Raw genomic sequence first — 144179 nt, 5'->3', positions numbered from 1 at the left:
CCCCACGTAGAGAGCGTTGCAGTAGTCTATTCGGGATGTAACAAGAGCGTGGACCACCGTGGCCAGATCAGACTTCCCAAGGTACGGGCGCAACTGGTGCACAAGTTTTAATTGCACAAAAGCTCTCCCGGCCACCGCCGAGACCTGGGGTTCCAGGCTCAGCGGTGAATCCAGGATCACTCCCAAGCTGCGAACCTGCGACTTCAGGGGGAGTGTAACCCCATCCAGTACAGGCTGTAACCCTATACCCTGTTCGGCCTTACGACTGACCAGTAGGACCTCTGTCTTGTCTGGATTTAATTTCAATTTGTTAGCTCTCATCCAGTCCGACTTAGTCTCTGGAGCAGCTCCATCTTCAATATGGCATCCTTTTAAATACTTAAAGATGGCTGTCATGCTGCCACTTATCTTCTCTGTGCTAAATATATCCAGCTCCAAGGTATGTTTAGTCTGAATACTCATGCATAGCTTTATTTTCTAATCCAGGTATTATTGTCTAACAAAAATTAGACCAATCCAAATTTGGTTGGGTTTTGCTATTCCTGGGGCAAAGGATGTTTTAAAAAGTGTTTGTACTTTTAGATTCAAGGGTGAGCTTTTGAGAAATATAGTTACCAATGAATCGATCACACAGCTTCAGGCAATCTTCAGTCTGCCAATGTTACACTGGCTGCCGTTTCTCTCCTGTGGATAACAAATAATCAGTATGATGGAAAAGGAGAAATAGAAATAAGATGAAATACTGGTTTCTTATGCAATTGGACCATGGAAAGCCTAACATGTTGGAAGAAAGGAGTTTTCTGTACAATTAAAAGACAGGAAAAGACCTCACTGAATTTCATACTTTAATTAAAACCAACCCTGCAATTGGCATAACGAAAGCAGCACTGATTTAATTTTTAATGTTGCTGGGTGGCATTTAATTTATCCCTTTCCAAACAATGTTGTTTTTGCCACTTTAATCACCTCCAGCTCACTTGCTCTAGCTTTTCAAATCAACACGCTTTGCTTGGGGGATGTCTGCAGTGAAATCTTTGGCTTAAGGGAGATATGCATTTCTGCATCTCTTCCCTTTTCGAAGATGTCAGTTGAAAATCTAAGACACTGTAATACTGCCCTGCAGCATAAGTGTTGTTTTAAACCCTGAGGCCAGTATGTTAGCTGGCTACCCAAATTATCTCTGGGCACCGCTGCAGATTTCCACAGGCTGTATAAACATACACTCTCTGTTAAATCCTGCCTTGATTAACACCTCACAAAAGTTCAGACGAGTTGGACAGCATGGTGATACGGGCTGGAATTTACTCTCTGAGGAGCAAACCTAGATTGGGCCTACAGGCCACACAGAATATTTCCCCTGCATAGTGTACAAGTAAATTACACTGGCTTTAATCCCTCCTGTATAGCGTAATGAGTCGTAAATGCACTATATAGCCAGCGTAATTTACTTGTACACAAAGAAGCAATTGCACAAGCCTTTAGAAAATGTTCACCATATTATAAATCGCTTTCAGAGACCCCTTGCACACTACAAAATTATAGCCTTGGTTCCATCCTGGAGTGACATACTAGAACCCTCTGGCTGAGAGTCTAAATATCCCTCTCTAAACTTCAAATCCCAGGATTTGATATTATACTCATGTTTTGTGCAGGCTAATTGGTTTAAAAAAATAAGAATGCTTAATCTTAAGAGCCCTTGTTGCAACCCTGTATTGTTGCACACGTAAGTGGCCACACTTACATCTGAATCCAGAGAGTGAAGATTACAATAATTTCTTTTGTAATTTTATGATTGTGGTGTGTGTTTGTGACAGCAAGACAAATGATAGTACAGAGAATGCACAACTCACTGTCTACTTATTCAACAGAGATTTTAAAATAACCTGAGCTGCAGAAGAGCAAAAACTCCCTAGAGGATGCTAATAATTTAGTGACAGGAAAGATGAAAAGCAAAGCAAACAGACATCAATGACAAACTAGAACTGCAGCAAAGAAAACTTAGTACTGAACATTCTTCTGGACACCTTTGTTCTCTGTTCTCAGATGTTGGGCTGAATCAAGGGTGGGGGTCCTATCATCTTGCAAATATTGAAGACTTCATCTGGAGAGCTGCATTAATATATCTATTTAAGATAAGTTTACTGTTATCCCTATGTAAAATAAAAAATTGAAATGAAATGTTACGGTCAGTTACATTGACCGTAACATTAGGCCTTAGGCCACTGCATAAGGCCTAATTGCTAGATTTAGCCCATTATATTTGTAGTTATAGTCCTTAGAAAATTTCCTCTCATTAATGTAATCTTCAAGCATGAACTTAACATTGTAATTTTCAGAGATGGAAAAATTTGTAGACAGGGTTTTACGTATTTTGTTAACTTTTAGTAAGTGAAAAATTGATTAAGTTGTGTTTACTGCCTTTTAAACTTTAAGTAAATGTCTGCACTTAAAGCCCATTATAGTGAAAATGAAGAATACCATCCATGAGTTTACTCCACCTCAACCCTACTCAATCTTTGCTCATGTTTTGAGCTCAAAAGAATAGCACAACCAATGTACATTTAAATCCACCTCCACACACAATTTCACATCTGTCCCATCAAAAAGCACTCTTTTGTTTTCCCTTTCTCACTCATGGTCATTTTCTTTTACCATTACCAACCATTCATTTAATTCCTCCTACATGGCTACCAACACGATACTCAGGTATAAGAGATTCAAAATTCAGTTTCCGGGGACAGATGAGGAGTCCCTGTGAAATACCTAGTAAAGAATTGGAGGGATCAACTGGATTCAAAGATCAACCCTTTTCTAACCATAATTGCTACTTTTTAGTTTAAAATATTTTAATCTTAGAGTTAAATACAATACGACCTCTAAACCCCCCCCCCCCAATTTATTGCAGAAACAGAAAACATGGATAATAGCAAACTCTACTGCAATGAATGACTTCCATCAGAAGTCACCATAGAGTTACCTTAGAAGACTTAGAAAATTCTAGAGAGGTATCCTCTTTAGGAATTTTCTAGTGTCTCCAAAATAGGCAAGACATATTTTGTCAGATGTGCAGGAGAATGAGCAAGTCTAAGGACCTCATTATATGCTGGTTTCCCTCCATTTCTACATTTTAAAGATGGAGTCCCACGGAACCCATCAAACAACGTAAGAATACTTCTGCCAGTTGTATGTGGGACTCTGTCTTTAAAATGTCTTTGAAGTGTGTAGAAATGGAGGTTTTTGGAGTTGGAGAGTAATCAACTCCAGAACTCCCAATTCGCATAGAAACCACTAAAGGCACTCATTTTAAGGTGGGATGGCAACTGTTGGCTTACTCTGCTGTTGATCCTTTTAATGATGTGAAAGTGTGGCCGTTCTTGTGGGCAATCTTGAAATGCGCCTTGATGCTCCATTTGCTGCCATAAATCATTTTGCATGCAAAATTTAATAGTAATTTTATTACTATTTTTTTTACTATTTATTACTATTTTTCTTCAGGAAGTGCACAATATTGATATATCATTGTTTTGCTGAACCTATGTATTTCGTTTTTGTAGACCTGAGATTTCCCAATTTGGAAATAGTGTTACTGTCTCCCACCACATAAAAAAATCAATTTGGAAATGCTAGGTGCGTTCGTCAAAGTTTTTGAACCAGTATTTCACTGGACTTTAATTTTGATTTCGGACTTTCACAATTGCGAGACTTCCCATTTTTTATTTTAAAAGAAAGCGGTATGGTTACACTTCCCCATATGATAGCTCATTAAACAGAGCATTTGACTAGAAATGGACAAAGTCCATCACATGTGATAGGGTGAATAAATTGTCAATTTTTCTGAAAAATGGAAAGGCATGAACTGCTAGGATAAGAAGACAATTCCCTCTTCTTTCTGCCCCAAATTGAATGAGGTCTTTAGACAACTAAAAACAGGATTCCTGTGCAGACCTCTTTCTCTCAGTGTGTCTGCTGGCTATTAAGGTATATTTATGATGATATTTATGGTTGTGGCAATAGTGTCATAGTTATATGGATTGGTTATGGATCTGTAACTGCTACAAACTGTTAGAATTCCATTCTAGCCGAAAAAATATTTTTGGGTCCTTCAAAACTCAATAAAGACAGCATGGGAAGGATTTTTATTATGATTATTGGCTTCACCTTTGGCCCTGCCCAATGTCTAGCTGGGTCCACAAAGTTCTGTTCTGAATTAATTTTGCTCCATCCATTTAGATGCAAAATCTGGTAAGCAGTTTATTTTATGGCCAAGATTGGCAAGCCAGAATTAAGGCTTCTGCTCCTCGGCATTGGAACAATGTACATTTCTAGGTTGACAAATTATGAATATGGAAGAATCTCTCTCAGAACCATCTGAATAGATGAGATTTTTTGACACATAAAACTGCTTCTCATTGTTTAAATTATCTCCCTGCAGACTAATTGAGTCAGATCTGTGTGTTGATGTCATCAACATGAGGTCTGCTCCAAGGCACTTAAAAGAAAAATAGCACACAATGCATTTTTCCTTAATAACCTACCAAAAAAAGCAGAGAGAAAGTTTCTGGTGGAAACTTTTCCCCACGTTCAAAGCAGTAGTTCTTCTGGCAGGGGAATAGCTGTTGGCATCTCAGTGTTTCTCTACATTTGTTTAAGCTACATTGGCCATTTGTCATGAAATATACATTATGAGCAGCTTCTCTGCAGTGTTTTCATGCACAGGTAGAGTTCCAACTGCAGATATAGGAAATTAGGTTCAACTAGTGCCAACTAGGTACTGCATCCAAGGATAAATGTTAAAGCTGGCTGGTTCTGCCATGAGAATAATCAGCAACTTGGGTTTGAGGTGATGGCATGATAACATGTTGAGAAGACCACAACCAAATTCTGTCAGGAAATCTAAAGGTATTAGCCACTGGTTAGAAAAATCTGTATTTGTAATCTGGATTTCTTCCTGTTTTTTAGTCCGTCAATCCCAAACAGATGTTGCTCGAACCATCCACAGCCATTCTCCAATTAGTCTTCTAGGCCAGGAAAAGAAAATGAAAGTTACCAAAACAGAGAGGAACCCAATACTTTTGCAGAATAATCTGGAGTCTCCAGAGATCTCTCCTGTACATAACAATTATAACTTTAAGTATGTAAAATTATGTTGCTAAGAAAAGGCAGTCATTTTTGCCAAATTGGGAGAGCAATGGTACATTCCTTTTCTCAAAGTTCAGTGAATATAATATGACAAAACTGTTCAATTTCAACCCTTTCTTATTGACTTGGATGTCCCCCTCCCCACATATATCCTTTCTAGTTGATATATAATCTTCTAAATAAATATTATATGTCTTCCAACATTTCAGAAATAACACTCAGACACGTGTTGCCTTCTCCTCTCTGTCATGCTGTGTTAATTCAGTGCAAATTGCTTTTGCACTTTGAACTCAGTTTGCAGCATCAGAACCTTCCTGGGTACAAAGGGGTAAAGCAGCAACAGGAAGGAGAAACCTGGACATTTTGAAAGCAGCTGAAAAAGTAGGATGGTATAGGATTGAACAGGACTCTCTCTGCAATAACTGTCTCTGCAGTTGGGGGAATATGATATTATAGACTGACCTATGTAGCAAAGGTCCCCTGTGATGCTTTGACTCTCTGTGCTTCCAAAGTTTTTAAGTTAAAAAGAAGTTCTGTGCCTTGACCTTCACCTTCTTAAAATATCCAAATAGTTTATGTGAAGAATTAAAACTTCTATACAGTCATAAAGTCAGGTAGTTGCCTTTTTTCTTCGATATGATTTATTATTTTTCAACCTAAAAATGACAATGTTTCTTAATATCTAAATGTATGTCATGTTCCTATTCCTATGTTTGTTCATTTGTTGGTGCTGGTCACCAACCATTATATATTTGTGTGTGTGTATATATATGTTATTAAAAATGCTGCCATTTGGAAGGTTCAGTGCCTGTGAATGTAGTGTTAATATTAGAATGTAGTCTGCTGATCATTGTGGTCTTTATATCTGATTAATTTGAATTGTTGGCCCATTACTCTGCTATATCCTTCCCAGCTCTGCCTCTACACACAGTAAGTTCTGTTTTATGAAAGGAAATTGACATTTCCTTGGTAATGGGATTTCCCTTTCAGCCCTCGGGGGGAAATCCTAAGCACAGATTCTTCATTGTGGATGGAAAGGGGATTCTTCTTACAGCTCCCATGAAATTTTCCTGTTGTGTTTTTCATGAAATGTAAAACAAAGTCAACATTCCAACTGAGCCTCTTATCCATGTTGTAATAAAAGGAGTCATTTGTTTTAAAAGGCTTTAAACCACTTCCAATCACAATGACCAGGCCATGATAGTAACATATGTTAGCTTTCATGTCTATGGAGTCTACATTCCAGATCTCCTTTATTATTATTATTATTATTTGGGTTCTTTCAAATCCCAGATAATTGACTAGAAATCTGCCCCTTCCCATTGTGTTCAGAATACCTCTGGCTTTTTTCTTGTTCCTGTGTTGTTATGAATTATGAGTAGTAGTGTAACCACAGAACATAATTACCTGGTTTATAAAAGCATAATACATAGATGATCTAAAAGTGGAACACAGTTTCTCTTGGAATTGATTTCTGGCTTTGAATGGCAAATAAACTTCTATACATGTGAGGAGAGCACACCAGCTGTCAATGTCTTTATATTGCCAATTGAAAAACATGGGATGTATGGTTCTAAATGTTTCTTGGGTCAATTGACCGGGAATTATTAAAGGCTTCATTTCAAAGGCTGTCAGTAGCAACAGATGGAACAGTGAGCATTCACGGCCACCATGGTTAGATAGCAAAGATGGGTAGCTTTGAATGCTCCCAGTTGGGAAGCATTTGGAATAATACAGTTGGAAAGCATTTGGATAATACAGTTTGACCCCTGTGTCTGTGAGGGATACTTCCCATATCATGTGGATATGCAAAACCATGGTTTATAGTAAACTTTATTGAAATTAAATATTTCTGGCACAAGAATTTCATAGACTCACACTTGAGGGCCTAGAACATGCCCAAAAAGAACATATTATGTTGGAGGTGGATACTAATTCTTTGGATAAGAGGGATGTACTGTAATAAAGAAGAATCCAAGATGTTATCTCCTTTTGTGTCTCTATGGGTAAATGTATTTGACAGTGGAGCGCAGAAGTTTCCAGGCTTTTCCATGCTCCTGTGATAGCATCAGGATTCTGATGAGGCTTGGAATGGGTATGAATATACCTACATTAATTTGGATCTTAATTAGTATAGTTGAAACAAGTCTATTCTGAATCAAACCGAGAAGCTGGACAAATGATTCATGCACCCCAACACTATGTATCAGATAGCTAATGGTTTCTGTTACACTGCATGACCAATGGTGGACCAACATAGTCTTGATCCTATACTCAAGCAGCAGCAGAGGTAACATTACAATAAAGCCATTGGAGGAGGCAAACATGGCACTATGCTTAGTAACTCCAATGTAACCCTCCATAAGTGTGCAAGAAGGATGTTGTCAAGTGGAATGTGCATTTTTTTAAAAAAAACTTTTTGTTACCTGAGAGAACACTTCTCTAGAAATCTCTAGGTACTCTATTGTGATGATATTCAAATTATGCTGGAGGTTGACCATGGCATTATGCTGGAGGACCTAGATATCCCTTGAGAGGTGTTCTCTCTAAGACGTCGAGTACAACTTTATTGTCAACTTTCAGCAAAGGTTGACTATAGAGTCATATATAGAGAGACCATATTACTCAAACCTGCAAAGAATCAAATTCACAAAATGTTTTTATGACCACCTGTATGAATTTGTGTTTTGTTAGTACTCATCTTTTGAAGTGTCCCAGATAATAGTTTAATGGCAGATCATGCATTTTCCTGAAAAAGTCTGACATAAATTCCAATTTGAAAAGGATGAGAGAATTTTTGGCCTTCTGGACATTTTGGACTACAGTTCTTATACTGCTTTACTATTTGCTATACCGTTTGGGCTAATGGGATTGCAATCCAGCTATTTGAAGAACAAAAGGTTCTTTAGTCATAAATGAAAAGGATCAAGGGCCCATTCAGACTACTTTATTTATTTACTTACAGTATTTATATTCTGCCCTTCTCACCCCGCAGGGGACTCAGGGCAGATCACAATGCACATATACATGGCAAACATTCAATGCCATAGACACAAAACATATATAGACAGACACACAGAAGCCATTTAACACTCCAGCTTCATGAGAGTATTCTGGCCACCAGGGGAGCTGTCATTTCACCTTCCATTTGTGACACTGATGGAATACTTTTTCATTCTTTGCATGCTTGCTGGAGATTTTTATGGCATCATAAATTAGTTAAATTAGCCTCCCCACATAAGCGGTACCTAAATTTCCTACTTGACAGATGCAACTGTCTTTCAAAGGTCGACAGCAAGCTACACAATGGTCGAAAGCTCTCTCCGACCTGGGCTGGCTTTGAATTCATGACCTTTTGGTCAGTAGTGATCTAATGCAGCTGACTCCCAGCCAGCTGCGCCACAGTCCCGGTGCTACTGAATTATAGTGCTATGCTTCCACTAACTGCCATGGCAATATCTTATGGAATCCTCAGAGCTGTAGTTGCAGGATTTTTTTGCAGGAGTTTTTTTTAAACCCTGGACAGGTATCTCCTCTGGTACCAACCAAAGGATCCCTCTTGATGCAGCCAAGGCAGTTATAGTAGAAAATGTATCTCATTAGCTATTTCACATCTTCATACTGATGAAGATAAATACTTATGTGTGAAATTCTGGAAACCCTAAAAGTCACTGCAAAAAAGGTATATCCCCTCCTGGCCATTAGTAATTTAGCTAAATAATTTTGGGAGTAAGTGTTCCTCACCCCTAAAAAACAAAAAAACAAACAAACATATTTTCATGCTCCAGAGTAAATATCAGATGGAACACATATATCTGGCCTTGTATAAAATGGGTTCATACAACTAATTATTTGCATTTTTCTAATATTCTCTAATGTTTTCTTGTTTAATTCTACATCCGCATGAGTACTCCTGTCAGCTTCTCACATCCTGTGTTTATTTATTCAGTTTATCAGTTCTCCTGTCTGAGCAACAACCACATTCTGCACAGGGGCAAAGTAATCTAGATGCTGGCACCTGTTTGTACCTAGCATGGATACAATCCCCTTGATAATACTAGATATTATTCAATGATATGCTGTGATTACTCTTTTTCCATCACTCTTCATTAGATTTGTGATACATGGCTATCTCAAATGCTTCTCCCTGGAGTTAATTAATGTTTTGGTTTGCTTAGTTTAAATACACAATGACAACATAAAGTGTCTAAGGAAATGTTATGATTGTAATGGAAACATCATATATCTCATAACTGGCTATTGACATCAGCTCAGCAATTACATGAAACAGGATCTTTGCTGCTATCTTTTAAAAGGGCTTCTGCACTTACCATGAGAACCTGGATTACTGAGACATTCGGGTGAGAAAACCTTGCAGTTGTTTCAATGATACTTAATCCCACTGGATTATGGTTCTTCCACAGCCACTGAACTAGCTGTTAATACAAGGAAAACAGAAGCATTTACACTCACAATGGATTGGGTCACTGTATTCTGGGGATACAGTAGATGTCAAAAGAAACACTATATCCAATTGCAGGACTTTCTGACATGGAACTTGAGAGTCTAAAGAAAATGAGGATGGAGCAGGTGGGGTGGTAGGGAAGAAAGATGGGCTCTGTGAGATATTGGGGGAAGCAAGTTGTTGGCAGACTTGGTGCAACTTTTTGTGCAACTTAAATAACTAATTTGAGTAGTCACTTATAGTTGCCGTGGTTAATTAGATCAAGAGGATAGTGCCACACTGCCATCTATGGCTGTTTATCAAGATGTTCAGGGTATTATTCTACATGGTTAAGTGATAAAAATGAGGGACAAAGATCAAGTGGTGGATCTGTTTTGAGGGGTCAATTGAATTTGCCAGAATGAAGACCAACCAAGCATTACTGCTTTTGCTGGCAATAGATATCAAATACAGTCTCTTATATTGATGTTTTCCCTAGCCCTACTATTAAACACAGCCCTTCTCAAAGCAGGGAATTGCACACATACACATATTAAGGGACATCAGTGTGCAAAGGATCTTGAAGCACATTAGAGACACATTAGAACACAAAGTTGGAAGCATGAGTTTTCATAGGCTAAAAGCTTGCCTACAGTGACAAAAACAAAAAACAAAAACCCTGGACTTGTTTCAAATTGAAGATTTTTGTTTTGTTTTGTTTTTGCTTTAAATTGACTTTGCCACAAATTGAAGGATACATCAGAGTATGCTGGAAATTCCAGAGAATCTTGCAATTTTGGGACAGTTTGGACAGCTGGACTGGGTCTGACTTTCCCAATCTGACATCCAGACTAGACTCTGATGCCATCACCACTTCCCTGTGCCCCTGAGTGCAGGGAAGAGATGGGTCTTGGCCTTGTTATTACCACACCTAGCCAGCCATGGAGGTGCAAACAAACTCCCAGCTGTCGTGTATGCTGACGTCAGAATGGGGCAACAACACAACCTGCTTGAAGAAAGGGGGTGATTCCCCCTTCTTATTCCTGATTACTTGCATACCCAGTTCTGACATCAGCAGACTAAATGATCTCACCTCCTTTCTTCCTAGTTGCTTGTACATGCCTGCTGAAGTCAGAATGGGGTGCCTTTGTGACTCATAAAAGGCAGGGAGATCACTTTCCTCTTCCATGTTGATCATTTGGGCATCCCAGACTGATGTTAACAGAAGCACTCATGACAGCCAGGAGTCCTCTGGCTGGCTAGGGTGATGGTGGTAACATGGAGGAGGTGAAATGCAAGCCATACTAGCAGAGCTGATGCACTGTCCAACTGTCAAAAAATCAGCACAAAGCATACTTACACCAGGCTAAACTGATTGGTATAGGTTTGCCACCTCTTCACACATATCTTATTTTATGTGGTTTGATGGTATTTTTGGACTTCAACCATGGAGCCTGATGGTTTCAGTCACACTCAAGCCAGCTGGAATATTGTGTCCAATTCTGGGCACCACAATTCAAGAGAGATATTGACAAACTGGAATGTGTCCAGAGGAGGGCGACTAAAATGATAAAGGGTCTGGAGAACAAGCCCTATGAGGAGCGGCTTAAGGAACTGGGCATGTTTAGCCTGAAGAAGAGAAGGCTGAGAGGAGATATGATAGCCATGTATAAATATGTGAGAGGAAGCCACAGGGAGAAGGGAGCAAGCTTGTTTTCTGCTTCCTTGGAGACTAGGACACGATGGAACAATGGCTTCAAACTACAAGAGAGGAGATTCCATCTGAACATGAGGAAGAACTTCCTGACTGTGAGAGCCGTTCAGCAGTGGAACTCTCTGCCCCGGAGTGTGGTGGAGGCTCCTTCTTTGGAAGCATGGGGGTGGGACTGAGAGGAGGGCCTCCTCCGAGGACCTCAGTGCCCAGGCTGGTTTGTAAGAGGAAATGCAATCAGTCAAATAAAACTAAAAAGAAAGCAAAGCATAACTATTTTTCTAGTAGTTTGAGGAGATGCAGCTTTTCTTTCCCATTTATAATCCTATCTTTGAACAGCTGAATTCAGAATTCTCCAAGGGATTCAAAACCCCAAAATAAATGTGTTAGGCATAAGGAAAAAAAAATCCTTTACCAGTCAACACTTTCCCACTCATGTGCAAGCTTTCAGTTTCTCCAGAACTCCTCAACGTTTTACATGGTAAACAAAGTGGGAAGATGACAAAAGCCAGCTGCTATGGGTGGCACCTCATTGCTGCATCAATATCCCCAACAGACCACAAGCCAGCCCTTGACCCATGTGGTATTCTTCCACCAACATTTAATGAAGCCATATGCTGATACCTAGAAAAGCAACTAAAAGGCTATGGTTACATTGCAACATGAGGAAATTTATCCTCATTAAGGTGGAATGAGGATAAATTTCCTCATTATTCCTCATTGTGTTACAATAATACCTGATGAAGTAAACTGACTGGAATGTGTGTCAGTTTATGTCAAATAACCATTGTTAATCTTTAAAGTGCCACAAAAATGTTTTAAATCATAATAAGGTTGACTTATACCTTTGTTATTGATTATAAGGAATTCAAATAATCATGAGTTAATTATTTGTAGTAGTTGCTTCAAAGACTAGATTCTAGATTTAGACTCAGGAAGAGCAGAAGGCAGTCAGGATTTTTTAGATGGTCCTCCATACAAAAGGATGACTGCGCTCCATACAGCAGAGAAAGCTAGTATATTGGAAGAAAGCTCCTAGGGAGATAGTTCTCTGCAGCGATTGTTGTTGTTTTAAGGTTATTCTGCCATATGTACCTACTACTTCAGTCAGACATACTGTAATCCAGACAACTGATTTACTGTGCCTATTTGTGAGGTGTAGGTTTGAGTTTCCCTCCTTAGGAAAAAATCATAAACTACACCGGGAAAAATAATTATGCCACATACACTGTTATTTTTACTGTTGTATCCTCAGTCAGGAGCCCCCGGTGGTGCAGTAGGTTAAAGCACTGAGCTAATGAACTTGCTGATCGAAAGGTCACAGGTTCGAATTCGGGGAGTGGCATGAGCTTCTACTGTCAGCCCCAGCTTCTGCCAACCTAGCAGTTTGAAAACATGCAAATGTGAGTAATCAATAGAGAAGGTAACAGCGCTCCATGCAGTCATGCTGACCACATGACCTTGGAGGTGTCTATGGACAATGCTGGCTCTTCGGCTTAGAAATGGAGATGAGCACCAACCCCCAGAGGTGGACATGACTGGACTTAATGTCAAAGGGAATACCTTTATTTTTTTTATCCTCAGTCATTTCTATCATATCTACACAGAATTGGTTGATGAGGCCAGAGAGGCATCATGAAGATGATAGGAGGTACACTATGCTTGCTAGTAGAACAATTCTTTTAACAATTCCACCTCCTTGTTTATTGTTTGACTAAGTAACTCTGGGCATGCAGTTCCAGTTCTGAGGAAGTATAGTTTCCAGAACTCTCGATCACTGGTTATGCTATCTGGGGTTTGAGAAAGCTGAAGTCCAGCAGCAGTTGGGGAACCCAAATATGGGGACCATTGGACTAAGACAGTGATCTGAAAATCAAGAGTAAATTTGCTTGAAGCGGGAACTTCCATTATTTTTGTATGCACAAAAAGGCAATTCATGATAATATATCCATGATGTGATATCCATGATCTCACCTACCCATGCTTCAAAAAATATCTCCCTTTAAATGTTTGTGGACCTCTCTAAATATTGCAATGAGATTCTACGGTACACTTCCAGCCCAAGTATAGTCAAAATATGTGGCTCACTATTATCCATGGTTTCTGGTTCTCTCTCTCTCTCTCTCTCTCTCTCTCTCTCTCTCTCTCTCTCTCTGTGTGTGTGTGTGTGTGTGTGTGTGTCTTGGATCATATCCCACATGAATATGGAGGTAATACTGTCATTTCATTACAGCAGAAAATACTGAAATCATGAACCTTTTGTATATCAAGTGCTAGCACTTTGCCTTTTACCATCAAGATCCATTTGATCCTAGCAACCATGTCTCCTGAGCCTATGCACCCTTTATGGAACAATAAAACATAACAGACAAGCTGTTAGGGTGATACCCACACTATGTACATGTAAAAAAGACATCATGGCTGAGCTTCTCAGTAACATTATCCACTTTCTCTTGCTAGATGAAGCACAAATTATCTTCTTGTTTCATAGTCTGCCACTAAAGGAAGCCTCCTGCATATGCCAGCTTCATACTACAAAACAAGAGCAGCTGTAGGAACTTCAAACAACTGTATGGCTCGTGATGTGTGCTTGACAGAAAGAACACTCCCTATCAAACAAAAAGGGCTGAAAGTATTTCTTTCTGTCAGTTGCCCATTTATCCTTCTTCTTAGGCAACATTGCCAAGCTTTGTCCTTTTAAGGCTGTCAGTACATTTACTGACTATGATAACTCACTTTGCAATAAAGTATTAATAGCTATCCTTCTCTCTCTTTTGATATATATTATATATTTCTGAAAAGTATATAGATCATGTTTAAAAACCAGAAGTCCATTGTTCAATCAATCAACTTAATCCTGCCTCTCACTGATAACTATGGCTATCACATTTCAGAGTGATTTTACTGGATATTACTGGGATTATGTGGGGTAGCCATTCAGTCTAGACAGGAGTTTCTATTACAGTGAATACAGACAAAGGACTAATAAGAATTATTAATTCCTCATGCATAAATTGCATATCAGAGTATGAATTCTGCTCACCAGGATCCATTTTTTCCTTTGCCAGTTTATCTCATGTTCAGTGTATTCTCTTTAATGGATTAGGACATAGAAGGAAGTAGTTTGCAACCCTGTCCCAGAACCTGATGATGACTTTGTTATTTTTGAGCTGCTGCCAAAATGCATGGATTCCAGATTTCAAGTGGAAATACAGAGCCATAGTCATTTTAAAATGCACTTGTGTACTTATGTTCACTTAGCAACTTTTTGTGTCATTTCCAATAAATTCAGGATCAATGTTTATGCTGCAGAAATCTTCAGTAGTTGCCATTCTTCCAAGAGACTCCCAAGTGAATTTCCATGTCATAACAATGGTTTGGTCAACCACTGACATTTTACAGAATTGTTTCCACATTACAGACAGTCCAGTCAACCAGGCCTAGCAAAGAGGCTCTGTATGTGTTTATTTGTGCGTACCCACGTCTGTGCATTCACAGGTGTATACATGTAAGATGTATAGGCAATCTCCAAGTTACCTCACTTTCCATCCCAGTGATAACAGGATTTTGAAAAAAAAAAAGGCTTTTTTGTGGAAACAAGCATTGGTGATAAAGGGCCCATCCAGACAGGACCCAAAATACTGTGCCTGTCAGGCTTTTACCTGATTCATCCAAACTACACCTCAAGTAAATGAAAATTAATTCAATAAAAGGAGGTAAACCCTACTTTCTCCCAAATTAATTAAATATCCCATTAGATCCGGGCCTTCCTGAAAGGCTTGGGTCTGATAGGGTTTTGGACTTGGAGGACAGTCCCCACAGCCTGCTCAGTTTTTTGGAGAAACGATAGAGAATCCACCCCTCCTCCAAAATGCCCCCCCCCCCCAAGCCCTTAAAACTAAAGAAAACTTACCGGGCCACCATTATGCTGCTCTGGCGGTCTTCCTGACATGTAGAAATGATGCTCCAAAAGGTGGAGGGTGGCATGGGGACACCCCAATGGGAAAGCCCTTTTTGGGGGGGGCGGGGTGCATGGAGACTTAAATACACACTGAAGCGAGTTTCTTACACCCACTTTGGCACGGGTTTAAGCCCTATCTGGAAGCGCCCAAAGCTTCAGTGGAAACAATTTTTCCCTATGGTAACTCTTTCAGGAGTGAATTTCTTTTCTGAGAGGTAGAGTGCTCTCACCTCCTGCTGTCTCACCCCCCCCCCCCCCGTTCTTAACTATGAGTCATTTGTAAGACAGATGTTTGTAACCCGGGGACTGCCTGTACATTCCCAGGATGACTAATGCATATTTTACATATGGGTGCTGGATGAGTGCCTGGCTGCTGTGGCTGTCTGGGTGAGGATGAATAATCTGAGGATCAATCCAGACAAGACAGAGGTCCTCCTAGTTGATCATAAGCCGGATTGGGGTATAGAGTGGCAACCTGTGCTGGATGGGGTTGCACTCCCCCTGAAGTCACAGATCCGCAGCCTGGACTTATCACTTGAAACTCAGGCGTTGGCGGTGGCCAGGAGGCCTTCGCACAATTAAGACTTGCATGCCAGCTGCGCCCATACCTTGTGAAGTCAGATCTGGCCAGGGTGGTCCATGCCTTAGTCACCTCCAGATTGGATTACTGTAATGCACTCTACGTGGGGCTGCCCTTGAAAATGGCCCGGAAATTTCAATTGGTACAACGGGCGGCAGCCAGGTTTCTAACTGATGCGACTTACAGGGAACGGTCAATCCCTCTGTTTAAGGAGTTTCATTGGCTGCCGTTCATCTTCTGGTTCCAATTCAATGTCATATGTTCTGCAGATGTTGGTGATGGAAGGGTTAATGTGAGTATTAGTTCTAGAGGGTTTCGTAATCTGTAAGTGGGAGTTCATGGGTGAAAGCAATTAGGGGTGGAGGTGTGCAGGAGATGGGTTGCAGCTGGGTATTACTGGATTTAAGGAGCTAACCTTGAGACTGATATTTGGGAGAAAAGTATCTGTTGTATTTTGGTGGAGGATGCTGCTGGTTTTCCCCCCAGATCTGTTGGATTTTTGGTATCCTGATCTGTTTCCTGTAATCTTGGAATCCTGGAATCTTGAACCTTTGGACTGGCTTTTGACTACGGTATAGAATCTTGATCCCAGGACTTTGTTTATTGAACTCTTGGCATTTGACCACTGGACTGGATCCTTTTGACTACAGCGTTGTTTTGCTATCAGTTTTTGTTTATTCTGTGGCTGGGTGCTATCTTTATGTTTTATGTTTTGGTCTATTAAAACAGCCAGCAAGTAAGTGCTGTTTTAATTAAACCGTTTGATAAAACTGGGAGTTTGATTCATCTCTACCTAAATAAGGCAGAGCCCTGGCAATGTGACATTCAAGGTGTAGGTTCTTACCTACAAAACCCTGAATGGTTTGGGACCCGCCTATATATGCATTTCTGTGTATGAACCCACACGATCTCTTTGATCATCCGGAGAGGCCCAGCTCGCGCTTCCGCGTCCCTCGCAGGTGTGATTGGTGGAGACAAGGGAGAAGGCCTACTTGCTGGTGCCCCCCCCCCCCCCCGACTCTGGAAATCACTTCCAAAGGATATCAGGCATGCCCCAACATTGGCAGTCTTTAAGGGGAGCCTGAAAACGTGGCTATTCCAGTGTGCCTTCCCGGAATAAAGGAATAGCTCCCAGCAAAATGTCCTTACAAATGCACTTTAACCATTGGGTTGCGTTGGACTGTACCCCTCACTTTTTAAAACCCTCTCTTTTTAAAACCCTCCTTCGAGATATATCCTATCTTGTCATACCCAGCATTATTTTTTAAATTTTAAGTCATTACATCTGGCCTGGCCATAAGTTTTTAAATCCTGTGTGTTATTGTTATATGTGATTTATATTATTTTGTATTGCTTTGTATTATTGTTATTGCTTTTCTGTTGTGATGTGTTGTTGGGCTTGGCCTCATGTAAGCCGCTCTGAGTCCCTTGGGGAGATGGTGGCGGGATATAAATAAAGTTTTATTATTATTTTATTATTATATACAGCAAATGATAACATTCAAATTGAATTTATTCAACAACCCATGAATTTATTCACATTGAATATGATTTTTTCTCTCCAAATTATGCACATATATGGCTTCATCCATTCATCTGTTGTTTCTGAAACAAAGCCCTTTGGAATAGCAATTATGCCAAAAATACATTTTGGACAGATAGTAAACATGATGCTCTTTATTGAGCTGCTACTGTATACAAATTAAGCACCAAAACATCATGTTTTACAACAAATCAACAGAAAAAAGCAGTTCAGTACACGGTAATGTTCTGTAGTAATTACTGTACTTATGAATTTAGCACCAAAACATTGCCATATATTGAAACAGCTCTGGATCCAGTTGGGAGGCAGACTGCGTTGGATAATACATAAAGTTGAATGAGCATCTTGGTCCTCCAGAATATTCAGTTCTGAGACTCCCTCTCCTCACATGTGTTGTTGATGTGTTCCTTTGTTCAGTTTATATACTGCCTCTGTCCAAAGTCTGTGAGTTAAAGCAACTCTCAACAAGATTAAAAGAGAGTTTTAAAGCAATCAAAAAATTAAAATGTTGCTGAACAAATTATAATGTTAAAATGCAGTTGGGTCTAAAGTAATTACAGAATAACCATAACAGAGCACAATGGCAATTCAGGAAAAGCCTCCCCTTCAGCAAGAAATCAGTTGTCAATAGCCTGCATAAACAGGATGTTCTTTGCTTTCCAGGGGAAGGAGAATATGGCAAAGTTCAGCCTAGGCTTCCTTGGAAGGGAGTCCTGGAGCCTTGTGTCTATGGTGACTGAAAAGGCTTTAAGAACTCTGTCAGTTAGTTCCTTTTAGTCTATTTCTCCTGCTCCCTTCTCCTCCAGTCAACTCTCTATTCAATTCTTTATTTCAATGCTCCTTTGCTGCCCCAGGTGAAGATGACAGTCAACAGAGGAATATTAACTAATACAGTTCTATTGGAACAGTACATTGGCTTAATTTGTGATGCTAGTGCAAAATCACAAGTCATCATGTTGCATAATAGTAATCATATCTAATCCTAAATGCTAGAAGTGCTCATCATAAGATAATCTGATACTTAAAATGCACATTGTAGGGCATAACCTGAAGCATTTTGCTGCTGAATCAGAACTACAATGTCATTAAAAGGATAAGAAGTGATCTGCCTTTGCAGCTAGGACACTGGAAGCATAAGGCCCTTTTCATACTCTCTTGCATAACCCCTGGTCCCAAGGTGTTGCTTTATAAATCCATATAAACTATGTGTATGAAAAAAGACCTGAATGCCTCATAGTATGAGGACATTTGCTATTCCCAGTAAGTGCTGCCAGGCTGAATAACTTGAATCTCCTTTAAGCTAAGAATTATTGAATAAACACAAGAGCAACCCATACATGTAATTGTGGACAATTTTTTAATAAAAGGTTTCTTTAGCCTGTAGTTCCCACCAGTTTAAATGTCTTCTTGGCTTTCTGGTGAAATAAAATAACAGCCCAGAACAATATTTTTAAGTAGAACCTGAGCTTGGAATTAAAGCAGTTAACCTGGCACTTGGCTCCTGGCTGCGGATTCCATGGCTTTCAGCACCCTTCAGAGAGATTTGACTCAAGTGTGTGTGCATTTCGTGTAAATGAAAAATGAGGCAGCAAGGAGGAAAGCTTTCACTGAAACTCCGTCCAAGTCATACTTTTTGAGGATCATAGCTAACACTTCCTCTGGGTACTTGAGCTGACACAAAGGGATTTTCCTGCAAAGACTGGATTTACTCAGCCCTATTTTTTATTTAATTTTAAACCATCAAAAGTGTTAATACAAATACTGATGACAACAATAACAATCCTACTCTTTTCAGGATTACTCAACTTTTTTTCTTCACAAAATGTGTCACCTCTACTGCCTCTTCTACACTGCCATATAATCCAGATGATCAAAGCAGATAATCCACACTATCTGCTTTGAACTGGATTATATGAGTCTACACTGCCATATAATTTAGTTCAAAGCAGATAATCTCGATTTTATATGGCAGTGTAGAAGGGGCCTATATCTAAGCCTGATCACTGCTTTAGCACTTCCGTGGCCAACGATCCCTTTCAATGCTTTATTCATTTCTTCCACCTCATTTATATGTCTAAATTCCAAATGTTCTGCTTTCCACTGTTTTGCCCACCCTCTTTGCCACTTTTATGGCAACTAAAAATAAAAAGCACCTATGTATAACATGTCTCTATAATGTAATAATGGCGCTCCATGCAGTCATGACCTTGGAGGCTGGCTCTACAGACAATGCTGGCTCTTTGGCTTAGAAATGGAGATGAGCACCAACCCCAAGAGTCAGACATAACTGGACTTAATGTCAGGGGAAAACCTCTACCTTTACCTATAATGTAATAAACAATAACATTTAAGTTGTTGCTGTTGCTGCATACCTTCTTGTCATTTCTGACTTATGGTGAACATCTAGAGCCATAATGCAACACTCAAACCACTATGCCTCCAAAAAACAAATAAAAGGGCATCAGCAAATCAAGCCTAAACTCTCACTTGAAACCAACATTTTTTTGTGTCAGGAGTGACTTGAAAAACTGCAAGTTGCTTATTGTGTGAGAGAATTGGCCGTCTGCAAAGATGTTGCCCAGGGGATGCCCAGATGTTTTACCATCCTGTGGGAGGCTTCTCTCATGTCCCCACATGAGACGCTGGAGCTAACAGATGGGAGCTCACTCCACTTCCTGCATTTGAACCACTTACCTTTCGGTCAGCAGTCCTGCTGGAACAAGGGTTTAACTCATTGTGCCACCGGGGGCTCCTAACATGATGAAAATGAGACCATTATACTTCGGACATATCATAAGAGCACGTGACATTATAAAAGATGATAATGCCCAGTAAAGACGTCAATAGAAAGATATGAATTAAATCATAAGTGGAAGCCACAGTTCTGAGTTTGCAACATTTGGTTAATAACAGGATCTCCTGAAAAATCTTGCATTCATGGAGTTGCCCTACATCAAAGTCAACTTGATGGCACATAGCAACTTTTATGTTTATATTTTAATATCCAAAGGCATTTGATGTGAATTATCTATGTATAAACTGGAAGTGGTTGACAGGGGCGGAGCTGCAGGCTATTGAAGGTTGCTCTGCCCCTGCTGTGGTCTTTGCTTCAGCATTAGCTAAGAGGCAGGTTTCAACTCCCCCCCCCCCCGAAATTTTCAACTCTCCCCCCAAAAAATTTCTGACTTCAGCCCTGCCAAAGACCACCTAAGAGGAGACTCTTTAGGATAATGCAGTCGCTTTAGCCAGTTCAGCATTAGCCATATTTCTTATATCCTCCAAAACAGTTCTTCTGAACACCCTTTTTGATATTGCATTTGCGGTTTTAGACATTCTTCTGCCATTATGTCAACTAAAGACTATGGAACTGGACAATGTTTTAACAAGGAGACTCTATTGATGTTGGTTTTATTGTGTTGTTGTGGTTTTATACTGTTTTTATTTTTTAATTTGTATTTTGATACTATGTATACTGATTTGTTGTAAACTGCCTTGAGTTGCCGATAGGCTGAGAAGGCGGTATACAAATACAGTAAGTAAATAAATAAATAATAAATAAAGGCCACCCACACAATATAACAATGAAACGGACCTAGAACAAATACAGTAGAGTCTTGCTTATCCAGTCTTTGCTTATTCAGCATTCTGTATTATCCAATGTAGTCTGCCTCCTGCTGGATCCAATGCTGTTTCAATACATTGTGATGTTTTGGTGCTAAATTTGTAAATACAGTAATTACTACATAACGTTACCATGTATTCAACTGCTTTTTCTGTCGACTTGTTGTAAAACATGATGTTTGGGTACATAATTTGTAAAATCATAATGTAATTTGACGTTTAATAGGCTTTTCCTTAGTCCCTCCTTATTATCTAACATTTTTGCTTATCCAACATTCTGCTGGCCCGTTTATGTTGGATAAGTGAGACTCTACTGTAAATTTATTTTGGACAGGTCTAATATATGAGGTAATTTCTTATTTGGATGCTATTTTATTGGCTATCTAATTCTTTCGTTCCCACAGGTTCTGTTCGGTCTGGTTCATGTTTACTTTAATATATGATTGGTGCTTTTCTAAATCATCATGGACCTTTTTAACAAATCTTAATTTTGTTTTTACAAAATGAGATATAAGCCAACACATGAAGAAATAAATATTATTGCCATCACTCATAGATGTCTGTAGGATCTAATTTCTTGGGGAGGGGAGGGGAGAGTAAGAAAACAAAAAAAATCTTAAATATCCTATATCAATGGGATTTTCTTTATTGGTTGTTTAGTTAATTGCGATTTTATAGCAATAATGACATGACAAAAGTGCAACAAACTTGAACCCACATCCCTATCATGTCACATCTTTCCTTTTAAAGTATTTGATAAGATACACATGAAAAATGGAACCCTGGACATACTTCTCACATGTATTAACTCAGTGAAGTACAAATATGTTAGAAGCTCACTCTGTTACTCAAGTCTATAAAAAAGCTCTTAAACTGGAGTCATGGGGCTTCTAACAGACAAATGAGCCTTTTTAGATGGATTAGCTACCTAGGTAGTAGAAATCTGAAAATGCAAAATTCTGTTAAGAAGATAAGTCATATAGTTTTCATGCCTCTAGCCCAAATAATGTCAAAATATCCAGTCATGAAAGAATAGCCTGCTAGACTGCATTAATAGGTATTATTTTCTGGCTCTTTGACTATAGTTGAGGATATCTGTACTTCTGTGCAATTATGGCAATTATTCATCAGATCATTGAATCTTAACTTAGAAGGGACTACAAGGACACCTAGTCCAACCTTCTGTCATTCAAAAATCCAGAATTTAAGCATTCCTGAAAGATGCTAACCCAAACTCTGTTTAAAGAACTCCAAAGGTGGAGAGTCCACCTGAGAGTCCATTTGCTCCACCTTTGAACAGCACTTATGTTTTGGTAAACTCTCTTCTTTTCATTTGAATCCATTGATTCATGTTGTAATCTCTGGAGCAAGAGACAATGAACTGAGCATTCTTGAGGATTTAGTGCCTTCAAAGATGCCCTTCTAGATCTTGGTCTTTTAATTTTGTAACTGCATTCTCCATTTTGATTAAGGGCTGAGCCCCAGGTACAGAACATATTAGCAATTTCTATAAATTATTTTCTCTCTTTAAAGTTATATACAGTAGATTATTTCTGGGAATGCAGCATTTTACTTTAGGGTTTCATCAGATACATTTGCATGTTCGGAACATTGGTTATGCTACCCAGCGTTTGTGTTGAATGGCAATGTTGCTCAGTTGAATGCACAGCCAAATGCACAACTTGAATATTTAACCAAATGCAGAACTTAATATGCAGTTGGAAGAAGTTGTTGCTGGTGGGTGTCACTTAGGTCCCTTCTACACTGCCATATAGAATCCAGATTATTTGCTTTAAACTGGATTAAATGGCCTCAGAGCCATGGCTTACTTGATTTTCCTTTTGCTGTTATTAGATTTCATTAATCTTGCAAGCTAAGTAGTGCTGAGCTGGGTTACTGCTTGGGTGGGGGACTGGAGATGAATACCAGTGCTGTTTGGTTATATTTTAATATTCCTTGGTATATTCTGAAATATTCTGAATATTCCTTGGCTAAGAAAGACCTGCTTAAGAAAGTCTTGGGATCAACATAAGTCACACAAGTAGACAGTGGCATGAAAGAATGTCTGTTTGTACACACCCCAAACACAGTGGCCCAGTCCAGTTTCCCAAAGTGACAACAAAGAAAGAACATGTACACATAGTGGTTAATCCTTTTCCCTGCAAACTACTCCTGTTTGGGCACTGCATTCACCTTCTATTCATAAAGAAAGGTAAATGCAAGGAAATCTGATCATGCGTCTCTTGCATCTTGTTTAGTTACAGAATGAATATTCATTAGGTTTTTTAAGAACAATATATATTTTTAAAAAACTGCCATGATATACAGAATAAGAAACTGTTTAGAAAAGTAAACAAACATAAAATCCATGACACTATATCCCATTGCAACAGATGACATTTGCATTTGCCCTTGTTTTAGCAGGCATTGATGCAAATAATATGAACTGTTTGTGAAGTTGAAAGAAAGTAATTTACTCAAGACAAACAACAATAACAATGCTGTTTCGGGTATTATAGCACCAACCATTGTTTCCACACAATTTATTTATTAACATATTTATACCCTATCTATTTCAACGATCTTATGGTAGCTTACATTGAAATAAGCGACCTATAATGTAGCTAAATATTTTTTATGTTAGCTATGTTGGAATAGGATTCTAGGGGTAAAATATTTTTGCAGTTTGGCAATTGTCCAAAGATGGCACATCTGTGCCTGATATAACAACATTTGTGATGACAACAGCAAAAAGTACTTACCACAACATGAGAAGCTTTTACACACATCAGGTCTCTTTTAATTGTACAGCTTATTCAAATTTTGGATGTATCAACAATATATCATTATAGAATTTTGATTTTAACTGGATACTGTAGTATGTGGATATAGCACTTAAAATGATATCCATCTGCTACAATTATACAGATAACACTTATCTATGTCACAAAACTATAAAATTGACCCTCTGTATCCACAGATTCAATTGCATCCACAACTTGAAAATATTTTTAAAATTCAAAAAGTAAAGCTTAATTTGTAATTTTATATAAAGCATACCATTTTACTATATCATTATATGTAATGAGAGTTGAGTGTGCATAGATTTTTATGTCCAGGGAAGGGTCTTGGGATCAAATCAAAGTGGATATCAAGGGTCTAAAGCAATTTGCTAGAAACAGAACCATTTTAAAGAACAAATGCCATGAAGACTCTGCTTAAAGAATATGGTATTGTTCACTTAATTTGGGTCACTGCCTTGAGATGAACAAGCATAAGAATCATCAGGTCAGACCTTGAACCTTTTGCAAGTAGAACCAAAACCAAGGTTTGACATCTAAAAATAACAAGAAATACAGATAGCCTATTAAGAATTACCAGAGTTACATAGGTGAAAAGGTTAAAAAGGTACAGGTAGAAAGGTCAAGGACTTCTTAAAAGGATAATTCACAGTACCTTATCACAGTTTGATAAAAACTTTACCACACATTGTGTTGCTGTTTACATAATAACTGTCTGGTCTCGTGACATTATTCCCCTTCAATTGCAAAAAATGAGCTCATGTCTAAAGGTTCATTAAGAAAAGAGGACAAACAAACCTTTGGAATGAAGTGGCAGAGTTAAACACGGGGCCAGCTATTTTGTACTGGCGGAGCAACAAGGGGGTAATGTTATCGCAATATACACTGAGTGAATTTATGGGGGGACACGTGCATATGGAGAGTTTATTCAAGCTGCTAGACTGAACAAACATCAGGAAGAGACAGGGCAGGAGGGAAACGGTGGAGTTTCATGTGTGCAAAAGGAAGAGTAATTGCTGTGGAACAGCTGGGCTATGCTTGAAACTTAAGACGAACACTCTGCTCCAGCCATGGTCTGACAACAAAAGGGCACCGCTAAAAGTCACCTGCCCCCACTCCATCTGGGTGTCTAATTATCAGGAGACAAACAAGAAACAATCACAGCACCTCATTCTCCTGTCCAAACCTTTACTCAATTCTGCAATGTATTTGTTGGGTGTTTGAGAAAGTCGAGGGTCACTGGGCTTCAATAGGCCTTTTCTCCAGGGGAAAGATGCGCCATAGCAGCACAGACGTGAAAATACTTACCACAACTTTAGAAGCTTTTGCACATGTCAGGTCTCTTTTCATTGTACAGCTCTATCAAAGGACAGGATTAAAGCCACTCTACCCATTTATGTTCAGACAGCTGCAGCAATTCAGGCATCTTCCTTGTTAAATAAGTGTAATTTTCACTTCATGCCCTACCTTACACATATTCTAACTCATAGGGGTCAGAAATATTCAGTTTCTCATCTTTTATTTGAATTTAGTAATTGAGGCTAAATTAAAGTTGTCATATTAATCAGAAAAGGGTGTGGTGTATGAATAGAAATAGCAAAATTCTTTTCCAGATCTCATCTGAGGAAATGTTGGATTAAAATAAAGGACTTGAGATCATACTATGTTTACATCAGGTTAACACATAAAATGCAGGAAGTTGATTGTGTTAAGTCCTTGGTGTTCTGTTTCTAGCCCTGTTTGGATATTAAGATTAAGCATATGAATCGGGCACCAGGCCATATGTGCTGGCAAGGTGTCAAAGAAAGTGCTACTTGCATTTGGTGAATGAATAAGGGTTTGTGGTCATGTCGAGATTCCTATTCAGCAAGAGAGCTATAGTGCCTTTGACCAAGAAACAAAGCCCAGGATTCCCTAAGATACAGCCATGGTGGTCAAAGTGGAATAATTGTGTTGTGTGAAAGTGCCAGTGATACAGGCACACAGGTGACCTAGGCCTGGAGATAAGACTAACCAGGAATTTTATGCATGTTGCCTTGAATTTCATGATGAAAGACAGCCAGGCTAGAAATGCTATGGTAACATATGTATGTGTACATAAGTATGTGTGTGTATAAATAAATAATATTAAATAAGATACTCATATTGAACTTTATTCAAACATAACTGGCCACATTCCAGTGCTGGTAGGCATATTTAAACCCCTTAGATAGACTTAACTTCTGTGCTACATTGTATATACATACAGGCAGTCCCAAAGATATGAATAAGATATATTCTGTCGGTTTGTTCTTAAGTTGAATTTGTTTGTAAGTTGGAACAGGTGCATTTCTAAAGTGTTGAAACAGGTGGGTTTCCAAAGTGTAACTCCAGCCATGTATGTGTGTGTGTATGCATGCATGCTTTGTATTGCATGTTTTGCTGTCTGTGCCTTGGTTCAGAATATTTCACCTCACCCTGTGACAACTGGATTTTTAAAAAAATGGCTTGTGGAAACAAGGATTGGTGATAAAGCTTCATTGCAGACTCCACCCTCCCCACCCCCATTAACTCTTTCAGGAGTGAATTTCCCTTCTGAAGCGTAGATTTCTCTCACTTTTTATTGTTTCACTCCTGTTCTTAACTGTGAATCATTTATAAATTGAATGCCTGTATTACCATTTATGAGAGGCATGTGGCACTTGTATACCATTTAACAGAGAAAGCAAGAGTCTTGCATAGACTCATAAACTCATAAAATCAAACACTTGGAAGATATCAGAAAGATCATTCAGTCAAAACCCCTATAATGCAGGAATGCTCAAGCAAAGCAGGAATAACAATCAAATGCCTTCATTCCATCCCTCTTTTCTATTTGTTGAAGTAAAGAAGAAGAATAAAGTACAAGGAATATATAAACTTGCCTTTTCTCATGCTACCACAACGTGTTATCATTGTACACCAGCCAATTTTGATATTATAGTAATTTACTATTTCTTTCCATATCCTGCTACCTCTGATAGTGGCTGGATCCAGTTGTATACCAACCAGAATACATTCATTGATCCAGTGGAATTTCCTACATGTTTTTTCAACAAATGATTCAGTAGGTTTATTCTAGCTGAACAAATGAATAAGATTCCAATCATTATTTTACTGAAAATGTGAGATCACAGTGATATGAATTTTAAATTAAGGATGCTAATCTGTAACTGATGAGATGAGAAAACAAAGCAGAGAAGCCTATTTCTTCCTTGTAGCAGTAAACTGAACATAGATGCTACTAGGATGGATGGTCGTGCTACACAAAATCACCCCTTCACACTGTGGCTGTAGAAGAAATTTGTCAAATCCAAAGTTTTGAATAATCCTAAGAGGTTCAGATCTGATAGACCTATCAGTCAAGTGCTTGATGAAATCCAAACTTTTAAAAGAATTTTGCAGTCCAAAATTCTCCAAAAGTGTCTACAAATGCAAAATTGTGAACAAAGAAAGCATACATGAGGAGAAGGTAAACTGTCTGGCTACACAGAAAATGAGGAAAAAGGACTGGGCAGGCATAACAAGACTTTGTAAAATCTACCCAGATAATCTTGGAATTTGCCCTCTTTCTGTATAATAAATGAATAAACGTAATCAAAGTAAACTTAAACGTGATTCAGTTTCTGTTAAACTACAGAGAGACTCCATGGAATCTAATGGTATCAAGTCATTACATAAATTTGGACCCTCCATCACCATCATCATAGTAGCATCAAGTACCTAATCTGTACTTTGAAACAATCAATTCAACAGACATCCAGGTTGAAATGGTGCTTAGTCACCACATCTCTTAGCTGCTCTGCTATGTATTTATTACATCAGAAGTGAATGGAGGATACAGTGGTAATGTATTTAAAAAACACAAAGTTTAAAAGTTTGGCAATAGATGTGGTGGTCTGAGGTGACATCGGTCAACATTAAATGCCAGCCTGGCATGCAAGGATTGGGGATTGCTCACAAACGTCCAGATTCCTGTTCCTTACATGTATGGGTGGAATAGAAGGGACCAAGAGACTTCAACTTGCCCCACTACATATAGCCACCAAAAACGGGGGAGTGGGAGGGGGGGGGGATAAGTCACTTTGGATTAAGTTTTCAGAAAGTGGAAAGCAGCACGATTAAATCCAACACTTCACACCCAAAATTAAAAAGGTCAATATAGCACTGAGAGATTTTGAAAGAATTAAAAAAACTTAGTTTGAAGTTTAAGAAGTGTGAATTAATTTTAAGTGGAAATTATGGGGAAACGTTTTGCTTATTTGTCATCAGATAAGAACAAGGTTATAAATGAAATTCAGACAAGTGAATTGAATGAATCTAACCTTCCAGGTTAATACTGCCGAGTACAAGTAAGGTTGGATGGTAGCTTCAATAACACTCAATGTTGAAGAAGATTGACTAGAATTCAAAAGGTTTTTTCTTTCTTTGTATTATTTTGATAACCATCAAAATATTTGGAGACAGAAGAGGACGAATCAATCATCCAAGTTGATTGATCTCAATCAAAGGATTTTGAAGGAAATAAAACTGTTGAAATCAGAAATGAATCAAACAGAATCAGACTTAATGAGGGATCTAAAAATTGGAGTTCAGGAAGCTCTGAAGGACAGACGCTAAATAAAACAAATCCCAATGACTACAATTCTGATGTCTGAAAGAATCATTATGGGATTGAAGAATGAAAGGTTGGAGAAGTTTATAGAAAACAATGCTTTCTGCAGTGGAGAATTAGAGATAAGTAAGAACACTGGAAAATTTTTTAAATAACAGTACTGTGGGAAAATCTCGATAAAATCTCTTTGGTCACAAATCAAGAACACTGGAAGAAAAATGAAAGACTGATGAAAATCAGGGTAAATAGTGTTGCTTATTTTGAAGAAGTGATGATCAGCTTGGAGAGTGGATGAACTATTTAAAAAGAGCAGTTTGATGGAGTAGAGCAGCCCACAGAGAGAATATAAAATAGATCCACTGTTTAGGATTATTAAGATGGTACAAATTCTGTAAATCTTGGAACAGTTATGCTAATTTTATGCAAAAACTGAAATTTGTAAAGAAACTTTATGTGAGATTTAAGTAATGATAATTGATAGAATATTGTTCAGCTTTTTTGGGATAATAAGATTTGCAATATTGAGATTTGATGTATGAAATTAAGGGAGGATTGATGATGAGGTTAATTAAACACATATTATGCATAGCCAGGAAAATATATTAGTAAGGAAAAGTTGAGGATGAAACTAAATACAAAGAGAGAATTTACAAAAAAGAAAAAAAATCTTATGTTGAAAGCATTCAATCAAGTATCATTTCTGAGGGTAATTTTATTTACTATGTTTAGTTAGAAAGTATTATTCTAGCCAACATGGGAGAATAATGTAGTATATAACTTTCCAAACATTTCATGTTGGTAACACACACTTGCATCATTTTCTCAACACAGTTTTACTAGAATAATTTTACTAGAAAACTGTAAGTTAAACCAACCCTTTATAAGAAATACCAACAGATACATAAATTGCAATGTATGGAGATACGGCATCTCTAATGAAATCCTTTTATTTATATTTTAAAAAACATATGATTTGTTGCTTATTTTACATAAACTCAGAGGTCTCTCTCTCTGTTCATTCAACACATCTACACATTGTGGCTGACATACTAACGTGACGCAACACAGGTTTTGGAACGCTTTGATGTAGTAAATGAGCATTCTGTTGTTAAACTGTTGTATATGTAAAAATGAAATGGTTAAATCAATTGTATGACCTTGCCAAGTTAGGCAGATTGATGGTTCTGATCCGGAGATGTTTGAGAGATTATGTGGGGAAATTATCATTAGTAAAATTTGAAAAACTGCAGTGTTTAATGGTATATAGAATTCCATTTTAAATATATTTTAGAAAGGGTAGAATATGTTGGAACTTTCTATAACCATTACCCAGAACGTTGGAAGTCACTTGTCTTTTCCTCTTTTTTGTTTTTAAGATATGTATGCTATAGTTTTGAATAATGTGTTGTTTTAATTTGTCGTTGTTTTTGTATTCCTATTTTGAATGTTGTGTGATATATATATATATATATATATATATATATATATATATATATATATTAGTGCTACTAATTTCTTTTTTAAAAAAGAATTGATTTTATCACCAATGCATGCAAAACTCCATGGTTTGTTTTACATCAGCTATTTTAACCGCAGGTGCTACCCGCTTACACACCAAACAATGAAATACATTAGATGGTATCATTTCTGCCCCTTTCCCAAACAAGGAGCCTGCAGAATGCCTCTGGGATACAACCTGGTGAACGGCTCTCCATTTCCTCCTCAGTGTGTGGGGGGGATGCTTGTAATTAAGGCCTGGTGGAGCTGTCAGTGTCTGTTGACAAATATATTACAACAAAGTTGGGTTAAGTGAAAGTTACTTAACATTAATCCACGCTTTGCCCAATATTCTCATTTTGCATTGGGAAGAATGTGCCAGCAGGGATAAGTACGATTTCTGACAACATTCTGAGAACCACCTCAAGGTGGAAATTTGCAAATAGAGCTACTGTAGTAAGTAATGAGAAGCTGCAGGGCTTTCAATTATCCCACATAGTCTGTCTCTTTGCAGCTTGACTGACAGCTAATTATGCTGGTGCCATTTTTTGGCAGTAGAGTTTAATCTCCCAGATGGAAAGCAAATCAATCTGCCCATCCACTGCAGCTGAGGCATACTTTGGCTCAACTTTAATTTATTCTCCTAAGCCTAAGAAGCCTAGTCATTTCAAGGTACAGAAATATCAAATTTCCTGTGTTAACTGGGCTGGTGCAAAAACACATGTGGCAGAGTTGGGATTTCATAGGCTCCGCTCTGAAATGTTGTCACTATTTGTTTGCTATTAGAAAACAGCAAATATCATCTCTCCTTGATTCCTATTTGTGAGCACCAGCAAAGAGCAAAGACATTTGTGAACCAGTTGCTAGTGATAATGGTTAAACATGAGTTGTGAAGGCATTAAGTTGGATTCTTTGGAGGAATGAACTAAATCTCTGAAGAACGGAACACAGGAACTGGTGGCAATTTTCAAGACTTTTAGCCAGTGTGCACTAGCCGAGTTCCCTGTGGGTTTGAGGCCAGGAATGTAAATGCAATCCTTCTACTTACCTGCACTCTTCAGCCCTATCAATTATGCTGCTGCCTTTGAGTTGCAGTTACCACTTGAGGTATTATGGCCCTCTGCAAAGGACATACAGAGCAAAATATAAGGCTAGTTAGTAGAGGCACCGGGCCTCATTCTTGAATGTTATAACAGCTCCCACTCAAGGCTACAATCCAAAACAATCATCAGCTTAATATTTCAAAAGGAAAGAGTGCTCTGGAATTGCAGAGCCTGAAAATGGGTATGCACTATGTTTTCTGAGGAGAAAGTATTTTAAAATAAAATGTATTTTTGTTAGCTGGAGTTTGGTTACGAGCAATACAAGCTCTGCCCGTTGAAGTAATCAAGGTAATCAAGGTCATGATTTATTTTCCTAAAAAGGGAAGGTTCTTTTGATTCACAAGGTTCCCAAGATTATACAACTGGAAAATCTTATAGGATAAATCCCAGTCCATGATTTCTCACTAGCAATAGCATAAGTAACATCCAGGAGCTCTTTGTAATAATAGTTTAAATTTTGCATATCATATTAGTATATGTATTTAAGTAGATGAAAGCCAGTGTGGTATCGTAGTTTGAGCACTGAACTACAACTCTGGGGACCAGGGTTTCAGTTCCCATGAAATCCCACCTACTGACCTTACATGTGTCAGAAAATGACTTGACGGCACACAACAACAAATTTAAATAGGCACCCATATGGAGTATTCAAGTCTACATTTAAATTCAGAAGAATAGCAGTAAGCATCACACTTTCACTTCCTTTAAATTAGGGACTTAAAAAGTAACATAAAAGTTTCTAGTAAGGAGAAATTGGGATTGTATTGGGAATTTTACATCAGAACAACATATTTTATGTGTGGCCAAGACCCAAAAATAACATATAAAACAGCTCTGTACTTAAGCAAAACAATACGTCTGAGAACCACATATGTAGGGCTGATTGGGGTAAATTGTAGGGGTGATAATGAAATATATACTCAGCTTGATCAGTTTATCAGTTTTATCATGTCTTATCATATTTATTTACTGTATTATTATAAGTGTCTTATTTTAACTTACCACGTGGAGTGTGATCAGGTCTTGTCAGGCCTTGTTGTTCTGTTTCTTATTGTGATATGGCCTAAGGGCTAATCAATAAAATTACTACTAGTAAGGAGAGATCGCTTCATTTTGTGTCCAAGATTAGAAATTTACTTTTTTGGACCACACGCAACTCCTAGAAGATCCCAGTTGCATGGCCAATTTTCAGGCTGTGCTTTGGGTTAAGAGTGAATAGTAGTGGCCACTTGCAAATGAGAGATCAGATTACCCTTTTCCAATAATGTCTCCAGTTATCACAACTAGCATGCCTCTCAGAACAGAAAAAATAAGTGTGAGAATAAGTCTCATTTACAACAGAACTAGAAGTATAACTTCCTGCTTTCACTTTTAAAGTGGAATTTATTAAACATTTTTAAAGAAAACTGAAGAAAATACATATTATACTGAATATGTATTCAAGCTTATCTCTGTATTATGTTCATGGGAACCCAGTCAAATGGATAATTCAGATATACACGGCATTCTCAGTGACATGATAGCTGAGCCTAAATCCAATTTGTAGTCATGAAATACAGTAAACTCATTGAAAATATTGAATTTACATACGTGTATAGTCTACAGTGTAAACTTAACTATATGATTTGGTTTATTTATTCTAGTTGCATTTATGTCTTGATTTACTATATGCTTGGTGAGGTAAGTGAAGAAGTAATAATGCCATTCAGAGGAAAAGCCTTCATGCATTTAATGGGAAATTCACGCTAACTCTCTAGAACTTGACCTGGAAAAGCCAATGACTGTGGTCTCTTTGCACAAGCATCTGAACTGTGTTACTTTGAAAAGCCTTGATATAGTACAGCCTGTACTGCATTTTCTTATATGTCCTTCCTAATGATTGTGAGCTCATGATTCTCAGTCAGAAGGAAAGTTATATAGTAACCTGTCAGACTCTTATCACCCAGTGGCATGGCCAATTGATTCAGCAGTCAATGCTTCTTTTCTCCTGTATATCTTCACTGGGTGTTTAGGAGAAAAGCATGGAAGTTTTTCTTCTTAGCAGACTTAGAATCATAGAATAATAGAGTTGCAAGAGAGCACATGGGCCATCCAGTCCAACCCCCTGCCATGCAGGACAAGCACAAAGTACCCCTGGCAGATGACAATCTGTTTAAAAGTCTGCTATTGGTTCCAAAAACAACATTTAGATGCCAGGAAACACACTAGCTGTGTTTGCTTTTCTTCCTCTTTTCTGAGTGCGCAGCCTGATACATTGCTGTTTATAAGCTCTAGTATATACCAATATCATAAACCATACAATATGCAAAATATAAATAAGTTAACCCTATTAATGGAGCCTAATATCTCTGAGCTTAGCTGATATGGGAAGTCAACACAGAAGATGTCACAAAAACAATCTGCCTTCCTTGGAACAGTGTGAATCATAGAGTAGAGATTTTTTTTGGTTTTTTTTTTTGGGGGGGGGGATGACTTGAAATACAGGTGACCCTACAATTTTTTTGTTTCAGCTATGTTGAGTCCCACCCAATTGTCTCCAGGGATTGTTGAAAGATGAAGGCAGCCATTTGATCAGCTTGATATGAATGACCCCTTTTGGAGCAGGCAGACCCTTTCATTATCAGCATCGAGAGTTCGTACCTGTGTTGTTCTATGCCTGTGAACAGTTGTTGTTGCAAGGCCAGAGAAGTCAGTATCAACAATTTTGCTCTGGTATGCAGAGATGTTATGAAGAATGAGAGTTTATTTCTCTCTCTCTCTTCTTTAGACCAAAGAATGCAGTAACAAAAACATATTCTTCCATGGCTGAGAACCTCTTGACAGGGGTGAAATATCATTTTGTGGGTGTTTGTAACAGAACCCACCACACTACATACCAGTCCTACTCCATACTTAGTAATGCACAAATCATGAAAAAGAAAAAGAAACTACATTTTCTACATATCTGAAACTGCATTATGACCCAAACAGGGACTTTTCAGGTTTGCCACAACTGCCCTTCCTGTCCATTGTTGATATTTTCGTTTGTCTAGCATGAAAAAGCATCATACATACTGCTGGCTATTTTGTGACTTTTGGATTGACCCAAAAAACGATTTTGTCCTGTCAATGTGCATGTCCATACTCATTTTATAAATAGTAAAATCATTTTAAGGTTTTCTTCTTGGCCTATTTGTAGTCTAAAATAATGAATAACATCTCCTTATAGCGTGATTATGGCAAGAGTCATTATCATTCATATCAAGCTGATCAAACACCTGATTAATGTGTTTGGATGTGTTTGCCATGACAAATGGGGTATTGCTGTAATTATACATTTCCAAAAAATGTGGAGGGGGCATTCTAAATATTAACTATGGCAGATTTTAAGAAAAGTGTGGAAATCAGCCTCCCAGTCGAGAAACTGAGGGGTTGGGTCTAATCGTTTTTGCAACTGGCAGAAACCGTTTTTCATCGTTGTGCAACTGTCGGTTCCAATGTTTTGATTTTACTTGCTTAACCCACTGCATAAGCTGTTACACAAATGCTTACACATTTTACACTAGATGTTGTTTGTGCAAGTTGATCCCTTAGCACACTTGTGCAATCATGAACAGAACATTCAGTCCCAATAGAACAATCATGCTTTGACTTTTTTCTCCTGCTTTTACATTTAATAGAATTGCCCAAGAATTTAAAGTTTGCATTTACTAATTCCAGCCAGCATTCATCTTCACGTAAGCATTTTCCAAAATTGCTTACGTGAAGTACAAACAGGAACACAGCACTTTATATACACACACAGCTACCTGTTTCTTGGCAGGGGGTTGGACTGAATGGCCCACGAGTCTCTTCCAACTCTATGATTGTATGATTCTATAGCAAGCTGAAGGGAGGACAAAACAAAATCCGGTGCAGAACAAAAATAGAAAATCTTTAATGATGCTCATTAATTGCTTAGCCATGTTTGATAAGCTTTTATTTATTAGGAAAGTTGTAGAGTCCTGCATGGTTGAGATTTTTCAGCTCTTGCAGAAAGTATTGTTAACTCTGGAACATATTGAATCATTAATGAGCCATCATTAAGTAATTTTGGGTTATGTCCAGCAGTGGGGTTTTGAAAAAAAATGTATGTATATATGTATTGTAAAATGCGAAAGATTTATACAATCTGAAGAGAAACCAGAGTATTGGGGCTTACTTCAACAAGGTGTCTCTGCTCTCAGTTCACAAGCAGGATCTGGATGTGAAGGCCATAATGGCCTCTTTTCCATAGCAGCATTTTGGTCTAAGAAACAGTCTGCCTTTCTCCATGGGGGATTTAATAATCTGTATTGGTTCAAACAGCTTACTAGATTTTTATAAAGATCATTCAAAAATAGCAGCCATTCAGGCAGTGAATTTTATGTTGGTTAGACCTTACAGGAAAAGATTTGCTTGGTCTTAGTGTCAGTCATTTTCATCACATTTTGTTTTCTTGTTAGAAGCAGTGGAAGATGTTTCTCTCTCTCTCTTCTTTATCGCTGCCATTCACAATTTGACAGTCTTCTGTTATTTCTTATTTGATCACATTCCTCTAAAAAAACCCAACTTCCACATGCTTTAAGCTGTGAGCTAATGATCAGAAGTGACTGAAAAGACCAAAAAGTCCCTGATTTTGTTCCTGTTCTTCCTGATTTTATTTTGGAGATTCATACATGTTTTCTTTATCCCAGAATATTTTCTGTCAGCTCAATCAGATTTTTTTTATACCAGTTTTCCAATTCAGCTTATTTTAACTCAGTATAAAAACATAAAGAGCAGGATCAAAATCTGGGGATCCATGCTTGAATCAACCCTCTTTTTGACCTTGTTCAGATGGATAAAAAATTAGACAGTAGGTTCTGAAATATTTTCTGATTCTATGGGAATTTCAAAATATTTCAAGAGACAAAAATACGTCAACCCACATGTGCGTTCTGATGAAAAAATTGTGGTCCTCCAGGAGTTATTGAACTGCAACAGCTAGCATTTCTAGTCAATTGTGAGGAGTGCTGGGAATTGTAGTTCATCATCAGGAGGACAACAGCTCCCATGCCCAGTGTGAAATAGAGGGCATTCCACAATACAGGCACCCCCCCAAGTTAGGTTGTGTAGGTTTGTTCTTAAGTTGAATTTGTATGTAAGTTAGAACATGTGGATTTTTAAAGTGTAACTCCAGCCAAATATATATATCTTTTAGTTTTGGATAGCTCAGGGCAGAGTTAACAAATACCTTGCCATGGAATCATCTCCCCATAAATAGGGAAATGGACAAAAATTCTGAAGAAGAACATGGACTGAGGTCCAATATTGCCGTTATGAATTTATAACCTAGAGTTACAGATCTCTCACTAATCTATATTCAATAGGACTACATAGCTCGAAATTAACCTGCACAAATGCCTTCCCTGCCCACCTTAACAGTCAATAGCCAGATTGAGTGAAGGGAGGTTTGTCTGGCTTGAAATCAGGATGTAAGGAAGATGACATTTTAATCAATCTTCCCTTAAGTGAGTGAGTGAGGTTGCAGTCATAAGAAGGACCCCTGTTGGAAGTCCTGGTCGAAGGGTGTGTATGTAAATCTAGAGGTTGCCTCTCAAAGTGGGATGAGAGTGAGTGATTAGGCCAGACGTTCTTCCATAGGCTGGATCTACACTGCTATATAATGCAGTTTGGAACAGCATTATATAGTCAGTGTAGACCCATATAATGCAGTTCCAAACTGCATTATATGGCAGTATAGAGCCAGCCTTTGTTTTCTCTTCTTAACTAAGTAGCTGACCTAGGATTCTGAGAACTGTATGTATTATATGCAGTAATGGCACAATATTCCATAGTTTTCTCTGCTAAAGGAAGTTCTTTGTTCCAGTTAAGCTTCAGACAACTGAAGCACATGTCACTTTGATGCTGCACAGATCCTGGCAAGCACATTTCCCACATGTTGTCTTCTGCCAATTTGTCTAACCACTACTCTATGGCAGAAAAATGGGTACATTCTGCTGAATGATGCCAATGTATGTTAGAACTTTGCTTAACAAACATTTTAACCAATGATCTACCAGTTTAAAAAAAATCCAACTTTTTGTATATCGTGGAAATACAGTTCAGCTAGTGTTGTTCACCATACTGCAACCAAGTAGGAGAGTCTGTGGTATACCAACATACCTGTCCACAAAAATGTCCCTTCCAGAGGATAAGAGTCCCCTTTTATGAAACAATGTTCTGGTTTAGATTGCATGTACTACCAGGATAGGCATGTTCTCTTCATCCACAGTTAGATCGATGCCTGGTGTGTACCACATTCAAAGTGGTTTACTATACAAAGTCCAAATGTCAGGAAAAGCAGCCAGTTACCAGTGACTTTATGCTTTCCTGATCCTTTTATGGAGCCTGGTATATCTTGTGAGTGCACAATATCTTTCCTGGCTCATCATTACAAGAAGTACTAGCAATGCTCAACACTGGATATTACAATTTCTCCAGTGCTTCATGTTGCCCGTGCAACAACTCTGCCAGGGGTTTGCCTAGATACAGCTTTAGCTCAGTGATGTTAAGGGACTTCTTCATTTCGATAGGGCTCCTTTGCCTCCATGACCTGAACGTATGGAAATGGTGCTTTTTGTGACAAATGGTTTACAGTTTTCTAGCAGTGTTTCTATGCATTCTTATTTGACCCTAGGCATTCCAGAATGTTGTCTATGGCTGCTTTGTAGCAAACTGCCTATGGATGTTTGCAACAGGTCCCTGACTGCCATAACACCAGTATATCTGCTTGACTCTTCCTGGACAGGATTGAGTGATCCCAATAGCAAAATGCTGTTGAAGTCCGTGCCTTGCGGGACTTACCAGCTTTCCGCAGGGCATGTAAGACATACCTGTTTCGACAGGCTTTTAATGTTTGATATAGCTGTTTTTAAATTGTTTTAAATTGCTTTTAAATTTTGTCAGATTTTAGCTATTCTTGTAAGCCGCTCCGAGCCCCAGGGGAGTGGCGGCATATAAGTTCAAATAATAAATAAAATAAATAAATAAAACACAAGATTTTTGGAGACATTTTTCTTCCATCTATTTTGTAACCATTAAAAAGGGTACATGGCTGGTAGGAGAGAAAGTGAGAGCCCTACTTCAAAGAAAGCTTGAAGACCCTACAGTCTCCAGCTCCAAGTGAGAGCTTCTCTAATACACAGGGATGTAATTATTTACTAATAGTGCATCTGTATTGTGGAATTAATGCTGTTTGACACCACTATACTGTCATACGTTAGCAGAATCATGGGAACTGTAGTTTTACAAGGACTTTAGCCTTTAGCCTTTTTAAAAGGACTTTTAGAAGTTTTAAAAGGCCTTTAGCCTTTTGTGGCAAAGGGCGCTGGTGTCTCACCAAACTATACCATTCAACAGCATTGAGCCAGAAGGTGAGCATAGAGTTATGTTGGATAGCAGTACATGTCAAAAAGGTCTTGGAGTCCTTGTGGACAACAAGTTAAACATAAGCCAACTATGTGATGTGGCAGCTAAAAAAACCAGTACTCCATAAATAGTAGTATCGTGTCTAGATCCAGGGAAGTCATGCTACCCCTTCTATTCTGCCTTGGTCAGACCACACCTGGAATACTGTGTCCAATTCTGGGCACTGCATTTTACAGGAAATGTTGACAAGTTGGAATGTGTCCAAAGAAGGGTGGCTAAAATAATCAAGGGTCTGGAGAACAAGTCTTATGAGGAGTGGCTTAAAGAGCTGGGCATGTTTAGCCTGCAGAAGAGAAGGCTGAGAGGAGATCATGTATAAATATGTGAGGGGAAGTCATAGGGAGGAGGGAGCAAACTTGTTTTCTGCTGCCCTGGAGATTAGGATATGGAACAATGGCTTCAAACTACAGAAAAGGAGATTCCACCTGAACATTAGGAAGAGCTTCCTAATGGTGGGAGCTGTTCAGCAGTGGAACTTTCAGCCCCAGTGTGTGGTGGAGGCTCCTTCTTTGTAGGCTTTTAAACAGAGGTGCTTTGAATGCAATTTTCCTGCTTCTTGGCAGGGGGTTGGACTAGATGGCCCATGAGGTCTCTTCCAATTCTGTGATTCTTTGACCTAGAAATTCCTGAGGAGTTCTTCTCAGATTAAAAAAGCCAATTTTTGGGCAGTTTTTCAATGGGGTTCTCTACTTCTAACCCCAGCAAATCTGGAGGGTTGGCTGAATTAGGGATGGAAATTAATACAAGTAGAGTCTGGGTATGGAGTTATTTTACATGGTCTTCAGGCCAATTCAATGTGTTATTTTTATGTCTGAGAATCACTACTGACACCGTAGCCCGTCCCATCATAAAACACAAAAGGCATATGTTTGTCAAATGCTTTTTGCACCGTGAAGGATAATTTATGCTATATGTTGCTTTTTATTCTCTTTGAACTGCAGTTGCAGAACTTGGCTGGGTAAGAACATTTGCTTTTCATTTTCATGTCTGAAAATGATGCAACATGGTTTTCAGTCATTTCACAATTTTGACATCTGATAGTATGTTGTAGTTTCAAATTCCCACGCCCACAGCATATTCCTTGCAAACAGCATCCAGGACATCTAAGGCTCCATTTATATGCAAAGATCACAGATGCAGCATCCGTAGGAAAAGTGCTGACAAACCAAACCAAACTTTGCCCCTTGCAGGGAAAATTCCAAAGCAATGACTGGAGCCTTTCTCTAGTCTTGCAATCACTTCAGTGACATCTAGTGGAGCTCGTAGAGAATACACCTTCAGGTGCATGCTGGAACTTTAAAATATGAATGATTAATGTAGAGAATGAAGTAGTCATGATTAATGTCTACATCTTTGAAGTTATAATTTCTACATGAACTAGGAAAGATGCAACAATATTCTAAAAGGGTCAAGTTTAAGAGAGTCTCCCTAAAGATTAGGAAGAACATTCTGGTGGTAAGAGCTGTTTGGCAATGGAATATTCTTCATTGGAGTGTGGCGAAGTACCCTTCTCTGAAGGTTTTTAAAGAGAGGCTGGATGGTTATCTGTTGGAGGTGCTCTGATTGTGTGATCAGTTTTTTAGGGTAGGGGTGGGAGGCAGGGGAAAAAGGACAGCGATACTAACGACACAGTAGCCTAGTTAAATGTGGTTTCCTCTGCCACATACCTCTTACCCACTTAGGATCACCCTGTTAGAGATAAAAAATCAATAATCATGTTTGATCAGGTATTCATTATATTGTAATGCATGTATCTTCTGAGGTTATTAAAGGTGACCTCTGAAAGATGCTGAAGCATATTTAAGAGATACTCACAAACCATTAACTCAAAACACACAGCAACTAGACCATTTCAAACATTTTACTAAATCAATTCACACAAATTCCAAATTGCAAATATAATTCAGGGCAACAGGGATCGTTTCTCCCCAGATTTATCATTAAGACAAGAGTAAACACAAATTAGATGTGTAACATCTTTTTTTCTCTCTCCTTCTTTAAAAAGAAAAATGAGAAAGGAACGCCACTTAATAAAAGCACCACAACACAATTACAAAATAGGGTCTGCCGGTTTCTTTCACAAATAAAAGACTATGCTAACAACTTTCCGCATTAATCCATACTTCATTAAAATAAGACTATAAAATCTCCTAGATTACACTAAATTCAGACAATGCCTGGAATACAGTGCTTTAACAGCAGTGATGCCAACTATCAGTGCCAACATGAAAACATTTTTGAAATTAAAAAAAGCCCCACCTTTATTTCCCCTAGATGAGCAAAAATCCAAAATAAGGGGCGCTCTGTTTCACAATGTAGAATCAAGAATTTGAGGGGGAGAGGGATGGACAAGGAGGCAGGTGTTGTTTACTTTCCATGCTTAGTTGGCATCTAACTTGGCCATTTCTTGCACATAAATTCCTATACTCTCGCTGTCAAAGAGCACAAAATACACTGTTTTGATTGAAGAAGACATTGTTGACACAAAATAGTTGGAAATGGCTTTCAGAATCAGCTGGGCAGCCGTCTGTTTTGGGAAACTATTCCTGCAGCAAAATACAGAGGAAGAGGAAAAAAGGTTAGTACTGTATTACCCACTGACAAGTTTCATTTGTATGAAAAATGTTACAAAGTCTGTATGTCTGTACTAGTTAAAGTGATCAGCAAACACAACTCACAAATACAGCTAATTAACAAAACATAACGGCTTCAGGCTTCTTCAGTTGCTGATAACAAACTTAAGCTGTGTCAAAAGTTGCAGTTCAGAAAACACCATATTAAACATTCTTAAGCTGATGAAATTGTTAAATGTTATGCTCTAGTTTAAGACCACCAACACTACACAATTACAGAGCCATGATTTCACTTTAACTATGGATCCCTGGGATTTCTAGTTTGGGGAGGCACTGGGGATTCCAAAGGCTTTCCCCTTAACTCCAGATCCCAGGATTCCAAGGAATGTGGAATATACCACTATAATCATGTAATGTGAATAGGTCCTAAGTTGAGAAGCAGGGCTATTTAGAATTCTCAATCAAAGGGCTCCTCTGGTGCCTTTGATCAAATTACAAATCCCAGCATGCCATTGGACACTGCCCTGGCAATTGGTGGAATAAAGGTACTTCAATAACACAGTGTGGAAATGTCTCAAATATAATCAATTAATAAGAGGGCATGTATTTGATAAAAGGATGACAGCTATTCCCGTGGCACTGAATGATTGGAGTGTAATTTAAGTTTTTCTTGGATTTCTTTGAGGACTCAAATAAAAGCCAGATCTGCAACAGTAAAATACAACACCAGGATGAAGTTTGACGTTGACATCTGAGCTAGCAATAACTGTTGCTTTAAGACCTGATGCACAGAATTTGCAAGTATTTTTATTTGGTTTTTAGAATTTAGATTTGGGAGGCCATCTGGCACACTAAATTCTGTACATGGGCAATTGCTCCCCTTGACTTCTTGAAAAAAATTACGCACACACACATACAATCAACCCCATGTAACCCCATTCTTCAGTCATAAAAGAGAATGAAGCTATTTATGTAGGTTTAATGCATAGTGTCTGCTTGACAGATGTCTGTCCCACAACAGCTGTGTACATGTATTGGATCTAAGGAAAAATGCCTTAGAAACATTTCATGTTCTAAGGCTGTTTTTTAAAAAAATCTCCCAATACTTACTAACTGAACTGATGGGATGAGCAAGTTCCGCTTCAAAGAAAGACATTTTTACTTAAAGCACTACCCTGATTCAAATGCCTTTTGGCTCCTCCATTGCCACACACAGAGTAGTTCCATCAAATGCTGAAGACCCTTTTCCTTTTCTCTGCTTTATTATTTATGAAAGTTGAGACTTTTCTGCCTTTCCAGACTTGTTATGGTTTCTCAGATGTCTCCAGAAAGACGTCGGCAACAAGGCTATCTAAGCTTCACTTAGGAATGACAGCTTGAGCACCAGATATCAAGGAAACAGTATAACACTGTGATCTCTGCAATCACAGAGATACTGTAGCCTGTACAAATGTGCTTTGCATCAGGTTTACTTCTGTCCATATACACTCCAGTAATATTCCATTATTGTGGCACTAGACTTATACGGCTCAGCAATCAGGCTATGGTTGGCCTCGAGAATGCATATGTACAGGTAAGGAATGCTGTCAAAATGTTATGTGAAGTCTGGACTGTGTCAGAAATGTGACTGCAATCCAATTTCATCACTGTCTGAACAGATATAGTGGTATTTCACAGAAAGCACATGAAATCTGAAATATGAGAACGCAACATAATATTTCCTCACCTTAACAGTGACATAATACTTGTATGTCACCACAAGCATCTCAATAAGGACTTGGGTCCGTAACTGTTCTGACATTCTACAGACATATATTTTCATAACACAATTTTGTGGTAACAGGCATTTCCTTTGACCACAAGCTGCCTCTTGTAAAAGGTAATTAAAACATCAGACATGAGGCCTCATTTCAGAGCCCTCAAAACAGGTAGGCAACTACAGCTGGTGTGGGGGCAATTTTTTACCCCAGGAATTTCCTGGAGGTCAAATGGGCTGCTATAATTACTCCACCAAAAGTGCCCAGAAGTCCCTTTCTTGTTAAGAAATTATAATTATGTTAAAGAATTTGGGAAACCTTGCAACCAATTTAAAAGGTGAATTCCTGTTCCTGGATGTTTCCAGAAAATGCAATCCTCCATTTTGGGGGAAAGTGGAAGCAAAAATAAACAACAACAAAAACAACACAGTCCATGAAGTCTGGAAAATTGTAGCCAGACCTCTCAAAAAGGGCCCTGTGCTCCAGGGCTGGACCTTAATTACCACTGTAGTAAATGGTCAAAAGCACCATCTCTTTAAGAAAATGGCTACCTTACACATTGCTTTTCAACAAAGCACACAAATGAACTTTTACTACTGGTATTTGCATTGAACTCCAGGAGGACATCCCGGGAGTCAGAACCATGAGTGGCAGAAATTAGTGCCAGCATTGACTTCCCCTCATGGCATGGGGCATGGACTAGGAAAGGCCTCTAGCCACTGCTTGTTTGGGAAGAAAGCAACCTGAGAGAGTGCCTCTACAACAGACATGGGCAAAGTTCGTCCCTCCGGGTGTTCTGGATTTCAACTCCCACAATTCCTGGCCTCAGGCCTCTTGCTTTTCCCCCTCAGCTGCTTAAGTCCAAAACACATGGAGTGCCAAAGTTTACCCATACCTGCTCTACAAGCAAGAATACATTTCAAGAAAGAGGCAACTGGAGAATGAAAGCAAGAACCAGTCAGTGTATTAACAATGACATATGTGAACAAAAGAAGTACCACACAAACAAAGAGTTAGAAACAAATCTCAACAGAATCTTAAAAAAAGGTTTTTAAGAACAGCCTACCTGCCACTTCCAATGGAAGGAAATGCAATTGATTTCAGCTTCTTTTCATCTGCCAGTGCTAAGCAGTTTTTCACTGTCTTCTCCAACAGCTCCTCACATTTGTCTACGCCCCAGCTAGGGCTATTGCAATGGATCACAAACTTAGCAGGCAATCCATGGCCTGCGCTGACAGCAGCTGATTGGAAAAAGAAAGACAATTTTGGTGATTTAAGAGTTTGAAAAGTGAAAGTGTGAGAAACACGATTAAACTTGTGAAGAATACATATGATTCATTACAGAAACACAACTGACTCTTAGCTGTGTTTGGTTTAGCACAGGAAAGCTATTTTGACAGGTCTGTGGCCAGTTTCACTGTTCACCTGCTCCATATCCTACTGTGGCCACTGGCTACATATTTTTTGCCACATTTTGGAGAAACTGGTTGCTGTGGTCTCAACTGGAAGTGGGAGAAATACCATCTTAGTATTAGAAAGGCACCTATGTCTGCTAAATTTAGCAGTAACTTCAAAAACAGCTGGAGGGACAAGGTGCTCACCCCATCTTAGTCATATAAAATGAGCTTCAGTCTAATGAATCGGTTCTTTTACTTCTCTGCTGTGAGGAGGAACTGGAAACGTTTGCTTCCAATGAACTGCAGTTTCTTATCATGTCAGAAATCAAAACAGTGTTGTAACTCTAGTTGCTTTGAGTCTCCTTGTGGAGAGAAAAAGCGGGGTATAAATAAACATAATAATAACAATAACTCTTAATTTTGTACTGGGTGGAAATGAGAACTTCGTTTATTTTCCATGTTCACTTTCTTAAACCACCACTATGATTAATCAGCTACTGCTACAGATGTAACAAACCATGGTTATTATAATGAAAGGGTAAGCTTCTCATCTCTTCCATTTGTATTATTATTATTTGGCAACATCAGATGCAGAAGCAGGAGATACGGAGCATATACATTCCTCAACTGAGTTGTCGCAATGACCCTGTAGTTTGTACTTCTATGCAAGTAACACTTCGGTTTTTACATTCAAGCCAAACCACTATATGAGTGTACATTTTCTAACTATATTGACATTTCAGGAATGTGTAATTCACTGTGTTATAATACTTGGCTGTTTTTCTATGGAACAACTGAATATTGCTTAATCTAACGAACAAAATACTAAGGGCTTACAGTCATGAAATTCAGATGCTGCTCAAGCCTGCAGTTCAACTAAACACCATTGTTTTATTTATTTATTTGCAATTATCTACTACTCTTCTATTCTGTGTTATATCTATCGGTACTTTAACGTTATCTATTGTTTTATCTCTTTGCAAGTAATAATTTACTTCCCAGAAATTAATACTGGATAGGGAAGCATTTTTTACTTTTTAATATATTGTTTTTATATTCTGCTAAAAATGATATCTCCCAGATAAAATTAATTAATGAAAGGAATGCAAAATGGAATGAGTTACAACAAACACTAAAAGTTGTGTAAATGTTTCTCCTTGCTCATTTCCCATTCCAGGACATCGGTTTTATATCCACGGAATGTAAGATTCACTGAAATCCATGGGACTTACTTACAAGTAGTTTTCAAAACTCCCCATTCTTAAATATAAACATTGGAATATGAATCAGTGCACATATGTTTAAAACTCTGTACATAATACCACTTTTCTGTCTCTAGTCTTCATTTTCATTGTATTAAGTTATTTTGAGAGTTAAAAAACAGCAGAGAAAATTTTCAACTGAAAATGGCTTGGTACAAGTTACCCTTTTGTAATCACTAAATAATATAATTTAGCTAAACCCAAACAAGAGTCTGATAGAATAAGTGAATGTTTATTCTTGCTTGTTTTTCTGAAGTTTAAACCACACCTCCTGCTGTGTCCAATGGCCCATTCTTTTTCCGAAGTTCAACAACAGCCTCCACGAATTCTTTTCCACCTTTCTTCTCCAAGGCACTCCCTGCACAAGGACAGATTTGTGACTGTTCCACATCAGAGAGAGCATTTGATTGCATCTGATCGTTACAACATCATAGATTTTTCTGAGCAAAACATTTGGGGGACTGCAAAGTAAGATCTAAACCTTTGGGGACTAGTCCTGAAATAATATTTTCCTCTTTCTCTCTACAATTCACTCCCCCTCTCCATTTTGTAAGTCACCCTCCCATATTTTTTTTAATCTATCTGAAAAAATATTTTCTAATGCAAATCTCACTGCCATCCAACAAGGGGGTGGCATTTCTTGCTGCTTCCTCTGAACCAGGAGGTAGAAAACGTTCCTGGGAACATGGTCATTCGATGGCATCCACTCTTTTCCTCAGAGAGGAAGATCCTGCTTCTATTACAGATCGTGTTAAAGACAAATTTGCCATAAGAAGAACTTGAAACTCACCTCATCTTCATCCCTGACCCCAACAGGTGGCCCCCGGGAGTGAAACAGTCTTGTGAGTGTAGCGGGCTGCTTTACTTGACAATTGCCCGGCTTGTTGAACCACCTTTAACCAAGAGGAAGAGCCTCAGTAATAAGGAGATTCTCTAGGGAACATATTCCTCCACTGCATTGCTCAACTGCAGCTACAAAAGATTTACAAATGCTGCTCAAGTAAGGTAGGGAGCTGCATTGTTGAAGTTACAGGTTGAGGTTTGCACAAAGGCAGTCCACCACTAAATGGTTTAGATCTTATTTTGCAGCTTTACTTAAATGCAGAAGAAATAAAAAGATAGCCCATTATGCTTATCCCTAAAATGAAACACCCCAAAATTCCCATAGCATTCAGCTTTATGATTATATAAGTAGCAAAGCAAGGAAATTGGGTCATTGATATTTGATTGATTCTGGGCTGAGAAAGTTGGTTTGCAAATTGATTCCTGCAGCCAAATCTTAAACCTACTTATTTAGGAAGTAAATCATGCTTCTATTTCAATGGGATGTACTGCCCCTGGCTGAGATCTTATGTATATGTATTCACTACTCAACTCAGCAATGCATACTTCAAATTAAACAGGAATAAGATCAGGCTGCTACTACTAAAGCCCCAATATTTTGTGAAATAAAGTTTATTTCAGCAATATGGAGGAGAGGCCTGCAATTTCTGGTGGAAGTGCACATATCATATGCTCAGTGAAATGTATTTGCAACTGGGAACATGTGTAAAAAAAGTATAACAGCAACTGACGTTGTATTCTGTATCCTGACAGACTAAATGTGGCATACTTCTCATACCATATTAATTCACCTCTTTTTATTAGAAAAAGATATAGAATGGAATATAGTTTTGTAAGAGATAATTTGCTACTTATTTATTTATAGCAAATGTGGAATCCAGGAACTCCTGTGGCCCTGATGGGATTCTTTAAATGGTCTCCCAGCTAGGCTGAAACCAGACTTTGACTTTCTTAGCCTCCTCAAGTCAGTTGCATGATGTGCTCTGATACTAATCCAGAAGTAATGGCAAGCAGTCCAAGAAATGCACTGTTAAATCTTGGCTGAGTATATGGGAACAAGAGAACTAACTTTAAATATTTTAGTGACACATAACTGGTTCTTTCCTCAGTAGAGGAAAGAACAAGTTATGTGTCACTAATATATTTAAATGTTTGCATGTAATCAAGATACATGTTCAGAGTATAGTGGCAGAGGTTTTCATGGACCTCCACATTGTGCTGGGAAGCACCTATACTTGAAATCCTGGGAAGCTACTGCTAGCCTGTAAGGCTGATTCCATAAAAGGTAGATTCTGCTGACAATCTGAATAGAACTGTTTCATGGAATTGGAAATCAGACTAATTAATGATTCCAAAGCACCCAAAAATGGGCAACTGCTTCAACTTGGAGGATGCCTGGATATGTGCCCCTAGCTATATTCATGTAAAAATTCTTTATCAGGCAAAAATGGATATGAAAAACAGGCACCAAGTCAAGATATATAGCATGACTGTAAGAAATATTTCTCTTTCCTGAAGTTGCTCCCCTGTGCATCTATATCAACATCAGAGAAAGTTTAAGGCATTTTAGTGCCTTAGGCATACAATTCTAGACTTCTCTCTAGAGGGTTACAATTTATAATAATCAATGGCATGTTTTAGAATTTGCTGCCATGTAAAGACACATCTAATTTTACTAGCCCTATTCAGTTTGATGGGATATTAAAATGGATATAATATTTAAAATGCATTGCTACATCAAACCTGTGCTGCCGCACCACTAGAATTACTCAAGAAATGAGGTATTATATTAAACTGAGTTAAGGAGTGCTAGCTTAATTTAAGGACTGCAGTCACAATCTCCAGTTTAGTACTTTTCTGCTTGTCGCAGTCATACATATGTGTTACTCCCACAGAATAAAGTAAATCATGCTGTCAAAGCAAGCATTGGTGTAATGGTGACAACAGCCTCGGCAAAAATTCAAGCCTGTAATTTTTTCCATATAGTCCCCCAGCAAATATTGCAGTTAGAAAGGCCTTTCTATAGATAAAAGTTAATCATTTGAAGCTAAGCATGTATGCATTTCTATTCTTCCTTCCAGCAGTCACTGGCAATTAAAACATTTTAGGCTATGAGTGAAATAAACCAGGTTCTTCGCCAAATTGAAATGAAAGTGTCACTTTACCATAAGTTGACAAACTTGTGCTCTTTTAGAAAGGTGGGGTGTTTAGACCAAGATAGCCTCACTTTTAGGTTTCACTAGAACATGGCTATTTTTTTAATACTGATTTCAATAACAATGAGCATGACTCATTTCATCTGAATCCTACCTGTTATTTTGAAATTTCAAGATAAATTTTATATCAGATGCCCCAAGTTATGATTATTTTTCATATATTTTCAGAACTTTCAGAAGTGAGCCATGTTGGAAATGGTCCAAAACTGGATAATGATATACTGCTCCTGGTGCTACAAATTATCTGCAGGAAGATTTCCCTAAGATATGCCCGTGAGAGCCAGACTGCTGGCTCTCACAGAGTTTCAGTTCCATCCAGTTTTCCACCTTACAGTTTAGTTAGTGAAAATATAAGAAAAGTATGTTACAATATTCTAGTCTTAACAGTAGTTCCTGACCTTAAGCAGGTTGGGGGCTATCCCATTGCATGTTACTATTCTCCAAATGCTTGTCTCCAAACCTCTGTTAAGTGTGGGGACCTTGCATGGTTAGGTTTTTTTTTTTTTTTTTGGCTAACATCCTACTACAGCTGTGATTCAATATCCACACAGAGATTGTGTATATTCATAGCAGACAACTGTAGCTGAAGATATAGATGTAGCACTCAAAAACATGCTCAGATATGTCAAAAATTGATAGGAAATTTATTTGTGATTTACAAATTTTCAAAATGACTATTTTATATTTAAACTGACCACTCACCACTGCCGTCATAATAAATGAAATGAGCCATCAATATTTTATTTGGTGCTCTAAAAGCCAATGGCATCATTGTGTTTAGGTTAGCATTTTTATGTTAATACTGAGTATACCATGTTTTCCTATGATGCCATTAATTTCAATGTGGCTGAAAGAACAAAGGTTTCAGTGAAATTACTTCATATGGTACAGATCTCGATTAGAAGTCTTTTGTACTAGATTGATTTGAAATTGGACAAGACTGCTGGAAATGGGAAAATAATGCAGATCTGCAAAGGGTGGGCAAGCTGGCGGCGACTGATTAGACATGCACACACATACAAACTCTGCAGCACTGAACTCTCCATTACCTACTTCACCACCGGTGTAGAAGTCAGAGTTTGTCGGGTGAACGACAGCATCACTGTCGATCATGGCAATGTCAGCCTGAACAACTTGCAACTACAACAGGTAAACAAATGTGTATCAATCATGTTGGTCAAAGATCCAGAACAGGATCTACATTTATGCAAGTACCAACATTTTTGTTTTCCTACCTCCTGGATTGAAAATATGTGCCAAAAATCATAAAGCCCAAAATACATGTACAGATATGTGCTCAGCAAAAGGGGAGGGAGGTGAAAGCAGGAAAAACAAAAGCTTCAAATTCAACAATTTCTGCAATTCACCAAGAGGTCAAAGACACTGCAAGAATTCCAGAAAGGAAATATTAAGAAAAGTAGCACCTTGGTTTTGTGGAAACCTGCAAAATGGGAATCTTATAGAACATGATTATAACAACATTTTACATCTGAATCATCAAGCCCAACAAAGCAACTGGTTTCTCCATTTTGATTCCTAACATACTTTATTTGTATTTTTTCTTCATAATTTGCCATAGATATTACCACATCAGGTATATGCCTAAATCCAGTTAAGTTTTAAAGTCCTGCTATATTCAGAATTTTTATTGGGGATTTCAGGCTATTCTTCTTTACCCACTACTTTGTGGTTAAATATCACCAAACTCAGTGACCTAGAATCATGGAATCACGGAGCTGGAAATAACCACAAGGAGGATCTAGTCCAACTCCCTGCCATATAAGAATATGCAAGTATAGCATTTCTGAATTATGCCCAACCAATCTCTGTTTTTGACATCCAAGGGAGAGCCCACCATCTTCCAAAGCAGTTTATCCCACTGTCAAACAGCTCTTGCAGTCAAAAAGTTATTCCTAATGTTTAGATGAATGGTGCCGATGAGATAGGTGTGCCCTTTTCTGTCATCAAGAGGTCTTCTCCACTTTAGGTAGGCTTGGCATCCTGCTCCTACTCACCAGCAGACATAAGGTCAGTATTGCTTTAGTAATTCAGGATAACCATGTAGATGACTGTACTGTGAAAAAAATGCTTCAGTTTGGTTATATATTATTCAGTTGGAATAAACCAAAGTCTTCCATCATCACAGATTGTGAAGAAACTATTGGACACCAAACTAAGAAACATCAAGACTGATTAGATGAAAATGATAATGAGATCCAACAGTTAATTGATAAGAAAAGGAAAGCCTTCCTAATATGGCAAAGACTGAGCTGCTAAGAATAAGATCTATGTCGGTGCAAAAGTTGAGGTCCAAAGAAAGACCAGAGAATTCTAAAACATATGTTGGACAAAAATGGCTAAAGAAATCCAACACCTTGCTGATGTCCATGATGCACAGGGATTCTTTAATGCCAACAAAGGTCATCCTTGGACCAAGAGAACATGGCATACACCCTGTATGCTCATCAGGTGGAAGCAAACTTCTCAAAGATAAAAAATCAATCACACTATGTTGGAAAGAGCACTACCACAACCTCCTTGACCACAGTTCCAAAGTGGCCAAAGAGGTTCTCTTGCAAATCCCACAACAACAAACCAGGGATCAGCCTGCAGCACTGCCTAGTTTGGAAGAAGTAAGCAAAGCCAATTGACCTGATGGGATCCCTGCTGAAATCTTTAAAGAGGGTGGACCTGAGCTGACAACTACACCAGCTCATTGAAAAAATATGATCAAGGAAATTCTAGTAGACTTCAGAGATGCCACCATCATCGCCCTTTTCAAAAAGGAAGAAGAACAGATTGTGGAAACTATTGAGGTACCTCTCTTCTAACTTCCACTAGGAAAATCCTCGCAAAAATCCTTGCAAATCGCCTTCTACCTATTTCAGAAGACATACTCTCCAAATCCCAGAATGGCTTAACCCCCCTAACAGAAGAACTACTAGTAGATATGATCTTCCCTGCATGACAGCTCCAAGAAAAATGAAGGGAAAAAAAATCAATCGCTGTACATGGCATTAATTGACCTTGCAAAGGTATTTGACACAGTGAATCACAGTGCTCGCTGGACGATCCTCCAAAATGCCCTGACAAATTTGAGGATCAGGACATTCTTAGGGATAGCAAGATGCTTGTTTATAAAGCTATTGTTCTCCCAACCCTGTTATACGCTTGCGAAACATGGAATGTCTACAAATGTCACAGATGATTCCATCAGTGTTGCCTCTGAAAAATCTTGCAAATCTCTTGGGAAGACAGTCAGATGAACGTCAGCACACTGGAAGACGCAAAGGCCACCAGCAATGAAATGATGATCCTCCACCATCAACTCTGCTGGACTGACCACGTTGTCCAAATGCCCAATCACCATCTCCAAAGCAGTTATTCTGTTCCCAACTGAAGAATGGAAAATGGAAGGGTGGCGGACAGGAAAAGAGATTTAAGGATGGCCTTAAAGCTAACCTTAAAAACTGCAGCACAGATATCGAGAACTGGGAAGCCCTGGCCCTCGAGCGCTCTAATTGGAGGTCAGCTGTTTCTAACAATGATGTAGAATTCAAGGAGGCTCGAATAGAGAATGGAAAGGAGAAATGTGTCAAGAGGAAGACACATCAAGTCAACCCTGACTGGGACCGCCTTCCATCTGGAAACCAATGTTCTCACTGTAGAAGAACAGGCGGATCAAGAATAGGTCTCTACAGTCACCTAAGTATCCAACGGCAAGACACTACACTTGGAAGGCCATCATAATTGGGCAATAAGGGATTGCCAAAGTAAGTAAGTAAGTATGGTGCCTGCCATAATACTTGTACTTTGTAATGCAAAGCAAACATTTCCTATTATAAGACTTAAAAGTTACGCGACAGTCATTAATCTTTCATAAATATTGTATAATTTTCAGTTTTAAATATGAGAGTAACTGGAGAGAGAAACTCTCCTATAAACATTTTAGATCAGGTCTGGCCTGCTAATCCATATATTAGCATTCAGAAAAATGAGCTGGTTGTTAGAACTAATTTATTGTTTCATTAAGAACTATTAAATGCATTTACAGTAACATATATGGAATAAGAACTATTTTCATACACACATTTAGATCAATATTATTAAAAACCTAACATTTGGATGGCTTAACTTTCGTCTTTAAAATGCCAATAATTAAAAACATAAATACAGTATTGATATCCAGTTACTGAAATAGCATTCATCTAAAGCAGAACAAGAAGCTGCTTGAATTGTACTGAAAAACAAACATGGAAGAAGATAAATGTCTTTTCTTTAACTATCTCTCTCCATCATTTTTTATGTCTGCCCATTCACGTCAAAACACAAACATAATCATAATGGAGAAACCAATCAGTTTGAAAGAAATTTGATGACTAGAAAGATTGCTAGATATAAAATTATTTTAGTCCTCAAATAATCCATAGACGAAACATTCCCAAAGGAACCAACAGTCACAGCTGATTATTATGGAACAGTATTTTAGTGACATCCAGTAAACTCTGATAATAGTCATCATGCAACTATTAGGCATGGACAGCTACTTATCTTCCCATTATGTATTTTGGGATTGGGTCTGCAGTCCTATAGCCACTTGCCTAGGAATAAACCCAAAGTCAATGGGGCTTACTTCAGATTGACAGGAATACAAGTGCACTCTACATTTACTGTCCTTATTACATGGTAATAGTATGATGATTCCATAATTTTCATGTGACTGTTAGTTATGGCAGCCCATTCCCCATTTACCTAGATCATCTTTAAGGTCAATGTCAGCATTGGTGGGATTGATAATGGCCTCCACTTCGAAGCCGGCTAAATTACTGATTTCACTGTGAATAAGGTTCAGCTGAAAAGAAAAGCATGTGGTGGGAAATAACAACAGGACAGTTGGGAAATTACAGAGAAGCTGCAGTAAGCAAGAATTGCAACACAGATGGGGGTAGCACCACTGCAAAACAAATGTGCAAAAACAAATGGCAGGTCATAAAGAAGATTCCTGGAAAATGAACAAAAGGAGGATAATGTGTTTCAAACCCAAGACACAAACATAAGTCTGCATGTGCAAAAGAAGCATAGTCAGATCAGAGGCTTAGCTTAGTTCCCTTTGAACACCTGGAGTGAGGTGGGGGTGGTGTTGAGGTTCTGTCTCTGAAAGTTTTAGTTGCCAACCTGAGAACTTGAGATGGCCCTTCTGCCTTACATAGTTATGTGAAAGAGGGAATTTTCACATGTTGCAATTTTTACCTGGTTGCATGTCAAGAAGTACTTACTAAAATTCCCTCTTCTACACAACCTCCTCAGAGCATGGCATATAAAGGTTTATGCATCTTGCATTCAGAACTTTGGGAAGTTACTTCTTTGTTGTAATATCTCACAAATCCTCCCTAAACCTGCCAGCTTGCAGGGAGGGGTCGTTACAAATAACCGCATAACCAAATACATATATCTAATCTGTTGACACAAGACCTAAGGGCATGTCAACATCATACATTTCATTTATTGTTCATGGCTACTAGGGAGGAAGGGTCTGGTGAGCCTTTCTGTGTGTTTGCACTGGTATGCATACATGGGTGTAAAAAACATCAGGAGTAAATATAATCAACCTTTGGCACAGTTCATAGAGAAAAATCTGTTTAATATGCCTAACCTCTTTATTGCTTAGCAGGATATTGCAAAGTAGTCATCTCAATCACAGGATTACACAGGTCGGATGACAATGAAAGTGGTATTATAACAGCACTATAGCTTAATAGTGTGAATGGGTTCTAAAGGCATGGGGATTGCCAGTGTGTCCTACTCTCTCCGGTCCCAAGACACAAATAATGCCTCGACAAAATTTTCATTTGATATCAATTCATGCTCTGGATTTTATAATATAAAGCTCCTATTGTTATTAACTGTGTCTCACCTTTTTTCAGTTCAGGACAAGAATTTAGAAATCACAGTGTTAAATATTCACAAGATATGAAAGTTAAAATGAGATTAAACAATACAAAAATTACATTCAAATCAAAACATATATAATTATACACACACAGACACCAGCATGACAATTAGTAAGATCCAGCGTGTTGTTTAGATGAGATGGACCTTATCAAATGCCTGTTAAAACATAAAAATGCCTGTCAAATACAAAAGAATGTAGGAAAAGGAATAGTCTAACTTCACTGGGAAGGAAGTTCTAAAGCCTGCTGGTAGCCCTTTCCCATGTTCTCACCAGATGTGAAGTTGGTGGGACAAAAAGAAGAGTTTCCCTGCAGATCTCAAAGCACAGTCTGGGTCATAAGACAGAATAAGGTTTTTCAGATAACATATTTTCAATCTTTAAAGGAGTTTAGTGGTTAATATTGCAATTTTCATTAGTAGTAGAAAATTACCATTCTCAATACTTCCCCAAAAAGTCAGGGGTGGGGGATTTTTCTCTATTGTTTCAAAATTCCAGAAATGCTGCATCTTTAATAAGTCCTCTAGACACACTATTGAATAATAATGTTTTGATTTAAAATACTTCTTGGCATATATATCAAAAAAATAAAATTTGGGGAAAACAACATTCCTTGTTTGCCATATCCCAGAGTCACCTTCAGGCAGAAAAGGGCAGGATGAAAGTGTGGTGAATAAATAAATATCTATTTGTATAAAAAAAACGTTCCCTTAACACACATAAATAAATAAATATGTATTATTAATTCAGCTTCCTTTTTTGTCTGTTTGTCATTTTACATTCTGAATGTTAGAGCTGTGATTACACTGGACACGAAGGGGCTTTGAACAGATCACTTTGAAGTCTTTAGCTAGCAACAGATCTACAAATATTAACTTTTTCATTGGTAAAAATTGCAATTTTCCTGGAAGAAGTGATGTGCTATCTATTAAAGTTTGTAAGAAGTCAGTATTAAAAAGGCTAAGAGATTGTAACTTGCCTAAGATCACCCAGAGGATTTCCATGGTCAAGTAGGGCTTTGAATTCTGGTTTCCCAAGATACTCAAGAAAGCATCTTGAGACAATCCTTTGTTTCTAAAAAAAATTCTTCCAGATGTTCAACATCTGGAGGGGAGATGAAAAGTTGGGTGTTTGTCAATCTATTGTGCAGGCAGGAAAATGCCTCCTTATTAACAAGTATTCTGAATAAAGTGTCCAAACTTACCTTTTGCCCAAGGAATAGACTTTTAGTTGATAGGACAGTGAATCCATCTGTTGGAGTACCTTCTGTTGTGCTGTCAGCACTTGCTGATTTGCTGACTTCTCCCTGTTTCTTGTCATGCAAAATCAACACAATAATCAAAAAGTGAAACCAGCTTCAAAAACAACAAATACAGCACAATACATATATTACCTAAATACCCATAACAATATACTCGTATATAAGTCCAGAAATGTTAGTCAAAAAATAAAATGCCCAAACCTGGATCAACTTATCAACAAGTCAATGTGAGTGCTATGTCTTAACTCTTATAAAAAATGAACAATCTCCTTTTCTGAGTAGAGTGGCAAAAATTGAGTGCTTAGTCTGTCCCAGGAGAACCTAAAAGAAGCACAGAACCGCCCTCCCCCTTTACTGTGGTGCTCTTACGCTTCCGGCCTTTTAGAATATCTGGGTGGGAAATTGGTGGCAGTGGGGAAATGGTGCCCCCTGAGGCAGCCTTGGCCCTTTCCCTTCTCTGCAGAATAACATTCAAAGTCTAGAGCAAAGCTGTTTTAAGTAGAAGCAATTCTACTTCTTTCTAAAGTTATTCTTCCAAGTTTTGATGAACACAGACAGAAAGAGCTGGTGGTTAATAGGATATTACTTAAGAGGGTTGAGTTGCCAAGTTCAGCCTTCAGTGAAAATGAAAGCTTGATTTTGTGGCTGTTTTGGTTCCAAAAGTAACCTAAATAGGCATGGAAACCAACCCATGGAGCTCTCCCAGGATGACTGAGGCCTACATGTGTATCTTATCTGGAGAAAAGCATTCTCTCTGACAACAGATGAGATGATGAATCCTGAAAACCAAATGTATTTTCTGCAACAGTATATACTAGGCCTGTGCGATCAATGAAAAAAAGTTTCAATACTCATTACGAAATTAGGGGGGGGGGGGACACACACAATCATTTCTAAAGTGTTTCGGCAATCGGGTAGGGTCTGTATCATAACTATAATGAGTTAGCTACTTTTTTGTTACTTTTCATTAAGTAATTGTGCCCTAGTATATATACTGCTTAAAGATAAGTCTTGACTGCTGCAGCCCAAGCTCTATTCCTGTTGACATTTCAGTGCCATGTGGCAAAGTGTGGCCTTTGAAATGTTACTGAATTGCAACATTCATCACACTGAGCAAAACAGCCAGTGGTGAAGAATACTGGTAGGTATAGTCTAGCAATATCTGTAACCAAAATTTGTATGATGGCTGACCTTCACCTAAACAGAATGGGCTCTATGGTCCACTGCCTCTTCTGCACCTGGATGTGATAGACCAAATTTCATGTGTGTGTGTGTGTGCCTTTGACCTATGGCAACCCTATGAATTTCTTGTGAGCACAGTGCATCTGAGTAAACATGGGCAGCAATGGATTACAAATGACAAAGGTAAGAGTACCTTAGACTTTCTGGCTCCTTTCTTGACACCTGCTTTCTTTGTTGTGGTTTTCTTCTGAGAAGGAGATTTTGCTTTTTTTGCTGGTGGTGGAGTAATTATAGCTTCCAGTTTTCCTTTCGACCCCCGCTTCTTTGCCAACAATTCTGGGTGAATATTTGGTAACACACCACCACTGGCTATGGTAACACCTTTCAGTAGCTTCAAAGGAAAAGGAAGAAGAACAAAAGGTACATTCAAGTGGTTTTATGTGTCAATTGCAGTCTGAATAGTTGCCAATACATTTCACATTCAAGTCATTACGTTGCTCCAACTGTATTACAAAATCTATACAAATATATATATATATAAATTAAAAAATGGGAGGGGGGATCTGTTTTTACCTGATTTAATTCTTCATCATTTGCTACTGCCAAGAGGATATGTCTAGGTGTGACACGACCCTTTTTATTGTCCCGTGCTGCATTTCCCGCCAATTCAAGAATTTCCGCTGCCAAGGAAGATAAAACCATCTTAATTAATTCAAAATTGACTTCTGTTGTAGTGAATAAATCTAACCAAGGCTTATATAGTAACATTTCACTAGCAGGTGCTCAAATATTTATTTGATTGCCTGACACTCATGGTCTGAAATCACAATATCATTTGCATAACAATGGATTGTAATCACAGATGTATAGTAACAGCTCCATTACTATTATATGAATTCATAAATCTAGAAATTTCAGTCAAAAAATCAACCCACAAAACCTGGTTGATATATGGCAATCGCCAGGGGTGGGTGGTCCCAAGGTGGCACAGATGCTTTCCCTCTTTGGTGGAAAGACCTTTAACTTATCCACAGGTCATATTAAAAGCCATAATTTTGACCCTCAAACCTGCCCTAGACTTATACATGAGGTCAATGCATACATGGGAATATACAGCATCTATCAGATTTACTAAAAATCTACAGGAGTTCATACCAAAGCTTAAATTATTCCCCTATAACCAGCATATTAACATCAATGTTAATTCAACTTCACAATTTCTAAGTGCTATGTATGGAACAATTCTTATTTGTCTTACTCAGATGTTTTTACTTCCTAGCATATTTCTTCAGGACTGTATCATAAAGCTACAATATTGAGTGGAATTATTGTAAAATAATCCATATAACTGCCTACTTTATCTTAACTTTGAACACTGAAAAAAGGATACCCTGTCTTTCTCTTGGGATGCAAGATTGCTAGTTCCAACCAGATTATTCCCATTATATCAAGGTAACATAGTTTTCTCAATGATTTGGTAGGTTTAGTCTAGTAAGGATTGACAATTAGATTTAAGCCAGTCCATGATGTAAAGGTTTATGAAAGAAAACTGAAATATATGTATGAATTGAAGAAAATAGAGATCTGTTCTATTGTTATACATTTTGCTACTATTGTTGTCTGCCAGGTCTGCAGACAACAATAGTAGCAAAATGTATAACAACACCTGGCAGATACCCATAATGCTCAGGGATTTTTCAAAGCCACAAAGGTCATCTACGGACCAAGAAACCATGGCATACAGCCTCTATGCTCATCAGATGGAACCAAACTCCTGAAGGACCAAAACTCAATTGCACTACGTTGGAAAGAACACTACCAAAGCCTCCTGAACCGCAGCTCCAATGTGGCCGAAGAGGTCCTCTCACAAATCCCACAACAAACCAGGGATGAGCTTGCAGGAAGTTTGGAAGAAGTCAGCAATGCCATCAGCCAACAGAAGAATAACAAAGCCAGTGGACCAGATGGGATCCCTGCTGAAATCTTTAAAGAGGGAGGACCCGAGCTGACACACCAACTCCACCAGCTCATAGAAAAAGTGTGGGTGACCGAGAAAATCCCAGCAGATTTCAAGGACGCCACCATCATCACCCTCTTCAAAAAAGGGGAAAGAACAGACTGCGGAAACTATCGAGGTATCTCCCTTCTAACCTCCGCTGGGAAAATCCTCGCAAGAATCCTTGCAAACCGCCTTCTGCCCCTCTCAGAAGACACCCTCCCAGAATCTCAGAATGGCTTCCGCCCCTCCAGAGGAACAGTGGACATGATCTTCACTGCACGACAGCTCCAAGAAAAATGCAGGAAACAAAACCAACCTCTGTACATGGCATTCATCGACCTTGCAAAGGCATTCGACACAGTCAATCGCAGCGCTCTCTGGACCATCCTCCAGAAAATCGGGTGCCCTAACAAATTTGTGAACATCCTGCGGCTCCTCCATGATGGCAACAGTCTTGGACAGCAGTGGCTCCCAAAGTGACCCATTTAAAGTGGAATACGGTGTCAAACAGGGATGTGTTATTGCCCCAACTCTATTCTCCATCTTCATCGCTATGATACTTCACCTTGTTGATGGGAAGCTTCCCACCGGAGTGGAAATAATCTATCGGACAGATGGCAAGCTATTCAACCTCAGCAGACTGAAAGTCAAAACCAAGGTTACAACAACAGCTGTTATAGAACTCCAGTATGCTGATGACAATGTCGTCTGTGCGCATTCAGAAAAAGATCTACAAGCCACTCTAAACACCTTTGCAGAAGCATATGAGAAGCTCGGCCTGTCACTGAACATTGAGAAAACCAAGGTGCTGTTCCAGCAGTCACCAGCCAATCCCTCTCCAATGCCAGTAATACAGCTTAATGGTGTAACATTAGAAAATGTGGACCATTTCCGCTACCTTGGCAGCCACCTCTCCACCAAAGTCAACATCGACGCCGAAATACAACACCGCCTGAGCTCTGCAAGTGCAGCATTTTCCAGAATGAAGCAGAGAGTGTTTGAGGTCCGTAGGGAGACCAAGGTGCTTGTCTATAAAGCTATTGTCCTCCCAACCCTGCTGTATGCCTGTGAGACGTGGACTGTCTACAGAAGTCACATGCAGCTCCTGGAACGTTTCCATCAGCGCTGCCTCCGGAAAATCCTGCAAATCTCCTGGGAAGACAAGCGGACAAACGTCAGTGTGCTGGAAGAAGCAAAGACCACCAGCATTGAAGCGATGGTCCTCCAACATCAACTCCGCTGGGCCGGCCACGTTGTCCGGATGCCTGACCACCGTCTCCCAAAGCAGTTGCTCTACTCCGAACTTAAGAACGGAAAACGGAACGTTGGTGGACAGGAAAAGAGATTTAAAGATGGGCTCAAAGCCAACCTTAAAAACTCTGGCATAGACACTGAGAACTGGGAAGCCCTGGCCCTTGAGTGCTCCAGCTGGAGGACAGCTGTGACCAGCAGTGCTGCAGAATTTGAGGAGGCACGAGTGGAGGGTGAAAGAGAGAAACGTGCCAGGAGGAAGGCGCGTCAAGCCAACCCCGACCGGGACCACCTTCCACCTAGAAACCAATGCCCTCACTGTGGAAGAAGATGCAGAGCAAGAATAGGGCTCCACAGCCACATACGGACCCACAAGGAAATCCATAATGGAAGACCATCTTACTCGTCCAACGAGGGATCGCCTAAGTACTATTGTTGTCACCATCCAGTCCCATTCATTACTACTACATTAATTCCAGAAACGTGACAAACTGTGCTCAGCTACTTTATACTTGAAGGTATGATCTGGGCTAGTGTGGGGTTAGTGGTTCAGTCAAATGTCCAGAAGGAGAGAAGCCAACTCTATTACACCTAATGTCAGCATCAGAATGGCCAAGCAAAGCAATAAGAAACAGTATGATGAGCTAAAGAGAAAATAAACGACTGTTCTTGTGTTCATCTAACTCTGAATTCATAGTCCATGGTTGCAAAAAAAAAAAAAAGTCTCTGGCTTAATGTTTTTTAACCAAAATTAGAAAAGGTGATTTTGGGATTATTTTCTTCTACATTTATCTTTCAAAATGTTTTTGGCTTCAAATACTGGTACAAAACAGAATATTACATGGGGAAAATATTTAATTCATCACAAAAATGTCCCTTCTTAGATTCTATGTCTGTTATAACAGGCTGTGTTTTTTATTTAATTTTAGTTTGTTAAGTTATAATTCATATGTATATGTTGGGTTGTATAAATTTGCTTAGTATAGATGTATTGTTGTATTTGGGCATTGAGTGTTTGCCTTTTATGTTTGGAATCCGCCCTGAGTCCCTTTGGGGAGATAGAGCGGAATATAAATAAAGATTATTATTATTATTATTATTATTGACAAACTGACAACTGAGAACGTTGTTCAGCATGTAACAGAAACGCAGCTCCACTTCAGCAACTCTAACAGTTCTGATCATCAAAGCAGTTTTGAGTATATTATCAGAACAGACCCTCTTATTGAAATCATTATATAGTCTATGAGAAACTCCACAAAGAAGTGAAAGTGATCACTCTTGACAAGTTGTTATCAGCCTTTACTCCTTCATTTTCCGGAATCCCCAACCATTGCACATTCTAGTTTAGGCTTCTGGGAGTTGATGTCTAAAACATTTGGAGGATCAAAGGTTGAGAACTAGTGCTCTAGGGAGTATTTCGCTGTATTAAGAACTAATGAAATACCTGGAACAGAATTGTGTGCAGTTTGTGATGTAGTGCTCTTTTCTTAAACAGTATCTTTTGATACTCACAATTATTGCAAAGACTTTCAGACTGTCAAACTAGACCTACTATTGCCTATAAATGTTAAAGAAATATGGGAAGGCATACAGATATTTTTTACAATTTAATGAATCATCTGTTCTGCTCAAACAGTCTGTTTTACCTTATTCTTCATATAACAAATATTAAGTGTCATTTATGAATTTCTCTAGTAACATAAAAACTGATTCATTGCATAAAGAAAGCTGTTACATGGATCTGCTTGGGGAATATGTAGAAAGGGAAACCATTTCCAGTGGGGGGGGAAAAAAGGAAACTATTAAAACTGTGTTTCACATTATATAAAGGATCAACTTCAGTACACACACTGGCAAAGCTGACCTTTATAATATTACAACTATAATCACAATTCCTGTGATAAACCTGTTACAACGCTTATTGGAAAACCCGAGAATACCTCTAGACAAGCCACAGATGTTATTTTACGAATGAGGATGGTATTTTCCACCATCCGCATATTGCTAAAAGACATGGCACTCTGAGAGTATTTAATTTCTCTAGTATGATGACTAAACATGATTTCACATATTTGTGGCTAAAAACTGACACAATTTAAATTAAAAGTCTAGAAAGTTAATCATATGTTGAATGTCATTTCCATGAAGCACTATGAATGCTCACAGCATCTCTGTGAGTTGAATATTCAAGGTCAATTCACTCACGATAATTCCATATACAGCAGATAATAATTTTGCTATTATCAGCTCATGTCTGGAATTGTAACATGTGAATCTGCCTAATGCCATAGCATTATTGCAGTTAAACATCTGCTACGGTACACATTCTGTGCATACTGTTGCTTCTTTTTAAAAAAATGTTCAACAGCAATTGTATTCTAGAATACAAATGGTCACCACTGTCAGAAATGAATTATAAGCCTTAAGTAAAAAATTGAACACATGGGAAAAACTTTGGACAAGGCAACTTGGGTGCAGAGGTAGTCCAGCAGGCCATAATGTGCCCTCCCCTGTAAGCCGCCCTGAGTCCCCCCTGGGGTGAGAAGGGCGGGGTATAAGTGAATGAAATAAATAATAAATAAATAAATAAATAATAAATAATGGTCAGACACTGGGCTTGTAGGGTGCTTTAAAAAACTAGATTGCTGAGATCTATCAAATAGAACTGGACATAAGAAGGTGACTCTGAGGGCAGAGTCTACTTTATATTCCACCCAATGAGCAACACATTGGGATGTATGCCAATCATTTGGGAAGTGGACATGCTGGCTGGGGGATCCTGGGGTCTGTAGTCTCTTTCTCTGGCTCTAAAACTGCCTGGCAGACATTAATGAAAGCCACTAAAAAGCACTGCAATTAAATAAGCCTTCAGAAATCAGCATAAAGTCAATAGCAGCAGAGCTTTTTTCCCCTTGAAGTTTTCCTCTTCTTAAAATATTGGGAATCACCGGGAAAGCACCTTCAAACTACCCAGAGATGTATCAGTAAATCCCAATTCACCCTCTACCATATGCTGTCCTAAAAGAATCTCATATCATAATTAGTGTTTTAGCCAAAACTGGTGCAAATATGCACATTCAGATATCACCAAATCAAATCCCTGCATTTCCAAATGATGAGCTATCAAATTTCAAATTTGCATACCCCTTGTGTATATTTGAGCAAAATCGTGTTCAGTTGTGAATGATTAAACTCTAAAGTAATGATACCATGCTGATGTAGTACAGTAGCTAAGAGTCTTACCTACAGATCAGACAAAGCAATCTCTCCCAGCTTCTGTTACACTCACATATTGTCTGATGCAAATGACAATATCTACCACTTGAAAGCACTATATAAATGTGTTAGCACCATTCCCATTACTGCTACTTCTATATCATATTTGACCACATGTAAGGTAGAATGAAAGGGAAATGAACATAAAGCAGGATTAGACGAAATCAGTGGAGATATCCAAGATTTGCTTTACAATTCCATCTTTTCCTTCCGTTCCCCACTCCATAACTCATTCTCATCATACATTTTAACCCAATGCATCAAACCTTGTGTGAAATATGATATTATTATTATTATTATTATTATTATTATTATTATTAAATGTACCAAAGACAAAGCAAAACATTATAAAGAGTGCAAACTTAATATAATGAAATTCATTACAGAACTGTGAAATAAAGCTAAAAAGTAACTGAGCTTGATAAAAGTACAATTAAACCCAATTAATAATGAAGCCCTTGGGCTCTACAGCTTCTGGAGTGATGCTTTTGGGAAATTCTTATGGGTTTAATCACTTCCAATACATGCATCACTCTTTATCTACTTGTGCAAATGTTTTGTCAGCCTAGAAGATGATTTGACAGGCTGACAGATCATTTGTGTTCAAGAATATTTAAAAAGAGAAAGAAGAGCAAGCACAATGTCGGAATCCACAATATCATTTCAGTGTTAAGATTTGGAATCTCAGTGAGCACTCTAGTTTCTTAGCCTGATAATAAAGTAAATAAAATGCAATGAGTTAAATTATTTGATGCAGCACACTTTTTCCCTGTGTGGTTTCAAATTACTGAATGAAGAATGCAAATATCTTCAGCAGGATATACTGGTTGGTGACTCTCATTCTTGCAAACAGAAGCAAATAAGATTAGATCGAGAGACACCACAATCTGTGGAAGCAAAGGTGAGAGAGTCTGGAAGCTGGCTTACTCTTGAGAAAAATAAAGACAGGAGATTTACTGGGGGCAGAACCAAATGGCCTTCAATATGTCACTTGGTAGCACTGAAAGATTAGTTTTCAAAGAATCACAAGACAGAATTGGAAGGCACTCCAAGGGCTATCCAGTTCATCTCCTGGCAGAGAAGGAATCATTTTTAAGGAGCAGGAGTATTGTCATATGTTCTGCAGTTGATGGTGGTTGGTGATGGAAGGGTTAATGTGAGTATTAGTTCTAGAGGGTTTCGTAATCTGTAAGTGGGAGTTCATGGCTGAAAGCAATTAGGGGTGCAGGTGTTCAGGAGATGGGTTGCAGCTGGGTGTTACTGGATTTAAGGAGCTAACCTTGAGACCGATCTTTGGGAGAAAAGTATCTGTTGTATTTTGGTGGTGGTGGTGGTGGATGCTGCTGATTTTCCCCCCAGGTCTGTTGGATTTTTCGGTATCCTGACCTGTCTTCTGTAATCTTGGAATCCTGGAACCTTGAACCTTTGGACTGGCTTTTGACTATGGTATAGGCTCTTGATCCCTGGACTTTGTTTATTGAACTCTCGGCATTTGACCACTGGACTGGACCCTTTTGACTATGGAGTTGTTTTTGCTATCTTTATGTTTTGGTCTATTAAAACAGCCAGCAAGTGCTGTTTTAATTAAACTGTTTGATAAAACTGGGAGTTTGATTCTTCTCTACCTAAATAAGGCAGAGACCTGGCAACATGACAAGTATAGATGCCCCAAATTCCCTACACAATAGCATTACTTACATAATTTCCCCCCAATAGTTGCCATCCCAACAAAAACATACACATACACTATGTGGGAAAGATGTACAGTCTTGCTTACTTATACTTCTTCCTTTGAAGTAAAGCACCATGAAAACTCATTCTCAACACAGCATTAGATGTGACCTTGAGAATCTCAATTCTATTTCTCTCCCCTTTGGAGCAAAATGGAAGGTGGACTCAAAATATCTCACTCAGGAGAGTTTCTTCTCTCCACTGGAAAGTGGAATTGTCCAAAAAGTAGGCCCACAGGCTAGAAAATATAATATTGGTTAACTGTATATCCCTTGCCTGAAGCCTGTACAGAGTTTGTAGAAGCAGCATAGAGAAAAACAGAATAAGACTTGCAGGAAGAAAAAAAATATATAGAAAATTCTGAGTTGAAGCTATCAACCCAAGGAGGAATGGCTTATTCTTTACTCACAACAAATACACTTACTTTGCGTGAAGATAACAATGACATGGCAAGAGGGCAGCAGTGACTAGCACCAAGCTAGACAACTTGGGAGCTGCAGTTTTGATTAGCTCTAGCCAGCAGAGCCAACTGCAATGGGAACTGTATTTCAACAACTCCTGGAGGGCCAGAGGTTGGCCGTTCTGAGTGAAACGAACAAGAATCCCTTTTGCTTCATGCACACAATATTCTTTGTGCCTTATGTGGCAAAAGCTACAACTTGACAGATTTTCCCATCCTGACTGACAACATGGCTTCTTTTATTTTCTCTCATTTATGAGTCTGCTTCAGTCAGCATTCTGTATTTTTCGACAATAGTAAGATATGTCTTTGGTTGCTTTTGACACCAGATACAATCATGCAGAGAAGTTCTATTGTGATCCCCCACACCTCAGAAGAGTATTGTATTTGTCCTTCACCTTTCAGAGGAGAAATGTTTGGAAAGTGCTAAGCATTCCTTTGTGGACACAATTGTGGTTCTGAAAGTGTTGCTTTCTAATGGTTCTTTGGGGAAGTTTATGAATCCCACTTCCTTCTCAGACACAGGAAGAAAATAAGATTTAAGAGGAAGAGAGCTTAGGGTGGGCAAGAACTCAGGAATTCCACTGGGGAGCACAGAGGGGATTGCTTACCCCCAGCCTCTTTCTCACACATGCTCCATTTTAATAGTCCTTCAGCAACAAAGTGCAAAACCACTGCATTTATAGCATTCCGCATAAGTGGGGATGCTGATTTTTTAAAGGAATACACATACAATAACCAGAAAAGTTATACTTTAAGAAAAGGAGGAGGGCAAGCAAAGCAAAGCAAAACCAGACCTTTTTTAACACTGAAGAAACCAGTTTGACCTACATATGTCACTATTTGACAGGCTTCCACAAAACATTTCTCTTTTTTACACCAGTTTTACATGAATGCAATTTCACAGAGATTTAGATCAAAATTGGAAGGGATATAGAAGACTTAGGACAAGGTTTTACTTTTTGAAAAAAAGCAGAACTCCAAGGTCTACTAATTCAATCCAGTGGAGAATGGTCAGCGCTTGTAAAGAACAAGTTAAAATAACATGTTACTTGTAATGGGTTTATGTTCCCAAATAACTAATTAGGCTACATCACAAATACAACGATTCAAAGAATGAATCAAACTTTTGTTGCAGTGTGTCATGGTTTTATAGACACTTTAACACTCATAGAGCAGAAGCCTCTAGTACTTCATCCTGGGAATGTAAAGAGTTACTTAAAAATTATCTGTTAAGGCAAACAACTATTCAGGAGGAGTTGCAACTGATTCCTTCTGAGAAGTAGTGGTCCAAGGGTAAGAGAGAGGGCAGAATTAAAATAACTTACAGCACACATCAAGTGATTTGCTTTTAATATCAGATCTGAAGTAATTGTTCTTCTAAACAAAAATGCATTGTGTCCACAGTTTAATAATTGTACGGCTGTAATCCTCTTCATACATTGCTTGCATGGAGGGTAAATAATGCAGAGAGGGCATTAATGATGTTTAAATACAAGTCAAGTTGTTAAGAGTTCCATAAACACCATGACACATTTGCTTTCTTTGCATTTTCTCTCTCACAGTTTTATTTGTAAAAAAATCCCCCAGCACATATAAAGACAAAAATATAAATGCAAATTTCTGTCAAGTGACAAGTACTTCTCAAGGATAGTACCATTGTTAGTCATGAATATAAATTACACATATGTTAGCAAGAACCATGAGCAAGAAGCAGACAGACTAAACATGAAAGAAATGCACTCTTGCTAATGTTCCATCTGTTGATTTTTATCTTCCCCAAGACATTTCTGTTTCTTCCAGGACTGGGCAATTTTCATTGTCTTTGCTTGAAATGCAGGCTTTTGATCTGAAGCTGTGAGCAGCTGTAATATGGCCAATAGTGTTTCGTAAGCTTTATGTTTATGGGCATTTAAGGGCAGGTGTTTGCAACCAGTGTAGTTAATATTTTTTTAAAAAAATAAAAATTATCAATTAAATTAATTAATTCTGAACAATCAGTTACTTTACACAATGCTGTTAATTTATACAATGCTGTTCTCAGCCATGTAGCAAATTATAAGCTCTTGAAAAGGCCTACACATTGATGGACCTATATTAACAGACTTGCATAGACAGTATGCTGTTTGCAAGGAGATATTTCAGGAAAATGAATGAAAACAAAATAATACAACTTGATATGTCAGTAACTGATCACAAAAGTTCAGAAGTATTAAAGTTTGTGCACATGTCACTTGTCAACTTATGGCAACCCCATAAATTTGATAGAATTTTCTTATTAATGTTAACGAGGAACTATTATGAGGTTTCACTTTTGAGATCAGAACCTAGTTAGATCCCTTTCTTGCATCAATACAGTAGTTGTTCCAAGTCTATTCAGAATAGTCAAATTGTAAATTTACATGGTAACGTCATATGTGGATTTGTGTGTTTGGTATTTCGTTCAAGGAGAAAGTCCTTGTATTTGACAGGTATTCAAGACCTGTCTTTTGCGATGCAAATGTGAATCTACCTGACAGCTCTGTACTCTGACTTCATCCAGACTTTGATTAGCTTTATTTTATGTCCTCTTGGGAGGCAAACATTTTCTGTCTTGAGTGAAACCACTTCTCTTATTTCAAAATTCTTTGTCTTCCTTTAGTTCAATGAAATGAAGTCATAACACTGAGAATTTAGTTACTAACAGCTAACAGATGACATGCTGAGGAATAGCCAGTATTTCTAAGGCAAGAAATTTTCAGCAGAGAAAAGCAATGGAAAATGTGTTGAAACTCAATCCTCAATTCAGGACCATCTCCAGAAAACCAAAAGAGAGACACTAGTATAAAATGCTTTCCAAAACTATTCTATCTGGGCATTTCTAGGCAAAAGATTCCACATTAATCATCACCATTTTCATCATCATCCCGTTGTCAATGATTCACTGAATATTTTAACCCAGTCAGAGCCAATCAACTATAATTCCTTCTCTTGTATATCCCTCACAATACACCTTCACTTCAAGGAAAGAGCATTGCATAGCAGCTTGTTTCCCTATGCATACTTCTTTTTTACAGAAGTGTCCATTTTAGCTTTGACTAACATAATCATTGTGCGTGCAATCTAAAGATACACATAAACCGATGAACCTGTTCCTCCAGGCAACTGTTCAATGCTGCCAAGGCTTTGTATTTGAAGAATGTAAGTGACAGGCTGACCTTGACACAGATCTTACATGGTAGCTATAAAAGCCACTTACAGCTCGGGTATTCCAAACAAAGGCAAGTATTGCCTTCCTCTCATTTCACACAAGGAAGCCTCAAGGTGGTGGTGAGATCAAAAAAGAGAGAGATGGAAGAAAACATAGGACGTTTATAGATGGAAGACAATAATCCATGCTGCTTTTCCTATTTGCCTATCTCTGAATGAGATAGAAGAACCATGAATGAGATAGAAGAACCATGCAACAGAAATTTTGTTAGTCTTGACAAGCATCCACAGTTCCATAATACATAATTTTATAGGGGTTTTGTTCCTCTTGGATGCTTGGAGTTCTAAGTCAATCATTTGTAAGGGGGACAGTATACGCCTATCCATATTTACTCAAAAGTAAACCACAAAGTGTTCAATACGATTAACTTCCTACTATGCTTATTTTAGATTGCAAACTAAAGAAGTAACCCAAAGGTGATGTACTACAGAATGAGCACAAACGAAGTTAAAATGTAAATGCAGTGTTTTCAGTGTGTGTTAACAGGAAGCCAAAGCCATCTTGATATTTTCATACTTAGCCTTCTCTGTCCTTTTTCTCTGTAAAATGATGTTTCCTTTGCCTACCAGTTTACACTTCACCATTACTCTTAACAGTTTACACATGCTTTTTCCCTTTTAAATGCATTTAAACATGATTACTCTAAGTACTGCCAGATGTTGCTTGAGTGAACATGGTTACGTTTAATTTTTGGCTTAAAATGCTGTTACGATTTAGGGCAGGTCTTATGTCTTTAAATGTGCTCTCGGCTTAAGACCTTTTGGTGTAAATGTATATTAACACAAATTAGATGCCAGTCATGTCCCGTGAACCCCTTTACATATATTAACAAAATTAGTAACAAAATATTAAGGAATCTGAAGTATGACATCCACTCACAAGCTAATGCAACAGTATGAAGGAGCTTCATATTTCAAAAAGTGAAGATATTGTGTCTGCAAAATACAATTCTGGCCCTAACCCTAACATTGCATGGTTCTTCCTGCTGCAAATGCAACTGCGTGCATTATATTTGTTGTTTAGACTGTCCTTTTGGGATTCCTGGATCAGTGAAATGTGATAGTTTGAGTGTTGGGCTAGGAGTTCTGCGGATCAGCATTCAAATTCCAGCTTAGCCTTGGAAGCTCACTGGGGACATTACTGCATGCTTGCCACCACCCCACAGCATCTTACTGATGGCTTCATCATGGGAAGGTGGTGGACCAGCACTGGGTATTGCATGATTATCCTGCAAAGCAAAGAATCGAAGACCCAGTCTCTTCAAAGTTACAATCCTATAACACAACCCACAGTACCCCCCTTGCAGTCCCTTGAACACCTCAGGTTCACCTGCTAAAAAGAAAGCCTGCAAGAGATCAAGTTGGAAAACTCGTGACAACAAAGAAATTGAGAACAGTGAGGTGTGATAAATACATTCCCTTCAGAGCAACAATCTGTTGTCTATTTATTGAATTTTGAGATGCAAGGCTGCAATCAATTATAGGGGGAAACAATTAATTAAGAATTAATTATTAAAGCTTATAAACTGAGGCTTTCTCAGAATGTTTCTCTTCCTAAAACAGGGGAGTACTATTCAAAATACAACTATACTTCCCTGGATAGATGATGGAAGAATTAGAAGTCTACCAGTAAACATGGAGTTTCAGTTACCAGCAAGAGACTTTCACCTGCTTATTGTGTAGCTTGCTGCCTTTGAGGGTTCTGCCTCACCCTAATTACTGTTAATCAATTGATTAATTATAGTTAATCAGAAAAATAACTTATGTATTCCGTTAGGATTAATTTCTCTTAGAACCAATGTAATGAATTGAAACCTCAGTAGTGCATATACTATATATATATATATATATATATATATATATATATATATATATGGCGCTCCATGCAGTCATGCCGGCCACATGACCTTGGAGATGTCTACAGACAACGCTAGCTCTTCGGCTTAGAAATGGAGATGAGCATCACACCCCAGAGTCAGACATGACTGGACTTAATGTACCTTTACTTTTACCTTAGTGCATATACACATTGTACAACATAATTAAAATTCAGAAAAAAAAGTTTTGAAAAGCAAATACAGAACAAATTTTGAGCACATCCTGAAAATGGATGCCCAATATTATTACAGTTACCCATCTGCAGTCTCTGTTGACTGGCAAACACTCAATATAGTTTCTGTGTTGTTGTAATTTTTTAAGGCTATATAGCTATGTTCTAGAACATGGCCATATAGCCCAAAAAAACCCTACAACAACCCAGTGATTCCGAACATGAAAGTCTTCGACAATACAACATGGTTTCTGACAACAGAGGACCCTAAGGACCTATACTGAAACGTCTGTATTTGTATTAGTGAATTATGGCTTTTCTGCTCCTGAGTTGAGTTATTTCCCTCCTGAGTTGTAGTATTATGGCATAACATCCTTTAGCATTTTCTGTAATGACCATTCGAATTATTGTAAGAACAATACTGAACAAGAGTGATTAATAATCAGTACTTTTCTCACAGTACTCTACTGGCATCATCCATGTACTGGAGCATCCTAGAGCCTCCAGTGGCACAATGGGTTAAAGCCTTGTGCTGGCAGGACTGCTTACCAAAAGGTCAGCGGTTAGAATCCAAGTAGCAGGGTGAGCTCCCATCTGTCAGCACCAGCCTCTCGTGTAAGGACGTAAGAGAAGCCTCCCACTGGATGGTAAAACATCCGGGCATCCCCTAGACAATGTTTTTGCAGACAGCCAACTCTCTCACACCAGAAGTTACTTGCAATTTCTCAAGTCACTCCTGACATGGAAAAAATCCATGCACTTTTATATAGTTACTTATAGATATTACATATCAATACAATCTATGCTCTGCAAACAACAATTTGTGAAGACAACCATAATTTCATTTTCAATAATTTTTATAAGCACTAGGGATATTTTAGTAATACCCCCATTTATAAAAATAATTTTAGTAGAGGAAATGTTTTTCTTCCTGAAACAGGAAGAGCAATTGAGTCCCACTCTGGGAGAACAGCAGGATAAAAATAAATAACAATAACAATAATAAAATTATTATTTATTTCTAGTTCACCAGATTTTGGCACCTTTAAAATGGAAAAATATAAAGATATAAAGAAGGAATGTATACATTCTTATTTTAATGTTTCTATACAGGTAAATGTTTTAATTTTTTTCAAATAAAAGAGGGTACAATGAATGAGAGAGAGAGAGAATGACACACTAGGCTAGAATAAATAGGATTGAAAAATGTGAATGTTAACTAAAAAGAAACATGGGGCATTATTAAAATGTTATCAATTAGTGCATTACTCAATAATCAATAGTAATATACTGCTGGAAGTTCAAAGAATTTAATATTAAATTCAGACAAATCCTAAGGGAACTATACATAAAATAGAAATCAATATTATAAATGAGGCTATTAAGTCTCTGTTCATAGGGGCTATCTGTTACAAACCTGTTTTTTCCAGAAAGCACAGACACTTAATGAATAATCTAATACTGTGGGGACTTCTGAATACTGAATGAAAAATGTCAATCTTTTGTTGCTCACTATTGACAGCAGTAACAGTATTTGCCATATTAACAAGAGAGTCATGATCATCACAGGCTATCAACAGAGTATTAAGATCTGCGAATATTACAACCATGCCACTGTCCTAAGCATATATTTGATGTAGTTACAAACTGAAAAATTCAGAATTATTGTTTATCACACTAACATTGCCCTTGTTTGTCCAGACTGAAAGGTTTAAGCTGTATTATGAAAAACGACAACAGATGTAACCCATCTCATCTTGATTAACAATGATAAAATAACATTTAATTATTATTACAGTGGAGAAAACTGTACCCTATTGCCATCAATGCAATTCTCCAATGCTTGTGAAACTTTACCTATTCTACTTGCTGAAGAATATAGAATACAGTGAGAGTTACAGTTAAACACAAACACAAGTATTGAAGCTGAAATTATAACAAGCGGAGCTAATTCAAGAGACAGGAAAGTCATGATTAAAACAAGTTGTAAACTCTCTTGTGAACTTGCAAGGTTTGAAATGAAGACTATAAAGCACTGAGTTTGAACACTTTCAATGGCTTTGGGTTAAAAGGGGGGAACTATTGCAGAAAGCGTCTCTTTCAAGTACATAACAGCTTCCCATTTTGCTACTAAGATAGCAATATATTCATATTTTAATTACACAAGTCAAGATTTTTGCTCATTCTTACCAAATTAGAAACCAAGTTAAAGAGCCCGCATTCCCTCATCACACAGGGATCACTTCCTCCCTTTTGTAATTTCTTTTTAATTCCTCTACCTCTTGCATTCTACTCACAGTCTGGATGTTATCATGGTCTATGTAAAGGTCCATAAATAGCCAGAAACCTGGCACTGCACTTGCCAGCCATTCTGAAATATGAAGTGTCATGGTTCAGCTGCTCTGATGCCACAGAGATGCTGGCAACTCAAAAGTCAGACAGCTGATTTATTAGACATAAACATCAGAACATTTTCAAGATCCTTGAAAGTAGTTTATATTTCATACATGCTTTTGAAGGTCATGTTTTTGATCAATGTGGCTTAGAGCAGGGTGCAGTCCTTTTTACCAGCATCTTACATAAAGAAGCCCACAAAACATATTGCTACTTTGGGCAACTCTCCAGAAAGGTAAGCAATGACAAAATATCCATTATTGTACAATTAGGACAGATCCCAGAGAGCTACTTCTGGCAAAATGAAGGAGTTATGCATGATCAGAATACATTATGGACTATATTTGATCACTGGTTGTCTAGGCTTCAAAAACAGAAAACTGTTACAAAATGATTTTTAAATAGCAGAAAAATAACTAATTCACTGACCTCAAAAGGTGTTATTTTTGAATAAAGAAGCAAGAGGCTACAATGTAATTTAAGCTTGTCGAAAACAGATAACCAGACCGCATTACAATTGGCTTTCCAAAGTCCCTTTTTTTACAAACATGATTTGCCATGGAGCACAGGCAGATAATGAACAAGATATACCAGGAGAGCAGGCTGGAAGAACTGCCCAAAGTTTGGATCTCAGCTATTGTCTACAATGTGCCATATTTCTCTCAAAAGAAATAAATATACATTGATCACAATTTGTTCATAAGTTACGTTTAATTTCTAGTTTTCACCTTTGTTAATCTATGATATCACAATTTTTAAAACTTTAAAATATTGCCAAGAGAAGGAATTCCATTAAAATGTATTTACTCATATTTACTTGCCATTGGATCTAACATGCACCTTAATTTAAAAAATCCTGAAACCAGAAAAAGTATTTGCTGATGAATGTACTGCACAGCAGCAAAATGTGCACTCTTTGTAATATGTCCATTACAGTTGCTGCCTGCATAATTCCTTCTTTAAAAATAGAAGTGTTTGGACACCAAAGCTTCCAGCAATGAAAAGGAAAATCTTGGGGTGCATGTATGCTGAATGAACTGCCTTGGTTCAATGCTATGGAGTCATTGGCGGGGGGGGGGGGGGGGGGTGTAGTTTTACAAGGTCTTGAGCCTTAGAATCATAGAATCATTGCATTTATTTATTTTATTTATTTATTTACTTTATTTGTATACCGCAGTTTCTCAGCCCGTAGCCGACTCAACGCGGTTAACAACAAGAGCAAAAATTCAATGCTAACAACATACACTATTGTTAAAAACAATTAAACAGAGAAAGAGACCTTGTGGGCCATCCAGTCCAACCCCTTGCCAAAGAGTGCAGATGCTTCACCAAACTACAAATCCCAGAATTACACAGCATTGAGCTGTGATAATTAAATTACAGATAACATCCCTCAAATAGGAGCTGCAGGTGTCCTTAAAGCAGTCTCCCCTATTGCTTTGGCTCAGCACTAAGTTTATTGCACTGTGTGAATCTAATGCACAACTTAAGTTCGGCAAGGTGATTTAGCCAAAAAATGTGAGCATTAGATTTGGGTACATACAGTACTTTATAATGTAATTCTATGCACATCTACTCATAAACAAGACCTCTTAGGGGCATTACTCTCATGTAATTGTATACAGTGGCTCTGGGTAGTTATTTGGCAAAATATGATATATAAATTAAAACAAATAAATATAGAAAAAATAATTGTATATCCTGTATAATAACTATGGCCCAAACAACTTTTGGGAAACATTCTCTGTTGATTTGTTTGGGTGGAATTTTAATTTCCAAGACTCAACAGGGAGACATATTTCTAATATTTTATATGCACTCTAGCTTTATACACCTTTTTTTGTTTCTGTGTGTGCGTGCATGTTAGTAAATTGAGTCCTCTACAATGGCTCATAATGCATCTCAGTGATTAAGATTGTCTGGGGAGGCTCTGCTCTCAGTCCCACCTTCTTTGCAAGCATGGTTGGTGGGGACAAGAGACAGGGCCTTCTCAGTGGTGGTGCCTCAATTGTGGAACTCCCTCCCTAGTGAAATCAGGGCAGCCTCCTCCCTTCTAGCATTTAGAAAGAGAGTCAAAACCTGGGTCTGGAAGCCAGTGTTTGAAAAATACAGCAGTGCAAGAGTATTAGTATGGAATATGTGTAATTTGACTACGGATTAGCCTTTAGACTATGACTCTGGATGATGTGATTCATTGAAATGAATTTTTATTATGCTTATTATGTTTTAATTTTAACTTATGTTTTAACTGATGTTGTATGTTTTAAGGCACCATTGAGGTGCGATTGTAAGCCACCTTGAGTCCCCCTCGGGGTAGAGAAAGGCAGGATATAAATAAGGTAAATAAATAAATAAATCTTCAACACATAAGAAGTATAGAAAATATGGCATATGTTCCAAATGTTACCATCAATAGAATCAATCTTTTTTATTGTTTCAAAACATATGTGTTCCCACTTCCATAAGTAACATCATTCCGAACCTTAGGATTGCAATCTGTTTTGATTCTAAGGATTTTTACAGGAAAACACCTCTGTCTTTTTAAAACACAATCATGCACTATACATTATATTTTATTAAGTAACATTACTGTCATATATCCTTATTTATTTTCTCAAGAAGAAAAAAGACAGCAGGCTGGAATAGCTGTTGTATATGATGAGTTCTGGCAGGCAATGCTATGAATGCTTGGGATGAATGGTTAAACATACGGATTGGAGGTCTTATTTTTCAAGCACTGAGCAAGTGGCTTGGGATAGGTATCCATGATGAGAATGAATCATGATCAAGCAGTGAGCCAATGACTACTTGGAGCATTTGAAAGTCCACTCAGGAATATTCTGATGATGATGTCAAGAAACACGGGAACAATGCCTCCAAGTCTACAGAACCTCTGAGAGGGAATTAGGGCTCTGGAATTCAAAAACTGGAGGCAAAGGATGGGAGTGTAGATTCCTGGTTTGATTTTTTTTTCCAAATGCAGGGACTGGCAATAAAATACGGTGGTGGGAAAATGTTAATAGACAAAGCAGACATTTCAACTGTTTATCCTTCCCTCCCTGACTTTTCCAACTGTGTAATCACATAAATCCAAGTACCTTTGTGGGGATGAGGGGAGGAAGAGTGTTTTATATATCACCTGCTGTTTTATAAACTTTACTCTTTCCTTGCTTGTTGTGGTATTGTTTTTCATTATAAGTCAGCCCATTCCCAGCAATTCCCACCAGTTTCATTTCTGCTACTTTTAAATTATCTCCTCATGTAAGTTTTTTTCCCCTTCATTTTTAAAACCCTGTTTTATAGCAGGGATGACCTAAGTACATGGGATTGAAATCCTAGTAAAATAACAAAGTATACAGAGAAAAGGGGTAAATGCAGCATAGGCAGATTAAACAAAACTAGAGATCCAACTCAGATCAGTTCACTGTTGACTCTGCGCACTGAATCCACTAAATGCCGGAAAAGTGTTATTCCTTTTTGATCTCCAGATTTATTCTAGATGTAACAGAACACCGTGACATAAAACACTCAAACAACACAGAGCTTGTGGATACCTTGGCACTTGTGCTCTTAGAACCCCATGTTTTATTCCCCCTTGCTCTCCTAATTCTTTATCTGGGAATCACAGTGATGCAATGGGTTAAACCAGGCCTGGGCAAACTTTCTAACTTGGGAGCCATATGCTAGCCCTCCTTGCTAGGAGGACTGACCACCCGGTGATGGAAGGAAGGGAAGAAAAGAGAGAAGGAAAGACAAAAGGATAGGAAGGAAAGAAGGAAGGAAGGAAGGAAGGAAGGAAGGAAGGAAGGAAGGAAGGGGAAAGAGGGAGGGAGGTAAGGAGAAAGGAAAGAGAGAAGGAAGGAAAGACAAAATGGAAGGAAAAAAGAGGAAGAGAGGGAAGAAAGGAAAGATGAAAGGGTGGATGGGAAGGAGGGAGAAAGAGAGAGGTAAGGGAGAAAGAGAAGGAGGAAAGAAAGAGAGGAAGGAAGGATGAAAGGGTGGAAGGGAAAGGGAAAGAGGGAGGGAAGGAGGATGGAAGAGAGAAGGAAGGAAAGACAAAAGGGAAGGAAGGAGAAAGAGGGAGAGAGGGAAGGATGGAAGGAGAAAGAAGGAGGTAAGGAGGAAGGAAAGAGGGAAGGAAGAAAAGACAAAAGGGAAGGAAGGAGAAAGAGGGAGAAAGGGAAGAAAGGAAGGATAAAAGGGTGGACGGGAAGGAGAAAGAGGGAGGAAACGTGGATGGAAAGAGAAGGAAGGAAGGATAGGATGGCATAGAGGAGAGAAAAGAGCCCAAGGGACCACATTTGGGTCCCAGGCCTGGGTTTTCCCATACCTGTGTTAAACCCTTGTGCCAGCTGAACTGCTGACCTGAAAACCAGAAGGTCGGTGATTCAAATTTATAAGACAACATGGGGTGAGCTCCCATCTGTCAGCCCCAGCTTCCCATGTGGGGACATGAGAGAAGCCCCCCACAGGATGGTAACACATCCGGGTGTCGCCTGGGCAATGTCTCTGTAGACAGCCAATTCTCTCACACCAGAAGGATATTCTCAATTCACTCTGACATGATAAAAAAAAACTTTTTCTAATAATTCAAAACATGTTATTAATGGGAGCTATCCACCCCAATTAAAACCAAATAGAATTCAAAAATTACTCTGCTCTTCTATTTTTTGGAATCTATTTTTAGAATAAAGATAACGGGTGGGAAAGCATGTACAATAAGGTTACTAGCATCTTTGCACTGATTGTAACAATACTGAATAAGTTACAACAGAGAATATATAAGTCAGCTATGTTCTGCTGGGTCACTTCTCAATATACCATATGTTTTCTATTCAGGCAGTGACACTTTAACCTATAAATATACAAATTGCTCTCATAATATCTAAAAGGAACAAACATGTACAATTCAGAATAGTTAAGATACTTGGAAGCGAAGGATTTTTTCACAGTATAGTAAAGAGAGAAACTCTCTGCTGTTTTACAAACATGCACATTCTAGCTGTGCTGAATCCTATGTGTTGTTCTAGGTTATTTCTGTTGTAAAAGAAGCCTCTTTCTTGGACATAGTGATTACATCAACAAAAAGTGTTATTATTTTATATATGAAATTCTAGTATATAATTTTCTACTTTCACAACAAAAGACAAGCACAGCTCAACACAGCAGGCTGACAGAAACACAGCTTACCAACCACTTACAGGCCCCCATCAACAATGCAATAAATCCTCTGATTTTGCTGACAGTACAAGACTGTCTAAAACTGGGTATTTCTGAATGTTTGTCATGCATCTGGCAAACCACAATATATTGGGTGAAGGACATTCAGTTGGCTGCATCAGTAAGGAAGCAAAGAGTAACAGACTTTTGGAATAAAAAAAATGCAGCAAGACACATACACTCTATGGGACCTGCCACACAATACAATTATAGCACCATGATTCTACTGTATTTTATTCCACCGTATCCGATGCCACTGTATCTGTTACAGTTCCATCTTATGAAAGCCTGGGATTTGCAGTTTAGAGAGGCAGTTTCAGAATGTCCTTGATGAAATTACAAGCTGCAGAATTCCATAGTGGAATCATAGTTATTATCAACCAGGTAAGTAGTACTAAAGTGTACAATCAGGGCCAGCTAACATCTCCCAACAAAGGATTCCTCCAGGAAGGAAGTAGCCAAGCGTTGAAGCTGCAAGGCCAATCAAGGCTAATCAAGATGGCCAACTGCAACATTCATACTTCCCTCAATCAGAGAAGAGTTCACCCTGGACATTCCACACATATATAAACCTCACTTGCCTATTTTCCAACAGATCTCACATCCTCTGAGGATGCCTGCCATAGATGTGGGTGAAACGCCAGGACAGAATGCTTCTGGAACATGGCCAGACAGCCCAGAAAATTCACAGCAACCCATACTATTTCACTTCATTGGCTGCAACTTGAATAGGGTCAATATATTTTCCTCAGCCTTGCTCAACCTCTCCTATTTAGGCACAGTATTAAATATATTTGATGTGATGTACTTCCTTCTAAACACAAGGACATTCTTTTTAAAGCATATTCACAGAAAAGACGGTTTGCTCAGGTGAAAATAACTCTCAAGGGAACTATTTCTGATACGATGGAAAAGTAATAAAGATCTTTTCCCTGAACAGGTTGCTATATGCCTGACATGAAATGTCAAATGAAAAGTGAAAGATCAGAAGAAAACTGTTTATTAGATGACATTCTTTTCTTTCCTTCTTTCAGAGTCTGGTTTAACACTGAACAAGACACACACACAAGATCCACAAAAGATTGGTCCAGATGTTTGAGGGAAGAAGAACAAATTCTGTACAAAGCCTAAGAATTCCTTACTTTTTATCAGGCTGGAGGTTAGTGAACCAAGAACACTTTATACAATTTTATTCAAGGTGCCTCAAGTGAATCTGCAGGATAACATCTTCTGTTTACATGGTGCAGTGTGCCTTTTTCTTTGCAAAGAAAAACATGAGACATCTAGTGGATATGGATATGAAGCCGGAAAGTGAAAAACACTAGTGAAGAATGGGATGTAAATGTTAGAATAAAAGCTTAACTGAGTTTTTTTTTTTTTGCATGCCTTTGGTCACAAGACTTTAGGATCCAAAGTCTACTGCTGCTTTTGAACACAACAGATTCATGAAATTCTGCTGAAATCCGGCACTTCTGTTTTAGGTAATTGGGCAGCAACAACAAAAAGGATAGTAAAGGTAAAGGTTTTCCTCTGATATTAAGACCAGTTGTGTCCGACTCTGGGGGTTGGTGCTCATCTCCATTTCTAAGCTGAAGAGCTGGTGTTGTCCATAGACACCTCCAAGGTCATGTGGCCGGCATGACTGCATGAAGCACTGTTACATTCCAGCCGGAGTGGTACCTATTGATCTATGCACATTTGCATGTTTTCGAACTGCTAGGTTGGCAGAAGCTGGGGTTGAAAGCGGGAGCTCATGCCGCTCCCCACATTTGAACCTGTGACCTTTTGGTCAACAAGTTTGGCAGCTCAGCGGTTTAACCCACTGTGCCACTGGGGGCTCCACAACAAAAAGGATAAAACAGTTCAAAATGGATGTGAAGTTTGCTTGGAATCTCAGACTTCAGAAGAATGAATCTGATTGTTAATACAAATGCTTTGGCCTTTGCATTTATTATTTTTATAACAGTAGAGGATTTGTCTTTCATTGTAAAACATAGATCTCTAATCAAATAGCTTCATTTCCTTTTAAACTGATTACTTTATTATGGGATAATGATTGCCACCCTAAATTTTTGCTTCAGAGAGACAAAATCAGTGGTGCTCTTTTCGGTGGCTATCAGCTAAAAAACAGCAAAACAATTTAAGGAAAATTTTAGGCATTGTGTGATCATTTGGAACTTCTTGAGCTTCAATGAAAGACTGCAACATCTTACAAGTTTTTGTGTGTGTCAGGAATGATTTGAGAAACTGCAAGTCGCTTCTGGTGTGAAAATATTGGCCATCTGCAAGGATGTTGTCCAGAGGATGCCCAGATGTTTTACCATCCTGTGGGAGGATTCTCTCTTGTCCCTGCATGAGGAACTGGAGTTGACAGACAGGAGCTCACCCCGCTTCCTGGATTCTAACTGCCAACCTTTCCGTCAGCAGTCCTGCTGGCACAAGAGTTTAACCCACTGTGCCACTGGGGGCTCCTTACTTATAGGTAAATTTGGCATAATTCACAACACACAAGAGAACCAGATTCACAAGCTCTAGAAATATGGGCTATGAGAGTATTAACAGTCAGATGGAAGAGTAATTTTACCAGAGAACTGGAGACAGACAGTAAAAATCTTTATTATATAATCATGAGAAGCAGGTGTGATGGTTTATTCCCTACAGCCACTTTAATGAAGCTTGAACTGATATAGTATTTAAGGTAAAGAATGAATAATCCTAGACTACTTCTATAGTGATGTAATATTAAATGCATACTGACATGGGAGAAATCAGGCAAATAATACTATCACTTGCTAAGCTCATTTTTATAGAGCAAACAGAAAAATATAGAGTATTTAAAATAAAAAAGGTATTTCAGTTCACCAAACTGAACTGATTAAAGACAATGATTCCCTTTTGCTTACCTCTCTTTATATGTTCCTAAGGGATAATGTAGCTGGGATTGTTTACATATTCCCATTGTGTTTTCTTTTTCCTTCATCTGGTCTTCATGCTCCATTTTACTCTTTCCTTGCTCAAAATACGACAGCTCATAGAATTGAGCAAATAATTTATTTAATTTGGACCATATGTTTCTCATTAATGATACGTAATGCATCTCATTACTTTTTTTTAAAAAAAAAGAATGCTCAACATAGGCCATTTTATAAAAGTGTGTGCTGTTCAGAATACAACATGTGTAAGTCCAGAGCTCTGCAGTAATCGTAATAATGGAAGCACTTCTTTCTTTTTTAAGGAGCAACTTGAAATTGATAACATTACATCTTGACAGTCGGCCACTTAAATCAGAATACAATGCTAGTCCAAGAAAGATTGAGAAAATGTCATAGGTGTTCAGTTAAATAACTGAAAATGTGTACACACAAGCACACCCTTCAAATCTATGCATTAAAATATCTAATGAAAAATGGTTATGTCTGCTATTTTTTAAATCCTGCCTTCTCCTGATGTAGGGATTTAAGGGAGCTAGGTTTTTTGTTAATTGGAATACAGGCAGTCCCCAAGTGACAAACAAGACAGTTTTTGTAGGTTTGTTCTTAAGTTGAATTTGTACATAATTCGGAATAGGTACTTTTTAAAGTGTAACTCCAGCCAAATACAAATACACACACACACACACACAGAGAGAGAGAGAGAGTGAGAGAGAGAGAGAGAGAGAGATAGCTTGACTTAAGGAGTTTAATGTATTTTGTGACTGAGCTCTTAACTCAAAATGTTTTTATCTTAAAGTGAATTTCCCCATTGGGATGCATTTAAATGCTATTAATCTGTTCTGGCTCACCCCCCCCCCCCCCCCGAACCCATTTTGGTATGAATTTTTAAATAAGAAAATGTACTTTATATATAACAAACATGTATAAATGCACATTCCTATGGAACAATAAATAAGAAAGATCTACTTTTAAATGGTAGAAGCACAAAGCTGCGGCAAGGAAGTACAAAGCATAAAGTGAAGAGGCGGAAGCATCATTTTCTTCATACAGCACTCATTCTATTCCAGTCTCATTCCTTCTCTTGCTCCCCCTCCCTCCCTCTCTTCATGAAGCCAAACATACCAGGAATAAAAACCACACAAATCAACTAACCCAACGTTCCTCAAAGCGGACAAGAGCAAAGCAGACAGCAATCACCCAAAGTGGACAAAAGCACGAGGCACAAAGGCTGCTTCCTCAAAGTCCTAAAGTCCTGTACTCTTTCACTAGCACTCCCTCTGGCACTAGCTCTTAATTCAAAATGCTGCTCTTATGTCAAAGCAAACTGGGACAAATGACAGCTCTTAACTCAAAATGCTCTTAAGTTGAGATGCTTTTAAGTAGAGGTTTCATTGTATATGTTTAGCTTTGAATAAGTCGCCCTTATGGGCTGAGAATGGCGGTTAATAAGTGCATTAAATAAATAAATAAATAAATAACATAGGGAAGGGTTAGCACCCTTTTGGTGTTTCTTTTGCTGGCCGTGCCCCTGTTCAGAATATTTCACCTCACTTTCTGTCCCTGTGAGAATTGGAGTTTGTTGTGGAAACAAAGAATGATGATAAAGTTTCAGAGGAGACACCTTTTTCTCCATGATAACTCTTTCAGGAATGAATTTCCTTTCTGAGTGATAGATTTATCTCAATTTCTGTTGTCTCATCCCCCCACCCCAGGTCTTAACTAGGAGTCGTATGTAAGTCGGATGTTTGTAACTCAGGGACTGCCTGTACACTGGAATGAGCAAACTGTCTTCACTTACATAGAAAAACCTCCTTTAACTCAATGTATCTGGTAGAAGCACCGGATTCTAAATTTTACATAATAACTATAGGTCTGAGAAGTAGATTTGTTTTCTGCTTCAAAAATTATTATTTTTTTCAAAATCTAAATTACATTTAAATAATATTATAAAATCATTCTACAATCAACTTTTGCTCCACTGTTTGAAAGCCTTCAAATGCTTTACAGTATAATTTAGCAATGATACTAGGTAAAAGCCTAAAAATGATAGAATGAGCAAAAGAAATGATGACTTGACAAGTATAATCTCCCAAGTGTGTAATGAGCAGAGAAGCAAGGTTCACAGAGGAAAACTTCTGCTTCCAAGACTAAAGCAGAAAGTATAAATGACAGGGAAGCAAGAAGTATTGCTTCCCTTCTCCCTGCCTCCAATGAGAGGGATGTCAGGGTTCGCTTTTCTTAGTAGTGTGTGTTTTGGTGTGTGACTTCTTCAGGCAACAATGAAGCCTAGGATCTTAAAGAAACAGAATCATAGAGTTGGAAGAGATGTGATCTTTTATTATTTGCTGTTTTGGGGAATATGCAATTTACTGTACATGTAAATTATAGTATCAATTATATTCTTTTTTTAAAAAGACTCAAAATGGGCCATCCAGTCTAAACTCATTCTGCCATGTAATACACAATCAAAGCACTCCGAACAGATGATCATCCAGCCACTACATAAAAACCTCCAGAGAAGAAGGCTCCCCCACACTCCAAGACAGCATGTTGAACAGCTATCATCAGGATGTTCTTCCTGGGTTTAGGGGGGACTCGCTTTGCCTGCAGTATGAATCTATGGTTCGATGTCCTAGTCTCAAGAGCAGCAGAAAACAACCTTGCTCCATCTTCAATATACCAGCCTTTCAGATATTTATTTATTTATTTATTTATTTACTGCACTTGTAGACCGCCGTTCTCAGCCCTAGGGCGACTCACGGCAGTGTACAACATATAAAATCAGTTTACAACATAAGCAATATCACAAACAACAATAAACAACATCACTATCAATAATACAATTACACTAAATCATTCGCGACGTCTCATCGTTTGAATCACAATCCAATCTCGTTATCCATGTTCCGTTCTAATCGTCATTGCCAATTGTTACAGCACTTACTCAAACGCCTTCTCAAACAACCACGTCTTTAGTCCCTTGCGGAATGTCATAAGGGAGGGCGCCTGTCTGATGTCTACAGGGAGGGTGTTCCACAGCCGGAGGGCCACCACCGAGAAGGCCCTGTCCCTCGTCCCCGCCGGGCGTGCCTGTGAGGCAGGCGGGATCGAGAGAAGGGCCTCCCCAGACGATATCTAAACATGGCAATCATGTCAGCTTTTAACCTTCTCGTTTCCAGGTAAAACATGTTGTTGAGCTTCAACCATTTCTGCAGACTGCACACAGCTCCATTTTCAGCCACAACAATCATACAGAGGACATTTGTAGATAGAACTCTGCTGCAGCATCCTGCAATCCCTGGGGCCGTATTTCCAAAGATCACAAAATTACACCCGTCTTGTTGCGTTTAGGCTTGAATTATGACCATGGACTGGTTATTATACCTAGTTCTCATAAATTGCTCTTCTTTAATATATCTAGGGGGGGGGGGAGTATTCTGAGGTAAAGAATTAGTTTGAAGGGAAATTCCCATTGTTAATTAATATTTCTGCTGCAGTAACACTAAAGGTTTTAGTTTTGAATGCATTTAAATGAATAATGGCAAAGAGTCCCACAATTCTTGAGGACATTTATTAAGGCAAAAGTGTTTTCTTAGTAATTATACTAACACTAATGGCTCTGAGCACCTTGAGTATATATTTATATTGCAAGGAGGGATATAAATTCAGGGGGGAATAATATTCTGGGAAATAATACTTTAATGTGAAGCAAGAAAGCAAATATTGGAATAACTACCATATGGAGAACACTGGGGTTGAATTCATATATAAGAAACAACATTTGGGCTTAAGTTCCTTTTGGAGTCTTCTGCATAATTCCTAGTGTGTGAACCTGCCATCCATGTGTGATTTGTGATAACTGCCACAAATACTGTGTTAAGCTGTACCTGAGATAAAACAGGTACACTTTAAATCAGGTGTTTTGGCCTACAACCCCCAGAAATCCCAGCCAGTTTACCAGCTGTTAGGATTTCTGGGAGTTGAAGGCCAAAACATCTGAGGACCAACAGGTTGAGAAAAACAGCTCTAAAGGCTCACAACAACATGAACGCTTCACATGGATCAAACTCTGCACTGATTTGGTCACATCCTTGGTAGTTGTTTGCTATTTTTTCCATATATTATTATATTCATATATTATTATTATTATTATTATTATTATGTTATTATATTATTCCATACAGGCTCTATATCCCAGGATCAAATCCCAGGTTTTCTGTTTATCCCAGATTATCTGGCAGTGTGGACTCATATAACCAATTTAAAGAAGAAAACCTGGGATCAGATTCTGGGATATAGGGCCTGTCTTGAAGCATTTAAATTATTTTTTTCAAAGGCAAAGAACCATTAAATTTGATCTCCTATTGAATACTCCCCCCCCCCCCCCCCCCCTAGAAGACTTAGGCCAAACGTTTAAGGTCTGGACACTTTTAACTTGCTGTGATAAAATCACTTCCACATCTTTAGATATTATCCCTTTTCATTTAAGCAGTGCCGATTGTACTTAACACTCAGTACTTGACATAACTTATTTTCCCTTATTAGGATACTTGAGGGCTTATTCTAACATTACAGAACAGCTAATATAACAGCCTTCCCGAACATGTGCAAGAAGGGATCCCATTCTTTCTTCTAAACAGTTTCCTTTAGGATAGGGGATGACTGCTGGGCAAAGCCACAGTCCTGCTTGTTCAACCCAAGCAGCCACTATGATGAGGGCAGTGCCACCTTCTTGGATCTCGTACAGTTAAGTATGTTGGCCCAATTCTATCCTCTGCCAACATTAAATAAGACCACAGCCTTAATCCAGTGCCAAGTTAAGCAACAGCAGTAAATTCAAATTTAATTTAGTAAGTAAAAAACCCCCAAAAACACATTTATAATGTAAATATTATAAATATTTACAATAATGTCTCCTGTACTTTTAATGCCAACACATTTTAGAACTGCTTAGTCACTACCCAAACCAAAGAATTATAGCAGTTTGATACCATTTTAACTGCCATAATAAATCCTATGGAATCATGGGATTTGTAGTTTGCTGTGACACCAGTATTCTCTGACAGAGAAAGTTAAATGTCTCAGAAAACTAAAAACCCCAAAAGCATTGTGCCATGGCAGTTAATGTTATGCCAAACTGCTTTAATTCTACATTGTGGGTACGGCCTGACTTTTTTTTTAAGGCTGAGCAAGTATGTTCTTTCACATCTCTTCTCTTTTTCTTTCTCATAAACCCAGATTATCGGAACTGACACAATGCATGCATTAAACTACAGGGTTAGGCTCTGACAGTGATTCTTATTGCAAACACTTTATCTATATGTATTTGATTTAGCACCATGAAAAGCTCATTCAAAAGTCTATTAATCTGAGTGAATATCCATTATACATGATACTTAAAGAAGAGGGTTTATAGTGACTCAGGCCATTGGGGAAGTACTTCCTAGGCAAGGAAATCTGAACCGCAATGTAAACTCTGTCTTTGTGAATTTCATGCATTAAGAGTTTAATGCTGCTTATATTAATTTTTTTTCCTTATTTTCTTTTTCATATGTTATTTTGCTAGTTCAGGTAAACTTACCAGTTAGATATTCAAGTACAGCTGCCATATACACTGGAGCACCAACCCCAATTCGGTATTTCGGGTGACCCTTCTTAATGTAACGTAGCATTCGTCCAACAGGGAATATGACCCCTGCCTTTGCTGAGCGAGAGGTCTTCGTCGACTTTTTCTTCCCACCCCTGCTGGACATCTTCTTTGAAGTAGGTTCTGGTCAGCGGATTAAAAAAACCTGTAAACAAGAAGATAGTGTGACGTGACGAAGAAAGTCTATAATGATTACTTACAAAATGTTTGCCTATGTATGTAAATGCTGTAATTCGCTCTGAGTCCCCTATGGGAGAAGGGTGGAATATAAATAAAGTGTATTATTATTATTATTATTATAAAATGTCAATATGCTTTCAAAGTCTTTCAAAGCACCACTGACACAATCAGACTCCCAGATTTCCAACTACACTTGAGTTTCAATTTCTGCATGTGTCTGTGTGCCTATAAGTCACCTGTTAATTTACGAGACCTCATTACGTTCATAAGGTTTTATTTGGAAAGGGATAGCCATAAGTCTTTTTGTCCATCCCTTCCACTGAAATATAGCATAAGTGATGCCATTAAACTGAGAAGATCCAGTCGGTTGGCTAAGAGGAGGGCCAGCAGGTAGGATCACTTGGGAAAGTGGCATAAGTAGCGGAGATTGGATCAGCTAGTTGCTGAAAGCAAAGTTGTTGAAATGAATCTCTGTTTGTGAACCTTGACTTTGGTGTGTGGATTACATTTTGGCTTGCAGCCTTGGCGTTAGTGAGATTATTTGGCTTTGAACATTTTGGAAAGAACTTTGGATTACTCTTGTGTCTCTTATTTTGGCTGATTGCTGTGGATGGCCTCAGACTGATTTGGACTATGAAACAGTGTGTGGCTGTTTAACAGTAATTTGGTGGACAGGACTCTGGCATCACTGTTTCTTAACCAGGGGGTCAGGACCCGTGGGGGGGGGGGGTCGCAAGGAGGTGTCAGAGGGGTCGCCAAAGACCATCAGAAAACACAGTATTTTCTGTTGGTCATGAGGGGTCCCATGTGAGAAGTTTGGCTCAATTCTATCATTGGTGGAGTTCAGAATGCTCTTTGATTGTAGGTTAACTATAAATCCCAGCAGCTACAACTCCCAAATGTCAAGGTCTATTTTCTCCAAACTCCACCAGTGTTCACATTTGGACATATTGAGTATTCATACCAGGTTTGGTCTAGATTCATTATTGTCTGAGTCCACAGTGCACTCTGGATGAAGATGAACTACAACAGCAAAACTTAAGGTCAGTGCCCACCAAACCCTTTCAGTATTGTCTGTTGCTCATGGGAGTTCTGTGTGCCAAGTTTGATTCAATTCTATTGTTGGTAGAGTTCGGAATGCTCTTTGATTGTAGGTTAACTAACTATAAACTAACTATAAATCATAGCAACTACAATTCCCAAATGACAAAATCAATCCCCCACCAACCCCACAGGTATTCAAATTTGGGCATATTGGGTATTTGTGCCAAATTTGGTGTGGTGAATGAAAATACATCCTATGTATTGTTGAAGGCTTTCATGGTCGGAATCACTGGGTTGTTGTAGGTATTTTCGGGCTATAAGGCCATGTTCTTGAGGCATTCTCTCCTGACGTTTCGCCTGCATCTATGGCAAGCATCCTCAGACATAGTGAGGTCACCTACAACAATCCTGCATATCAGATCTTTACATTACAATTCCTAACAGTAGCAAAATTACAGTTGTGAAGTAGCAACGAAAATAATTTTATGGTTGGGGGTCACCACAACATGAGGAACTGTTTTAGGAGTCGTGACATTAGGAAGGTTGAGAAACACTGATCTAGATAATCCATTTCATCCAAAAATCCTTGGAGTTGGGAGGCCATCACATGCTCCAAAAACTTGGTCAAATATGGGAGATTGGATACTGGCTGATAGTTGCTCATTATGGAGGCCTTCAGGGATGGCTTTTTATATATACGTCTTTAGGGAAGTTGAAATTTTGTCTTGACTCTGCCAGTCCCCCTCTGGCCTGTTTGATCAACCAAGAAGAGCAAGAATCTAGAATACATGTGGTAGCTCTCACTTCTCCAAGGATCCCATCCACATCCTCAAGCTGCACAAATTAAAAGGTATCCATCAATCAACACTGGACAAGCAAGAGCCAGAGTTACATCCACTGGAGCTCTATTAATAACAGCATCCAAGTGCCGTGTGGGCTGCTGAATGGTCAGAATTTACTCCTTGAGGACCATTATAATATAGCCCTCTGACCACTTGAAACAGCTCAGCTGAGCAGATCCTTGCAGATGCAATGGTGGCATCAGTAAACAATTTCTCTGCTGTCTCTATTGCTGTGAAGTAGGTTTTCAAATACACTCTAGCAGCTAGTCTGTGCTTGGTTATATTTGCTTTGAGTTTTCTGCCAATGTCGCTGTAGTCTCAGTTTCACTGGCTTCATTGCTGCCAGCTCCTTGGAAAACCAAGGGGCTGGCTTGGCTCTGCTCTGTAAGAAGGGACATTCAGGAATTATCTTGTCCACCGCCCTGGCCATTTCCCCATTCCAGAAGTCAACCAGAGCTTCGACAGAATTGCCTGCTGAGTTGACAGGAAAATCCCCAAGAACCGTCAAGAATCCCTCCGGATCCATAAGCCTCTGGGGTGGACCATCTTAATCACTCCCCCAACCCTGTGTAGTTTTCAAGTCCCAGTTGATCTAAAGCTGACCAGGTAATGATCAGTCCATGACAACAGAAGTGTGAAAAGTTCCTCCACATCACCATTGCCTTATCCTGCACAGAGAACACGGTCCAAAGTGTGCCCAGCAGCATGGGTAGGACCAGACACCACTTAGGACAGACCCATGGTTCTCATGGAGGTAATGAAGTCCTAAGCCATTCCCAATAGGGCAATCTCAGCATGGATGTTGAAATCCCCCAGCACTAGTTGCTGCTAGCGCTGGGCTAGTCTCCAACACCAATCCTGCAACCACCCCAGCTAGCTCAGGAAGGGAGACTGTTGAGCAGCAGGGTGGGTGCCAGTCGGGTTGGAGCAGACACCCCCAGAGGATGTAAGTGTTTGAGGTGGATTGTACAGGACAAGAAAATCCTGTAGGTAACCTGGGCCCAAACCATGTAGGGCTTTAAAGGTCAAAACCAACAACGTGTACTTTTCCTGGAAACTAATTGGCAGCCAGTGGAGTGACTTTGGGGTAGGCGTAATATGCTCGCTCGTAGATGTTCCTGTAACCAATCTGTCTGCTGTGTCAAATGATGCATACGTACAAAGAGAGCAAATATTTTAAAAATCCTACTGGTTTCAAAAACAAGTTCTCTGAACTGTAAAACATACCAGTAACTTTTCTAGTCTAGGAATCATCTTACTGGCTAAATCAGCCTGTTTTATGCAAATACGTCATTTATGCAGAATGAGTGTATATATCTAGCATTGCTTGGATTTGCATTTTCCATGTGGCTTCCTTTTCTTCCTCCCTTTCTGTCATATACCTTGTCCCCCTCTCTTCTTTCCTTTCTCTTTCTTTTGTCTTCCCTTCTTTTCCTTTTTCCTTTTTAGTCTCCTTCCTCCTCTTTCTTTTTCCTCCCTCATATCTTTCTTCCTTTCCTTTCCTTTTCATTTCTTTCCTCTCCCTCTCCTTCTCTTTCTCATTCCTTTTCTTTTCCTTCCTTCTTTCTATTAAGCCATGTAAGAGTCTTTGTGGTACAAAGAAACCAACCGACATACATACATATTGTGACTTTTAAATATCTATAGATTGTTTTTACACTTGTTCTTTCTGGTGATGGCTGGATTTGCTTACTATATTGAGAAGTATGCTATTTGCCTTCCATGGAACATTTTATTAAAAATATATGGTAACTTTCCTATAAAAATTGCATGGCACACATTGTCAATAAGTATCAGATGTGGAGGGCTACTTATCATTAGAAAAAAACACTCTGCAGATACTAAGAGGTACTCTGGTCTCCACTGTGATTTCAACATGTTTTATTTTTCTCAGTCTTTAGGTCTCAAACGAACTTTCCAAGACTAAAGGCTACTGACACCCACTTCTGGCTATACCTCACAACAGAAAAGATTGTTTTGTTAATTTATCTGTTTAGAAAGGACACAGGGTTGCAATTAAGCTCCTGGGGTTCAAGCCGTGGAATTCATCTCCTCTCGCCAATCAAGCTGTTTTCTTCCATTCCCCGCAGGAATTTTATAAACTTCAATCTGATCACTTCCTCCCACAAACATAATTGGACTGGACACCCATGAGTGATGGCCGGCAATTGCAGGTTAATTTACTGCCACACACAAACATATTGCTGATAGTTCTGCCAAGTGTCTGTCATTTTTAACTTGTGTTTTTGTAAGTGTATAGGCATTAAATTAAAATGTTGAAAAGCTCCATGGAGAGTGGTGGTTTACAAGCACAGAAACTGTTGCTCTTCTGGGAGCTAGTGGTTTAGAAAACTAGTCCAAATTCCTGAACCTTTGATTTCCTGTAAGGCAAGCCTGTAGTGGCTTTTTTCCTTCACCCCTATAGAGATAGACAGGTTTATAAACAATGTTTTATAAGCCAAAGGAAAACCCAACTGTGTATATTAAGCATAGGAAAACCTCCAGCTGACCCAAAGCTGTCCTAACACAAAGGGGTACCTTTTCAGAGTGATTTCACCCCCTCCCCTTTCAAACCAATCCTCCCCCTTTCTGTGCTATTATTAAATCATCATGTCTAGGTTTTGAATTCTTTCTGCTTGTTCTCTCCATTAGCTGCTTGTCCCTGCATTGTTCCAATTCTCTTGCTCCTGTGCTCTCCCCCTGCAAGGCAAACCTATCAATACATGTGTCAGGCACCTCAAAGGGACTCATTTCCAAATGAAGTAGAGCAAGTTCATCCAGTTCCCCTCTGACATTTTGCAACTTCTGCTATTATGTGATTTCTGATTTGTGCTGACATGCCATACAGGGTTTTAAATAAACGTCTAGCTATTCCACACACTTGAGCTTGTCTAAATTTCAGATTGGGAACCTGTTTTCTGTTGTGACTGCAATTTCAATGCCTAACTGAATCTGTCTTTTTCTCCCACAATCTTGTTAACCTTTGATTCCCTACCTTCCTAAAAGGGGAGATGAAAACGAGAGCCTGTGCTCTTTTGTACAAGATAAACAACGCAAATCTGAATATTAGTTTTGACACATCAGAGGAAAATGCCCACAGGAAAAAGGCCAAGCACAATAACATTTCAGAAGAGATGGGAAATTACATATTTAGAAGGCATCTTTCAAGGCCCTTCATATTTGTATATATCATGTATAAGTTTGCAAATAAGGAGATATGATGGACAACACTTACCTTGTGTGTATGGTTTGTATGTAATATGAATGAAATGGCATTCAGTCTATTACAATGACAATTACTAGTTATTGTGGTCCCTAGTTTGCAGCATAATCCAGTGCATCTACTTCTATTTTGTCAAGCTGTTCAGATAATATTTCCTGATAGACACTCACTTAAAAAACCCCTCAATAATATCCAAATGTAAGTTTCATAAAGTTCAATAAGAAGTACTAATATAGTACTATGATATTTATCATCATTTTAAAAGCAAAACATTAAAAAGAAAAGTTAAAAGTTTCACTTTCCCCCTCCCAAAAGGAAGTCACACAACACCAAGTGTATCCTTAAATGAATGAAAACTTTCCATTATGTAACTTCTGTTTTCAGTATCCAGGAATTATGTATCCACAGATTCAGCCATCCACATTTTGAAAATATCCCCCAGACCAGAACTTCTTGAGGGGTTTCTCTAATAGTGCTTCATGTGCGTATCCTCATCATGCATTTGTAAAAGGGCAATGTGGTAGAGACAGTTTCAATTTGGATTCCTTTTCTATACATACATTGAAGTGTTTTTGCTCCAGTGTCTCCAAACTGAAGAGGTCTTTTGGAGATGTTTGCAATTCATTTTTGTTTTAAGGCAAATGTAAATGTAACATTAAGTCTAGTCATGTCCAACTCTGGGGGGTGGTGCTCTTCTCCATTTCTAAGTCAGTAGACACCTCTGGGGTCATGTGGCCTGCATGACTGCATGGAATGCCATTACCTTCCTGCAGAAGTGGTACCTATTGATCTACTCATGTTTTCGAACTGCTAGGTTGGCAGAAACTGGGACTAACAGTGGGAGTTCACCCTGCTCCCTGGATTCAAACTGCTAACCTTTCGGTCAGCAAGTTCAGCAGCTCCACGGTTTAACCCGGTGCACCACCAGGGGGCCATTTTTGTTTTAATTATTATAAATAATGTGGCACTGCCAACAAATAAGGCTGCCTACCTGTCTAACCCTTACTTCAAATTATTTTAAGTTAGAAATCATACTGCCAATATAGATCCATAGGGTACACGGACATATCAATGTTAGGAGATCTGCAATTTCACAATGAATTCCTTAAAAATTATCATTTGGCATTTATTTGTAATTTGCCAATGGAGTCCTTTTTTATCTCTGAATATAATGTTGTTATTGTGTATCATTTCTAACTTATGGAAAACCTTTGCTGCTGTTAACTGCCATCAGGTCAACTTTGAATTATGGAGGTATCACTTGCCTAAAGAGACCCAGTGGGTTTCTGTGGATGAGTGGGGATTCAAACCCTGTTTTCCCAAGGTCTTAATCCAACATCCAAACCATTATGCCACACTGGCTCTCAAATGTAACATACCAAGACAAAAAGAGTCCCATACTGTTTCTCATTAAACTATGGTCCAGCAAAATGGTAGCAACATGCTATGACTATCGGTATAATAAGGAGAAAATTAAATTTATCCTGTTGGAGGTGGGCAACAGACCTTTTTTGGGCCCATCAGACTCTCCTCAGGGTGTAAAATATTTTCCAGTTTTTGATGATGGTGATGCTATGAAATGTCTCCAAAATCATTTTTAGTCTGGAGGGCATTCTATTACGGTTGGACCTCCCCTGACTCCCCAGAAGTCAAAGCACTATTTCAAAATGTACTCTAGGCACCCAGGAAAGTTCCAAAGCATGTCACTATGCCCCCTGAGAGGGTATGTGGAACAAAACAATTCAGTTTGTTCTTACAAGAGCAGGGGAAACAAATTTATTTATTATTTATTACATGTACTTCTATCCCTATTCCCCACAAGGGGAACAGGGCAGCCTTACATAAGCATCCAGCAATTTATTTACTTATTTTGTATCAAAAGCATTGCATAAATTAGTATAAAACTGATAAAATAGGTATGCAGACAGGAATTGCTGTAGTCTCCAACAATTCCTCCTCTGTACATGAGGCAGGGCACAATGGATAAGCATACAGATGCAAAGTTATCTGTTCTGCTCCACAGTCACACAAGGTATGGGATTCTCTTAGGTAATGCCATTTTGCCAGGTTGTCTTTTGATCTACCCACTCCGCTTCTGAGTCTATTCAGGGTTTTCCATGTTGCCCATTCTTGGTTTCCCCTGGAGGAAGACCCTCGTGGGGGGCCATCCAGTTGGGATTTCCTGGTTTAGCTGCCCAGGGGGATACCCTTGCTGTTGCTGGAGGGATGACAAGAGGAGTGGTAGTTCTCATAAATCTTTTCCTTGATTTGAGTGCAATCCACATATACCAACACATACAATTAAAACACTAAAAATCCATTTAAAACATTATCCAGTTTCCACAGTAAATTAATCAACAAAAAATAAATTAGCATGCCAATACACCAAGCCCAAGCCGGGATAATCAATATCGGGATGTCCAAAAGTTTTCCTTTCATATTGGTGTTCCCCTCTAGTCAAATGCCTGGTTCCAGAGCCAGGTCTTCAGTTGTCTTCTAAAGGACAGTAGGGAGATGGCCAACCTGATGTCCTAAGGGAGAGAGTTCCACAGACAGGGGGCCACTGCCGAAAAGGCCCTGTCTCTCGTACTCACTAACTGCGTCTGCAAAGGTGGTGGGATCGAGAGCAGGACCTCTCCTGATTATCTTAAGGTTCCTGATGGTTCATAGCAGGAGATATGTTCAGACAGGTAATCTAGGCCAGAACCATTCAGGGCTTTAAAGGTTAAAACCAGCACTTTGAATTGTGCCTGGAAGCTAAAAGAACGATCAATCTTCAAGCAGGGGGGCTTTTCTTTTTCTATCCCACCGCTTGTGTCTTCTTTTTAGGTTGGAGGTGAGAGATTGAGAGAGACTTTACTTAAATTGAAACAGTACTTGTTTATTTGTATCGTTCTTGTGAGAAAAGCGTGCTGGTTTCAAGAGTATAAATGCTTGTTGGTTATAAAACAAAGCTTCACCATGACTTTCCTTTAAGCCTTTCCTCTTTCCCAAAAGTACTTATTATATTAACACATAAAAACTGATTTCTAACAATCTTTAACCTGACATAGAGATCCTGACCATTTGGTCCTTTAAAGCCTCTCTACTGTCATTAGCTTCCTGCTATCAGCCAACTACTCTAGCTTTCCCCTGGCTAATTTTCAGCTGCCCTCAGCTAACTACCTCACTGACTCCAGCTCACTCACCAACTGACCCTTTTCAAATCAACATTCTATTTTTCCAGTGGCAGTTGGCTCCGCCCCTTTCCCTTCTCCCTAGGGAGCTGCATCGCTATGGCAATGCCCTAACTCATGCCACCCATCAGCTGACAATACTAAACATACCTAAAACTTACATTTTAATTATATATTTCGGTACAGCAGGTATACTGGAGTGTCTGGCCGACCAATATCTCTTAAACAATTGCAGTAATACATCATCTTAGCTTTCCACAGTCCCCCACTTCTGGTTTTTTTTAAAAAAATCAGATATCTGACTGCAGATGCAATACTAAGCAATAATTTGCTGAAAAGCAAAAGAAAGCCTTCTGAATTGTTCTTCACATTATGGTTTTTAAGATTGCTATGGCATGGATGTTCACACTCTTCTAGTTGGTACATGTACTTCTACTTTGACAGATGCTGGATATGAAACGTTACCAATGTTTCTGTAGCAACAAAAGCACATGCAAAGCAAGCATCACAGGAAGAAGACTGAGTCTTCAAAAGCATATGCTACAATGTCTTTTTCTCAAAAAGTCTCAAAGGAGCGACAAGGTCCCTTTGCAAGTAAAGCATGTGGTCTACCACTATACTTTCTCCTCCAAGATATTCAGCATACCATGCAGTTGTGCACTACTAACCAGCTTTATCTTTCCTTAATCTGAATCAAAGGTTGAAATGTCTACTTGACAATAAGTGTCCTCCTTAATCCACACTTCAAAGATGGAATCCCATACGTCCCATTAAATAGTGCACAACATGTTCCATGGGTTGCATGTGGGACCCCATTGCTACAGCATGTAGAAATGAGTGGATTTTAAAGACAGGCTGGAATCGACTCCATTGATCTCCCTGCAGTTAGAAATGAATAGGGACTGGTATTTTTCCATGGGATGGGAAATGCTACATTTATTTATTTATTCAAAATATTTATATTCCCCCCCCCGCCCCCCCTCATCCTGAAAGGGACTCAGGGTGGAGCACAATATATAAACGGCAAACGTTCAATGCGGGACATAAAATTGACTGTATACATTCATAAACATTAAAATCATTTTTCTCAACATTAAACTCTGCTGTTAAATGTCTCAACCATCCACATCAATTCTGTTTGCCATAATAAGGTTTTCTATTGCTGCCTCATTGCACTGTCCCAAAGGACTGGTCCCACAGCCAAGTTTTTATCATCCTTCTGAAGGACAGGAGGGAAGGGGGTGCTCTAATCTCACCAGGAAGGGAGTTCCATAGTTGAGGGGCAATCACTGAGAAGGCCCTCTCTCTTATCCCCACCAGTCAATCCTGTGACAGTGGCGGGACAGAGAGCAGGACCTCCCCAGAAGATCTTAAACTCTGAGATAGTGCATAGAGGGATATGCGTTCGGACAGGTAAATTTGCACATTTTAAGTCTGTATTCTGATATTTCAATGTGGGTGTGCACATGGGTGGACTTTTCAGGCCCCTCAATGCTCCTTCTAACACCATTACTCTGCGGACTTCTACCCTTCTTTCTTATTGTTGCTGTAACTGCACAATTTTGAACCTTTGAAATTCTGCAACCGCACAATTAAAAAAAAGCCCTGTGACATGAGCACTACATGTATGACAGAATGAGAGGAGACAACACCTGCCCACTCGTATGACGACAAATGAAGCACAGGGTTTAACTAGGATCGAGAGGAGGTGATCCTGTATGATGAAAGTGAGTAAATTATCTGCAAGAAAAATAATTCCTTCCGTTTCCCACCCCCCTTGTGGGATGACATCCTAAATTGTGTTAGCATCACATCATACTTTCATGGAGATTTACCAAGGTTTTCATAAACATCTGAAGATAATTTAAAACAATATTTCTGGAAATACTAATGACTACACATTAGAGTGACACTCAGTTGTTAATTACTGTATAACATTAAATTTTCAATGTAGCTCATATGGCTGGTCCCCCTCCCCACATCAGTTCACCCACTTTTTATTTAATTACATCTGGACACCACTTGAACAAGAAATATTGCTTGCAAAATACAGTTATATCCACTTTAACAAATCCGCTGGAAATTGAAAAGGGCTGTTATTGGTTTTTTGTCTCCTGCAGTGCTACAAATAATTCTAACAGGCATTAAATATTAACTAGGCACCTACACCAAGAAAAAGAATATATCTACTGAGTGATGTATTGAGTCAACTACAATGAACAAATTTATCAGCAGACGCAAAATCACTGCTCACTGGAGGGAAGCTAATAGTTTTCAATATTACTCACTTTTCAAAATCTCTTCTGCATCTTTTCCAACTCAATACATAAGCACAGCATTATGCACAGGCAGTCTTTCATATTGGCACTGTGATTCCAGTTTAACTGCAATGGCTACATCCTGCAGAATCATGGCTTTGTAGCGTCATGATGGGTTTCTCCAACAGAGAACTCCAGTATCTCATCTAACTACAGATCCCAGGATTCCATAAAATGCAGCCATGGCAGATAAAGTGAAATCATAGCACTATAGTTCTGTTGTATGAAAGGCTCTGAGCTGTCAAGCTGAAGGGATCTTGAGACAATGTGCCTGGCACCAACCCTTGGTATTCTGGTTAAATTGTCAGGAAATGAATGAAGAGAGGGGGCTTCTGTGTTTCCTTTATTTAAAAAAATGATACTGAAGGTCTTAGAAGCTGCCCCATGAATACAGGCTGGTAGATTTGGAGAAGGGGACTAAATGCATGAAGATCCAAGAAAACTCCTTTTCTTTTTTGGCTTGGCCTAACATGTTTTGACAGCCACTGTGGTTAAGGCTTGGCTTCTGTAAAATTTGTGCGTCTTTCATCATGAGTAGTATTACATTGCTAAACAGCTAGGATTACAATTTGTGTAAGAACTCTCATCTTTACTTTCTTGATAGATTGGGATCCCAGCCCTCCCCATCCCAAAGGCTTCAGGGGGGTAACAATGAATTCATTATGTTGCCCTCTTTGGCTATGGCTGTCCCAAATCCACTGCTTTTTGGAAGACTTACAAGCTGTGGTTGCTGTGGTTGGATCTGTGGGTAGGCTGGGCCACTCATTTTGTGCTGGAGAAAGCAGCACGCAAAGAGGGTCCTGCTAAAGACAGGTTTGTAATAGGCAAGATGCTCAGTTCATTTCAGCGGAGTAATTAGCATTCATCTTAATGAATATGATGCATTGGCCCGTCTATTCTGAGGTAAGCATGTTTATGGACAGTAATTGCCTTCATAGACAAATGACAAATTTTGCTAGATATACTTCATGGCATTAATGGGATTTTGGACAATAGAAAACCATCTCCTGAGATTGGGTAAGTGTCAAGATACAGGAGAGGCACATTTGTTATTTTTTCATCAGTTCCTCTTCATAAACAATATCTCATTTGTTGCCATCAAATACATACAACCTCTGTATCTGGAACTGGAACTGCTATCTACATTTTCATTTATCCATGTCTAACAAAATATATCCTCTTTAGACATTGTCTAGACTAGGCATGGGCAAACTTCGGCCCTCCAGTTGTTTGGACTTCAGCCTCCACAATTCCTAATAGCTGGTAAGCTGACTTGGATTCTTGGGAATTGAAATCCCAAACACCTGGAGGGCTGAACTTTGCCCGTGCCTGGTCTAGACCCCCCAGTGTAACTCTGTGGTATTCTTCGGCCAGAATTCTTTCATTTCAATAGGGTTCACTATTACATACTGTTTTATATGTCCACGTGAAGTCTGGGAATATACCCTCCATGTATACAAATGTTGTACTATACTATTATATTAGCCTTGTTCCATTCAAATATTATTTTATCCATTTATCCAACTCTTCTTCCATGCAGGCTGGCTCATTTTATCTTCATAAAACCCCACCTGAGATTCATTAGGAGGAAGGATTGCAATTGACCAAGGATCATCCGGCCTACCTCACTGCTGATTCCAGGTCTTCCAAGTGTAATTCCAATATTCTGACCATGATATTTCACTTATTCTTTTACTGTTCCACTGCATTCTTCCTAAGTGTTCTACTACAATTACAATTCCTCCCCTTTGAGTATCATTGTCAATTCCCCCACACTGTATTCCACAGCCTCTAATGCAGTGGTTCTCAACCTGTGGGTCCCCAGATGTGTTGGCCTTCAACTCCCAGAAATCCTAAAAGCTGGTAAACTGGCTGGGATTTTTGGGAGTTGTAGGCCAAAACATCTGGGGGCCCACAGATTGAGAACCACTGCTCTAATGCTTCTATTGCCATATATCTTCCCCTTCCCACCAACTCTTCATATTTCAAGAACAGGTAGGAAGTCAGGACAAAACCATCAGCATGTATGCTATATTTATATACATTTATATTAAATATTCAGAAAACTGCATACAATACAACCCTCACAGTGGTGGGAGATACATTCCCAGACTTTACATAAATATATGAAATTACAGATAATAGTAAACCCTATTGAAATTAAGGACTTTTGGCCCCAAATACCATAAAGTTGCATTTGAGGTCCAAGAAAATGCCTAGAGAAGACATATTTTGTTGGAGACGTGGATAAATGAAACCATGGAAAGCATCGCCTAACTCAATTAGAACTTACGATATACTGCAGTACATGAAGTGTAAACAATGGCATTAGATCTCTGTACATACGGTACAAAGTTACACACACTCAAAAGTCCTTCCATGCTTAGAGATGTGTGATCTGAAAAAGGAAAACTCACACGTGCATGAGAAACTGAGTGTGAGCCAGTCGGGGTTAATGGCATTCTGGCATTATAAACCATGAACAGGCTAATTATTTATAATATCAAAACAATGTGTTCCATCTTAATTACTTTGACACAAAGAGACTATGTGGTTAACCACTATAAAGTGGTCAAATTTCAAAACAACCGTTGGCGTGCAGCAGTTTAAAACTTTTAGCTTTCTGTTTGCCACATGTGGTCACTCATGGAAAGGCAGGGCACAGCCACTCATGGAAAGACAACAGCCCTCCCCTCCAGTAACTGATATCCAGAGGCATGCTGTCTTCTCGCTATCATGACTAATGGCCACTGATAGCCTCAACTTCGATGCATTTATCTAATTCCCTTTTAATGCTCTCTAAGCCATCACCACAGGAAACAAATCCCATGGCCCTAACTAAGCAGTGCATTTCTCACCATCCTGTTCTGCTGGATGACCCAGGATGGCCAATGCCAACTTGAGGAAAAACCTCAAATGACTCTGAAGACCAGGGTTCAAATCCCCATTCGCCATGGAGACCCACTGGGTGACCTTGAGCAAATCATACTCTCTGAAGAATGAACAGGCAAACCTATCCTGATCAACTCCTGCCAAGAAAACGCCATGATAGGATCACCATAGGTAGGACATGACTTGAAGGCAAACAACAAGAAGAACCAGGGTCTCTTTCTGAAGCAAACAAAGCACATTATTCAAAACAAGTACCTATCCCACCAGGCAAGAGAATGGTGGACAGAAAGAGCACAGGCAGAAAGATGGGCAGTACAGCATATCAAGTGGAGGAAACAAGATTATAAGTGCAACACCACTGAACTGATAAAATAGGAGGAATGCATTTTCCTTTACTTCTTTCTCTGTGGATAAAGATAATATAATTTATACTTATCAGGAAAATCATGCACAAGAAGCCTCAAGTTAAAGAGAGCTTTGGTATGGCTTTCAGTATTTCAGAGTACAGTCACTAAAATAATCATAAATCCATACATCTCCAGGATTCATACTCTTGTTGTATCTCAGAGGTGGGCAACACTGAGGCTGGAGGGGAGATGCTGCACTAGACTTCCCCAGGACCCACCACCTTTCCTGGAAAGCCATGACTGAAGTTCTTTTGCCATCATTGCCATCATCTCCATTTGACAGTGCCCAAGGCTCCCTAAGCAACCTGGAGACAAATACCCATGCAAGCTTCCCATTATCACAGCAACTAACAACATTGGTGGCAACCACAGCACCTCTCAGTTGTGCAGAATGGAGCCAATATGCCCTTTAAGACAACAGAAGAATGCTATGCCATGGGCACCTGCAAGTTCAAAAAGATAATCATATATCCTTCTGGAATGGAATGGGGGAAACATATAGAGGGGACGGGACAGTTTACACAGCCATCAAAGGTTCTGTTGTTAGCAGCATCAGTGAATGGGGGCAGTGGCAACTCCATGGGGTCTAAGGACCATGCTTTTGCCTTTCTTGAAATATGAACTTATAGGACTGCTCCACCAGTCGTGGGCTGGGTTACATTCCTATGTCTTCCCTCACTTGCCCAATAAATGTTTATTTCTTGTCATGCTGGCAATCTACCATTTCATGCATGTGCTGCTCCCTGGTAAGACTGTCACAGTGTAATATAGGAAGGGCTTTGTAAATTTGACCATATATACAAAGCTATTTATCTGACTGGGTGACAAAAAAACACCTACTAAAATTCTGTCTTCTGCATAATCATTAAAGGTAAAGGATCCCTCTCTTCAGGTTTCCATTTAGAAACCATACCCCCTTGTCCTCCTTGTTGAGACGACAAAGATCCTCTCAAAAGTGCAGAGAGTATTTGTCATTTTCTTTTCATCCTTATCATATATCTAGGTTTATATTCCTAGGTTCTGCTAGACTTGAAGCCTGAGGTTTTCAAAAATGTAATCAAAAGTAATTATGCAAATACAAAAAAAACCCCTTGATTTTTCCCACTAATTCTGATTAAATAATTTAGATACCTTATTATCGTTGTAAGTTAGATGATTACGTATACTGCAGAATTTTTATTTTTTTTATTTAGTACTTAAAGAAAAGAGTGTGCTTTTTATTTCATGGAATTCTCTTTTATGCAACAGACATTATTTTATGTGATTGGAAGACTGCCAAACTTGCACATTATATTCCTTTGACTGTGTTGATATTGATATATTTTGATATATATTAACATATTTTCTAATCAATAGTGCATACATCACTTTGTCCTAAAGTTAGGATCACTTGAACTGTATTTTCCAGTATTTAATGTCACTGGTTCAAATTCTGTTCTCAGTTACACCAGTGTAAATCTAGAGTTGGCTTAGGCAACATATGTATAACACTGGATGCTTATTAGCATATTCCATCACCCGGAAAAATATGTTAACCACATTGAAACTGTGAGTATGGCTTAACTTCCCCCAAACTTATTTTAGATCCAGTAACTTCATAACATTTAGAACAACAGGAAAACAGGATGAAATCCTTCCACATTATGTCTCAAGAGCTACACTTTAAAAAACGTGCCACAGATCTTTAGCTGAATTAACTGACATATTGAATTTACTCAGTCACTGTTTCTCTCATCAACAACATTTAAATGCTAAATCAAAATGTAATGGGTCTGTATTTGTTTAAATAGAACTCCTCAGCAGGTGTTCCTTCTGTAATTACAGTTTCTTGCATTTTGGTTTGGAAGTCACAAGTTGCTACACACCTGTTGCTAAGTGACAGCCTCACAATAACCACAGGCTTAAATATTAGCACTTTGACCACACTGACAAAATCTGAAATCTCAATCAGCTCTTACAACTTGGGTATCCCACAAAACCTGAAGCTCCTTGGAGCTATTTCTGGTTGAAATACCTAACTGCAAAGACATCACTGCCAGGCAGGCACACACATACACCAAGATGGATGGGCCCAGATTTTAGGCATTCCTAGAACAGCCCCAGCACAACCAATGGGACCTACAATATATAGCAGTCATGGGCAAACTTGGGCCCTCCCTCCTGGTGTTTTGAACTTGAATTCCCACCATTCCTAACAGTCTCAGGCCTTTTGCCTTTCCCCCTCAGCTGCTTAAGCGGGACAAGAGAAGAAAAGGAAGGGGCTTAAGGCTGTTAGGAATGGTGGAAGCCCAAAAAACCTGGAGGGAGGGCCCAAGTTGGCCCATGTCTACTATATAGGGTAAAGGCAAAGGTTTCCCCTGACATTAAGTCTAGTTGAGTCTGACTCGGGGGTGGTGGTGCTCATCTCCATTTCCAAGCTGAAGAGCCGGCATTGCCTGTAGACAACTTCAAGGTCATATGGCCGGCATGACTGCATTACCTTCGCCAAAGAGGTACCTATTGATCTACTCACATTTGCATGTTTTTGAACTGCTGGGTTGGCAGAAGCTGGGGCTAACACTAGGAGCTCACCCTGCTCCCCGGATCAGCAGCTCGGCTTTTTAGCCCACTGCCCCACCTGGAGGCCTGCTATGTAGTCTCATGTATAAGTCAAAGGCATGTTTGGGGGCCCAACTTATGGATTTTAATATGACCTAGGGATAAATCGATGATGTTGTGTGTGTGTCAGGAGTGACTTGATAAACTGCAAGTTGCTTCTGGTGGGAGAGAATTGGACGTCTGCAAGGATGTTGCCCAGGGGATGCCCGGATGTTTTTTATGTTTTACCATCCTTGTGGGAGGCTTCTCTCTTGTTCCCGCATGGAGAGCTGGAGCTGACATGGGGAACTCATCCGCACCCTCCCCAGATTCAAACCTCCGACCTGTTGGGTCTTTCATCCTGACAATACAAGGGTTTAACCCATTGCACCACTGTTAGCGAGATGAACTACTTCTGTCAGCTCCAGGTCCCCATGTGGGGACATGAAAGAAGCCTCCCACAAGGATGGCAAAACATCAAAACATCCCAGCCTCCCCTGGGCAATGTCCTTGCAGACAGCCAATTCTCTTACACCAGAAGCGGCTTGCAGTTTCTCAAGTGGCTCTTGACATGAAAAATAAAATCGAGGGTTATTCCACTGAGAGGGGAAAGCACAAATGCCACCCTGGCTGCCACTGCCTTTTCCCTGCCCATTCCTTCCAAGAGGCCAGAAAGGACACAACAGTGGGCACTGTGGATAGGGCTGGGGCTTCTTTAAGGTTCTCCCAGGATGGAGTAATGGGCGAAAGTGAAACCTTGTCTTGCCTTCCTTCTCCTCTTCCACAGCTCACCAGCCTTGGCTCTCTCTGCACAAAATGATCCTCTGGTGTGTCATGACCCAGGCAGGGAGAAGGGAGGAAGGAGGGAAGGAAGGAATGAAGGAGAGGAAGAAAGGAAGGGAGAAGAGGAAGGGAGGGAATGAAGGAGAGGGAGGAAAAAAGGAAGGAGAGGGGAAGAAACGAAGGGAGGGAGAGGGAAGGAAGGAACTAAGGAGAGAGAGGACAGAAGGATGGAGGGAGGAAAGGAGGGAACGAAGGAAGGAATGAAGGTAGGAGGAAGGGAGGGAAAGAAGAAGAGGAAGGAAGGGAAAGGCGGAAGAAAGGAAAGAAGGAAGAAAGGAAGGAGAAAGAGGAAGGAACGAAGAGAGAGATGAAGGAAAGAAGGAGGAAAGGGGAAGGAGGGAACGAAGGAGAGGGAGGAAGAAAGGAAGGTAGGAGGGAGAAAGGGGAAGGGAGGGAACGAAGGAGAGGGAGGAAGAAAGGAAGGAAGGAGGAAAGGGGAAGGAGGGGACGAAGGAGAGGAAGAAAGGAAGGTAAAAGGGAGGGAAGGAGAGGGAGAGCAAGCAGGAAAAGCAGCAAGGAAGGAAAGAAATGGGCTGCCTGGTGGCGATCGCGCCCCACCTTATTCAAAACCGTTCTCTTTCCCAGCCGTCAAGCCTCGGATCCGAGAGGAAAGCAGCACAATACAAACCTCTCGATCCCGGAGGAAGGGGAAAGAGAGGCGCATCTCCGGCGCTGCCTTGGGAACGGAACCTGGGCCGGGAGGGCAAGACCCAGCCCAGCTCAGCTCAGCTCCGCAAGGCAAGCGCCGGGCGAGGCTGCCCCGGGAGGCTGGAGGGAAGGGAGCCCGCTAGGCAGGCAGGCAAGGCAGGCAGAGGGAAGCCCTCCCTGCCTCTCCGCTCGGCACAAAGGAGGCAGCCAGGCGCGGCAGAGCCCCCCGGGGCCCAAAGCAGGCAGGCAAGCAGGGAGGGAGGGCGAGCCCCGGCGCCGCTCGCTTACCCCGGAGCTGTGCCAGGCAATATGTCTCCCTGCGCCTCCCCGGCTCTCTCGGCTTCGCCTCCGTGTGAACTGGAACAAGTCGGCAGGCTGGGCAGGGAGTCCCACAATGCACGGCGCCCGAGCTCGTCACATCCCCTCCTCCTCCTCCTCCTCCTCCTCTTCTTCCTCCTCCTCCGTCCGCGGGCCGAGGAGGGAGGCGCAGTAGAGCCAGCCGCCTTCCCGGCTGCCGCTGCCTGAGCCTCTCGCCGCCCCGCGCACCCTCCCTCCCTCTGCGGTGTCCCCCGCAGGCTGACGCCGGGCCAGGCCCCGCCCCTCCCCCAAGGGCGCCTCTCCCCGGCTTCACCAAGGCGCTTGGGCAAAGCTGGACCTGCCGCGCCTCCAGGCTCGGGAAGAACGGGAGGTGTCGTTTCGCGAGGCCTGTAGCCTCCCCCGCCCGAAACACAATGCCCAGGATCCTGCAGCACGCAGCCCTGGCAGTCAACCTGCATGCACTGGTTGGCGTCGAGCCGGTCTGTGGCTGCGGGTGGGAGAGCCTCGCACCTTCCCTGGTGGCCGGCCGGGTCAGGAGGGGACAGGATCCTCCTCCTCCTCAGTTTGTGGCCTCCTGCCTTCACGTCGCTCCCGACCTCTGGCAGGGTTGGCTCCGAAGGGATTCTGCCCTTGCTTTCCTCTGAGAGAGAGAGAGAGAGAGAGAGAGAGACTACTTCATCGCACTAGAGAATGAATCCACTTTCAATCCGGTTTCTGCCTCCGGCAGAATTCTGGGGTTTGTAGTTTAGGGAGGCGGTTCAAGGCTCTTCCCGAAACTACAAACCCCAAAATTCTGCAGGAGGCATCAACCGGATTTAAAGTGGATTCATTCTCTAGTGTGATGAGCTCCAGAGAGAGTAACTTGCCCAAATTCTCCTAGGTGGGTTTCTGGCCTAGGAGAATTTGGCTAGAAACCCACCTAGGAGACTTTGGGCAAGTTACTCTCTCTGGACCTCATCTACACTGACTATTTAATGTTGTTTCAAACCAGTATGGGATAAAGCGGTTTCCCAGTGCAGGGAATTGCATAGGAAGTCCAGCATTTAGTTTGAGTCCCAGGGAAGTGAGTGTACAAACCACAGAGCACTGGTGCACATTACGGCTACGTTTCCTGCACTCTTGTGAGAGTTTGTTGTCCAGCTGGCACAGTTTGAAGCTGTGGTTATTATTATTATTATTATTATTGAGTCCCTTCGGGGAGATAAGGTGGTCCACAAATAAAGTGATATTATTATTATTAATATATTTATTTATATCCTGCTTTATCTCCCCTCAAGATTTTCTTCTTGGGAGGAGAGCAGTGGTCAATCTCAATAAAATAGTGAAGAGTAGAGACATCACACTGGCAACAAAGGTCCACATAGTTAAAGCAATGGTATTCCCCATAGTTACCTATGGATGTGAGAGCTGGACCATAAAGAAGGCTGAGCTAAGGAAGAGAGACGCTTTTGAATGGTGACACTGGAGGGAAATTCTGAGACTGCAAGAAGATCCAACCAGTCCATACTCCTGGAAATAATGCCCAGCTGCTCACTGGAGGGAAGGATATTAGAGGCAAAGATGAAGTAGTTTGGCCACATCATGAGAAGACAGGAAAGCTTGGAGAAGACAATGATGCTGGGGAAAATGGAAGGAAAAAGGAAGAGGGGCCAACCAAGGGCAAGGTGGATGGATGGTATCCTTGAAGGGACTGGCTTGACCTTGAAGGAGCTGGGGGTGGCCACAGCTGACTGGTCCATAAGGTCACAAAGAGTCAGAATTGACTGAATGAATAAACAACAAAATCTCCCCCGAAGAGAACTCAAAGCAGCTTAACATAAAAGCACCAGCATAACTGTTTAAAATATACAAGCATTAAAACAGGATTAAATATAAATAGTATTAAAATACCAGCTAAAAATCATTAAAACATGCAAAGTTAAAAACCACAGCATCCCCTGACTTCATCTTAAAAATCTTTGTCTTTAAAAGCCTTTAAAGATGTCTTTAAAGATGTCCTTCGTCTTTAAAGATGTCCAGGGTGACAGGGAGATGTCCAGGGCGATATATACAATCGCTCCCGAACGCCCCATCTTGTTGCGTCGTGACAGGCCATCTCCCTGGTTCACCGAGGAGCTGGCTGTGATGAAGCACATGAGAAGGGGGCTAGAGCGCAAGTGGAGGAGATCTCGGGACGTGTCTGACCAAGCACGGGCTAAAGCCTCTCTTAGGGCATACTCCGTGGCTATACGGGTGGCCAGGGAATCATTCACAACCACCCGTATAGCATCTGCAGCAAATAGATCATCGGAGCTGTTTCGGGTTGTCGGGGAACTCCTTCATCCACCTGTGGTGGAGGAGACCTTCGATGACCCAACAACTCAGTGTTGCGAGTTCGCACACCATTTTGCAGGCAAAGTTGTTCATATACGTCTCGAACTCGACTCCAATTTCATCGCAGTGCCAGAAGAGGTGACGGAGGTATCTGCTTGTCCAATTTTGTGGGATTCTTTTAGGCTTGTTCTTCCTGAAACCGTAGAAGAGGTCCTTGGGGCTGTGAGGGCGACCACTTCATCTCTAGACCCTTGCCCATCTTGGCTTATTAAATCGGCCAAGGAGGGGTTGGCTGATTGGTTTGTGTTGATCATTAACACATCGTTGGAGCGAGGGATTTTTCCATCTAATCTGAAACAGGCTGTGGTTCGTCCACTCCTCAAAAAGGTTTCCCTTGATTCCTCGGTGCTGAACAATTACAGGCCAATCTCCAACCTCCCTTTTTTGGGTAAGGTGCTGGAGCGGGTGGTCGCCTCCCAGCTCCAGGGCTTTTTGGATGACATCAGCTACCTAGATCAGTCACAGTCTGGTTTCAGGCCTGGTCACGGCACCGAGACAGCCTTGGCCGCCTTGGTGGATGACCTCCGTAGAGAGCTGGACAGGGGGAGTGTGACTCTTGGACATCTCAGCGGCTTTCGATACCATCGATCATGGTATCCTTCTGAGTCGTCTCTCTGGGATGGGTCTCGGGGGCACGGTTCTGTCGTGGCTGTGGTCCTTCCTGGAGGGACGAACCTAGATGGTGAAGCTGGGAGACGTCTGCTCAGATCCCTGGCCTTTGACCTGTGGGGTCCCGCAAGGCTCTATTCTGTCTCCCATGCTCTTTAACATCTACATGAAACCGCTGGGAGAGGTCATCCGGAGTTTTGGAGTTGGGTGCCATCTCTACGCAGATGACACACAACTCTACTACTCTTTTCCACCGAACTCCAAGGAGGCCTCTCGGGTGTTGGACGAGTGCCTGGCTGCTGTGTCTATCAGGATGAGGAGGAACAAGCTGAAGATCAATCCTGACAAGACAGAGGTCCTCCTGGTCGATCGTAAACCGGATCGGGGTATAGGGTGGCTACCTGTGTTGGACGGGGTTACACTCCCCCTGAAGCCACAGGTCCGTAGCTTGGGAGTCCTCTTGGACTCATCGCTCACGCTTGAGGCTCAGGCGTCGGCGGTGTCCGGGAGGGCTTTTGCACAACTGAGACTTGTGCGCCAGCTGCGACCGTACCTCGCAAAGGCTGATCTGGCCGGGGTGGTCCACGCCTTGGTCACCTCTAGATTGGATTACTGCAACGCGCTCTACGTAGGGCTGCCCTTGAAAACGGCTCGGAAATTCCAACTGGTCCAACGGGCAGCAGCCAGGATGCTAACCGGGGCTCGTTACAGAGAGAGGTCAACCCTCCTGTTTAAGGAGCTCCACTGGCTGCCGTTTATTTTCCGAGCCCAATTTAAGGTGCAGGTGCTTACCTACAAAGCCCTGAACGGTTTGGGACCACCCTACCTGCGTGACCGCATCTCCGTCTACGAACCCACACGTTCTCTTCGGTCATCTGGAGAGGCCCTGCTCGTGATCCCGCCTGTGTCGTAAGCGGGTTTGGTGGGGACGCAAGACAGGGCCTTTTCTGTGGTGCCCCCCGACTTTGGAACGCCCTCCCAAAAGATCTTAGACAGGCCCCTACATTGGCAGTCTTCAGAAAGAATTTGAAAACCTGGCTGTTCCGATGTGCCTTCTCAGATTAGGAACCCCAATACCAAATCCTAGAAGCACTTTAGTAGAACCAAGATCACTGCACACCGCACATTGCACTTATATTATAATCCTACATCCCTCCTGCCACATCAGCACTTTTAATCCTGTACCCACTACTCTGGCCGGCCAAGTTTTATAGTGTCCTGATGTATTGTTATTGTTGTTGTTTATTTTGCTTAACTGTTTTTAATTTGCTTTGATATTGTTTTGTTGTATTGTGTTTTGAGGCTTTGGCCAGTGTAAGCCACATCGAATCCTTTGGGAGATGCTAGCGGGGTACAAATAAAGTAATAATAATAATAATAATAATAATAATAATAATAATTGAAATAAAAAGGTTTTAGCCTGCTGCTGGAAGGACAGCGGGGAGAGAGCCATTCTGGCTTCTCTGGGAAGAAGGGAGTACAAGAGTTGAGGGGCAGCCACAAAGAAGGAAGGCCTGCTCTCTCGTTCCCATCAATCAAGCTTGAGATGGAGGTGGGACCGAGAGAAAGGCCTCTCCTGAAGATCTCAGGGTCCACACAGGTTTGTACAAAGGAATGCAGTCATCCAAATAACCTGAACCTGAGCCATCTAGAGCTTTAAAAGAACTTTGAATTGTGCCTGGAAACAGACTGGTAGCCAGGTTACAACAGGGGGGTTGTCCACTCCCTCTATGCAGCCAGGTTGCCCCAGTGAGCAACCTGGCTGCAGCTCTTTGGACCAGCTGAAGTTTCCAAGCACTCTTCAGAGGCAGCCCCACATAGAACGTGTTACAGTAATCCAGATGGGATGTAACTGATGTCATGGACCATTGTGGCCAGATCTGGGTTCTCAAGAAATGGGCACAGTTAGTTGGTGAGATGGGACTTGCGAAGCCTGGTTGCTAGAGCAGTCGTCCAACTACATGTAAGTATAGCTTCCCTTTCCTCTGCTGTGTGGAGAAGGAGGGCTAGGAAGGCTAAGTGGGTGGTAGGCATGGCCAGCAGCCCCCTCCACCTGGGCAGAGGCTGTTGAGCCAGACAAAACCACTCCAATGGGATAAAACTGGCTGCGTTGGGATAGCTCATTTGACAGAATGAAGTTTGGAGAGGACTCCTCTACCTTTATGAAAACCCACTGGGCAATCCAGGGCAAGTCATAGACTCTCAGTCCCAGAAAATTCTGTGATAGATTTCTTTTTGGGTTACTAGAACTTGGAGAAAATGCCAAATGTAAAAAAACCAAAAACTCACCAATATCCTTTGTTCGTCTTAAGGTGACACAAGGCCCTCTGCTCCTCACCCAGAATTGAAAGAGAGTGCATTGGCAAGCAAGCAGAGCTGGCAGTTTTTTGCTCATCGAAGTAGCTTGCTCCTGACTGTTCTTTTGCGTTTGTAGTAAACGGTTTGGGCCCAGCCTACTTGAGGGACCACATCTCCTACGAACACACTTGAGCCCTGAGATCATTAAGAGAGGCCCTTCTCTCAGTATCACCACCATCACAATCCAATTTTAGAGGAAGAATCTCACAGAAGCACCACAAGTACTCTTTGCCTAAGAAAACCCAATGAAAATAAGTGGACAATTGAATTAAAGGCACCACCACCACCACCACCACCACCACCACACACACATATATCAAATAAGTGAGGGATTGCATGGTACACATAAAACTGAGCTACTTTGAGAGGGGAATTCTACTTTGTTACAGTAAATTGGCAGTGGTTTTTATGCCACCTATAGCATGTTCTGTTTCATTCTGGCTTTTTGTGGAGGAGGCTAGACAAAACTGGTAAATTGTCTGTGAATTCTACCACTGCCAGCAGGATTAACTGATTCTGTCCATAGTTTTTTATTGATTTGAGTCTTCCTGCCCCGAGTCCCCATGGGGAGAGGGGCGGGATACAAATAAAGTTTTGATTTTGATTTCCTGAGAAGGCAAATAATAACTTTAGAAGAAACAAATGGCTCATCTAGGGAGTGAATTGCCTTATTGCCAATTTAAAAAAAAAAAAAGTGGAACTTTAAACCATATTAGTGCATCTTGTCTTTTAACTCCAACAAGCCAGAATCCTACAGAATTCTAACTTGTCATTCTTTGTGAATGCCCAACTATGTTTGTCTCTCCCACAACATACAGAATTGCATCTGATGTACACCATTTAAACAAATGATCAATTTATTCACATCAAAATGGCAATTATTAAATATAGGATTTTTAATTTTCACACAACACTTTTAATTAAAACTGTAATCAGTGGTAACTGATTGCTTATTTAGTCTAATTTCTGGAAACAACAGAAAATATTGGGTAACAAGCTTTTTATTTTTTTATTTTTTTGCAGAACTAGCAGTTGTTTGTAGCTTTTTGCACAAAAATGCCTATGTTTGTTTGTGTGTGAGAGAGAGAGTGTATGTGCCTTCAAGTCTTATGGTGACTCCATGATTTTAATAAGTTTTTCTTAGGCAAGGAATACTCAGAATTGGTTTTATCAGTTCTTTCCCCTGAAATACAGCCAACAGGACCTGGGTAATCATTGACAGTCTCCCATCTAAGCACTAACCAGGTCCAACCCTGCGTATCAGATAGAATCTGGAGCCTAGGTTATTGCACTTAAATACTTGTTGCTGGGTGCCTTCAAGTTATTTTTGATTTATGGTGACCCAAAGGCGAACTTGTTGTAGGATTGTCTTGGACTGAGAGTGATTGACTTGCTCGGGGTTTCTCAGTGGATTTCCATGGCTGAGCAGGGAATCAAATTCTGGTCTCCAGAATGGTAGGATCATCAACAATTAAACCACTATACCATATAGCAGTGGTTCTCAACCTGGGGTCCCCAGATATTTTTGGTCTACAACTCCCAGGAATCCCAGCCAGTTTACCAGCTGTTAGGATTTCTGGGAATTGTAGGCCAAAAACATCTGGGGAACCCAGGTTGAGAACCACTGCCATATAGGCTCTTACACAATACAGTTGCACCATTTTCTCACTGTAAGCAAAAATGTAGTTGCAAAATTTGCATTAAAAACATGTTGCCAGAATAGAGCTGACTAGAACAATAAGTAAAAGTGCAATGAAATAAAGAAGTATCGGCTCATTTCCTCTAAATGTTATTGCTCATGTAAAAATCACAGCTCTTCCAAAGAACATAAAAATAAAGCTACTGCTATTATAACTAGACTGCTGTTTGCTTATTTCAAAAATAGCTACATTTGAGAGCTTCCTAAAGTAATGGGGAGACAATACAAAAATCATGATGATGACATGCAGATACTGATGTAGATCAAAATGGTTAATTCTAGAATAAATATCTAGCATGGAAACACCATTTTCGCCAGGCAACTTTAGATGTGATTTTTTTTAGCAGCTCCAGTTTTCTTGACAACAAAAGCTCTGTCCATCTTTGACTGATGTTTCAATGCAAATAAATTATTTCCTACTTCCTGCAATTTGGTGTTTAAATCATCTAGAACTGAATCCAGAAAGAGCATCTGTTGTTTCTGCAAAGTAAGCTAATTTGTGAGTAAAAGTAAGATAAGTGTGGGTGGTTAAGGACCAGTGACTCACTAAAAACTGGATTCATCTTAGACTTAGGTTGGTGTAGATAAGGATCAGTTTTATTGCTGGTATTGGCCTGGGCTACTCTACATTGGAGAAGACCAAATCCCCCAACCTAATAATCATTATAATAAACTTTATTTATGCCCTGTCACCATTCCCCCCAAGGTGTTGGGAATCAGGATCAGTTAGGCTTAAAATAACAGTCACTTGGGGTGATTCCACAAAAATATAGCAGAGTGCCAGATGCATAGTTCATAAGCAGCAGAAACTTGCATCTAGTGAGCAAGGATTGGCTTCCATTCAACAGGATGGAACAGGATTGCAGATCCACAACTTCATAGGATCAAAAATAATATATTTATTAAAGATAAAAGAAATCCATTCTGGATAGGAAAAGTTCTTGGCGCTAACTAGCTTTATTGAGCTATCTTCTAAGGAAAAGAAAAAGGAAAAATAATAACAAATAGCCATATGTACTTCATCTTGCCTGGACAATGGCAAGATGCCTCCTCACTCTAGAGAAGACAAAGGAAAAATGAGGAGACCAATATGGAGAACTGACCACATGGCCTCACCAGGGCAATAAAAATATAATTAAAGAGGAAGTTAACATTTTCCCTGAAGAGATCACATTGCTAAGTATACAAAGGAGGAGGACATTGTAGCATGCAAGATGAGTAAAACAATTCCCCTTCTAAGCCCCTTATTAAGATAAGCTTGCTTGAGGAAATTGCGAAGGTGACCCTCACTGTATCTAGACTAACTGCTCATTGAGGGCTGGAGACTGCAATCAGGGATAAAACCCAACAGAAGGAACTCAGGGTGGCTCACAAAAGCACTCCAAAGTGCAACATATAAAATAGAATCACATAGCATAAAAACAATACACAAAATCGGCTGAATACAAACAACAGTCAACATCACATGATGATGATGATGATGATGATGATGATGATGATGATGATGATAATAATAATAATAATAAATGCAGTAATACCTGTGGGTAACTGGGCTTCTTCGAGTAATGAACTAAAGTTCTGAAGTAACAAATGAGCTGTGAAGATAGTTGAGTCAGTTCCCAATAATAATAATAATCATCATCATCATCATCATCATCATCACTTATTTTTATACCCCGCCTCCATCTCCCTGAAGGGACTCAGGGTGGCTTACATGGGGCCAAGCCCAATAGAACAATTAAAACTAGATTAGGCCATGGCTCTTCTGGCTGCCATCCTGAGTTTCCACGTCTGGGTGGTCTGGGGTAGGAAACTCCGGTCCCTAGTTGTGACACAGCATCTGCCTTTTCTTTGCCACTGCTTGGACATCAGCCAGAGTGACGGTGCACTGAGGAAGAAGGGAGGGGGAACATCTGGGGGAGCTGCCCATAGCACCATCCTTTCTCTGTGGTGGCTGAGGGAGTCTCTGTGTGGATTCCATGCTGGCCCGATCCAAATCTCCAAACTAGGACAGGTTGCATGAAACATTTCTATACTTGTTTATGTTTATTGAAATGTTTGATGTGGATAGAGAATTAACTGAAGCAAATGGCAATTCTACTGACGGTGAGCTGCCTTTAAAAAACAAAAAAAACCAAAAAACCAAAACTGGTCATAGTGATTGGTTTCATATGAGTGAAATTAAAATGTTGTCATTTTCAACCATGTAAACTTTTCTCCAGGGCCCCCCTGGTGGCACAGTGGGTTAAACCACTGAGCTGCCGAACTGCCTGACTAAAAGGTCAGTGGTTCGAATCCTAGGAGCAGGGTGAGCTCCTGCTATGAGGCCCAGCTTCTACCAACCTATCAGTTCGAAAACATGCAAATGTGAGTAGATCAATAGGTACCGCCTTGGCAGGAAGGCAATGGCACTCCATGCAGTCATGTCAGCTACATGACCTTGGGGGTGTCTATGGACAACGCTGGCTCTTCGGCTTACAAATGGAGATGAGCACCACTCCCCAAAGTCGGACTGAACTAGACTTAATGCCAGGAAAATCTTTACTTTTAGTTAAACTTTCTTCCAGGTACAAATGTTGAAAATAAAAAATGCAGAAGTAGAAATTCAAGCTTGGTTCCACAAATTGATTGCCTTGCTAGATTTTCACTTGAATTTCCCTTAGGAGAAAAAGAAATATAGAATGAATATAGTACAGGGCTGTGATCATGAGTATTGCAGGGAGAATGTAATTGCTCTTTTTATTACATTTCATAGACACAGGCTCACATTGAAAGTAGCAGGGAGTTGCGTGTAGACCCACTGGGAACTTTAGATGACATTGTGCCAGAGGAGAACATCTGGAGTCCATCTGCTGGTGCTATTCTTATCAGTCTACAAAAGGACAAGCAGAGAAACTAAGGTTATTCTGTTTCAATAGATGAGTTCTTGCAGTAATTTTTCCTTGCAGTTTTTTTTTGTTTGCTGTATCTATATTCCAATCCCCACTCAGTTTCTGTGTCTGCCAAACTACTTCAAATGCTCCAACTATCTCAATTTGAAAGGACAATCCTATTTTTTTCCATTTGCCTTTTAAATGTCCAAGTTCTTCTGTCATCCTTCTCCTACCTTTCTTCTCTCCTCATATCAGTTGCTGGAAACTGAATTCAAAGTGCAAAATACCTTCCACTCAACTCAGCAGGAGAGAGATCACAGAAGGGAGCCAAACTTGTCTTCCAAGGGAGCATCCAGACAGCACTTAATCACGGGTTTTAATGAGGGGCAAAAAATCCTGGGACTTCAGGGGAAGTCCATATACAGATCTTGGGACTGGTCTTGGGACTGCTGTCTCCGTTGTCCAGACTTCATGCTTTGTTCTGAGATTTAGAGGCTCCCAAGATGGCTGCCGCATGACTTCTGCTGGAAACTGGCAGTTTTTTTTTTTAAAAAAAACCCACCTCACAGGATGCGGATATATGGATAACCACAGAAGTTCAGTTCTTTTCCCCTCCAGACATTTCATGGACTATCTCCCACACACACACACAAAATCATGGGATATGCCCACTACTGCCTAAGTCAGCAGTACACAAATAGGAACACACACTTTTAAGCCAGGAACAGAACTATGCCATTATCTACTATTTTTACAGCCTGGCTGCCTGGCCATCTGTCTAGACAGATTTGGTTATGTATTTGTGGATCCTGTTTCTGGGTTATATATGGTTTTCCTATTAGCCACCTGCATGTCATTGGCTCTCTTACATTCTTTTCTAGCTCTTCAATGCCCCCCCCCCCCCTTCAGCCTGTAGTAGGTAGCAAAAAACCCTGGAGGTTCGGATATGCAGATATACTTTGTAATTATTGTCACTTTTTACAGGCTGCCTGGCCATCTTTCCGGACAGGTTTAATGGCATAGAACAACAGGATGATGTTTCTGAGTTATACATGGATGTCCCTGGTTTTGCTTGATGGCTCTTTTAAGTTTCATAAATATTTCCTTTCATTTTTTTATTCTAAAAAACAAAGCAGGGTGCATAAACCATGCACCACTGAAATCAAAACTATCAGTTATTTGCCATTGAAAGATCAATAATGTGCAGAGAGGAAAGGGTTAATACCACCTTTTTTGACTGTGTATGTGGAAATGGAATGTGCACCTGTATGTGAACAGATAATCATGGGAACAAGAAGGATGGGGATGTAGGTTCATTTCAGGCACATGGCAACTTTGGACCTTTTCAGTTGGGTGTATGGATCCCTCAAACACTCTGTTGTGGTTGCCCAATTAAGGAGAGAGAAAAAGAGAGCCAACTGAACATATTTTGTCACTTGAGGCTGCAAACCAAGTATGCCAGGGTGGCATGGAAAATGTTGAAGATGCTCTACATTTGTGATGGTGAACCTATAGCACGCATGCCAGAAGGGGCATGCAGTGCCTTCTCTCCTGGCACATGGGCTGCTGATTGCCATCTTGCCCCTCCCCCCACTCGCTGGCTTCCTGCTTGCCTGCTCACTCCTGCCTGCCCACTGGGTCACCTGCCCACCTGCTTGCCCTCCTGCCCACCACTTAGATGCCCCCCGGCCTGCTCGGCCACCCCTTGCTCACTCTCCTGCCCTTCCCCCCTGCTTGCGTGCTCACCTGCTCTCTGCCCCCCCCCCCCCCCCCCCCGGTTTGGGCAATTGGTCTCTAAAAGTTTCACCATCACTGCTCTACTTCCGGCGGTGTCTACTATTCAGTCAAGATTTAATTTTTTATGTAAAAAAAAAAAAAACCTCATACATCTCATTAATATGCAAATTTGCTTTAATCTTTAATAAATGATAAAGTTACTATCTATTAATAGCAAGGAATTGTTTTAAAATAAATTTCTTTATGATTTATTGACAGTAAATGTTTGATTTGATTATTTGATTGCTTGGGGTCATGTAAAAATTTACTGGGCGTAAAGAAGTCACAAGTCAAAAACGTTTAATAAGTCCTGTTTTGGAATAAGGAATGTCCCTTATTTCAAGACAGACTGTATGGTATAGTGGTTCATGTTTTTGATTAGGACTCTGGAAAAACTGGGTTCAAATCCCTGCTCAGCCGTTGTCACTGAAGTTACGCTATCTCAGTTTTAGATAAAGATAATAGCAACCCCACTGTATACAAAACATGCAGAGAAAACATTTTGTTAGGATTGCCTTAAGAGTTCAATAAGTCATAAACAATTTCAAGGTACACAACAACCACCCCTATTTCAGGACATGAAGGCATGTTCTTTAACACAGACCCACTGGGATGCCAAAAAACCCTTTATTTGGGGGTGTAGGCATTTTCAGAAAAAATGAAGTCAAGTGCAGGAGCAACTGAACTTATCTGAAACTTATCTCCAATACAAATAATCATTTATCCTCAGTATAGTTAGCTGCACTGGCAGGTTTTGGTGTACCAAAAGTAATGCAATATTTCTTCTGGCCAAGATTTTGGTCAGTTTTGTGGCATTAACCACGATGTGTAGTTTAGGAACATTTGGGGCAATTTGGATGCAAAAAATTGCCCCCAAATCAGTCTGTTTTAAATCAGTCTTGGAGGTTTCTGGGAACTTCAGAGGCTGCACTTAGGACCCAAGGGCCACATGGTCACCACAGTCCAGTGGGAGTCTGCTTGCACAGGATTCCCCACCAGAGTCATCTGAACTCAACTCAAAGATGCCACGGTAGACCAGAAAAGCCATATGACTGGCACCAACACTGGTTTCATTCTAGAACTAAAATACTGTATGTTTGTTTTAGTAAAGCCTTCAGGCCTAATTGTTTTCATTAAATTTGTACATATGCTCTGTTTGGCATTATTTTATATTGCTTACAACTGGTTTTGAATTATCTAGTTTTAAGTGACAGAGGCTTCCATAATTATTGCTATTGATATTTATTATCTTAAAATAATATCTGAGGATCTCAAGGAATACTATATTGTACTACAAAATTCATTTAAGAACATTAAACAATCATGTTAGTGCAGAGATGATGGGAAGCTTTTTTGCTAGTATGCATCGCATTTGTTACAACTTAAATAGCCAGTGGCTTGATGCAAATAACATTTACTTGACTCAAAGAACTGAGTGGGACTACTTGTGAGTGGGGCACTTCAGAATGTTTTATTCGGCTGCATGTTTATATGCCTTTATTTTCATAGTGGTTTCTCAAACAAGTAATAGGGTGATTTTGCCTACAGCACTTAGTATTTGCTGGCTGTCTCCCATTCAAATACTAACTAGGACTAACCCTGCTTAACTTCCAAGATCAAGTAGGATCTGGTGCTTTTTGTGTACTATGTCGGCCTCATTCATTGGGTCAAACATGTCAAAGGCAACTTGACAGCAAGCAACAAGGAAATGCAATTAAAGTTTTCAACCAGGAGATGGCACTTTTGTAGACAATACACATAGATTACTCAGTGGGTCTTGTTCTTGCCAAACCTCAGGCAGTTTAAATATTTTAAAATATCTGAAATAAATGTCCATTAACACAGAGAACCATCTTAATCCAGATATTTTTTGCACTGAAACCATATTGTGGCTTATTATCACTACTCTTTGAAATCTTTATGATTAATACACACAACATTTTATTACAGAAATGTTCTTTATTTAAAACTGTGTACAAATATGGTTTAGTTTTGCTGTTCAACTTTAGATTTGTTTCCTACAGCTATCTCAACTGCCTAGATTTGTGTATGGTGGCATATTGCGTTTCAAAAGATGCTCCTTTTATCTTGTGAACAGACTATACTCTTGCAAGTGCAACATATTGTAAAATCAGTAGAATAGGATCATTATGAACTCTGTTTTTAAAATTATAAGCAAACATAAACCATATCCCTGTGAAAGAGAAAAATCAGTCAATAAAAGATGCATTACTAATTCTTCCCTGCAAGGAGTCCAATAGGACCACTATGGAGAATAAAGAATATGAGATAGTCAGACCATGTTTTATAGTTTAGGTGTATGGGTTCATCTACACTGGTTGGTTAGTTAACACCAGTTTAAAGCAGAAGATCAGGAGGTGACCACATGCACCATCGCAAACCCACAGTGGCAGCGAATCGGAGTCCAGATGGTCACTGCAATTCTCCCCTTCTTCCTGGTTCTTGACTGCCTCTGCTGATGTCAGCATGGGATTCCCATGTTGGTTAGGGGTTCTCAAGAAGCTCTATGGCTGTCTGGGAGCTGTAATGGCAGCAGCATGTGCCCAATCCGTTCCATTTTCCAATTGCCCATTGCCTGCTGTGACAACAGTTGGGGAGATTGGGCAAAGGAGAAAGGGAGGAATCACCTTTCCTCCCTCCCTTCCCCAGTCATCCCATCTCCCTGGCTGACCTCGTTGCAGGTGACACCGACCCATAGATCCCATGTCACAGCTGAAGACCACTGCAACAAGGAAAACAGGAGGGGACAATAATACCTTCCTGCATTCCCAAGCTCAGGGGACACTGGATCATGGTAGTGAAACCAGTTGCAGCTGGTTCCATCTTGAACCAGCAACTGTTTGCATGAGTCCAAAGTCAGGGATTGTTCTAAATTTTCTGGGCCAGAATTTGGAGTATCTTGTAACTTTGGTTAACATGTTAATGTGGCTTTCCCCACTTCAGATCAGCTCCATGAGGCATTTGGCTGCCACAGAGCTGGTCCGGGACTCTGTGGCAGCCATAGTCAACATGTCACAAATATCTGAGCTTTCAAATCTTTGGGTAACAGATCCACCAGTCTCAAATGCACATTTGCTGAAAATGGAGCAGATAGCATTCTCAGAATTTGCTCCAACGTTTTGTAACTCGCTTCCAAGGGATGGTAATCTGACCTCCTTTTTGTGTCCTTCCATTAGCCAGCAATGTTCAGGTTCAGGTGGGCTTCTTGCAACTGATTGATTGCTGAGGAATAGGTTTTTAAATAAGGGGATGTTGGATTTGGTATACTTTTAAAATTGCTTTTAAATTATTTATGCTTTAATATTATAATTTGTTCAATTGTATTATTTAAGCATATGGGTATTCTTATTTATTATTTCAAAAATGATTTTTATTTTGCTTTGGATCCCAGTTTTGAAAGCAAGGTGGGCTATAAATAATGTTAAATAAACAAACAAAATGGTAATCCAGTCCTTTTTCTGATTATAAAGCAACAAAAAGGCTTCTAGAACAAAATCTGGTATTATGCTGACATACTTCCTCTATAGGTTGAGTATCCCCCACCTAAAATGCTTGAGAGAAGTAGTGTTCTGGATTTAAGATTTTTAAAGATTTGGAATACATGTATTTGAAAATAATATGATTCAATACAATACATAATGCAACGTCTTGGAGATGGGACCCAAGTCTAAACATGAAATTCACTGATGTTGAAGATACACCTTTTGCTGGAGGTAATGTTATGACAAGATTTGTACATGAACAGTTTATGAACTATCAGAAAGCAAACGTGTCCCTATCTCAGCCACCCATCTGGCCAATTTCAGATTTTGGAGCATTTCAAATTCCAGGATAATGGATGGTCAAGCTGTACTGCTTCTTAAAAGGGACAAGTATTAAAAAGAAGGCAATGTTCAGGAGACTTCCTTTGCTAAATAAAAATAAATTTCTCTTACATATCAAAGGATATTTCAGTAACACCAAGAACATAATGTATTTTAAAATATAATATGTTTTGGTAGAATTATTGTGCTATTGGCTGAATCAAACTGCATACAAGAAAGCTAAAACAAGCATTCTTGAATGTGTGGTAGAAGTGTAATTGAATACAGAGTTGCTATGAAAGTTGTCCTGCTTTCCTGCACCACCTAGCGGAAGTTAGAATTATGTGATCTTTGTATTGTAGAAGGCTTTCATGGCTGGAATCACTGGGCTGTTGTAGGTATTTTGGGCTATATGGCCATGTTCTAGAAGCATTCTCTCCTGACGTTTCACCTGCATCTATGGCAAGCATCCTCATAGGACAACCTCTGAGGATGCTTACCATAGATTCAGGTGAAACGTCAGGAAATAATGCTTCTAGAACATGGCCATATAGCCCAAAAAACCTACAACAACCCATATTTGATATTTGTTCAAAATTTTGAACTCTTAAATCAATGCGTAAAAATAGGCTATTAATGGACTAGTGTATATGAGTTGCTAAAGAAAAATAATAAAAAGTTTTTCAGCTGAAACAGGCATTCATCAAAATAATTATCAGGAAATTGAATTGATTAATAATTGTGTGATTCCAATGCTTGTGGCTTCACAGTTCGGAACACATCTGATTTGCGTATAAATTGCGTATAAATGCCACATAAATTCATGGACATGGGATGAAAGTAAGATTTACGTGCCACTATGAGGCCAAGCAAGGAAACCTCTGGATACATTCGGCCCTCTGCAATTGAGGATTTATTCAAAGATTTTATTTATATGGTCTATCTGGGAATCTCTAAGTATTCCAGTGTGACTCTATGGTTAAATTCCAGTTGAAATTAACTATAGAAATGTAATATTCATAAAAAAGTATTTTCTCAGATTTAGAAAGGTTTCAGTTTTTGCTTCTGATTATAAATTAGACAAGTTATTACCAGATATACTTCAAAGCATGTAAGCAATTCATACATGTACACTTGCTTATTAGGAATCTTACAACTTTGGAGAAAACATGTTTTGGCAAATTGGACCCAAAACTCTCATTCACACAGACTTCTCTAAAAGGGACTTTTTATTGAACATGCAGCAATAAAGATAGATACATGGGAGAGTAGCAAATATTAAACACTGCATGCAAAACACAACTCTTCATTTAGGAAGAGAAGATATAAACTCAAAAGTTGCAGTGAGAGCAACCAGTATTCCAACAGGGATGTTGGAAGGGGAGAGGCTGACTTCCCACGAAATACTGCTACCACCACATCAGCTCCAGATTATTAAATATAGTTTTATGTGGGTGAGCAGATGGTGACTAGTGCATGGCATATGTTCTGTATCAGAAACTAGAGCTGATGTGGTCTATTCAATGCAGTTTTCTGAATCAGCACCCCAAATAACCAAACCGAATCTAAAGTTGATAAAAAAACTGATTTGTTATCCTTTTAGTACTAATGTTGGAGAGTGGTCCCTGGTCAAAAAAAGGTTGGGAACCACTGCCCTAGAAGAAGGGGGGTGTTTTATGAGCTGCAATGTGCAGGATAAGTGCTCCCCAAAAATAAATTTTAGAGATGAATAAATAAAGGGGTGAAGGTGAGCTTAACCAGTGATTTCAGCAGGAAAAGGCCTAAGCTAGGGGCTCCAGAGAGAGGTGGCAGCTTGACCCCTTCATTCAAGTGAACATCACTCCCAGAATGGCTGTCTTTAACTTTTAAAACATATTGGGTGGAAAAAATTGGGATGACATCAATAAAAAATAAAGGGATAGTACTGGTCCATTAACCAGGCAGAGACCACCAGGGGCGCTAGAGAGAGAAGGATTGTCCCATTTATGGGGGTAGATGGTGGGTTGAAGGAGGAAAACCATTTCCTCCAGTTTTCCTGTTATTCCCCCCACCTATCTCCCCCCTCCTGGAAGCAATCATCCTTTATGATGGGGGGGGGGCATAGCCAGGGAAAATAGGGGAAATGGTTTTCCTCCTTCAATTCCACCCCCATAAATGGGACAGTCCTTTTCTCTCTAGCACCTCTGGTGGTCTCGGCCCAGATAATGGAAAAGTATCGAAAGAACTTCTTTTTAAAAAGGGAGGGTGTTCACCTGAGCTTCCTGGTGGGTTTCCCAAAGGTGACATTTCCTATTATTGGCATTTCCTGTTTATAATTCATGGCTTATCAACTACTGGGCTGCATGATGAAAGAGACAAATCCTTGTTTGGGAGTTAATTTAGTATTCCAATAGTTTAAATTGGTTTTCTTGACATTCCTAATGTTTCTATTAATGGAATCAATTATTTCAGAAATGGGTGTTATGTAGAAGGTTTTGATTAGGAGAGGCTTTCCAGTGAATGCTTTTTGTACTGGGCCAGAGAGTCCATTTTATGTGTGGCAGAGGTATTGTGGAGATCTGTCCATCTCCTAACATGGGGACTATGGAGCTACTACTTATATTATTTTAGTAGGTGCAGAAGGGTGTTTCCAGTGCAATGACACCTTTCTCATTCAGATCAGTTAGCTAGCTAGCTACTAATGCATTCATTTGTAATAATCCTTGGCTTATTACATCTGCCAAATCACAAAGCCAATGACCTATGTATGAATGAGGAATGTTAAATATTCTGCTTCTGTGATCAAATATTGTCTTCTTTGGCACCACTACACATCTTTACACACACATCGCCTGTTAAAAGAAGCTGTGACATGAGCTTGCAGGTGGAAACCAAAGCAATTAGAGTAGCTTTCACCTCAATAATTCCTTGAAGATTCACCAAATGATTCTTGAACTGAATAATTAGAGTCTTCTTTTTTTTCTTCAAATGTGAAAAAAGGAACTGCAGAGAGCTTCCTTTTGTTACTTGGCAACACACAAGTGATTTTGAAATTTAGTTAAAAGAGAGAGAAATATTTTTCAAGAACTACCAATTTGGCAGTCAAGGAAAACGGCTTCAAATCATCAATTGATAAAACCACACCTGGAGAATTCCCTTTCTTTCTTTCTTTCTTTCTTTTCTCTAAGCTTTCTACATCCCAATTAAAGTAAATAGGCATGTACAAAAATGAGAAAGGAAGAAATGAAAAAAGAAAGAGAAAGCAATGTCACCTGACCTTTAAATCGACACTAATTATTTCCAGACCTTTTCCACTGACCTTCCTACAAATTCTTCCAGCTCAGATTCCTTGTTAAAATATCCTCTTTAACATCCTTGCTGATGATGGCACATATCAATTCCTAACTATTTATTTCTCAAGTGAACAGCATGACTGAAGAAAAATATGGCTCATTTTTTTACAGTAACATTTGTAAGGATAACATATAGGCTGGATGTACACAGTTTTTAGTTGTGTATTTTAAACAGTCCATAATGTCTGATGGTTACTGGGCTGTCTCCTTTCCTGGTATATAGGCAGAGAGCAGTTGTGTCCCTTCTGCATTTGCTAGCCACAATGGGGACATTTTCCAGAGTCGCCACATATGGACCACCAAAAAAAGGAAGGGAAGAGGAATAAAAAATAAAGATATGCATAAATGTACATGTTTAAATACAATTTAAGGAAGAAATAGCTATCATTTTAAAAGGAAGTGCAATACATTGACCCTGTGAAGAACCAGGCAATGTGTATGTTTGCTCTGTCTATTGACAGACAATTCCAAGCCCTTTATCATTATTATCTTGGTCTTTAAAATAGATTTTGACTGGACAGACCTTCTACTGAGAATACCTTCAGACAAATGAATTTATCTTTAACAATACCTGTATTGCCTATTATACTTAGGCAACTAATAGTAATAGTAATAATAATAATCAACATTTGTAAAAACATTGGCACTTTTATTGAAAATATGATGAAGCACTGGAAAACTGAACTTTTTGTTGGAGATGAAAACTTCGGACTTGTCAACATCAGGAGAGAATCTTCCAGTCTCCCACTGCTTTTCATCACTGCCATGATCCCTCTGTCAACAACCTTACAAAAACAAACCTGGACTATCAAACATCTAACAAAATTCTCACAAAATTTCACATTTGCTGTACATGGATGACCTGAAGCTGTATGGGAAAACCAAAACTGAAATCCAGTCTCTGACTAACACTGCCCGAATCTTTAGCACAGATATCAACATGGAGTTTGGTTTGGACAAATGTTCGACAGTGGAACTGAAGAAGGGAAAAATAATTGAAAGTGAGGGCATAAATATGCCCAATGGCCAAGTGATAAGATGTCACCAGCCAGAGGCCTATAAATATCTGAGCATACTACAGCTGGACAACATCAAACATGAATATGTGAAATACATTCAAAGGGTCAGAAAAATTCTCAAAAGCAAGCTCAATGGAAGCAATACCATCAAGGCCATAAACTCCTGGGCCATACCTGTCATAAGATACACTGCTGGCATCATACACTAGACACCGGCAGAACTGGACAATTTGGACAGAAAAACAAGAAAACCCATTGCCATTCATAATTCACTACATCCTCACAGTGATGTTGACCATCTCTATCTGCCTAGAAGGTCTGGTGGCAAAGGGGCTCTTACAAGTAAAACATGCAGTCGAAGAAGAAAAACATGGCCTTGCAGAATATGTCAAGGAAAGCCAAGAACCTGCTTTGATTGAAGTCAATAATCAGAAACTTCTCAAAGCACAGCAGACAAAGAACCAGTGCAAGAAAACTGCACCCCAAACCAGAGCTGACAGCTGGCACAACAAAGCATTGCATGGGCAGTTCCTTGACAAAATTGAAGGGAAAATTGAAAAGGAGAAGACCTGGTTATGGCTCACAAGTGGAACACTGAAGAAGGAGACAGAAGGCCTGATTCTTGCAGTCCAGGAGCAAGCCATCAGAACAAATGCCATTAAGGCCAGGATTCAAAAATCAGCTGATGACTCAAAATGCACCGTGCAAGGAAGCTGATGAAACCATAGATCATATCCTCAACTGTTGCAAGAAAATCACATAGACAGACTGCAAACAGAGGCACAACTCTGTGGCCCAAATGATTCACTAGAACTTATGTCAGAAGTACCACCTGCCAGCAGTAAAGAATTGGTGAGATAATAAACCTGCAAAGGTAGTGGAAAATGAACACGCAAAAATGCTGTGGGACTTTCAACTCCAGACTGACAAAGTTTTGGAACACAATACACCAGACATCATGATTGTGGAAAATAAAAAAGTTTGGATTACTGATGTCGCCACACTGGGTGACAGTCGAATTGAGGAAAAACAACAGGAAAAACTCTGCTGTTATCAGGATCTCAAAATCGAACTGCAAAGGTTCTGGCATAAACCAGTACAGGTGGTCCCAATGGTAATCAGCACATTGGGTGCTGTGCCAAAAGATCTCAGATGGCATTTGGAAACAATAAACATTGACCAAATCACGACCTGTCAACTGCAAAAGGCCACCTTACTTGGATCTGTGCACATCATTTGAAAATATATCACAAGGTCCTAAACACTTGGGAAGTGTTCGACTTGTGATTTTGTAATATGAAATCCAGCATATATATTTTGTTTGCTGTGTCATACTGATTTTTTTGTGTAATAATAATAATAATAATAATAATAATAATAATACTTTCTTTATATCCCACACCTATCTCCCCGAGGAGATTCACTTATATTGTAGTTAGACAACCACAGTCAGATGCTGGAGTGTCAAATCCACTTTTCTGTGCTTCAAAAGGTAGCAAAAAAGACCAGGGAAATTAACAGATAGTGCAAAGGTAGAGTCTCCTAGCTTTTCTTGGAATGAACATATTTACAGAAGCTCTTGGAACAGTACAGGAAGCAAAGGTGTGAGGCTGGTAGTCAATGAGCGCTAGGCCTGCAACAGAATTTTAGTGTGGCATGTTACAATGAAAAGTCCTACCCAGGTATTTTTTTGAATCTGCCTTTCAGAATGTTGCCCTCTAATGCCTAGTAGATGGTAGGCATGGCATAAGAGGGGGCATGCTCACATGCAAGTTCTTTACCTACTTGTCTAAAGTCTAAATAGGAAGTGACAATTATGGGGTGGAAGCAATTGTCATCGCACAACTCCTATGAGCTTGTCAAAAATCACCTGCGGTTCTTTTGCTAATTGTGCTTGGCCCGATGAAAAACACACCAGAGTGGAGATCTAACGCTCTTTTATTTCTGTGCAAAAGAAAGGTGCTTTTTCCAAAGCTACTGTAAGCCAATACAGCAACGCTTAAATCAGAGCTTCCCAAATGGTGTGTCGGGCGTTAGTGTGTTGGCTGTATTGTGTAGGTGTGTCACACAAACATAATGAAAAACCTCTGAGTCTATGTAAAATAAGCAATAAATCATATGTTTTTAGAAACAAAAATGAAAAGTTTTCATGTGACATATTGTGTCCCCATATATTTCATTATTACAATTCATGTATGTGTCTGTATCTCTTATAAGGGATTGGTGTAATCTCTGGTTTGCTAGTAAAACTGAATGACTGAGTTGCGAAATGATGCATACCTAAAAAAAGTGTCACAAACATGAAATGTTTGGAAAGCTCTGATCTAGATATTTATACTTTTTCTTATGAGGGTGAACTAAGTTTAACTATGTTGCTATAGCTATTTGGAGCTAGGTTTTACCTCAATAAAGGTGATTTTGGGGGGCTGAATGGTAGATAACTGGAACCCTATCAGGGCTGGCCATATTCTTTTCTGATTTGTGTTTCTGAGTGAAAAAGCACTTGGAAAACAGTTGAAAAACTGAGGAGCACTATTGAGGTTCAAAGATGAATCAGAGAACCCCAAAGCATTCCATATTTTATGTCAACAAAATTTTGTAACTTTAATAAGTCCATTACCATCACTACCTACTCACCAGTCTCGTGTAATCAAGTATAGATACATTACTTTATGAAGTCACTATCTCATGGTGTTGCCGCAAACCTGGATACAGGCTACCTATCAGCACTGTTACCCCCCTCTTGCACTGCTGCCACCATTACACTCCTGAGAAGTGACACTTCTAGTTTGGCAGCTTAATCCTGTCTTTTATTTTTGAAAGACACTTCACAGTTAATATTTTTAACCCATTTAAGGTTAAAAATATTATTTTTTCAACAAGGAGAGATGATAGCATGCCATCTCAGATGCATTGCACTGGGTAAATCCTGTGAACGTGGGGTGGTCAGGGGGCATTGACAGGATTTACCTGCTAGTAGCAGGAGATAGTTTCATTGTGGCAAAGTGGTGGACCAGCAATGGGTATTGGAGAAAAGGTGACGGTCCTACTTCTGCAGTGGTTTCCACCTCCATGAAATCTAGACCCCCCTCTCTCTCTTCAGCTCCCCCCCACGCCCTGCTCCTGCTGACTGCCCGTTTTTTCAATGAACATGGATCATTAGAATTGGTTTGGTGCCAAACCAATCTGCAAAGAGTCTCTTGGCAGTCCAACAAGCCATTGGACTAGAAAGGATCTTTGGATTCCCTCTGTTACATTCAAATCACAAGTACAAAAATAGTGGCTTGGGAACTTGGCAACTGTGTTAATAATTCTGGGACCCCAAACAAATTGTCTGAGAACACAAAGGTGGGTCAGATGAATGGTTTGAATAAAAGTAACTTATAGCAAACCATCAGGTGGGAATTAAAATTTAATTTAGAAGGTACTATCACCGCTGCAGTGCGGTGGCGATTTATTTGATTGATGGCTGCTTTCTTTCACCTTTGTGAGCCTTTGGTTTTTACTATCTGAGGAAATTAAGGCTGAATTGCAGCAGGAAATTCCATGTAGCCAGGTGTTTCTGGTTATCCAACAAATAATTCCTCTAGAGGGGATGCATGGATTTTTTTGGCATCTACATGATTGCTTATTTCACTGTACCCAAGCCTGCCCATTTGCACAGCTATTCCCATTGTTCCTCTAACCAGGATGAGAACATTTGCCTAGGCCAAGCAATAGGGTACAGGAAAAGGACAATTTCATTATTCAGCTGTGAAAGTTGGAGGAAAAGACATAAAGCTTGTTTTATTGGTTTGTCTCATTCAAGGGGCTCAACCAAGAAGCCACACATTTGATTTTTTTGATGTTTCTTCTCTTCTCTTGGCTAAACCCCACCATTTCTGTATACTGACTCAGTGTTCGCTTTTTTTTCAAACAATTGTACCATATGACGGAACAATTCAATGCCCTCTTTGCTCAACAGTAAAGCCCACATAATCTCATGGCTCTTAGTCTCCCCTAACTTTTGTTCCCCCAGTGCTCCAAAGAGGGCAAGAAAGGAGCTAGTGGAGCAAATCATAGTAGAAAGTTTGACTTAGAAATCCCCTTTGTTTTAATAAAAGATGGCCACACATTCTACATAAATAAAGTATTTTGTACATGTTAGCATTACAACTTCTGATGAGTTAACTACAGCTGGCACTACCATTAAGGAGAGTAAAGCAGCTGCTTTAGGTGGCAGGTGCCTGGAGAACCCCAAAGAGTGGCAAGATGTTAGTGAACACAGCATTATATTCTGCTCCATAAAACTGCTATTGGTTCAATATCTAATATAAGAAAGAATTGAGATCCATTATTTTCTACAAAATGATATTACAATATATACATATTATGATAGATAACAAAATATGATGCATTACATATACTAATAATATATAGGATTTCAGGAGGCCAGGGGGAAAGGAAATTTGTTGTTCTCATGATAGAAGACTTCTGGTCAATATGCATCTTCTCTTTGCCATCCTGCTCTCAATGATATATATTGTGCTAGTGTAGATCCTGCTCCACTGAGACTTTGCAATGGATTGTGGAATCTCAAATGGATTTTTCTATATATTATGGGCATGTAAATTTTCTTCAAAACAGCTAGCATCAAATTGCACCAGTTCCTCTATCTATAGTGAAAATGGGAATGTCTTTGACAATGTAATAGGGATGTCTTTCAATGTAGGGCATTGACACATTTAAGCATTTGACACATTTTTGCCTACCTGTGATGTGCACATTAGCCTTCGGATGTGTTGATAGTTTTGTTAATGATTTAACTGCATAGATACCTCCCATGGTTTTTGGGTTTAGATGGCTGTAAAAATAAGATGGCGGAACTGACAAGTCTTCTAACACATATGCAAGAAATGTAATAATAATAATAATAATAATAATAACAACAACAACAATAACAACAACTTTATTTATAACCTGCTCTATATCCCCGAGGGTATAAAAATAATAAGACATAATAAGAGAGAGTACTGTGTTATAGTTAGACTCACTTGAAGACCTGTTGTGTTTAATTTCCTCTGGTTGTGGGGAGACATATCTAGTGGCTAAAGTAGAACAGAGAATCAAAACAACCTTGAATATATCCTGGGACTAGGCATCTGTTGTCTTTTTTCAGTGCTACCAATGAATGGGTAAGGATGTGTTATCAATCAATGAATAAGGAATTACAAATTACTTGCAATTCTTCCAAATTGTTGGCTCCCTTTTCTTCTTGGAACTACATTGACTCTGTAGTACTGTACTTGTTAATTTTTATTTAAATATGACTCTTTTTTAAACTGGACATTGAGTTGGATTTTACTCAAGTATTTCATTGTGAAATTCTCATTTCCCAGGATAAATTATTCCATCACTTATATTTTTGAAATTGCTGATATTTGGTTTTATTATTTGAAATACGCTGCCTAGAGCATTTAGGTATTTTTTTTCTGCTGCTTTCCCTGTGTGGTGCTTTTATTGTTATATGATAACATTTGTACAATAAAACCTGATCTAGCTATTGCAATTGTTAATGCTGCTGTTGTGAAAGATCTCACAACATGCACAATTATCACATGGATCTGAGTCTCTGAGGTGAGTCTAATAAGCAGATGCATACATTCAAATCATGCCTCTTGGTGTATCATGATTAAAATGCTATGCTGTGCTCCTCAAAATAACCTACATGTGATTAATTTGGAAAAAAATATCCTGCCAAATAGGCTTCTTGAACTATGTATGTACAATCAACAAAATGTGTTTTCAGACTCTGGAGTATTTTTTTTAATTGAATACAAAAGGAAGGGGGAATGTAGGAAGGGGAAATAAGGTAATCCAGGTACTAAGTTGTACATTTGTATAATATTTCTAACAATGCTTAGCTGGAATGAAAAATATTTCTGGAGAAGAGAAACCCAGAGAAAGTTCAATATCACTGACTGAATTGGTGCAAATGAGCTGTCCATTTCTATAGCAGACAGAGCTATCATATACTCTGCACACGTCTACTCAAAAGCAAGTTCCACTGAGCTCACAAGGGGTGTTTTCTGGATAAGTGCATACAGGACTTTGTGGATTTGGAGATGGGTTAACAGCATATTCAAACAATTTAACAAGAAATCAGTAGATATACCCAACACCTCATTTTCTCCAAAATACAGCAGGAATCACAGTTAAATTCCCTGATCTAAAATTTCTTCCAGTACAAAAAAAGAGTTATCATGTATAAGAAAGAGCACAGTTCAAGCTTCTAATTATTTTGGTAAGTAGGCAAGGGTTTTGTTTTGCTTTATATGTTCAGTATTCAGCACTAAGTGGTATTCAGACTAGAAATAGCTTTAGTGCTTGCTTCAACAAATGGGATCAAATGGGGGAAAATGGTCCTAGATGGTCTGGCATGGAAACAAATTCATTTAAAAGAAATTTTGAATATGTATATTATATTATTCTATGATAATTAAAGGTATTATTTGACTTCCACTTGTGCTTTGTTGATCCACCAATATAAAACTGATGAAATAATGGGCAGTTCCGAAGGCTACCATTTCATTGAACCTCTCCAGTAGATTCATTTCAAGCTTCATGTGTTGCTCATATTGTAGCCCATAGAAACACTTTTTGTAGTCTTCTGACATAAATAATGTTAGCTTTGAAAATGCATCTTCATAAACACGATTTCCTGTGAAGCCAATTGATGGGAGTGGGGGAAGATGCATGGATCAGCTACCCATTGGCACAATTTTGAAGGCACTTTATTGAACATGAGCAGATTCTACCACCACATGGAAATACTTTAACATTTACAAACAAAAGGTGATGGCTGTTATAGATTATGGGGTATATGCAATTTAGTCTGTAACCTCAAAGACCAGTGATGGACAGAAATATTAGGGATTCTGAAGGGCTTAATGCAGAACTGTACCAGGACAATTTCATGCATAATTAAGGGATGTGGTGAAGGGGTGTTGGAAGGGGGAGATTGTAGTAAATTTCCTGTTAGCTTGGTAATATCCACCAGAATAATGTTGTGTATGCTACAAAGTAAATGTTCATTAAGTCAACTTGAATGAGCCCATATACCACCTCTTTCATTATGATGTTATCTTGATGGGTTTTCCCTCCTCTACTTTTGGAGAGCAAAAGCACCTGAACCATTTTGTCTGTGTTCTGCAAATATTTAGTTGAATCACATTCCAGTCTTGTAAACTAAAACAGCTTCAAAATGCTTCTCAAGTACACCTGAAATCCTCTCATCTCCATTATACATACATCACAGTCTTTCTCTCTCTCCCTTGATCTCTCCCTCACCTTCACCTCTTCTTTGAACTCTTTAGTTGCTGTTCTCTTTAGTGTTCAAATATGTGTAGAACTAAAACTACTTTAAAATACAGTAATTCAGCCACCCTCTCCGTGTACGTGTATGAGTGTATCACAACCTGTCCAAGAATTTCCTCCTGAATGAGAACATATTTTTCAAGATTAGATCTTTCACAAAATGGAGTGGCTCTGTTTGATGTTTAATTCAAAACAAACGGTGAAAGGGGAGAACATGAACAAAAGGACATTTTAAATTGCTGTAAAATTAGAGGAGTACAGCCAGCCCTTCACTTTCATTGGATCCCCATGAAAGTGAAAAATGGTGAATAAAGAAATTGCTTTTTTTTACTTGAGAGAACATTTCTGCAAATTTAAAATGAAAAAACTAATTTGCATTCAACTAAATTAGCAGAGGAGACACTGGACAGCGTGGAGTTTACTCCTCCCAGTAGTGCCTGGCAAAAGAAACTGCAGTAATCTCTTCTAGCTCATGTGTTCTTCCTCAGTAACATTTTTTTCATCTTTACCATGATTTGATAGAAATGGCATCCTGTGAACCAGTTTTCATCTGTGAAATGTTTGAGTGTATACAATCCTGTTGTGGCTGCTGTTATTAAAATAAAAAAACAAAACTAATATGTCAACATGGCTGGAAAAAAAGGAACTTTTAAAGCTGTATATTCAGTTCACATCTGGTTTGGTCCATAGTTTAGAGAAATAACCAGCTTAGAAAGTTCCAACTCACATGCCTGCAGATGACCTCCAAATTATGTAAAAAGTACCAGTTCAGCCAAATGCTTCCCTGGCCACATAGTTTTCTAATATTATGAAGTTATTTACTCCAGCCTTCTATTGTTGGAAACTATAATGATCAGAACTGCAGTCATGACATCTAACTTATTAATGTGAACCAGGTAGCCATTCTTCAAAGAAATTCGTGCCTGGTTCCAATGTTCCAAAAATATTGCTCATATTTAATGGTGGCATTAAGTGTAGGAAGAGAATGATGTTAAAAAGAAATATAAGTGAAAATGAGATTACTATAATGTGAAATTATGCTATGTTTTTAATATAATGCAAACACCTTATATCCATCTCATTATCCATCTAGAGGTGGAGATAGAAACGTGCATAGGGCACATTTTGGAGAACAGTGGACCGAATGTCCTAATCTCCTAACCACACTTAGTAGACCATGGAATGCCTTGTGAGCTTTTATTATCTCTTACCTTTCATCTTTCATCTGTTCTACATTTGCATTGGTATCTATAATAAACTATAGCTGCTCACTGGCCATGCTAACTGTGGGGTTATCTGAACTGTATTTGAAGAGAGTAAATTTTCAAAACTCTGAAACTACGAGGACAGAATATTTATTCACTCATGGCTGTGAATATGCCCAGTCAACAGGAAGCAGAAGTATCTCATGATTAACTGAACCAACAATTGAAATTGTTGTTTTGATTTACATGGAGGAGACAATCTTCCTTCTCTCATGTAGAGAAGGTTATTGTTATTGTCATTTGTTTTGAAATATAGAAATGCAAAGCAGACTAGTTTTTGAAACAGCAGGCACAGCTGTTTTGCAGTCAAGTGTCTTGGGATTAGTCTTTATTAATCCTTCGAGGGAGCTATGAATTCATGCCAGCAAATTGTCAATTCTGTTATCTGAATTCCATGATTACAGTATTGGCACCAGACAGGACATTCTCTGTCTGTCCCTCCCTTCCTACCTCCCTCCCTTCCTATCTGGTTTCATATTCCTTCTCCAAGGAGCTTCCCCCCCCCCCCCTCCATTTAGTTATATAACAAGGTAACTGGTACATAATTTTTACCAAAAATAGTAATTCACTCAACATCATCCAATTAACTTGGTGGCTTAGTTAGAATTTTAAACCAGGTCTATATTCCACAATCACTGTCCAAACATTAAGTCCCACATCTATGTATCAGCACAAAACATTTATCCATTTTTCTTTCCATTTTCCAAAACATCAATCAAAAACCGCGTAGAAACAGGACTTACCAGCATAGTAACACTGAGCACAACATTATCCCTAGTCCTACATTACTCATTTGAGCAAGATTTACTATCAGCAATTATGAATCTTCTAGGTTTATTAACTACCAAGTTGGGTTATATTTCATTTAAATGTTCTTCCATCCAATATCTCGACTGCATACAATAGTTAAAAATTCTAGTGACTTCTCAGCCCTGTTTCTTTAGCTCTAATGAGTTAGCTTTGGACATGAATCCTCAGTCTGGATTAGATGAGGGTGATTTACAAGAACCTTTCAAAGACTTCTGCTAGCCTTGATGGGATCTTGTTAACGATTTGTGTTTAAGTTGGCTGGTAAAGAGGAGGGGTGTTGTTGTTGGCTATAGCATTGCTTAAAGGCCACTGAAATGTGATACATTAATAGTGTTCCAAGATATCATGAATGCTGTTGTTCCAGGACATAGTTGTGCACATAATTTTATTTCAGAAAATTGCTTGTTAGAATGAATATGCTAAAGTTGCTGGATGCTAATTTCAGATCCAGAACCAATGGTAATGTATTAAATCTTTTGCAGAGGATGCATAATGCTGCTTCTATGACATCGTATATACAGAAAGAGGGCATTGAAATGGGGGATAAACCTGCAATGAGTTATCCTTTATTGCAACAAATTAAATTATATTTCAAAAGTAACACAATAAGTGTTTCCAAGAGAGGAATGGGTAGGAGTTTATAATACGCAATGTTTCCTAGTTACTTGATAGCTTTCAAAGATATTATCAGAATTTTAAGTCATCAGTGAGCACATATACCATTCTCATATTGATATTAAGAATTTTAAAGAAGATAAATGTTACTAAGAGCAATGTGGAATCCATTAAAATGCAACAAGTAATTGGTGTAACACATAATGGAAATGTATTGCCCTTTGAGTGTTTTGATGAATAATATGAATTATTTTTTAAAAAAGAAATGGCTCTCCCATTCCTCCCTTCCTGGAGACAAACCTTATAAACATAGAAATGTGTGATTCTGTCCTTATATTTATGATCTATGCTTTTGAATTCCTGGATTTGTTTCCTTCTTTTCCAATCAGATGAAAATATTGCATTGCAATAAGTGGCTCACATAGATATTCTAGACCGCTGTTTTTACCAAGCCCCTCATGATCAATCTCTTGTGAATGATAATGGTGTGCGTGTATGCAGACACATTTTTAAAAAATACATCTACAATGCTTCCCATAAATCATGATAATATCAGAAAGTAATCTCAAACTTAATTAATTATGTCTGCTGATGAACAGTTTGTAAAGTGGATGGGAGACTTCGTTAACTGTTTTGTATATTAAAATGTATTCCCAGTTTTTCTATTGTGAAATTAAACATGCAGCAGCATCTGAAATCTTATACAATGCAGACAATGTAGACAATGTTCTTAATATTTTATTGTATAGCTTTCTGTTATAAAATTAAACTCACACTAGCAATTCATGACTTATACAACACAGACCTTATCTTTCTCCTCACTTTGATTACCAATGTTTTGCAAGATCTTAAAATTGTCAACAGCACGACATTGCACTCCTCTCTTATGGCATCATATGAACCACCCTACTAAACTCTGAGATACTAAGGATCAGATACTTAGCGAGCCTGATGATCCCATCAATTCTGGAGACTTTTCTTAAGCAAGGTATTCTCAGAGATGGCTTTGCCCCTTTCATCTTCTGAAATCTAAGCTGAAGCACCTGGTATTCATTGGCAATCTCCCATTCAAATACTAACCAAATTTGATCCTGCGTAGCTTACAAGATTAAAAAAAATTGTTGCCTTTGGAGCATTTAGTCTACACTATAGTGGAGCCTCCGTTTATCTTCCTTAGCAATCCTGTTTTGCCAATTCACAACTTTAAAAGAAGTGTGAATAATCATGAAGTAATGGCAAGTTTACATTGTATCCCATACACTTGCTGAAGTTGGAGATCAGGCTGTCGTTAATTATAGTAGTTTGTGTATTATAAGCTAACAAGCTGACATTGGCCTAATGCTATGTTTTAGTTATGACTACAGTCATGTCATTGAATCCATTGGGTTTATTTGTGTTGACTCACCATTCAGCAATTGATTCAATAGCCTTCTCTGGTTGGGAGTAACAGTGCTGTCTACACTGAAACTGCATTATATGGTCAGTGCAGACTCATAATACAGTTCAATGCAGTTAATCTGTGCTATATAAGTCTAAGCATTATTCGGCAGTGTAGATGGGGCCAAAAATATTCAAGCCAGTATATCATACTGTGCATATTTTCAGACTTCCTCAACACTTTTGCCACATGCATAAATCACATCCTGCTCATGTGGATAGTGGAATGGTGGGGACGTCAAATGCATCAGTGCTAGAGAAAAGGCCACAGAGCCATACAATCCACTTCATAGATTCCTTTTGACATGTCTAATGAGCCATGTGATCCTCCTTTCCTGCATGGGTTTCAACACAAAATGTCATTGATCCTGCAGGTAGTCGTTTAGGTACAGATAGAACATTTGTTAGTTCCTACATTATATCCTATTTGAGATTGAGGCTGTGTTTTATTTTCTTTTTTGGGGGGGTGGGGGAGGGAGTGTGTTGCAAAGCATACTCCCAGATAGGGCCCAAATTATCTTATATCCTTCTATCCATTAGAAAGGGGAGCTAATTTCAGGGCACATTCCATTGTAAAATGCATGAAAAACTGGATTGGAAGGTTTACAATAGCAGACTTTTTTTCCGTCTGTGGATGATTGCTTGGAAGGCAGAGAACATGTGGTAATGTTGCTGAAAATCTGAATCTTACTCCAAAATGAAAGAAAATTGGCCCAAAGTCTATCTGCCTATGAGAAACATCCAATTTCCATTTCCACCTGGATAGCCCCTCCCAGATGACATCTTCCTGAAAGAAAAACAAGGCTTCAAAAAGTTATGTTTTTTAGTCTACAATTCCTGGAATCCTCCAGCCATAGTGAAGTCCAAAACACTAACATTTCCAAGTTCTGAATGAAACTGCAAATTGCAAAAGACAGGCTATAGTATAGCTGCAACTCCTAGTGCTTTACTTGTTGTCATTGACCTTGATGTCGTCATTTCATATTTCATGCTGCCTTAGCAGGAACCTCCACACAAGGTTTTATGCGAAAGGGCTTGAGTCAAAATGTCTTTTGAAAGAGCTACAGAACTTAATTAACTCTGCCCCAGGTTTGCAGCCCTGTGATTTCTCTTACCATTAACATGAACTCACATACAGATTAAAGGGGCATAAAACCAACAATTTGAATTCAATTCAAAACTGATTGGAAACATGTATTCCCTTCTCTTGACCTGGCAAGAGGGAAATGATTATGGCTCTTTAGTGAATTTTGCAAGCTCCTTATTGCCTCGGCTGATTTAATCTTGCTGGGGGGAAATGTGGCCTGGGGAATACACTAGCATAGCTTTCTGTTACACAGCCTTGCTTTTCGTGCTGAACAAGCATCATAGTTATTTTGAAATACTCCAATAAACTGGAATATTTGAGAATCCTGCTGGCATTTAGTACATCTAATTATAAATACCGTCAATCAAAAATAAACATGTATTTCAAATTATATGAGAGGAAAGAAACCTCAAGACTCTATGGGCCTCATTACTCATTAATAACAAGGTAGTAAGAAGTGCCGGTTGTGGGGAGAGAACTCTTGATGAATGAATGTACGACATATGGTCATAATTACTAGTTATTTGTGTAAACGTTTCTCACAGTCATCTAGCTATAGCAATCTGTCCATAGGTACAGTTAGAACCAGTCAGTGATGTTTATTTACATTAACACCCCAATTGCCTTAGTAACTGGAAATTATGTTGTTGGGGGGCATTCAACCAAATGATGCTCCATATAACTTCACAAGCTATCAACATTCAGTAAATTTTAGCAAAATCAAATATAGTTTCACACATTCTCTAATTGGTGGACTTTTTTTACCCTTCTCTTGGTGAGAATTTGGTTTGCTATGATGTTATGCAACACATTTTCCTTAAAATATTCATATCATATTTCATTTTGTATTCCAAATTGGAATAGAACACAGGATTGTTGTTTGTGAAAATTAAAAGGTGTTTATTTATGCACCCAATATGCTTTTAGATGACTTTTGGGAGAACTATCCAAACAATTGTGTTTTTGTTTATGCAGGAAGTCAAGCACTAACTGACAAAATGTTGTTCTCTTTGTTTATAATACTTCATACTCCACTGAATAATTTAGTGAGTTTTTGCAGCTGCCTACAAGACATGAAACAGTCATTTTTGTGTAAATGAAGAAATAATTAAAACATCAAGCAAAAATCTACCAAAGCCTCATAACATTTGAAGATGGAGAGCAAAGTACTGGTTCAAGCTTAATGTGACTTAAGCAACCAATATATGCCCTTGGACAATATGCCTTCTTTATGCTTGGTTATTTCAAGTCTTGGCTTCATGTCAGGGTATGCGATTGGGGAAGGCAGCTCAAATCAATGCTTGGAAGCATTTTTTAAAATATAAAAAACACTCGTCTTTTATTATAAAAATGTAGTATTTTATAGCTAATCCATCTTGCAGCTGAAGTAATTCTTTTATCTGACTTCTTTCCTGACAGTTTTATTTTTTGTGATTCCATATTATGTATTTCACACAAAAGCATATGTCTGATGTCAGCAAAGAAAATTGACTTATTACAGTGTAGCACTTTCTGAGATCACTGTTCAAAGAACTCTTTTAGAAATTAACATCTGGATTTTGCCATTTCTGCACTGTTTGTCTCTTTTTTTCCAGTTCCTTTTACAGGGGAACACCTTTTTGGTGGTGGCTCCTAGGTTCTTGAAATCCCTTCAAAAGATAGCTAGATTGATCCCCTGCCTGTTGTCCTTCTGCTAACAAGCAGTACCTTTATATTGCCATTGAAGGAAACAGATAGTTGGTGAGACACAGACCGAAGACATCATTTTTGAGACCGCTGGGTGCAATCATTTTGCATCTAACTGCGGGGACATAGTCAAACACTTCTCAGATCCCACTGCTTGGTCTTCACCAGTCATGGAACGTTTGTGGGGGGCTGCAGTAGTTGAGGGTGTTGAATGGGCCCACTGTAGGATAGTTACACATGTGGAATTACTTTGCTGTGTCAGTGGTGCACAGCCTGTGGCCCTCCAGGAATTTGGGACTTTGTCTCCCAAAAGCCCTAGCCAGCTTGTTCAATGGTCAGGAATTCTGGGAGCTGAAATCCAAAACACCTGGAGGGCTACAGGTTGTGCACTACTGTGCTACATGATGCTATTCAGGATCATGACATTTGTTTGTCTTCTCTCATAACCAGTCTGAATGGAGAAAAGTGTGTGAGGCACCAAGATTCTGGAGATCATATTTATTCCTCTGAGATGGCCAGAGTTACCAATGTGAACAAAATTTCTGTCTTGAAATTAATGCCTGATGATTTTCAAGCTATTTCTAGTTTATGATTTTTAATGCAAATATCATCTATCATCTATGTATCAGTCAATCAATTATCTATGGCATTGCTGCCTCTCAACACATCAAGGCCTTGAGGCAATGCACAGAATATACAGTTTTAAAACACCAAATAAAGAAATGCAAACCAAATAGCTTCAGTTTTAAAATACAACTAAAACAAATTTAAAAGACAGACACCCCTGATTATAAGATTCAAGTTCTGTGTATATTGTAGGTTTTCTATGGAGAGATGGAAGAGGAATCCAACTTTAGTGACATAATGTGATTCATGTTTCTAGTGATGGGCTGGACCACATGCTGGGATGGCAAACATAAACCTTAATAATATTCCTTCAATACTTATTTTTCTTTAATTTTAGTTATTGTATTTCTATTCTATTCTATTGTGTTTGGTTTAATTTGTGAGCCATCTTTATTCCCTGGTGCAGAGGAGAAGATGGGATGTAAAAAAATGATGAAGCGTATAATGATGATGGATGCATTTTTGCTGAAAGAGAAACTGGATTTGTTTTCATGCAGTTTTCAGAAGCTTACAAATTTAGCCTGTTCAAGATATATTGAGCACTTCATAGTTCTAGGCAGTCTGCCAATGTAGTGTTTATACTGAGATAACAATTCCAGGCATGAAGCCATCAATGAGATGCTGAGTAAACAGTGTCCAAGAAGAAATCCAAGAATGCCAGGTGGCTCATTAAAGTAAATAACTAAGGGATCCATCAAAAAGAAACCAGAAAAAAGAACAATAAGAATGAGGTTCAGCAATAAAGACCATATTGGTAGAGTGATACCACAAGGCAGGAAACAGGTATCAAGGAAGTGGAATTTCTTCTAAGAAAACAAGTATTTCCACATTCACTGGATTTAGGGGGCAAGACCCACACACAAGTGGACAAAAAAGCAAATAAAAATACATTTTTAGCCTGAAAGAACACCTCTAGGAATCTCTAGATCCTTCAGCACAACTCTTTCCTCGTCTTCTGCTGGAAGTTGACCACAGAATTATGCTGCAGGATCTACAAATGCTTGGAGAAGTGTTCTCTCCAGGAATCTCTAGGTCCTCCATTGTTTCTCCATGTCAGAAGCTGTCCATAGAGCCATCCTAAGGGAACTAGACATTCATAGAGAGAACATATTAAATGTATGAATAATCAAACCCGCAAAAGTGAAACCCACAAATATGGAGATTTGACTGTAATGGAAAAGTATACATAAGAAAAGCACCAAGGGACAGGTACCAGGACAAGACCCATACAAAACAGGTATGAAAAAGACATTGGATCCATTAGATGATGTCAACTGAAGCACACTATGTCTGCCTATAGTGATGAAAAGATGAGCTACCAACCAAGTGAACCCAGGCCTAGGTAAGAAGAGGTACTAATCTGAAACAAGATTAAGGCTCCCCAGTGTACATGAAAGATAGATTGAAGCTGAATAGTAAGAAATGACATTCTGATGTATGAACTTGTGTCCTCTGATGTACTACACTGTATTAATGTACTATCAGATGTATTATGTTATTCCAGCTGAAGTGCTTGCCTGAAAAAAATATATCGATTCCTGCCTTAAAAATAAATAAAAAAGATATATGCTGGCTAAGAGCTAAGGTGCATAGGAAACACTGTCTGGTATATTATGATAAATGCTGCAATATTGCAATGCATTATAAATACTGAAATATACTAAAATATGTCCTATAATCATGAACATTACTGACATATAATGAAATGTACCTTAGACTATGAAAAGTCTATGCAATGTATTATGTAAGCATTCTCTAGTTTGGTAAACACTACAACAAAGTACTGAGAGGACAGGGACCAGAGGAGGAAAAACTAATCCATTTGCAGGCTTATGGGAGTTGTTGTGTGTTTGTGGGGGAAATTGCCTACAAGAATGGCTGTTGTGCTTCTGTCTAGGGTCTAAATGGATCTTGGCTATAGTTCTCTTAATCTTTCTAGACATTTTAGTTTAAGATACACTTAAACACACATACACACTCACTACTCAAGATTTGTGTCTTGGATCATGTCTGCGTTTGTTTGACCCTTGTTGAAGCAACTAAGACAAATTGTCCAGATTGCCAAAAACAGTCACCAGCTGTCAAAGAACAATTTCTGTATCGAGAAACTGGTGGTGCAGAGAAGAGGAATCGCCTCCGGACCAGTCACCAAATGAGGAAAAAAACATTCTCCTGCAATATATTCATTTCAAAAGGATCTCACTGTTGCTGTGTCTTGTTTTTTTCTTTTTCTTTTCTTTAACAGACTAATTGAGAGGCAGACAGCAGGTAAGCAAAGCTGTGTGATTGAGTCAAGGGTGGGTTGTATTGTCTTCCATGATTAGTATGAGTTTATATTATTGCTTGGATAGATGGGAGACTGGATATTTCCGCATGATGCTGTTAGCGATAAGCCCTAAGGGGCTTAAAGTCTTGTTTTCACCAGGCAGCCTATTCATCCAGACACATTCACTTCTCTACTTAATGCTGTCTTCCTGTTATCACATTGAAGGAACAGACTAGAAAGAACCTTGACACGCTTGGCTAGGAAACGTAATGTTGCTATTAGCCAAGAGTGTCTTTCTATTGACCTTAAGACTAACTGTTGTGCAGCTGCAGATTGTCATCACTGACATTCTCTTTGTTAATGATGTTTTTAACATTGTGAAAGCTACAAAGTTGCATCTTTTTATTCTGAACCAGGTTCCTCTCCTTTGCAGATTTAAGTTTTGCAGATTTGATTATTTGTGGATTTGATTAATATGGTCTCTCTAGGAATCACTAGGTCCTCCAACACAACCCTGTGGCCAACTGCCGCTAGATGTAGACCATATGGTCACACTGGAGAACATAGAGCAGAAGACCTCAAACTTTTAAAGCAGATAGCTGCTTCCAACTGTTGGGGTGGTGGTGGTGGGGGTGGTGGGGTGGTGGGGGTGGGGGTGGGGGGGGGGAGAGACTATAGTTTGAAAAAAGAACCACATGAACAAGAATACACACTACACACATCTTATTTGTTGTGCAAACAAACAATGTAGGCAACCCTGCTGACACAGAATCATCCCTCCACTCTTTCCTCCTGGCCGGGGCACCTCTGTTGATATCATAATCAAGCACCTTGGATGGTGAGGAGCTCAGACAAGGCTCCATGACTGACGAGGAGCAACAGCAACACAGCCACAGTCCATCCCCTTTCCCTGCACTGATGAGAGCAAGAAAATGGTGATGGCATCTGTGCCCAGGATGGACAGCAGGTTGGTTCAAATCAGACTCCCACTGTCCAGATTGCCCTAAAGCCACAAATGTTCCTTCAAAAGGAAGCAGAGTTGGTTTAAAGCAAAACAAAACAAAACAACCCCCCCCCCAAAAAAAAAAAAACAAAACCCTGTGACAGTCACCTAAATCCATTGCACATCATGGGACCAGCCTGTATTTCATTCAGAGTAAGTCTGGAGGGTTTTTTTTTTTTGCAAGTGTAGACAAGCCCAAAGGAATACCACTGTCAGAAAGAGGAAGGTAATTCTCACCTCTTACCTTCACCCATGTGTGAGCATTGAGGGCCATAGGAATAGAAGAAATCAATTATTTCCTGCTTTCTGCTGAGAGAGAGAGTTCAGGATTCCACTCATAGGAAGCTCCAGCAGGTGGAAGCGAAATCTGGATACATCACATCTATATAAATAAAAATGTAATGTTCGTTTGTGGGATTAACGGAACTCAAAAACCACTGGACGAATTTACACCAAATTTGGACACAATACACCTAACAGTCCAACGTATGTCCTTCACTCAAAAAAATGGATTTTGTCATTTGGGAGTTGTAGTTGCT

General features: G+C 39.3%; 1 protein-coding gene across 3 annotated transcripts; it reads right to left on the bottom strand.

The window, feature by feature from the left end:
- Window positions 1-40346: 40346 nt before the first annotated feature.
- MACROH2A1 (macroH2A.1 histone) lies at window positions 40347-105830 on the bottom strand. 3 transcript variants are annotated; one of them, XM_060765306.2, is made up of 9 exons: window positions 105596-105830; window positions 87092-87302; window positions 57518-57624; window positions 57138-57335; window positions 55706-55813; window positions 49601-49691; window positions 45761-45850; window positions 43900-44074; window positions 40347-41049 (listed from the first exon to the last, which is right to left on the bottom strand). In XM_060765306.2, exons 2-9 carry the CDS (start codon window positions 87261-87263, stop codon window positions 40884-40886), a joined length of 1107 nt encoding a protein of 368 aa, XP_060621289.1. In that variant the 5' UTR covers window positions 87264-87302; window positions 105596-105830; the 3' UTR covers window positions 40347-40883. The 3 variants fall into 3 exon arrangements, with proteins under 3 accessions (XP_060621289.1, XP_060621288.1, XP_060621287.1); XM_060765305.2 differs by lacking the exon at window positions 49601-49691 and adding an exon at window positions 53304-53403 and having other exon boundaries at window positions 55706-55807; XM_060765304.2 differs by lacking the exon at window positions 49601-49691 and adding an exon at window positions 53304-53403 and having other exon boundaries at window positions 105596-105828.
- Between the last annotated feature and the right edge of the window lie 38349 nt (window positions 105831-144179).

The sequence above is a fragment of the Anolis sagrei genome, chromosome 2 (genome assembly GCF_037176765.1).
Source record: "Anolis sagrei isolate rAnoSag1 chromosome 2, rAnoSag1.mat, whole genome shotgun sequence".
NCBI classification, from domain to species: Eukaryota; Metazoa; Chordata; class Lepidosauria; order Squamata; family Dactyloidae; genus Anolis; species Anolis sagrei.
Note: the sequence above shows the minus strand (reverse complement) of the source record. Positions and strands in the feature narration are given on the sequence as shown.

What these genes read in the sequence shown, in the direction of transcription:
- MACROH2A1 (XM_060765304.2), bottom strand. Translation starts at nt 87,263, where the DNA reads ATGTCCAGCAGGGGTGGGAAGAAAAAGTCGACGAAGACCTCTCGCTCA. An exon ending in TGTACTTGAATATCTAACTG is followed by an intron (nt 57,625 to 87,091) that starts GTAAGTTTACCT and finishes CTTCCTTGGCAG; the next exon opens with CGGAAATTCTTGAATTGGCG. An exon ending in ATGATGAAGAATTAAATCAG is followed by an intron (nt 57,336 to 57,517) that starts GTAAAAACAGAT and finishes TTTCCTTTGAAG; the next exon opens with CTACTGAAAGGTGTTACCAT.